The 144,179-nt window shown below is 40.1% G+C and overlaps 3 protein-coding genes across 7 annotated transcripts in view; 1 reads left to right on the top strand and 2 right to left on the bottom strand.

Annotated features, from left to right (window-relative positions):
- igsf8 (immunoglobulin superfamily, member 8) overlaps window positions 1-32,438 on the top strand; it is a 54,462-nt gene extending 22,024 nt beyond the window's left edge. Inside the window, exons 2-9 of one of the 5 annotated variants that reach the window (XM_074642842.1) lie at window positions 17,290-17,406; window positions 17,568-17,717; window positions 21,042-21,422; window positions 23,149-23,610; window positions 25,997-26,175; window positions 26,870-27,122; window positions 27,751-28,209; window positions 29,758-32,438. In XM_074642842.1, the coding sequence (XP_074498943.1) occupies window positions 17,654-17,717; window positions 21,042-21,422; window positions 23,149-23,610; window positions 25,997-26,175; window positions 26,870-27,122; window positions 27,751-28,209; window positions 29,758-29,885 (1,926 nt within the window). In that variant the 5' untranslated portion in view covers window positions 17,290-17,406; window positions 17,568-17,653 and the 3' untranslated portion in view covers window positions 29,886-32,438. Of the gene's footprint in view, window positions 1-17,255; window positions 17,407-17,567; window positions 17,718-21,041; window positions 21,423-23,148; window positions 23,611-25,996; window positions 26,176-26,869; window positions 27,123-27,750; window positions 28,210-29,757 lie in introns of those variants that run through there. The other 4 variants (XM_074642849.1, XM_074642832.1, XM_074642857.1 and 1 more) reach the window with 4 other exon arrangements.
- A 1,955-nt stretch (window positions 32,439-34,393) lies between these two features.
- Window positions 34,394-55,299, bottom strand: soat2 (sterol O-acyltransferase 2). The gene is made up of 16 exons (XM_074642876.1): window positions 55,134-55,299; window positions 51,884-52,007; window positions 51,367-51,428; window positions 50,393-50,532; window positions 50,225-50,278; window positions 49,625-49,732; window positions 48,641-48,923; window positions 45,422-45,497; window positions 44,454-44,538; window positions 43,169-43,214; window positions 42,762-42,891; window positions 42,225-42,322; window positions 39,416-39,514; window positions 39,055-39,190; window positions 38,350-38,495; window positions 34,394-36,083 (listed from the first exon to the last, which is right to left on the bottom strand). The coding sequence occupies exons 2-16, from the start codon at window positions 51,960-51,962 to the stop codon at window positions 36,027-36,029; spliced, it is 1,599 nt and encodes a 532-aa protein (XP_074498977.1). The 5' UTR covers window positions 51,963-52,007; window positions 55,134-55,299; the 3' UTR covers window positions 34,394-36,026.
- Window positions 55,300-59,353: 4,054 nt separating this feature from the next.
- kif5ab (kinesin family member 5A, b) lies at window positions 59,354-141,884 on the bottom strand. Its single transcript, XM_074642754.1, has 30 exons — window positions 141,352-141,884; window positions 118,157-118,244; window positions 103,790-103,863; window positions 103,359-103,463; window positions 102,902-102,950; window positions 101,047-101,102; window positions 99,500-99,587; window positions 99,155-99,279; window positions 97,531-97,635; window positions 96,524-96,672; window positions 94,934-95,082; window positions 91,854-92,071; window positions 91,001-91,069; window positions 89,569-89,775; window positions 84,239-84,385; window positions 81,920-82,108; window positions 81,250-81,367; window positions 78,767-78,831; window positions 76,739-76,848; window positions 74,378-74,479; window positions 73,779-73,839; window positions 73,594-73,665; window positions 73,316-73,420; window positions 70,689-70,905; window positions 68,296-68,425; window positions 68,068-68,220; window positions 67,519-67,583; window positions 65,244-65,271; window positions 64,613-64,725; window positions 59,354-62,026 (listed from the first exon to the last, which is right to left on the bottom strand). The coding sequence occupies exons 1-29, from the start codon at window positions 141,478-141,480 to the stop codon at window positions 64,626-64,628; spliced, it is 3,273 nt and encodes a 1,090-aa protein (XP_074498855.1). The 5' UTR covers window positions 141,481-141,884; the 3' UTR covers window positions 59,354-62,026; window positions 64,613-64,625.
- Between the last annotated feature and the right edge of the window lie 2,295 nt (window positions 141,885-144,179).

The following is a 144,179-nucleotide window of genomic DNA, read 5'->3' as shown; positions in this document are numbered from 1 at the left end:
ATCAAGACTTGTATTTCTGAATGACTGAAGCTTTATGAGAACCTGACAAACACGGCCACGTCTTGTGTGTTTTTATGATTTATTTATTTTACTTTATGTATTGATTTATTCATCTCCATGTATATGCTGATCGAATTTTGAAGTTAACAAAAAAAACTGACTCATAAAAATAAAAAAGAATTAAGGACAAAAAATTTAAAAAAAATTCACAAAACTTTTTCAAATGTTTTTCTCGAATGTTGTGAAACCTTGTTGTACAATTGCAACATAGCGGTGGTGGAATGTAACTAAATACATTTACTCACTAAATATAATTTTGAGGTATTTTTACTTTACTTGAGTATTTGCATTTTATGCTATGCCATAATTCAGACGGAAATATTATGTGTTTTACATTTGTCTTGACCGCTATAGTCACCAGTTACTCTGAAGATTAAAACTTTACATACGAAACCTTCGATAAGTCTATAAAATATGATGCATTGCTAAAAACTACCAGCCAGTAAATATATAAGTCAGGACAATCCAATATATAATAATAAAACATTTTATTATTAACACTGCATGTTTCTGATTATACTGTACTTTTACCTGAGTAAAACTTTGAAAGCAGGACTTTTACTTGTAACTGAGTATTTCTACACTGTGGTATCGTATACTTTTAGCAACAACATGTGAATACTTCTTCGACCGATGCCACATTTGAAGTAAAAACAAACACAGACAGTGTGTGCAGTCGGTAGTATGTGCCTGGCAAAGACTGACGCCAAAAAATGAGAGAATGAAATGAGCTGGTACGCTATGTGCTACCATTTCCACTGTTTTAATGTGGTGAAGGAAAGGCTTTAATCCTTAAAAGGATCTCTGGCAGGTCAAACAAACACAAGGGCAATTCCATGTACGCATCCTGTAGAGGAGTAGCCTATCATTGAAAGAAACAGACAGCAACAAACCCTGAAGGACTCGGTCTTAAAGCCCTGTAATACAAAGACGTTTTGAATGAAGCTTTGGCGTGTCTTATTATTATTATTATTATTATGCTTCAACACATCTTATCGAAGTTGCTGGCCGTGTTGATTTTTAACGCCCTGGGCCTACGCAGTCGATATGCACCAACCATGTGTGATACATCATTGCACTGGGTTGAGTTCTGCATGTAAAATTGCACATGTGATGGTAATGCCGCCTGAGCGGTGATAGTGAGTGATAGGGTGAAGCCAGCCAGTCACCTTCTGGTTCGAATCAGCGGAAGGGGATCGAAGGGGGGTTGCTCTCGGTAGGTTGGCTTTTATTGCTTCTCCTCTTTGGTTTTAAACAGATCTGCCTGTTTGTGGAAGTGTGGCTGGCGGTTGGCTCCTCAGCTGGCAAGGCAGCGGCGTTTAATTGCCCTTTGTTGTGGCGGGTTGGGGGGAGAAGGAGGCCCTGTGGTCGCCGCTGCACAATGGCGCTTTGGCCTGCCAGCACAGACACACACACACACACACACACATTGAGACACACATAGATGCACCTACACACTCGCACAAGCGTGCTATGCATACTTGAACACACACATTGATAGCACGCAACACCAGATGCATATACAAGTATATTTTTCTTAAAATTCACATTCCCTAATAGCTTCATATTCTCCTGTCTTTTGCTTTTTGAAAAAAAAAAAAACATAGTAGTAGTAGTTAGCGCTCACAAGCCACCATATAATAGCGCACATAGGAAACAGCTTAATGGTGTAACAATGTTGGTTTATAATGGAGTAACTAAGTGTTGGAGGAAATAAAAGAGGAATTACAGGGAGAATAAACAGAAGCAGCGTGGTTTGTATATTTGTGCTGTACTGTGAATGGGCAAGCATATAATTATCACATTTACGGGGAAGAGCTGCTGAATAATGGGTCACAGTGGGTGCAGCAGCAGTAGGGCAGTGGATCCTCCCTGATCGGCCCCTCCCAGGGTGTGTGTGTGTGTGTGTGTGTGTGTGTGTGTGTGTGTGTGTGTGTGTGTGTGTGTGTGTGTGAAGACATTTGTCAACAGTCAGAGTTTAAGGTATTATATCACACGATAAGCTAATGTTTGAATAGCGAGCAGCAATTACAGGTTCTGATTCTGTGACCTTGCGGATCACACAATACAGTTTTACCTCCTACTCAACTTCACTATAGCGATGCATCTGTCCCCGGCCAAAAATGTCTTTGCCTTGTTTACTTCTCCTGCAGCCCCTGCACGTGTGTTTATCCAAATCTAAAGTATTCTGTGTTTTTCTGCTCCTCCCGTCACGGTGGCTTTTCGTGCTCAACTGTGGTGAGTTTTGTGTATTTTTGTGTAATTTACTCCTACAATTGGACGAATGATGGGCTCTCGTGCTCCGCCCGCCCTCCAGTCCCCCTCCCAGAGAGCTTCTTTTCCATTGATGCACTTACTGTAAAGTGTTCCCTCTGCCTCCATTGCTGACCACATCAACTTGGCCAATCACTGACGACTCATTATGCACACATAAACAGAACAAAGCACAAACAGTCATCACAGAGTTACTGCATACGTTTACGTAGCACGGCAGTGTCTCTCAACTCCCTCTATCTCTGTTTTTCTTTTTCACCCCCCATCTCTCTTTATTCCTGTCTTTCTCAAACACACACACACACACACACACACACACACACACACACACACAAACACACACACACAGCATGGATGCACGCAGAATGAGCTACGCCGCTGTAATTTTTGGAAATGAAAATGGAAACTGGCACCAATTAGGGAAACCAATAAAGCAACCTCAGTTCTATACGTCTGCCAAGCGGTAGAAGGGATTCAACTAGAGGGTATAGAGTTACATCCAGCCTTTAGGTTATCATCCAGATAACATCATCCAGTTTTATGTACCATGGATGCAATTACATCCATCCTCTCTGCCTTTACAGAAGCAGGACATCACATAAAACAGATTTGGTCCACTTGGGATGTTCCTTGTTGACTTATTACCTCACAACAAGACAATATAATTCAGCCGGTTTAATAGCCTTTCATTAGGTAAGATAATGTTTATGTCCACTGGCAGCGCAGCTAACTAACAGCGGATCAGTGAGAGGGACATGTTTTGATTTAGTTAAACACTTACTAATTGTGACCCTCATGGCTGCTGGGATTCAATTGGTTCCTGCAGAACGCTGTATATATAAAAAAGGAGAAGGAAGGAGGCAGATGGGGCGGTAAGTTTAATCCTGCCTCTGGTAGAGACACGATAATTGGGTAATGATTCTGTGGCCCTCTGGTGCTGATGTGGTGTTGAGAGAGCAAAGGAGAAAGGAAAAGAGAGAGAGAGAGACCTGAGCTTCAGGAGAACCACTAAATGCTGCCACATTCATCCACGGCAGTGACGCCATGCCACACGCCAGTCACACGATCAGCCATACACATATACACACATTATCTCTCTCTTTCTCCTTCTTAAAAGTGCTCACTCACACATAAGGTACAGTAGCCTACAAACACACATATACCCGAGTGACCCGAGAGAGCTCAATGAGTGCCCGCAAGCAAATAAAAGAAAACGTCTTAACCATGTTGACAACTCACACGACAAATAAAACGTTAGCGAACCGACAAATTTGACAGCACACTTGTGGCACAGAGAAATGTGCTGCGAATACAGAAAGCACAAACAAATATGAAAAACACTCGCAAAACAGCAGAAGTTTGACAAAAAAATCCCAACTCAAGGTTCACTTACTAGCTTTTTCAACCCTATTACATGGTCTTCAGCAGATGGAGGAGACTGTCCATAATTACCACGCTACTGTAGTAATAATGACGGGAGCAGAGAAGGAAGGCGGTGTTATAGAGCGACAAAGTCTGCGTAGGGAGGAGATCGAGGTGGATGGATGGGTCAATAAAACATCGCACTGACACGAGAGACTGCTGTTCACTTCCTGTTTCAAACCAACCGTTCTTATTTTCATTATGAGATTTAGGTGACGTGAATACTGTGAAAGTATCAAATTACTCAATCCACGGAAAAATGCACACAATCCCCGTATTCAGAAACTGTGCCTTTTAAACGAGCTGTCAGGATGTCCGTAACGTTGTGATGTCACAACTATACAGTCAAAGGTAGAAGTGCTGCTAAACTCCATGTAGTTGACCAACATATCGTCAACATATTCGTATGATATCTTACAAAAACTTTTTCCTATATTTTCTTGCATTTTCCTACAAATGTCCAGCAACATGTGACGCACTTGTCAATTTCCACTCCTTACATACAGTATTTTTCAAAATAAACTTCCGCCTTCACAGGAAACAACTTTGTGAGGTTTAGGGAACAAAAATACGTAGTTTGGTTTAGGAAAAGATCATGGTTTGGGATAAAATAACTACAGAAGTGGCGTTACTTAAGTACAATAGTTACGTGACAAATAAGTCATGTCAGGACAAGACAGATAGTATGAGAAAAATAATGTGTTTTTTGAACATTAAGGCATATAAACACATTCTAGTAGAAACCCAAAACACAAGTATGAACCTGAAAATGAGCATGTTATGTCCCCTTTAACCCAAACCCAAAATGATCTTTCCCCAAAGTCTAACCGAGTGTTTTTTGTATCTAACCCAAACCAATCATGAATCATTGTGTTGTCACATCATAAAACCCATAGGGGCTTCAGGTCAGAAAACACTTCAATGTGATGTTCTAGAGGGCATGGAAAAACGCTGTATTTTGTGGTTTAATGTGGAGGTCTTGTTGCGATATTAGCTTTGCTATACACCAGCATCAGCCTTCACTAATTGTTCATCAGTTTGTCTGTTCTTGTTTTTGTGCACGCATGCAGCGTTTCTGTATTTGCAGACAAGTATATGTGTTGTCAAATTGGTGAATATATTTTTCAATATGCTTGTGTTTTATTAACAATGTAGTATTTTTCTAAATGCAACACGTGTTGAAAATAGTTTCTCCATTTTCTTGTGTTTTTCCCACTGTTGCAGTGCATTGAGCTGTCTCGGCTACCATTCGCACACATGTATTTCTCCGCATGAATACCCACATTAAACACAACATGAGATAGCATGAGACCAGACTGTATTGAATTTAACTGGCAGGAAAAGACACACAGAGATGTGCGACCATCCCGTCCACAGTCATGCTGTTCTGGGTGATGCAAATATATGCACAGTCACAAACAGTCCCAGTGTTTTCTCTTCATGTCTCCTCACAATGACTCATGTACCCACTGAAAATACTTTTGTATTATGAAAACAACTTCATTCCGGACAGTAGTTTGTTTTTCAAAAGGAAAAGTTCTCTGTGGCTCTTTGTGAGCACCCGTTTAGCCATATCCTGACGTTTTGCTTCCTTTATAGCTCTTTTCTTCGCCCTGGGCTGTCACTCCCCCTCAGCTCCTCCTGTTCTATACCATCTACCGTTTCCTGTCTCCTTTCCTGTCTTCCATCCCTCCTCCAGTCTCTCCTTCTCCCCCACCCCTCTGTCTCCCTCTCCCAGTCTTTCTGGCCTCTCCGTCTCCCTCTCAGTTGGACTCATGTGGGACTGATTGAGCTTGAGGATCCAGCCCTCATCAAAGGCCGAGTGTGGTTGAATGCGAGCAAGCCACTGAGGCTCCAATCTCGCACTGGTTAATGAGCCCCCCTTCCTCCTCCTCCTCCTCTTCTTCTTCTTCCTCACTCCCCCCCTAAGCCCCGGCATCCCTCCAGCGGCAAGCTCATACGACACATCCTCCCCCCTTTTCCTTCTCTTTTTCCTTTTTTCTCCTCCTTCCTTCCTCCTTCCCCCAGCCTCTCCACACTTCAGAGTTCTCACATCTCTCTTCTTTGCTGCTGCCTCTTTCAGCTCATTCATTGCTAATACAGCTTCCTCTACCATTCATCTATATTTCAGCATTTCAATCCCCAATTTTTTTTTCTCCGCCTTTCCTCTTCTCCCTCTCTCCCTCGTTCCCCAGTCCCTCCACTCTCCATCAGCCACAGTCCCTCCTCAGGCTCAGCTCCAAACCAAGGCTGGCGTCTGTCTCTCTGTGTCCGACCCCCCTTCCTCCTCCTCCTCCTCTAACCACCACCACCATCACCGCACTGATGATACATACACTCTCTCACTCTCTCGCTGTGGACCCTGACTTTAATCACTGCACGCACTCCGGCCGCACACTTGTGCAAGTGCACATACGACCGTGTGCACACGCATAAGCAAAAGCTTTACACAGGTGGAGCAACTTGCAAGCTATACATGTATGCACACATGCTTGTAAACACACGTCGGCATGATTTTGCTTATAAGAATACATGAATAATTTATCATTTCCGCCATCGGTTCTGTTTTACTGTAGTGAAGCGAGAAAAATGCCACAATAATTTACATGAATGCAGTAAGTCAGTGATACAAAGGGACCACTTTTGATCCTATTCCAGATGGTTACTGGGTTTCTGGTCATTAAAATTCTAAAAATGACGCCTACAGGAAAAGCAGTGAAAATATAGTACAAACTGATTCAATATTTTATTATTCTAACTGCTGGAGAAGTGAGAAAAAAGCTTTATTGGTGAATACATAATAAATCATATTTCAGTAGATAAATATAGGCTCAGCAAGCTTTCTAATTACTGTATGGAGCCTCACCTAGCTGTGCTGCATGAATATATAACTTTATAATTTATCACTGTGAGCGAGTAGTGAAGCTTGTTAACAAGTCAACTATTACAAATACATTCATGTCTTTTCATTAATAACGTGTTCTCTGTTTGTGTATTTCCCAGATTTTCATGCATGACTTTGACACATAATTTATCCAGTATTGGAAGGGCTACTACAATTTGTCATAATAAGGAACAAAACTGTGAGATAATTGCTTAAAAAAAATACAACAATATATACAAAGACAAATGTGAAGTGTCTTAAATTTCTCTCACAATGAAATTTACTTTATGTATTTGCATCAGTACATCTTAGACTTTACTAATATATAGATTTCAATCTTTGTAGATGTTTGGAAACAAAGGTAAATCAAACATCGTATGATGCCTCACATAGAATCACATTACTACTTTGTGTCATGAGGACTTTTTAGTCTCTTTGTTGTTTTCCGTGGCTCTCTGTGTCTCCTGCTCCTGTTCACCTCCCCCAGGCCGTGTACCCTCCTCTGCCTCCTCAGACCTGCCTTCCTCGAACCGTCCACTAGATGCCCTCAGACTCTCTCACCTGACATCACCTCCCACCTGCACACCTGTTGCCATTTCAGCTCTGTCTGGCCACCTGCATCTCATTCACTCATCGACAACTAGTTCACTTCCTTTTGTTCCTTGTCAGATCGTAATAGTTGCAACAGGCCTTTATCACAGCAGACATTTTGACTTCTGATTGTAGGAAAAGCACAGGTGTTACTAATAACACTAATAACGCTGGCTCTGCTCTATTCAAGTGCTCCAGTGAGAGTGACAGTGAGCCAGCATGCACAATACCAGGACCCTGAAATCAAAGCAGCTAAATGGAATTCAGCCATCATTCATTTCATTATTTAAGCGTGCCTTTGCTACTGTGACATGTCAAAGTGTCAGTAACACTTCATTTTACAGGTCCGCAAATTTCATGGTAATTAGGTGATGAATAGCAAGTAACCTATTTGAAATTTCTTTTGAATTACTGCTAAATTACCCCAATATTTAGGCTTGAGAAGCGGCTGTGCTCTGCTCTTCATCGGAGGTGGAAAACCAAAACTAATAGAAGACACTTCTGATCAGGCACAAATCTCACCATTTGTGTGACTTATTGTCTACACAAATGTAATCTGGTAGCTAATGTAATGATTCAGGGAGCTTTTTTTAAGAAATTTTAATTAGGTTATTTGATAATTATTATCTATTTATCAGCAGACATGGAGATACAGCCTAAAAAATAACTTTGTATTCTTTTCCTGGAAATTTATTAAATAGATTATCAGCTATTGGGAAATAGCAGAATATAATTATTAAAAAATGTTTATAATAAAGTATTTTTCGATACATTTTGAGGTAAATATTGGGGTAATCTGGCAGTAATTGCAAAGAAATTTCAAATAGGTTACTTGCTAATTATCACCTAATTACCATGAAATTTGCGGACCTGTAAAATGAAGTGTTACCCACTTTGTTATTCAGACATTTTTTGACATTTACTGCTACAACTAAAACTAGCAACAGGTTGTAACAGCAGAACTTGATATCATATCCAATAGTCCCTAGGGCTGTCACAATATCAGATTTTCACTATGTGATTATCGTGGCCAAAAGAATTTACAATAACAATATTATCGCAATATCTATAGAAAATTTGAAAACATGCTATCAGTCAAATTCATCTTTAACTTGGTGAGATGGAGAGAGAGCCTGTAACCGTATATATATATAAATATAAATATATAGCAAATCTAAGAAACAATGACACATACCACCGAGGTATTGTCTCATAGAAAAAGGCTTGTACACATCATAGCTTTTTGTAACGCAAAAAAAATAACCTAGATTTTAAAGATCAAATAAACAAACTAAAAAGTTAACATTTTTAATAATAACTGAATCATGTAAATAGTTTAGAAAGAAAAATATGGGAGAGAAAATATCGATATGACATCGTTAAAAGTTAAACTTAGAGACTCCGATCACTGTCAGTAACATTTGACTCGTTTCTACCATTTCTGCCCCGGGCATGTTTACCACACTGTGTGCCTGGAATGATGAGTTGTGATGTGTAATCTTCACTCTTAGATGCGGTTAAATTATTGTTGTAGAGAACTGACTTTTGACTCACCACTCCGTTGGTTGCTTTTAGGGACAACAAAGACACACTACAGTCCAGCAGTCTGGTGGGTCTTTCTTCAGGGAACAACCTTTGGCAGAGGACACAGCCGTGGTACCGACATCAGCATGCAGAGCACAATTTGACAAACAAATAGCCAAGAGCCTCATTTGTAATTTGTCTGACTCACCAAACCAATTAGTTACAGCTGATGAATCCAACAGTATCCTATGAATATGTGGCAGATGTCTAAAAGAAAATGTTTCATAGTGGAAATACACATTACAGTTGTGACACATTCATCCTCAGACTCCCTGCAACATTCAACGTACAATAGTTATTTGTTTGGTTTCATTCTGTCTTTAAACAATATATACATACCACACTTGAAAAGTATACACAATACAAAACCCCAGTTATTACTTTCATACAATACTTATGGTCCGTTCTGTCATCTGCATTTGTTTAGTGTGTGCTAGTTGCCATCTTTCTTCCATAAAACACTGCCAGTCTTCTTCGAAACACGGCCTATGTATCATCACCTTTGCTCTCAGCCTCACACCATTTCTGGCCCGTCTCCCGTCTTTGTTGTGTGTGGTTGTCTGGATGACGCGGAGGAGGGGGGAAGACCAGCAGTCAGACCACTGCATATGTTTCCAATTCCCCCTTAGCAGACCTTCCCTCTCCTCTCTTGGCCTCCTCGTGCCCTCCTTCTCTCTCCCTGTCCACCAAATTGCCCATTAGACTTTCTATTTGTCGATCTGCTGGCCTGCCTGTCTGTGGCATGGCAGCCCGCTAAAACTATCCTCCAGTCCATGCCAATTACACCATGGGAGACCACTTCTAACATGATATACTACACTGCTGCTGGAAGCCAACTTCCTACACACGCGCTTAGAAGAAACTAGTTGTTGTGATCATGCAACATTTTTGTAGCATCCACAAAATTCCCTCCCAATGACAGAAAAAACACCATGTCTGGTAAATAGGGATATATTACAAAAAAGTTATTCCTCATTTTTCGTGCATTTTCCTACGAATGTCCAGCAACACGTGTCAATTTCCGCTCGTTACATGCATACAGTCTTTTCAAAATAAACGTCTGTCTTTGCAGGTAACAACTTTCTTAGGTTTAGGAAACAAAACTCCTTAGTTAGGTTTAGGTAAAAATCAACTTGATTAGGTTTTGGCAACAAAACTGCTTAGTTAGGTTTAGGAAAAAATCGACTTGGTTAGGTTTAGGCTACAAAACTGCTTAGTTAGGTTTAGGAAAAAAATCAACTTGGTTAGGTTTAGGCTACAAAACTACTTTGTAAGGTTATGGAAAAACTCGACTTGGTTAGGTTTAGGCAACAAAACTATTTAGTCAGGTTTAGGAAAGATCATGGTTTGGCTTAGAATAAATCCTGAAGTAGCATAACTTAAGCACATAAGTTACATGACAAATAAATAAATAAAGACATCTGGTCTCACAAGGGACACGAATGCCGGTCTCCTGTGCAAAAGTCCGGTATTTTTTGACCCACCCATCCACCCTAACTTCTATGCGGCATTTGTCGCACTTTATACTTCATGGTTCACGATTACGTGAATTACACACAAATTGATTTTGTGGGATATATAGGAATTACAATGGTTTACTTTTTGTAGGTATAGCTATGACCAGTGTATGAGACCAGCCTGAGCTGATTTGTACAAAGAAATTTTACATTTGTGGACAATAAAGCTCCTCCTCTGTACTGTTTCGGGTCTATATGTTCATCATGTAGCTGAACATAAAACTGTAAAAACATAGTTAAGGCTAGACATGGCATCTGGTTTTACCCTCATGGAGTCTCACATATATGTTCTAAATATGTTCTCATTGCTTTTTTTTAATACAGCTCTTTTAAGAGACATTTGAAAAAGTGAAATGTCCTCCGTTCCAAGAAAAACTGACTGATCAACCTCACACATTTCCCGTCCCAGACAGTGACCAAAAGAAGTAAAACGATGCGGTCGAGTGCTTAGCTAAACATTGTTGTTGCATTCTGTAATAAAGAGAGGAAACCTACAAAACCAAAGGCCCTCTGGGAGAAAGTTATTAATATCCTGCCGGCAGTAAATTAGCTGTGCATGTCCCCGCTCCTTCTCTTTGTTTGGTCTAGCAGTCGTCCCTCCATCACCACCGCTGGCTGAGTGTGTGTCCCCTGTAGCAGTGAGACGGAGACAGCGTGGTGATAAAACTGCAGAACAAATGGAGCCCATATATAGAACATGTGTACATGTGTTTGATGTGCTATAGTTGGATGTGTTTGTATGTTCTGTATCTACATGTGAGGGAAATAAACTAAGGAAACGTTTAGACCAAGTCATACCCAAAAACCATGGCTGACATGAGACACCGAGAAACAGAAACTGTCTGTCTGTCTGTGCCAATGAAAATAAATTCAGAGGAGGAAGATGAATCTATGTCTGTACCTACAGTGTGAACCGATGCCACACACAGTGCACGGATCTTCTTGACAGTCATGGTGAGGTCCCTCCGATGACAGGGGTGTTAGCCTGACTGTAGTGACTGTAGTACAAAGTAATTAGAGACAGTCTCCAGTAGGTCACAGTTTAGTCTGTAGTGGCCTTAAAAGAGACAGAGTGGGAGTGAGTGCACAAAGAAGAACACGTATGAAAACTGGAAGGAAGATGTAATAAAGATCATTCGATGCGATGGTGGAAGAAGTATTCAGATTCTTTACTTAAAGCTGCACTAATTGATATCTTTCTATAAACAATGGATCAGATGACTAATGTGAAAGGTGTCACTTGCACCAAATTGCAGACAAAGTTGGCGACTAGCTGATGAAGAAAATCAAACAACTAACAAGAGAGACAGATAGCTTGCAACGTGATCTCATCCCTACTAGTAATATTTTGCAGCTTAGGGCCTCCAGCGTAGGGAGAGCCTTTAGCGTGGTATCTTGGTCGCATTTTGCAGCCTTGATTCATGGTTATTACACAGAAACTACCACCAAGTGTCTACAGGTAACAAGCCACAGCATTAAACATATAATTTCTACAGTATTACCTTGAAACAAAAAGGAAATGTTTGGAAACATAAGGGAGGATAAATTTCAGCATTATAATATAATAATTAGCAATTTTGACTTTCAAGAATTTTCTTATGAATTTGAAGATATTACACCGATAGTAGCCTATAATATTGTGAAAACATCAAACTATATTAAACCCCTTATCAGGTTATTACCCCGTTATTTTGTATCCAAATATTGCACTGATATAACCATTTGTTACCAAAATATTACTATGCTATTACTAAATAGTTTTGCCTTGTTGCAATCTTTAAATGTTTCCCCATTGTTACCCTGTTACATACATTTCAGTCTATATTACCCAGATATTATTAATACTAAGCTATTACCTGATTACTTTGGTAATTACATGGCATTACCTAATTATTACATCTTTATTATCAGACTAATACCCCCATGTTATTACTTAGCTGTAATGTAAAGTGCTACTGAAACGCCATCACATACAAAGTTGTGCATGAGCTCAATAATGCATCATATTTTATACGCTTATAGTACGTTTTTTAAAATCACCATCGGTAAAGTAATTAGAAACTATGACTGTCAAATAAATGTAGTAAAAAAGTAAAATATTAAAGTACAATCCGCTGAAATGTGCTGGTGTACAAGTATAAAGTAGCAGAAAGTGAAAATACTTGAGTGAAGTACCTCAAAATTGTTTTCTTAAAGGTCCAGTGTGTAAGATTTGGCGGCATCTAGTGCTGGGGTTGCAGATTGCAACCAACTGAATACCCCTCGGCTCACTCCTCACTTTCCATAAAACACAATTATTTTTAGTTTCGGGTGATTACACACTAATGAAAACATAGTTATGAATATTATATTCAATTTCTACTAAAAGATCTCCCAAAATGTTACACACTGCTCCTTTAAGTATAGCACTTCAAAAGTTACTTTCTGACTGGAGGTATACAAATGATACTTGACATTTGATAAGCATTAGCAGAAGTTAAGGTTGGAATTAAACAACTAGAGAATACAAACTTAACAGTCATGAGTTTGGGATTTTAAGATTGCCTGTCATAAGTAATACATGGACACGTGCACAACAAACAGAGTGGAGCATTGAGAGTTTTATTTCCCTGGAAGTGGATCAGACTACATCATGCTCTAACTGTCCAAATCGGTTAAAAAAAATGTGATACATTGGAAGCCATAAGGAAGTTTACTCTGCATGAGTGCCATCCCTCAGAGCTGGTGTAGGCTCCTGCTGAAGTCTGCATATCCTGCTCGCCGCCTTGTTAACCCAGAATACCCTAATGACTTCCCCTCGCTCGCTGCCGAGCCACACTGTGAAGTCATCCATGTTTCCATGTAGCCTAAAGTGAGGAGAGGAGTGAGGAGGAGAGGAAAGGAAACTAGACAGGATGGAGGATAGCTAGTACCACTAATGAGGTGTGCTCTGATGGCATAAATCCTCTTTGGAGTAAGCAGCATCTGAGTGGCTCTATGAACATACATTACAGCCTACACTCATACTAACCACGTATAGGAGCATATCCTGCCACACTCAGCTGTAATGTTTCTACTTTTTTTCTACTGTATAAGCTTTAATATTTCTCCTGACTCCACTTCAAGTGTGGAAAAATAGTTAAATAACTGATTAGACTCATTTATTGCCTTTCCTTTGAGGGCAATACAAAAAAAAAGGAGACAGAGAAGGCGGGAATGTAGCAGCGCTGCCTTCGCAGGCCACAGAAATGTTAGTTGGGTTTTATCGCTGTTTTACATCACTGTCAGCTCGTGAACATTGCTGTTGCAGGAACCTCACATACTGTTTGGATGATTCAGGATTTAGGAAGCGAGAACCAACAATAGTGGAATTAAGATATCAATATATAAGGATAGTATACTTTTATAAAAAGTCACATTCATTATGTATCAGTATCGTTCTAATGGTATCACTGACAGACAACTAATCTGTCACTCTTTTTTTATATTCTTATCTTTATCATTTTGCAGTTACATATACAGTCCTTGATGTAGGTGGTTGGAGCTCTCAGTATGGCAATTTGTTGTCGCCATCTTGTGGTTGAATAAAACGGTCTCTAACTCATTTCTCTATGTGCATGATTCATGCATGACACAGATACGAGACATACAAACAAATGTTCAAATACATGAAGGCATGTGCATAAAAAAAACACACAAATATAAGAATAAGCACAGGTGTTACTGATAGTATTAACAATGACTCTTCTATTCAAGAGCCCCAGTAAGTCATGACAGTGTGACAGCATGCACAACACCGCTTAAGCTGCTAAATGGAATTCAGCGATCATTCATTTTATCAATAATACCTGTGCTTTGTACTATGACATGTCAAAATGTCTAGAGTGAAAAAGCCCTAATATGCAAGCATAAATGCACACACACGCATGTGCAAACACATACACATGTGTGACTATGCACATGCACACTGTCAATACCAAGCATGTGTTAAAAGGGTTGAAAATGTATTTCCTACGGAGTACTCTAGAAATAACACCCTGTACTGGTGTCACATGCATGGATCACATGTCGACAGTATAGATACGGATAGAGAGAGGGGTTATAATGAGCAAAGTGCAACACGGTGGATAATAATGTGTATTGTGGGGAACATAGTGAACTGTACAACTGAGTCGGTGGTTATCTGTGATGCTTCTGTGCATTAGGTGTTATTAAGCTAACACTGTATCTACTGTGCCCTATTTCCTCCTTTACTAGCTAAACAACCTTGATTATGAATCCAGACAGCAGAATAGTGTCCTTTGACTTCAGCCAAATGATTGTTATGTGTATCCTGCCTACTGGTTTTGATGGGTAGTGACAGAGCATCTCTGGAACGGCCATTTCCATTTAATTTTCATTTGTAATAAGTTAAAAAACAGCCATCTTGACATGTCATGGCAGGGTAAACACAGGTGTAGTTGATAAACTAATTATGGTCCTGTTCTATTTAGTGTGTCACATTACCACCAGTCATTCCAGTCAAGGAGGGTGAAAAGAAGAGATGTCACGCGCCATCATCGCGTCATATCATTGGGGTACAACACATGCGCAGTGAAATGTGGTCTGCACTCACCAAAATTGAGCCAATAGCAACGCACGACTGCAGATCCAGTTACTCTGCGCATGTGTTATACCCCATAGCTCAAGACCGTGTCCCAGCCTCTTTCAATAGGCCTTGACTCCAGTGATCCAGCATGCACAATACCAGGGCCCTGGCTCGCCTAAATGGAACAGGGCCACAATTAATGTTATTAATTAAACCTGTGTTTACCTGCAATGACATGTCAAAAAGGCTGCTGTGAAAAGGGCCTACTGTCTGCCAATTTGAAAATGACAATTAAAACTCAATTTCCCATTGTAATTATGGACTGGATACACCTGGGAGTACTCTATTGACCACTGAGTGTCTATTCAAATTTTCAGTTTTGGCAGCGACGATGCATTTTTAAACTTGACAATGAAACTTGAATTTATTTGTGTTAATTCAGATACATTGTTGCAGCTTCAAGTTTTGGTTTTCATCATCATGAGCAAAACAATAGCTAATTGATAATAATAATAATAAGAAGAATAAGAATAAATTGGACTTATATAGCGCCTTTCAGAAACCCAAGGATGCTTTACAAAGGGGGCACACAAAATCATACTAATAAATAGCACAGAAGAGAAACTATAGCTAGGTAATTAAAAGAGTGATGTGTAGGAAGAGTCAGCTGCGATCATAGGCCTTGATTAACAGGTGGTGTTTGAGGTGTTTTTTGAAAATGTCCAAGGATGAAATACCAACTGATTCTCCAGTTGCCTCCTTTTCTGCAGAAAAGGGACTTTTACTTGTTATACTTTATTGTAAGTACATTTTGCTGATAATACTTCTGTGCTATTACTTAAGTAGGACTTTGAATGCTGTACTTTCACTTGTAATGGAGTATTTTTGTATTGATATTTGTACTTCAGTAAAGGATATGATTACTTCTTCCACCACTGTCAACAACATACTTATTATAAATCATTAAGTAGTAGTAGTAGGTCTTGAGCCTGGTAGATAGGTCAGGGCGTTTGCCCTTTCTATTCATAAAGAGTCAGTGATGGAGGGAGGAGAGAGGAGATGGAGGACGAGCACACTCGGTAGGCTTGGAGGCAATGTCCCATGCCTGGCCAGTTGAGTCGTTTTTTTCTTTTCTTATAACAAATAAAATTAGTGAAATGCAGGGAAATCTGTGTTTTTAATCCTCACCTGTCTTTTTTTCCCTGTCCTTTACTTCAGGTAGTTTGAGTGAGTGAGAGGAGTGAAATGTGAAGCTGTTTGGTAAAAATATTCATTGATTGTGATTTAAAAAAGCTGAAGAGTTGTGTATTTTTCCACTTTTCTGTACGGGGATGTTCTTGGAATCTTTTCATAAAATAAGTAGTTAAAAGTCAGCCGAGTATAAAATAGTAAATTATTTTAATTAAAATAACTGCAATTATAGCATGAACATGTATTTCAACAGACAAGAGTAAATGTAGTTTTACCTTTCTTTCAGTCAAAACATAACATTTTAAGAGAAGGGGCAACTTGTGTACCACTCATCCTGGTTGTTAAAACAGATCAGTCCAGGGAGTTAAAATAAAAATATAATATAATAAAATAAAATAAAATAAAATAAAATAACATCAAAAAATAAAATAAAATAAAACCAGATAAAATAGAAATAAATAAATAAATAGAGAAGGGTGAATAAAAAAGACAAATCATTAACCCACCTGACAAAGCCATATCATACATTGTGCATTCATTCATAGATGGATAGATAGTAACTCCCCGAGGGGCATTCAAGTTTCCGGCATCACAGTTCCATAGTGCAAAACATGTTAGTAAAAAAAGCAGTAAAAAAGTCAGTAGTGCAAAGTACAAAGTACAAAAAATGTACCTTATGCATGAAGGCAGCATGTCCCATACCTGGCAAGTTGAGTTTTTTTTTTTTTTTTGCTTATATATTTTTTTCTTATAACAAATATGCATAAAATAAATAAAATAAAACCAGATAATAAATAAATAAATGAATACATAAATGAATGAATGAATAAATAAATAAATAAATAGAGAATGGTGAATAAAAAGATGATGTAAAAAAAAGACAAATCATTAACCCACCTAACAAAGCCATATAACACACTGTGCATGCATTCATAGGCTGCTATGTGTTTTGCTGTGGCGCCCCCTGGCGGCGGTTTAACGTGGCTGTTTCAAACCTCTCTTACAACACTATCCTCTATTATCATTGGTTCAAAATGTCACCGTCGCTTCATTGGACCAATGGCACCAGTTTTGACTTCTTCTCTGGAGCCTGTTTTGCATGCATGCTCCTCCCTTTTCTGTTCCCTCCTCCTCCTCCTCCTCCTCCTCCTCCTCCTCCTCCACACACACTGTGACACACACACACACGCACACACCAGCCTCCTGTGATGCCAACCCCTCCATGGCTGCACGGCATGTCTGTCTAGTCGGTCTAATCTAAACCAACCCGGGATATTATGGAGCCGACGGTGTGTTGACGGAGATGCATGAACAAGGTGATTAAATGTGCTCCTCTAATGTTTCTACTACTGTGATCTGATGTCGCTATAACTCTCTCTCCTCTCTGTGTGATCATGTATTGTTATTATGCACATTAGCTTTCTGCTCCTTCACTGAATAATCCCAACATGTCTGCTGTGGTTTCGTGTTTTTGAAGACAGGATGAAGTATGATCGGTGATAATAACCTCGCAGAGAGAGATCTGAGTCAACATAATCCATCTGGACATCACCGTGGAGGAAGATGAGGAAGATGAGGACCATGATGGCTCCGATGAAGACACCATTATTGCTGTTTCTAGTATGGGGTGAGTGCTGTGCAGCCAGGCTGTGTTATTATACCTGTTATAGCTCTGTCTGCAACCGCCTGGCCATCTGTCACATGGACTTCATGCATTTTGCATGATTGTTTCTTCTATTAATTTATTTAGATCATCATCTGCAGCAGCTTTATTCTCATGATTTAGCCTGTAAGCCCTACTTCTATGGGACTGTTTATAAACATGCATGTGGTCTGCAGGTTTATTACAATGCAAAGGGACAGATAGGACATGGTCAAGCTAAGATCACTTTCTGGCTGTGTGATGGATGTTGGAGCTGGTTGTGTTCAGAGAAACAGGTGCTTTTAGCATCCAGGAAGTGCCAAGCAAAAGATCTGATATCAGTATTTACACAATGGTAGCCTACTGATACCAACCCTGCTAAAAATAAATACAAATAAAAATAAAATAAATAATATATGTAGATAAAAATAAATAAAAGAATATAAAAATAAAATAAATAAATAATTAAAAACAAAAATATGGAAAAAAATATGGAAAAAACAAAAAGAAAAGATACCAAACCTGCTAAAAAAATAATATTAAATAAAATTAAAATAAATATATAAATAAATAAATAATTAAAAAAGATACCAACCCTGATAAAAACATAAAATAAATAATAATAAACAAAATACCAACCCTTTAGGAACTCTAGTTTATTATACTTTATTTTACCCATTTTAATTGTTTCACTACTGTCATTTTATGCTTTTCATCACTTACTTTTTGTCTCTTGTTTTGTCTTATGTTACCTCACCTAGAGCAAATTCCCATCAGCTATTTCAATGACAATAAAGTTTTGAAATTTTTGAATATTCAAATTAAAGAGTGGCAAAGATGCTGAAACTGCACTTGTGAATCATAAGTTTTACTTTTTGAAGATGCTCTTTCCAAAGGGAAAATACGGTGACATAATCAAATAAGTGCTTTTAAGAGTTTGAATATTACTTTATTTTAGGGTAAAAATAGGAAACACAACCTGAACAAGCAGAAATAGATAAAGCTGAAATGCATTGATATGTTGTACCTCACATTTTAGATATTTAGAAGTTTTTATCTGGCTGCTCACAGTATTATTAATTATATGAATTATCTAATAACCAAATAGACAGGGTTGTATCAGCTCTTTGTGGGTTCTTCATAAGTAAATTGGGGCTCCTCCGTGTTGCTACTATAATCTGCTCCAGACAGTATTGAGCATTGTGACGAGCGGTGGTGTCCCCCAGCCCTATCAGTCCTAGCCCAATGTTAATTAGGACTTGATCCGCTTAAACCTCCCACTCGTCTCCCAGGTCATTATCTATGGGCGTGTTGTCATCGGGCCATGACTCGGCCTGTGAGAAAGCTCCAGTTGTTTTAGGTCTGACACACACAGAGACACAGACAGACAGGAGGGGAGTGCCAAAACGCACCCATCTAGTATTTCTAGTTGTTCAAGTAGATTTATCAGCGTTGTTCTAGGTGAGAGGGTGTAAGGGTGTGTGTTAAGTTAGTACGTGTCAGTTGGTGGATGTATGTTTGTTGACTGTTATGTCAGGATGATCTCATCTTATTCACACTTTGAGATGATGAGTTTATCTCTCAGCTTTTGGCACCACATGTACATTTAAATCACTTGGCAGGCAAACAACGTTAAAGATGTGCACCCCTTTTTATCCTTCTTCCTACAATATGGAACAAGTTGGCTACCTGACATCTGGCAGGCCGTACTCTTTAATAACTAAATGTCATTACATATCCAGTGAAGTTAGTCTCAACTTGTGTGAGCTATTTAAGTTTTGTAGCTTTGACTTTAACTGAGTTTAATTATGTCACACTATGTTTTTAATGGAGATGCTGATACTCACCTATGATGGGACCAATACACAGTAAATACAGTTGCTTTGTCAATGTCCTTACAAAATAATCAGTGTTTCTGCTTTCTGATTTTAAATTTGGAGGGAAAATAGAGCACAGTTTTTATGTTATTCTGTTGATTGTTTGGAGCATGTGATGCAAAACACATTTTCATTGTTATCTTATCTCAAATACCCTGAGTTTAGGCATCGGAATCGGTGTCGGGAGAGAAAAAGGCATACATTTACTGCATACAACTTCCATAGTTTGTTATGGAGCTACTCTTAAATTATATTTTTGTTAATTTTAATATTTTTTTTCTTTATCTTTATTAAAATGTTCATTCTTTTCTTACCTTCATGTTAGCATTTGGCTTAATTTGGTTAAAATGACCAGAAATAAATGGTCTTCCTGCAAAAAAATTAACTGAAACTGTCTGTAGTCTTTAAAAAAACATGCTTGATGATGCCTGTCCTCTCAGCTTCCTTCTTTTAAAAGAGGAAATTATTACATTGCACGAGTACCCTTATCATGAGAGAATAGTAATGGCATGAGAGGTTTCGGTGCCTGTGGCTGTAAGATAAATAACAAGCAGAGCTCGGCCTGAGCCTCTAACTATTTCAGAGGGGTTCCTGGGGAAGTGAGGTATGAAGCCACTCAGTGAAATACAATGACGCTTGAACCTGGAAGCGTGAAACCCCCCGTGGCAATCGCTCGGAATATTTTTACTGAAAATCCCCCATGTTACCAGGTTTCTATTTAACAGCAAGGTGACGGGGATCAAGTACATTTTATGTTTCCCTTTTGGCCTGAGGGAAGTCTCAGTTTCACTGTGATATTAAGTTTAGCTCATTCCAAAACAATGCACTCAGTGACCTGAAGTTGTTGCTGCTTTGAGCACTGAAACATTTGTGTAACTCAACAGTAACATCTTTTTTTCTAAATATAATAACACAGCTGCTCACAATAAAACTTTAGGATATTAAAATGAGCATATATCACTATTTTCTGACATTTTATAAACAGATTAAGGGGATTTTTTGAGAATACAACTGGCTTTTTAATGGATAATGAAAATAATCGTTATTGCTAGACACATTAGCACTTTTTGAATCACCGGAGCTGCTGTGAGAGAACAAAGTATTCTGTTTTTTAATGAACTGCTTCATTAAATTAACCAAAAGTACTCCCAGTATGAGCTAAGACACTCACTAAGATGATTGCATTTCATCATGTGTTAAATGTGTTATTGTTTTCAGAGGAAGTTGGCCCAGCTCTAGTGTTTTTTCTCCCAAGCTATTTAATGTATTGATTCCCTGTTAGCCGGTCAGCAGCTCAGGATATTGATCTGTGAGTCCATGTACCAGACATGCGGCGAGGCCAGACTGTGTGTGACCCACACAAATTGACATTGTTACAGTTTCCTACCTTCGTCTTTCACACTCTTGCTGTCTCTCCATTCTTCTCCCGCAGTGCTCCAGTATGCTGTGTGTCGCGACGTATCTCTTCCTCCCGGGACCCTCTACCGCGTCGCAGGGTTCCCCCTCTCCCTGCCCTGTGCCGTGTCGGGGTACGAAGGCGCACGCTCGCAGGACTTTGAGTGGTTCCTGTACAGGGACGATTCCGGCGGGAGGCAGATGGGAGTGGTGTCCACCAGGGACAAGGGCTTCCCTTACGCCCCGTTCCAGGCCCGGGTGAGGAACGGGGAGGTGAGGGTGGAGAGGGACTCGGGGGACAAATGCCGGCTGGTGATCCAGAGGCTCCGTGCTGAGGACCAGGGGAAGTACGAGTGCTACACACCCAGCACGGACACAACCTACCAGGGCAACTACAGCGCCACAGTGCCTGTCAAAGGTAAGAGATTGAATCGTTTTGGCACAGAGGAATAAGATGCATCATACTTTTTTAATAAGATCAGTTCATTGTTGTTTTTGGTCTTTTCATGGGATGTGTTGAATATAAAGAAAAATAGAGGATATCACCAGGGAGCGGCTTCTCTGAGAATAAACATATAACATAGAGGTCACAATATAAAATAGATGAAGAAAGTAATCAGGGATCAATAATACAGATGAGATCACAAGAATAGAGTTTGAATATTTAACATATTACTTATAACCATCAGAAAAATATGAAAACAGAGATGCAATAAGTCCATGAAATAAATGAGTAAAATGGATGAATAAAACATAACCCTGATGATTGCAATATATCCTAGAAGTCTGAGTGAATAAAATCATCTACAAACACAGCGAGATCAGCCTCTAGCTTCTTCCTGTTTTTAGCAACTAGTGCTGGGGACGAAACTTCAATCCTGTTTTTTGGTACGAGATAGAAATGCGCCAGTAAGTACACGGAATATTGAAAGTATCAGGAGCTGGCGTTGAACGTCTGGTCAGATTTATAAATCTTGTTTCCTTATTCTTGGATCAGATAGTTCCTGAAGTTAAAGCAAAATTTAACCAATTTTGCCAGAGTGTATTATTGAAGTTCTTGTACGACTGCTTGTGTTCAAACTAGGTCTGGGCAATATCATATATATCATCAAAAGGATATAAAAATGTCTTTTGTATATATTTTTCTATTTCGTTTATATAGCGATACAGGCCAGGCCTATATTTTTTTCTTATGTTCATTTTGCACTTTAGTTCTTAAGATGAGAAAATACTTTTCATTTGTCAAGTATTGAATTCACACAGCGTATACAAAAATAGGCTTTAACATGTGGGTATTTAATATAGACTATTTATTTAATTATTACCAGAAAACATGCTATATGGTGATATATCGAGATATGAAATTACATATATTGTGATAGAAGTTTTTGGCCATATCGCTCTAGTTCAAACAACATTCAACGTCTGAGAACACTGGTTTCTTTTGTTAATTGAAAAAAAAAAAATGGTTTTGTTGAAAACATGTAAATATTTCTTAAAGTAAGGCATGAAAAAGAATTGTTTTGGTACAAAAACCCTTGTACTATATCACCAACTACTACTGCAAAATGTCAAACGATATCAGCCCTCTCCTCCCAACACAATCAGTTTAGTGGTCATGTAGTGGAAACCAGCAAACTGTACTCCAGTCCTGTCAACTGCAACTCTGCTCTACATCAGCCAGATGGATGACATTTATTAATCATACTATGTGTTTAAGTTGGTGCGCGATGACATTCCTCATGTCTAAGCTGTTATTTATACTTGCCATCTGGAGTTCTTTCTACGAAGATCCATCTGCTCATGCTGTCCACATTGTTTTGGCGATTTCAGACCATCTACATTGTTAACCAATAATCTGTTTCTATTCATCACCTTCTTTGTGTTTATGTTTGTAGGATGCTGGGTGTTAGTTTTGCAGCTGAAGTGTGTCATCTTCATGATAGCCAGCTACAGTAATCCCCCTTGCCTTGGCAAAGCTAGAGCCCAAAGCTAAGGGGTTGCTTTAGTGTGCTAAACATAGAAACGTCTAAACAGCAAGCAGGCAATTGAAATTAAATTTGGCATATTTCTCCTCCCAGTTGGCTCCTGTAGCCTCTTGATGTAATATAATTGTCTGTCTGTGTCTCTTTGTGCACCCGCAGTGATCCCTGACACTCTCCAGATCAGCTACACCCGCTCACTAACCGGCCAGCCCGTGCCAGAGGGGGCCGAATTAACGCTGACATGCTCAGCCGGCATCCAGTCGGAGCAGCTCACCCATCTGTCCATCACGTTCGGGAAGCGTAGCGGCGGAGAGGGTTCGGCGAGCGGAGCGGGAGGGGAGGTCAGTACCGTCAGGGAGATTATCTCCGTCGACAAGCTGCTGGGGGTCGTCCCCGGACATTTGTACAAGAAGCGGTACGACGGCGGAGAGATCACGCTGGAGAAGAGGAACGGGGAGGGCGAACTGGGCGTGTACGTGATGAAGATGAGAGCGGTGCAACCGGACGACACCGGCTCGTACTTCTGTGAGGCCTCGCAGTGGATTCGGGATCCCGATCGGACGTGGCAGAGGATCGCACAGAGGATGCTGGACATCGGCAACTTGACCGTTCAGCAACTAGGTCAGTGTAACTGAGAAACTGGGCCAGTGTTTGTGCTGACATTGTCAATACTATGACAGCATGTGGTCATGGTCGTACTGCAGCAAGCACAATTATTATTAGAAGTTAGTAATAAAAGCACACAGAGGAAAGAAGATGTCATTAAAATAAAGTTGGCTGCTCCAGTTACAGTACAAACCCCAGACAATAAAAGCAAAACAGCTGAAGTTTGGTTTCTACTTGTCAGTTCAGGACTCTCTCACACTCTTCTCTCTCAGTGGCGTCAGTCGGCCTGGGCTCGTAGTGCTGTTGAGTACATTGGACTCTTTCCAGGTTTCAGGCTGAAGCTCTGGATGTTTCTGTTACTTACAGCTTAACTGAATGGCCTGATAGATGGATGGATAGACAGACAGACAGACAGATAGATAGATAGATAGACAGACAGACAGACAGACAGACAGACAGACAGACAGACAGACAGACAGATAGATAGATAGATAGATAGATAGATAGATAGATAGATAGATACATAGATAGATAGATAGATAGATAGATAGATAGATAGATAGATAGATAGATAGATACTGGACACATCTACATCTGTAGTCAAATTGTTGGCTGAGTAAGTGTTGGGCTTTCTGTTTAGCTGCCTGAATGGCTGGTTTCTCCTCCCTTGCTGGGCGGATGGTGGGCCATTTTACTATAAAAGCTGCGACGAAAGGTTATCGATTAATCTGCTGATTATTTTCTTGATTAATTAATTAATCTTTTGGTTTATAAAACAGTGAAAGATGCCCATCGCAATATCTTAGAGCCATTACTGTACTATACTATTTACTAGGGCTGTCCTGAATACCATTTTTTGGGCTTCGAAGCTTCGACGTGAGATATTTGAAGCTTCACTTGAGTAGCAAGTTGACATGTTTCTTCTGTCTGTCTGTCTTCATCTCCCTCGTTTCAGTGCCTGTTTCAGTGCTGCTGCCGCACTACTGTACACACACACACACACCTCTACACACAACAAACAGCTATCTGTCTGAGAATAACTAATAATAATTCATTATTCAATATGAATAATGTTGTGGGATTATTCTTTATTTCATGGGCGATTTTGGGATTTACTGTATACTTTTATTATTACATACTTATATATAAAAAATAAATACATAAAAAACACCAAAGCATTCGAATACTGATTTGGAGGTCGATTACCATGGCAATGGTTGAAGCATTCGAGTCAGCCCTACTATTTACTATAATAATAACCTACTATAGACTAAGAAAAGCAGCAAATTCTCACATTTGAGAACCTCAAACTATCTAAATTCTTCTTACTATGTGTCAGCTGTCAAACCGCCTGAATGACAAGCCTGATGCTCGGCTCCCCTTGCTGATTATCCAGCTGGATTTGATAGGTCGATAGCTGGCTGGCGGGACAGCTGAATAACAGCCCCGCTGCTTCGCCGCTTGGCTCAATATAAATTCTAAAGAGCTCTTGTAGATCTGAGGGATTAAGTAATCTTTCCTCCCACCTTGGCCTCTAGTAGCCCGCAAAGAGGATGATATCTTTCTGTCAGACTGACGTGTCCATCACTGTCAGAACAGCAAGGTAACCTGATATATGCAGATAATATACTGTATACCTACAGTATGCATTCTTCATATGTTTGCTTATAGGAAAATACTTTGAAAGTTTAATATTGAATTATTCCAACCACATTTTGATGAAAGGCGCAAAGTAACTACGTATTGGAGCAAAAAGTTATTTAGGTCAAATTTCTCTTCAGCAATAAAATTAAAGCTGAAGTTGAATCTCAACAATGCATGCATTGTTTCTTTCCGACACTCACAGACGAGCACTATTTAGTTCTGTGTGTTCTGGCCTCTGTTGTCTGACTAACACAATAGTCTGATGCGTCCTTTTGTGTACATAAATAATGTGTCTTTTATTGTTTAGAGAAGTGTTGTGGTTAAATGAGGCTTTGCTCACACAATGGACCAGTGTTAATATCTTCCAATTATACCACGTTATTATTAGTACTTATAATAAGAAATCTTTTCAATTCATTAAACAAAGTTGCAGATACTCATTTGTGCTATGTTCTTCTAGTGTTGTGCTTTAAATGTATCTCAGAATACAGAACAAAAAGTAATTTCGGCAATTTCTTTCATTGAGCAATAATAGAAAATGAGGGGTAATCCATTTTATCTTGGCCATTAAACATGAAATGTACTAGAGAAGCCGCTCTAGCTTCCCCACAGAATTGATACTCACATTAAATCGCTTCCTGTGAAGATTTTTACTGTCACGGTGTCTAAGTGCTTGTTTGAGGCCCCCCCACCGAGGACGATTTCCTCTCCTTTCACTTTTAATAAGCGGTCTCCCTCTACCTCTTCCATTTGCCAGCGGAGTCTCTGAGTATAACGTCCTCGCCCAGGGGGGAGATAACCCTACAGGTGGGATCCCCTTTCATCCTGACCTGTGAGGTGTTGGGGCTGCCGTCTGACGTGAACTCGGGCCTGTTGGTTCAGTGGATGAAGAGAGGATCAGTGAGCAGCGATGTAGCCGGGAGCGGGGGAGTCGAGGTACTGATTCTCATTCTACTTACTCATTTATATTAACATCCGCACAGTATAACTGAGGTACAAATATTACAACTTAGTCTTTCAAGTATGTAAGTGAATGCATGAGTTTGTGTACAAACTTGCTGACATCAAAATTGTAATGTCATGCCACATTAGAGTTTGCATTTAGGTCCATTTACAACAATTAGCAAAGCTTGTTCTTTTTCATGTTTAAACATTTTTCCTATTTTCATCACTTTTTCTAATCAGTGCAGTGTGAGAATCAGCTTGCAGGGAATTAAAACTTGCCTGCTTTCACAGACTTAAAGGTTCATTAATGATAGATTAATTGTCAATTAATTTAATTGCAGGCGTGGATGTGGAATCCATCACAGTCACCATTAAATGTAATTTATTTTCTGTCGAGCTTACATTATTGTTGCATGGTTATTCAGCTGAAATTACAGATAGATTTTAAATATTTTCAGGTATGGTGGTGCGTTCAAGTGCAGGAGTATGTTTTTGATAAGTGACACTTGAGAGAAAATTTGCATTATGGCGTTAGCGTTTGATCGACGTCGTCAACCTGGCAATGCTTTAGGAAACAGTCTGTGATAATATAAAGTATTCACTGTTTCTAGCAAATTGCCTTAAAAATAAATAACATTTCAATTTGCAGTCTAACACATACTGACATGTTATATTTTACGTTTAGGTGGAGGTGGCGCGGATGAGCCCAGGCGGTGTTGTGAGCTGGGGGGACGACCTCAGCCGAGCTAGCGGGGGCTCCATGGAGAAAGTGGCGGAGGGGAGGTACTCCCTGAAGCTGTTCTCTGCCCGGCCCTTAGACTCGGGAGTGTATCGCTGTGTGGTGACCGTGTACGCCGGAAGACAAAACCCTGGCCCGTCTACTCCTGCAACACTCACCCAGAGGTCTGAGGGAGTCACCGTCAACCTCAAGAGCAAAGGTGAGCGGCCCTTCTGTGTTGGTTTGGTGTAAGAAATTATTTAAAAGTTTAAATTCATGGAGTGCTTTGATGGCCCAGACCTCTGGGCCATTTGGCTGTGATGGGCTGAGTTCAAGTCTGCAACAAGTTAGTATTCCAGTGCTGTGGTGGAAATCTGTATCAATAAATGCAAAATACGTAGATCTGTTTTTCTGTAAGTTGGACTCCAAGCATACAGAGATCAAGGGTCTCCGCAGCAAAGAGCAAAAAAGAGCTCTCTATATCTTCTTCTTATACACAAATGATGAGGATGTAAGAGAGGAGCTGTCAAAAATAGATAGCTTGTTGCTAGAGTCTGTTACTTACAGGTGCATCGCCTGCAAGATCCTGATACAGGAAATGAGTCAGCCAGCCCCTTCCACCGTCTGGTACTTTTTGACATGTAGCAACAGAGTGTAGGACAAAGATGAGCAGTTAGAATCCTTTGTCCATTCCAGTGCTCACTGGTAGACTGGCAAAACGGGAATCTGTGGTTTCGTCATGTTTATCAGAAACTCATGTTGCAGTTTTGTTCTGAAACTGACAGTCACATACGTTGTGTTTTACCCTCTGTGAACTGTTGTTTCAATGTACCACTTGCCCTCCACAGATGTGCGAGTTGCAGCTGTGGCTCAGCTCCCTCGAGGCCCCCTTTTAAAAAGAGGCATGACCATCACCCTGATCTGCAACGCCACCGTGACGACCACAGGTCCCGCCCAGGCGCAGGTGCAGTGGCTGCGGTGGCCAATCCCTGAACGAGTTATCAGGAGAAATCAGAACCCAGCGTCTGATGCTACCCCAACAGACTCCCCCGTGGAGGAAAAACCCAGACTGGTAGCCGCCCTCATGTACGACGGTGTTGCAGAGATCTACGCCAATGGTAGCGACGTCAGCGTCGACCGCCTGTCGGCCGGCAGCTACAGACTGAGGGTCCACGCAGCATCGATGGAGGATCAGGGCATGTATGCGTGTCATGCCCAGGCGTGGGTTCAGGACCCGCATGGAGGCTGGTACAACACGGGGGCCAAAGCAGAGTCAAACGCAGTGACTGTTTACCTGTACGCCAGAGGTAAGAGTCTCCCAGGGAATGATTTTTTTGTCATAATCATAGTGATCGTGGATAAATGTAACAGATTAGAGACAGATCCAGTTTATTAACTATTTGTGTTGTAGTTTTGCTGAGAGCATGGCTCTTATTCACACTCCCATACACTCAAAACGGGCCCCCAGAAGTGCTGCTTGCAGCGTTGACGAGAACCGCTCATTGTTTGTTGACTCTAGGGAGGTGAAGAAGAGTTTGGTTGTAACGTTCGTATGTCCAGCATCCAACAGTACAACTGAACTGCAGTCAATGAGCCTGTAAAGGCCCATTGTGGACGACATGCTTGACTCAATCCTGCAGAGCCCTGAAGCTCCGCCCCTGCTAGTTCACAGAGCGCTTGATTATTCAAAGTTTATTAATATTGAACTGTTGCGTGTCCGAATTGCACCAACTTTGACACTGCACGTCCTTGGGACCCCAACAATACACCCGCCAAGTGTGAAGTAGATCAGATGAACGGTTCTCGAGATATGCAAAGGACACACATACTTACGTACATACATACAGACAGATAGAGAGTCCTTGCTTTATAGTTAGATATGATCCATTGTCACAGATCAAACTACTAAAAGTATGTGAAGTAGTTAAAATTGGCTTATGAATATGCGAATAATAATGATCCGGTAATGTAATACTGTATCATTGACGGTAGCCACTCTGCATTATGACAACTTTTACTTTTGATACTTCAAGTAAATGATTTGACTACTTCTTCGGTCACAAGCTGGAGGGAATCCATCATCTGTGTAAACGTCAAGTGTAAATGTCAAACATTTACTCTCCACCTTGAGAAGTGTCTGTACATTTTAAGTAGATTGATTCGTCTCTACATCCTTCTGTAGCAGATAGCAGGACATGGTTCCCCTGTATTTACATCTACAGTAATTAAGTTCTGTGGGACTCTGAACCCAAGGACCATGAGGACAATTTTCTCAGTTTTCTCAAACGGGCCGCATTTAACGATTATTTTCATCATAGATTGATCTTCTGATTATTTTCACAATGATCATTTTATCTATAAAATGTAAAAAAAAATGCCCATTATGATTTCCCAGAGCCCAAGATGATGTTTAAATTTCTTGTTTTGTCTAAAATAAATATCAAATATTGTCAGAAGCACAACAGCAATCATCTTTACACTAATCATTGGCACTGGTAGCGACGTTAGTTGTTGACCTTCTCTCTGTTCTCCATGAGTGTGGATCCTAGATTGAGTTTCTAGCACTAGATGACTGAATCACCAGAGCAAACTGTGCTTTTAGTTTATCCAGCAGGACAGTCCATTAACTGGCTTTCCATCAATATGTGCTGCCTGAATGTTACAAGTATTATATAAAAAGTCTATATCTGTATTGTTTTGAACCAAACAAATCTGTTTCATTCCCAAAGGACACTTTTTTCTACTGAATCATACATTACATATCAAATGTCCCCATTTGAAAGTGGATTATATAACAATTAAAATAATGTATTTTTACATCACGTCATCTTTCTCTCCTCTGTTATCTCCACCAGCTGCTGACCTCCTCCTCATCCCGTTGGTTGTCGGAGTCTCCTCTGCCTTGTTCGTGGGCATCGTCATCATCGCAACCGTGACCTGTTGCTTCATGAAGCGACTGGCGAAGCAGCGCGCTCCAAAATAGGTGTCCGCCGTCTCCGCCTGTTTCTGAAATCTGAATGTTCACAAAGAGGCACAAAAGAGGTGACCCACATGAACATTATGGACGAAATGGCCGAGAAATAACTTCTTAGACGAAAATGAAGTGGAAAATGACTGATGTCACCCTGTTAGATGATTTTTTTGTGTTTTGACCTACCTGTTTAACAATCAATGCCAAAAGATTCTGTTTTATATTCTCTTGTATTTTTATATCCAAAACCTTCTCTGAACATATTTTAATGACGCACCAGTAGGCGTAATAATCTAGATATTTGAAGCCACCATCCAATAACCCCTAATGGGCAAAGACTTACACATTTTTTGGAGATTCCATGTTAGCTTAACGTTTTTAATGATCCCTTTGTCTAAGCTTATCGTTCTGTTTCAAATGGAAAAGGGTGAAAATACACGCAATATTTTTAGGTCAAAAGTAAAGAAGGTACTTCATGTTTATTTTTGAGTCTCTCAGATGTGAGGAATCTCGTAAAAGTGTCATTTCTACAGAAAAGCCAAGCAAACTGCCCTCTCATTCAGTCATCGTTTGATTGTTACAGTGTAAAGGTATCCGTTTGTATGATGCTGGTTATATAGGTCATCCTACATCGAGTAATGCTTCTATTTTCACACAAAGAATATTCTATGTTTTCACAAATCGTCGATACTGTTCCAGTTGTTGCTTCCCCTCAAACTGCATGTTTCTCCTTTTATTCCAAAAAATGTCCGACTGTCTGTGTATGGTTAAGCCTCTAGCACTGCCACTGACAGTCACATGAATGCTGATGGGAGCAGAAACTTAATAAGAGCAGGGACCTTCCACCGCCTGCAGCCCAGCACCACCACTCTGCATGTAAACAAAGTCTCTGTCTGTTACTTAATAAGGAAAGCGCTGGCTGGGGGCTTTTCTGATGCCAAGACCAACTGAGTATCAATCCTAAACACAAGCATTCCTCGCCTGTGACGCTTCACGCTGAAGCGACTTTTCTATACGGACTTGTATAGAGTTGACAAAGAGAAATGGAAGAGATATCTATAATGCACTGAGCTCAATTGTGTAAATATTGTATGGAGTTAAGCTGTTTTATTTTTCTTAATGTGAGTAAGACTGTATGCTGTCTTTGGCGAAGCACCTGTGTTTAACATTCTGCTGCAGTCTGCTCTTGTAAAGCACTTGGACACGAATGGGACTGGGACTGGGACCAAAGCCCCTCGCTATTCTTCTTTTACTTGATTTTCTTCCAGCTGAAAAAAGTCACTTCTTTGCTGTACCTGAGCGGATACTTTTGTTTCTTTCTTTTGTGTGATTAATGGCGCCTTTTGCTCTTGTGACTGAGACAAAAAAAACAAAAAAGAATCCACCGTTTGTTCCAGTGAGTATCAGAAAAGCTCTTGTTGTTTCACACTGTTTAGGTTACTCGTCCCCGAGGTGAAAATCTCCTCAGCAGCGCAGTCATATGACCTGATAGTCTCACCATCATAGTCATCATGTGGTTTAGGCCACACAGTTCTGCAGCCAAGGCTTCTTATGACTATAGCCCCCGCTGCTAGCCCACAGAAATCTGTTGGACAGATTTACCGTGTCTGCACACTTATGATGAGTGAAATCCATCCTCCTCTTCCTGTCCAAAGTAACACTTAAGAGAAGTTTGGTCGTGCGAGCGCGCCCGCATTGTGTGATCACTTAAAGTTAAGAGACATGTTCGTGGAAAGGAGGAAGAAAGTCAAATTTGTTGTGGCTCTCTCGTGAAATTATTTCAGTTTTTCCTGCTTTTCTAAATTTGTTTGCACTGAGCTATACTTTACTGTCTCAGTCCGTCTGTCTGGGTTTCCGATGTTAAAAATCTGCCTGTCCTCCCGAACCGGTGCGCTCTAAACCCCCCCCCCCCCGATTATAAATGTCGTTCACGAACATTAGGGAATAAAAATCACAGCTCTGCTTGCTTCCTGAGCCACTTTGTTCCAGATCAACTACTCAAAGCTGATTTGTTCCCCCACATACCCACCCACCACATGATCACACACACACACACACACACACACACACACACACAGACAGATGCACGTGCACACACAGCAGCAGAAGCAGCAGCAGCACAGTGCTGGCTGGTTGGTATTTCAGATGAGAGTAAGGGAGTATCTGCGTGTTCATCTCTAATCCCTGTTTATGGCTGCAGTTTGTGTCCTGCTGCCCTTCCCCCTCTCTCTCTCTCTCTCTCTCTCTCTCTCTCTCTGTGGCTCGCATTTCGATTCATTTCGATCTCTGTTCCTTGAGAAATACAGTCAGCTGTACAAAGTGTAGCACATAGCGTGCAAAGTGTGAAAGCTGCCGTCTAAGCTGTGCTTTTGTTTGAGGATATATTAAACCCTTTCATGAAGATGTTATGTTTTGTTTGGACTGTTAACTTATGCTTTAACACCACTGTTCCTGAACGCATCTAGCTGCCATCAAAATATATATAAAAGGCGGGTTATTGTTTCTTATGGTGCTTTGGCGAACCTGCCAGTTGATAAACGAATAAACCACTCTGGATTTATAACATCACTTGGGTTTTATTTATTCCTTTATTTTCTGCTGCTATGACTCAAGTCTGTTTTCAGCAGAGAACTGTTTATATCTGGAGACAGCTGAGGTATTATTACCGGATATTCTGCGTGGAGGGAAATAATCCAATCTGACTGAAAAGAAGTGTTCATGCACTAGTTGAGCATATTTTCCATCCATATAGAATGAAAAAAAAAAAACATATCTTGTGGTTGCTGCAGTTTCCAAGTGAGGATGAGCCAAGCAGAGGTTTGTATTTCAGCTCAAGTTAACTCTCAGCACTTTGTGATTCAGTTTTTGAGGTTAAAGGGCAGAACATTTGTCTTATATTGTTACCGAATATGATGTACTCCAAATAATAGTACAATTATTACATTTTCCAGGTTTTAATGAATACATGGCTCTTGCTAAGTTGAGAAATTCCTGATGAAATAACACAAAAAAAGAAAAAAAACATCTCATCAAGCACAAAAACACACTTTAAACATCACTTTCACTCACATACAGTCAAATTCATGGAACCTTGTAGAGTGAGAAAGAAGAAGCTGTGTTGTTGCTAGTTGGCTGCATTACATGCTCAATATCTCATAGGACAGCTTTCATTTAATTGATTTATTTATTGTCTAATTGATCCATTTATCATGTCCTTTAGAGTGCATCATAGCTGCAGACTCAATTAACTAATGAAAAATATCTCCCTCTCTACCATCAGTGTACCGACCAAACATTTTTCCATCTGTTGCTGGATGATTAAATTCCATTTGCAAAGCTAAATTAAAGCTGCAATTATCAATATTTTCATACTATTATGCTTTTGTGCTTTTTCCCTTCCCTTTAGTGTGTGATATAGTTTTGTGCATGTAAAATGTCTGCAAAGTTACAAAGCCCAAAGTCCACGCCAAAGGGAGTTACTCACAGAAACACTGCTCCTGAAACGCCTTGCTTGAAGTCCCGCCTTTTCTTCCGTAACGTAGTGATGTCATCAAGTAACACACTTTGCCTAGCGGCTAGTTTGACACATTCTCAAACAAAGCTAGTTAGAGCGTAGCTGGAGCAGAGTCCGAAGTGTTTGGTTTGGTTGACCAATCACAACAGTGGGCCAGTTGACCAATCAGAAAAAGGGGTGGAAGAGGAAAAGAGGAGCAGCAGCACATCCGGTATAAGAAAAAATAAAGCTTTTTTTTTTTTTTACACTATCCATTGATTCATCATTTAAAGAGGATCTATTATGCTCAATTTCAGGTGCATACTTGTATTTTGGGTTTCTACTAGAACATGTTTGTATGCAGTTTCTCTTCAGCTCCAGTGTTTTGGCGTCTTTCAGCTAATTTTTGGTTTTACGGCCTGCAACATTTCTGTTTTGGTTCACTATCACCTCTCTCATCAACCTTGTTTCTCACCACAGCAGACAGCTGTTTTCAGTAAAGAAGCCACAGTGTGCTACCTGCCCAGCATCAAACAGCAGACCGACAAAGTTGGCGACTAGCTGGTGATTACAACGAAGCATTTAGAGGCTATAAAGCTAGATATTTTAGACCAGAGCTAAAAGGAGAATAAATATTGGACGCCACATGAATTACAATATTGTTCCATTTCTGCTGGATGTTTATAAATGTAAAAAGGCAACCATTTTCTAAAACAACTTTATATGTTGATTTATGTCATTGTTTACTTCTCACCCCCTCAAGTTGCCAAATTCTGCTTTAATAAAGGACATTAAGTGATGTCTTTTTATTCCTGCAATTTTCCTTTCCCCCCACTGTATTCATCCAGCAAAGATGTCATTTCAAATTGGATCATCAATGTGACTCATTCTGACAGAGACAACTGCATCCATCAAAGAAATGAGAGTCCCAGAAAGAAAGAATGTGACAGTCCCTTTCACGTACACGTCAAAAGAACGCTAGCGAGATAAAAGGGATGTCAAGGAAATTGTCAAATTAAAAAGAGAATACAAACGACAGATGATTTTATTTTCAAGTATAAAATTTTATGAATTATGTCAAACGTTGACACAAATATATTCAATTCTAGTATTGATGCTGCCTGTAAAACCACCTGTCCTGCTGTTCCCCTCTGAGCTGCCGTGGTATTACAGTATATCAGTTTACACAGCATTACATCACTAATGCAAACACTGTACCAATGTTAATCCTCCTCTTCCTGTATGACTTCAGAGGGGACCTGGCAGGCAGACAAACAGAGGCTTTGTGGCAGACTGATAAGACGCTGCGCTGCCCGTGGTTGGTCGGTTAACGTACCTGCTCTTCCACCAATCCCTGCCAGCTGAATGTCAACCGAGGCAGGATTAAACATGCAACACACACTGCATGTCCACACAAGGCCTGGTGCCCTCACTGTGGCAAAGCCTGTTCCAAGTTGTCACTGATTTCACCTGTCTCCTGAGAAACGTTTTCTACAACCATGTCCAGCTTTACTATATAAATATAGCAGAAGTAAAAATACAATTACACACTTTATTCTGAGTTCCTGAGGGCTTATCATTACAACATTTACATACATTTAATATTTCAAAGAATTGGATTCAGGAAGGTTAAGAAACTAACTTCCTACCAACTAGCTTATAACTCTTGAAAAAATATATACAGTACATATTTTCCCCTATTTTAACCTTGCTCAGCATAGACTGGTAAGACTGGTAACGGCGGGGAAACAGCTAGCCTGTCTCTGTCCTAGCAGCGCCTCTAAAGCTCACTACCTTACATGTCATATCGTCATTGTTTAATCCGTACACAAAAAATGGAAAACTTTGTCAATAAACAAGCTACTTGTTGGTTAATGTGCAACAGTTTGCTTACAGCGTGATATTCTATCAACACTTGATAAAAAATCAGTCCTTTGCAATAATTTCTAAAGAAACGTTGGTAACTTTCTATGACCGCAATGTCTAAAATGCATTATAAACATACTTATAATGCATTATAATCTGCTTATAGCACTGTATAATTATAGTTATAAGCACTCATAAGTATGCATAACTCTTTATAACAATAATCATAACACATTATATGGCATTTTATAATGACTTATAAGGTCAAGTATCATAATACTTTATAACTGCTGGTCACTCACTGACATTCTTTTTAAAGGATCATAGTGTATTATAAATCAATTGTTGTCATACATTATATTATTTTTACAATGCATTATAACAGTGATTATAAATCATTATAAAAATCTTATAATGTATATTGTATGACCAGCAATTATGAAATATTATGATACTTGAGTCATTATGAAATGTTTATAATGTGATATGATTAGTGTTATAAAGTATTATTGATATTTATGCGTGCTTATAACTATAATAATACAGTGCTATAAAGCAGATTATAAGACATTATAAGTATGTTTTTTATGCATTATAGACATTGACGTCATAGAAAGTGTTACCGAAAGTGAGTTATCAAACAGTTTTTAATACTATCAGTAAAAATAAAGAGTTGATACACTTATGGATAATGATACAAAGATAAAAGTACAGTCTTTACACACTAAAAGCAGAAAACCTTGCATGTATATTTACATCTCTTTCATGTTGCTTGCTGTCTCATGTGCGCAGCATCATCTCTGGGAGTTGCAGGACCACGATCGAGGTGTCACCATCTCCCAGAAGCCATTCTGTTGAGACAGAGGAGAAGAATTGGTCTAAATCTGGTAACATATTCTCTAATCCTTTTATACATTTCATCTGTATGATTTAACATCCATTTATCATCACTTAATAATCTCTTTTCACTTCTATTTTTAGACAGCAGTTATCTGTGTTAAGCCATTGTGTGTGTGGATGACGCCACTGGCTTTAGAGGAAGCCTTAGCTGGTGGTTCATAGTGGAGTAAGTATGTTAAGTACATCTGTGCCCATCTGTCAGGCAAATCCTTCACATCTGTGACTTCATCAAACGCTTTGGGTTTGAATTTTTTTTTTTAAAGGGTTAAATACATGTCAGATTTTTACAAACTTGCCGTTACTCAACACATGTGGCTTTCCTATATGGGCTTATGTGTGTAACTTGGGTGTGTCGTCTCTTTAAGAACAAGTTTATGCACTTTATGTGTGTGTCTCGTAGTCTGTGTCGTAACAGATGCTCATGAATGACTGGAGATAAGAACAGGCAAAGCCAGGATGATGAAACAGTGAAAGGACATTCATCCGGTTACTTGCGTCTGTATGACGTCCAATATCAAAGTACTCAAGTACGACTCATGTCATGTACTTTTTCTAGTCTTTTAGTCTATTTATTTGTATTTCAAGTTTATTCACCAGCTGGCGTATTTTCCATTACGGTATCTCAGAAACTGGGTCAAAGTGCATTCTAATGACGTCACTGTAGTCATTGCAGCATAAAACAAACAAACTGCTGTTTCTTTTAAAATCATCTTATCACATATTTTCTGTTTTCTGTTGCTCTGTTTATTGAAAAGATAGGTTTTTGATGTTTTTCAATCATGCAGCATCTCACTGAACTTAATGTCTTCATATCTTCTGCTGAAGAAATGGTCATAAATCAAACTTTTTCTGGCAGGTTTTATTGATTCCATTTCAGACATATTCTTGCTTTTGTTGCTAAGGAAACCTGATAAAGCCCTTTTTTTTTTTAAAGATTATTTTTTTGCTTTTGCCTTTATTTGATAGAGATAGTGATAGTGTTGAAAGGGGGAGAGAGAGGGGATGACATGCAGCAAAGGGCCACAAAACGGATTTGAACCCCGGGTCGCTGCAGCAAGGACTCAGCCTTTAGTACATTTTTTGATGGACGTTTTTCTCAATATCAAATATAGTGATTTCTGTCTTGTGAAGCTTTTTGATTGGTTGACCCACTGGACATGTGTAAGCCTCCAAAGAAGCAGGTCTGGTATCATAAAAAGGAAAGATATCCTTAAAGGTACAGTGTGTAGGATTTGGGGGCATCTAGTGGTGTGGTTGCAGATTGCAGGAGTTCCGGGGTTGGGAGCCCGTTTCTATGGAGGGGGGTGTGACGGCTCTCCTGCTTTAGCAGAGCCTGCTGTGTCTTTATTCCTGTGTGTCTGTGTTGCCTTGCAGGTCCCTGGTGGGCGGAGCACCTGGCCAGGCTCCCAAGAGGGCTTAAAATCTGGGTGTTGTTTGGTTGGCTTCAGCCATTTTACTAGTTTAGGTTTTAAGCCATACAACAACTTTCACTCACCACATAACCACTCATCCGTCTGCTGACACAATGACAACACTGATTAACACATCCCATATCTTCAGTATGTGTTTTAGTTATTGTGTTCAGTAATAAATTTGTACACTTTTCCGTTTCAATCCGTGTCTCTCCTGTTTTTTTTCATAGCAGCCAGGTCGTGACACAACCAACTGAATATCCCTCCGCTCACTCCCTCCCTTTCCAAGACTGTGGTAACGTGAGATGCCGAGTGAAGTAACACCGTTCGCCTTGCTCAGAGGCCATCCTTACCATAAAAACACTACTTTAGGAGCAACTGAAGTCAGACGGCGGCTGGCGGCACCACAGTTTTGCACTGTGTGGCTCACGTTACCGCAGTTTCACAAGAGTGTCGGAGAACTACGGTGGCCTTCAGGTAACGTAAAAACGTGAAATGCTCTCTCTAGAGCCAGTGTTTGGTTTGTCCATTCTGGGCTACTGTAGAAACATGGTGGACTCCGTGAAGAGGACCCGCTCCCTATGTAGATATGAAGGCCTCATTCTAAGCTCATGAAAACACGATTCTTAGTTTCAGGTGATTATACACTAATGAAAACATAGTTATGAATATTATATTCCATTTCTGCCAATAAATTCCCCGAAATGTTACACACTGTTCCTTTAAAGAGTAGAATCAACATCATCCAGATATGAGGAAATGAAATAAACAAGCATAGCAGTATACATGTAGGTGGAGTACATACCCCTGTCCGAGGGCAGTGTATCTGAGCGTACCACTCCTGGCAGTACAGACACACCTGGACACCCTGACCCAGGAAGAGACACGCCCACATGATGACGTTGAACACGGGGCTCTGCCGCTTGTCATTCATGGTAAAGTTGAACATCACTAAGAGAGGAGGACATGAGGTAACGCTGTTGTTGATGTTTGTTTTGTGTGTGTGAAGGCTATCTGTAGTTAAACAGTGACAGTTTCTTTGTGTTAAAGCTGCAGCGTGTGTCAGTAAGGACAAGGACAAACAACAAGAGCATGAAAAGTCACTTTGTCAGATGACTACTTATTAAAACCCAGGGGAAAAGGACACAATGCACAAGTGTACTCTCGTTAAATGTAATGAAAGTTGTCCCCGGAAAACAGCTACTCAATGTGTAGAGTGGATAATTACTGATTTTAACTTTGAAGGCTTGAAGGCACGGTCCAGAATGTAAAAAGGGGACATTTACATATTTTTAACAAGCCACTGAAGTCAGTGTTTTAATTTCAGCAACGATAACGAGGTAGACATGAAACACTTTTCTTTCTCCATCTTATTTTCTGCCTTTATTTGAAAGGCATTTATGCTATCAAATGCTTTCCACCAGCTGCCAGGTCAGAGCACCGCGTACCAATTGTTTCCTGTTTATATCAAAGTGAAGATTGTTCCCTGAATAATGAGTATAAGCCTCACCTCCAAAGAAGGCGAAGAGACAGAACAGGACGGGATAGAAGAAGCCGAAGCCAATGGCCAAGGCGTACTCATGCACGACGGCAGAGACGATGAACACGGAGAGCATGGCAGCTGTTCGGAATTTCCTGTTCGACAGCTGCGGGGATCAGAGAGAGAAAGAGTTTGGCTCAAAGTTCAGGGGTCAGGCTGGTTCAGCTGCGAATATGTGTCAGTAGAATTACACCTCGGGTGTTAGACTACTATTCGCACTTCATCATGTGTAATCCTGAGTACGAAATACAGACGAAACCCCCTGGGGCATTACATTATTGTATTATCTATTATATGTCATTGTAGTTTACTGCATTGGCGCTCTGCTCACCCAGAGGAAGTCTCTGTATCCGTAGTAATAGAGCCAGTCGTGAACCACTATATTCCAGGTTCGATAATAGTTGGCGAAAGACGTCGAGTTCCACCAGTCCTGGAAAATCAACACAGGGTAAATGAGTGTGTGGATCAAAATAAAAACAAAATAGAGAAGGATCATTGAACCGCTGAGATGAATCCTGTCAAACAGTTCATACGGATTTTCATAAATTATACTGAGAGCCAGACCTGTATGATCTTCTAACTAGAGTTTTAGAGTTTGTAGTGCTGATGGCATACAGTGCAGTGCTTCCAACTACTGTAGAGGTAAACAGTTCGGACTCAAAGTCAGAGGGAGTCTTTTGAAGATCTCTTTTAGATGTAGATGTTTGTAAAGCAGAAAAACACAAATACTCCAGCTAATCCCTTCCTCAGCATGAAGGTTCAAGTGATTGTCACAGTCCAACCTCTTTAAGCAGATAAGTGGTGTCAAGTGAACATAATTAGGCAATTAAAGTAACGCTATCACAGAGATAGGGCACCTGGAGCAGATTTCGAGGAAACAGTGTGTTCACATTATCATCACAAAAAAATAAATATACAGCAAATGAGAGACTACTTCAATCTTTGACTGCAAACCCGATTATCTCATGTTGGGCACTGCTGACTTTGCTGCTTTAAAGGAGTAGTTCAACATTTTTGGAAATATTTGCTTTCTTTATGAGATTAAGAAACCACTCGCTTGTCTGTGCGTAAAGTATGGACCTGCATTCAGGAGGCAATTAGCTTAGCCTAGCATAAAGACTGGAAGCTGGGGGAAAATCCACCAATCTACACCTGTAAAGCTCAGTAATTGACATGTTGTACCTATATAAGAATGCATTAGGTCCACCTTTACTTAGTATTCACTTGATATGTTATATATCTTTGTTTTAATCATTTACGTTTACCCCACATCTCCTCTTTCTTTCCTTCACTTCCTTCCAATTCTCCTTCTCTACCCTTCACCTTCCCTTTTTTTCTCCTCTCTATTGATTGATGGAGAGCCAAGCTTCCAATCTACTTCATTATTAGCATAACCCAATACAGGTGTGCAAGCTACTGCTGAATGCTGACAGTGACCCTGATGAAGACCCATGTCGGTCGCAACGCGTTGATCATTTTAATCAATTATTGTCGTGTAAAAATAAAGGCATTTTCATTTTGCACAAACCCTACAGTGCGCCTTGGATTTATTTTGATGGAGACTTGCATTTTTGTACTTTTTTGAGATCATATTCAACCCATGTAATGAGCCCTTCACAAGATTGAATAAGCACAGTACACCTGTAGGATCCAAAGAGCACCTTTATGTGATTACCACAACGACCCAGCAGCCCTGGGTCACTGTGAAACAAATTTTCGTAGTGGCGATATGGTGTATCACAACTTTCGTGTCCGTCACGTGATGCCATTGGGCCCAAAAATACTTTTTCCCATAGACTTACATTGGGAAAGAGACGGCTATAACTCAGCAGATATTTTTTTGAAGGTAAATCAACTTCCCAGTATGAACACTTGATTAGCCCTTATTTAAATCATTAGGTCCTAAAGGTTGTAAAATGCACTAATAGCTGAATCCAGAGTTATTCCCTTTCCTCCGTTCATGTGAATGAGCCCAAGACCGAGGCTGGAGTGAGGGCTGGGAGGCGGAGTTAAAGGAAACGCTACTGCACCTGCTCTATTGGCCCAATGGATGCGAAAGATCGCTGGATGATCTGGGTACTTTATCACTCTGCAGTTGAGCCATTTTGACTTCACGGGCCACTGATCAGCTTTCATAGGAATGAACGGGAGCCTGCCTCCAACGCTGTATCCAGTTCTCTTTATACATCCATGGCTTCTACTCTGTTGTCTTCATAATTAACATGTTGTAGCTCGTTTGTTTAATTTGTCCACAAACAGAAATGTAAAAATAACAATTTGTGGCTTCAGGGGGAGTCACAGTATGTGCAGTTATGTTCTTCTTATTTTGCTATTTCTTGATGAACAACAGTTTATCCCTCCAGCCAGCACTTCTGTGCAGCGTCTTAGCTTTCCTTTCCTAAAACCACAAATCAACATTTTTACATTGTTTTAGTATGGGTACAATATGTTATTTGTGAACTTTAGAGGTGCTGTTGGGAGAATTTTTGATCTTTGGAGACATTCGGGCCAGCTGTTTTTAAGATAGCCTAAGCTAACTGCCTCCCGACTCTAGCTCCATATTTTAGGTACAGACATGAAAGTGATTGAATGTGTCAAACTATTCCTTTAAAAGCAATACAAATGTGAACACAGTGAACCTTCTCTCCCTAGCTTAAATGTAATTTTAATGGCTATTTTGTAAAAACAGTTGAAAATCCTGTAGTCTAACACTGCAACACTTATATACAGTATGTGTATTGTAAAAAGTTAAAGCAGCATCACACACACTTATGGTGGAAGTTGCATCTTCATTTCAGGTTTTAGGCACCACACAGATTCTTCTAACTACAACCACTTACAGTCATTAAAGCTCTGTCCCCGCCTCACTGTTACTGTACATAAATCAATCTGCCATTTTCAATTTAATCACAACTCGCAGGAACACATCAGTCAAAGCACACGTCATGGCTTGTTCAAGAACAAACTATATCAACAGAATGTAATGATGGAAAAGTTAAACTGTTTTGGGACCATCGGGCCACACTGCTGTCATCTCACTTGTCATTAATCAAAATTTATGTAATGCAATGAAAGGCATATCTGAAAATAATGTGTTCACAGGAGAGATGATGCCATACAAAATCCGCCATGCCACACACCTTGTAAAACATCCTGTCAGCGAAACGCAGCAGCTCCCCGAAGAGGTTGAGCCAGCAGTGCAGGAAGGCAAAGAAACACAACAGAAGGAGCATTATACCTAAGACAGACAGACAGAGAGGGAAAGTTTAGGAGAGACACTTTTATTCTGGGCATTGCTCCCAGCTTTCCTCATAAGAATTGCAACTTGACGCCGTTGCTCTTATATCAGCACATACTCAAAAAGCACTTCGCTTAAAGACAGTAATAAACATGGCAGGCTTGAATACCTTTATCTGATCGCATAATAGCATCTTTAATGTTATCTGACTTCAAAACACTAGAGACTTGTTTCCTCTATTTCCATATTAAGTGATACATTAACCAGCGCTGACTCATACAGATAAGAGATAATAGAGGATGTAAGCAGAAGTGCTGTCATAAATGAAGATGAACTTTAGTTTATCTGTTTGTTTTAAACGTGACTTCCCTCTAATATTGCATGAAAAAATCTTCCAGAACAAGCTCCATGTAGGTAGAGAGTAGTAGAAAGTGCCTACCTGGTAATATAGAGTTGAACACAGACAGAATCATGTTTCGTTTACTGAAAGGCTGGTTGGTCTCCGGTCTGAAGACGGGCACACAGAGGCGGACCAGGATGAAGTTGCTGTAAAACAGGCATCCTAAGATCTGCAAATTGAGCATTAAAAGGAAATTAAATATAAAGCACACTTGAGAATCAGCACTAGAAAACTATCAGAGATTAAAGCTATTAAGCACCTGTAGTGCTTAATGATTGTTTCACGTTATCACACCATACACAAGTGCTAAGAGCAGCTTCTAGGTCACACAGTATCTTTTCTAGGTCATTAACCCCACATAGACCTTCTACGTTTTCTTACACAATCTTACATAATCTGACTGAAAGGTGATAAGTGTCAACAGCCCAAATAAAGATTCATCTTACCATACCAAGCGTGACGCCAACATACTTCCATCTTATGTGGGTATTCCTGCAAAGAAGAGACAGGATGTCACTACTACATGAATGTTTACGGTGAATCGTGCATAGTAGCATTTTCCAGTATATATATTGTGTTGCCTGGCAGGTTGCTTTCTTTATGTAAAGGGAAATTAGCTGAGATTGTTCACTCAGCATGATGTCGTTTTTAGACAGAAATAGGCCTTTTTCAAACATTTTGGCGTGTCATAGTAAGAAAAGCACAGGTGTTACCAACAACATTAACGCCAAAATTCACATCAGGCAAAGTGTGTCCGCCACAATAATACATTTTTCTGCGGCCGGGAGGCTTATTCATGGGTTTAAGATGGGAAGAAATTCTTTGTAACATAGGTCAACATGTAACAGGAGTCACAGGATCTGTTTACTGATTGGCTACAGGTCCTCTCTGGTTTGGCCGCTCTTCGCCGCAGAATCAAACAGTCGCCGCTTGCTGAGCTCGGGAGCGGCCGCCGCATCTTTTCAGCACACACGTCGACACGGCTCTGGTGTGAATTCGGCGTAACAATGGCTCTTTTCTATTCAAGTGTTCCCCTAAACTGTAAAATCACATGTAACAGTGATCCAGCATGCACAATACCAAGAGCGAGAAACAAAAACAGCTGAAAGGAATTCAGCTGCTATTAATTTTTTTTTATTTATCTGTGCTTTTCGACTGCAAGATGCAAAAATGTGTTACTTGAAAAAGGCCTATTAGGGAATGAAAAATGTAAAGTGTAAAAATACCACTTTGCTTTAGCATTTTGTTGGTTTCTAATTGTCTTCAGTTACAGTTACTGAGACAACATATATAATTCAATTACAGTTACTAATCAAAATGTTGGAGATTACACAAGGGGGTACATCTGAATATATTCTTTTTGGAAAAAATGTCTTTATGTAGAATATAACATTCATTCTGTTGCTCTGTTCCAATCTTAATTCAAGTTATACTGAAGACATTTTAATTAAAGTTTGGGAGTAATCAGTGTTGAGTACAGTTGTGAGGTTTACACTGCCTGGCTTGAGTTCATGTTTGTAGGACTTTTCAGCTTTATTGCCCAATTTAATACATTTGTTAGAAAAGTAATCAAAAAGTAATCAAATGTAAAAAGTTACATTACTTTGATGAAGTAATTAAAATAGTTACATTAGTAATCTGTAACCTATTACATTTCAAAAGTAACATTTCCAACACTACACTCACATTACTGTATTATCACTAATTAAAATAAATATAAATATGTCTCACCGAGGATATGACTCCCTGTAGATGAGTGTTGGACAGAAGAGGAAGTACAGATAGCTGGACAATGTTGGGAATCTGGGACTTTCTCCTGAAAAGGAAAGACAATTCAGTAAGTGTGACCATCAAATGGAGGAGTCCAGTTTGAGTCCTAAAATCTGGCAGTAAAATATCTTTTAGCAGTCACGATTTGCCTTGAATGATTTTTAAAAAAGGGTTTTGGTATAAAATAAGGCAGACATAAGTTTCTCATTTAAATTTTCTTGTTTCATTATGTGGCATAATACCAGCCATTAACAGCTCCATCTGTGAACACTTTAGCTTTAGTGTGCCTTAATGCAGGGACCTGCTAACAAATGGCTGCTTTTAAAGTTAAACAACAGTGGGTTCATTACAAAATCGTTAAGCCATTATGTCACATTGTCTGCCTTAAAGCCTCTAATCTCTTTTGCTGAATTATTAGCTGTACTTCAGTCAAGCTCCAACTTTTTACTAACGACATTTAAAAACGATAAAACTGCTGTTTTGTGAAAGTGTCATTTAACATAACTTGTGAAAATCTGTGATCCAAAAATGAACTTATTTTCAATCTCATGCCAAAACCACATTCAAACTTTCTATAGAGCTATTTTCTGTCTGTGAGTATTATTCCGGACTATACCGTTTTCCCCTGGAGGCATTTACTGCAGTACATATTCACATTTACTACTATGAGTTTTACAGTCAAAGGTACCAGAGACACATTCTTCACCACAGACTTTTACAAAAGGATCTCAGGGGGCTGCACATACTCAAGGTTATTTATTGCATGCGGGTGTATTCATTGTTAGTTTTAACTTCAGCATGAATCATTAGGAGGTAACCTGCTGAGGTCTGTTTTAGTCATTTTTCCCTGGTGTCTTGAGTGTCACTGTGAGTAATGATACCGCCTGAGGAGTAAATACACCTGACATCAATACAATTCAGCACAGTACCTTCCTTTGGTGCATTCTTCATAATAACAGGAGCGGTTTCTCTCATGAACGAGTAGCTCTTCATCAGGAATCGAATCTGAGGAAGGTTGATACAGTTATTATGTGAAGTGAGAGGTAGTGCATCAATACTAACAGCTTCATTGTCTGTCTGACTATTGCATGAATGGACGAGGCGGCTGAAGTTAACAACCTACATCTTTGTGGCCTCAATCTCATGTTTGTGTGTTTGCACGTATTGAACCACTGATGCATTATTTAGCGATCGTCTGTAATTGATCAGGAGGAAGTAACACAACAGGGAACTGTAAGTCATGAAAGAAACACAGTTGGAAAACTGATTTATCATCATAAACCGCAGTTCAGACACGATGCGTCATCAATCTGCAAACAGCAGAGAACAACTCACTCTTGTGGGGCAATTTAGTGAAGTCGAAAATCGATTTTTATGTATGAGACAGACAGCATCAGAATTACAAATAGACTGATTGGTTCGAGGTCAGATGTCGATAGGGACTGGGTTTCCCAAAAGCATCTGAGCACTGGGATTACCTCACTCCATCCAATGGAGCTAAAATGATCGTAGTACTAAGACGGTTTTGGGAGACTGAGGTCGGTGTGATAAAGAGGATGAGGAGGTATTACGGGAAGCATCCAGGGTGATCAAACGTTGGCAACACTCAGATCTACTTTCTCGTTTGGTGCCTTTCCAGCTGGAAGACTCTCATCTCCGGCAAGAGAGCTTTTTCTTATCGAAATGTTCCTGCTGATGGCAGCGAAGGGCTGCAGTTACAATTTGGATCACCAATGAATTTAATTTTATCTACAGTCCAGTCCAGGGTGTTTCTAGAACAGGTCGTTCCTAATAGGAATTTTTATGCTGAGCGGCAGTTCACACTGCAATAAAAACACTTTAATCATACGGCAGGAGTTATTAAAAGAAATGTGATGCTAATTGGGACACTCAACAACCTTTAAACAACCTACATTTTCTTGAAGAAAGAACTGTAAAAGCTGAACTGCTGATTGTGTGCAACCACAAATGAAGTGCTCACGTCAGCTATTCGGTCACATTCATTCAAGTGTACTAGGTGGCCTTTACAATCACTTTTACTCTGTTGATTCCTCATGTTAACTCTGCAGCCACAGCTCCCTCCAACACCCAAACCTCCTTATGTGATTTAAGCTTGGCATTGCTTTCTTGCTTAACTGCAATCATAAATCTCTGATTCTGTACCATAACTGTATGTGTTAAAGGGGGATTATTACTTCTAGCAGAATCCTTGATGCTGCTCAGATTCTTTGAAAGTTTCCTCCACATCCAACTATATACATATGAAAAGGTTCATTTAACATCTAGGCTCTAACCTCTTTGCTATATGACACGAAGGCCCAATCCTAAAGTCCACATTCACAGACTCACAAGTCCGTGAGGGTTAAGGGTTGTCCCACTGTCAAATCGTCAAGTCCTTGAGGGCTCTCTTGCAAACATTTTGAGTCTTTTATGAACACTTTCCGTAAGTCAACATTTCTGCAGACTTTGCCTGAGGGAATTACCCACAATTCATAGCGTTGTGACATTAAACACAGGGTTACCACGGTTACCAGGGGAAGCCCAGGATTGAGTTGACATTGGGTTTGAGTATAACTTCCCTGTAGAGGGACGGTAGACTCAGAGCCTTAAGGCAGGATGCTGCAGGTGGAAATGAGGCTTTTGAAATGCTGTATGAACAGAAGTAACGGCTGCAGCAGTAGCAGCAAGCAACAGAGCAAAAGAGTGAACAGAGCACACCGCCGTGATTGAAAGGGCGCGTTGGATATTGTGGCAAACCAAGGGGAAACAGCCAAGCATATCGAGCGCAGGGGGCTGATCCCCAAGCTCAGGTTGGGGGAGGTGATGGAGGGAGTGTTTTATCCAGTTCAGGTGTTTGCAGCCACTTGGCACACTGGTCACTCCTGAAGCCCATCAGGTGAAGCAGGGGAGGCATTTGATCACCCAGCTTCCAAGCGGGCAATTTGAGCAGAGGACCAAACAGAAAACACTACTTAGGCTTCCACCAAGGGGCTGGTAAGAACATCACTGGTGCAGGTAAACCAAACCAATCTCCCTCACCACTGTGATCCCCACAGAGGTAACTGAAAAGACTAATCTCTCTCTCTCTGCTGTACTCCACAGGATAGTGGAACTGCCCCGCTTTGAGATAAAGCTGAAGGCCAAAGACCCCGGACGGGAGGAATCTTCAGTTAAAGTTGACCTCAACCCCTTTCCCCTGAATTCTTTATTATAGGACACTTTATGTTTCATGTCAACTGTCCTATTTTATTGCGAATCTTGCCTCCAAGCCCCCTGGGTTGCAACAATATTGGTTGCTGTGAGAGGAGTACGCCATGTGAATGTAGCACCAGAATCGAGCTGGGCGGCCTGAACTGCCTCGCAGGCTTCGCTATACATCATGTATATACAATAAATAATACCCCAATAAATACCATGTGTTTGACACATCTAAATAACATAACATCTTTTTTATGGAAGAAGTATTTTTTGTCTTTCCTCTGTAGTCTGCCTGATTGTTCTCCTGCTTGCTGTGTGGCGGAGTCTGTACTCCAAAAACACTTTGTCTCAAGTGGTGCTCCTGAAAGATTCAAGCACTCATTAATAGCACGACTGAACTAGTTTTGACTTTTATTATGTCTACTGTTCTATTGATTTCCCTCTTATTTAGTTTTTTATGCTTTTTATGTTTTCAGTGCATATTCATGCCTCTAGTCCATGTCTACTATTCTATTCAGTGGTGTGATGTCTTGTAAACCGGTGATGACATTATAGTAAGTAATCAGCTCAATCTTGTTCCTACTGTAGTTCTTAGTGTTTAGTGTGGATTAGACGTCAACTCATACAAGATTTTTGAGGCCAATACCTATATCAATATTTGATCTATATATCGGCCAAGATTCAATCATTCTAAAAAAAAATCCTTAGATTCGATAATGAAGAATTGTGACAAAGATATCTTCAGCAGGACATTTTGCAATATAATAAATGCAACTTTTCAGTGCACTCTGATGGACTAACGTAATGGAGGAACGGTTTGTAAATTACTTTTTTTTTTGGCATTTCTGTACTGCATTTTCTTGTTACAAATCAGCCAACATGTGTCACATCTGTAATACATCCTGTTCTTAATAAATATGACAGCATTTATTCCTCAAGCACACACTCACCTGCTCCAGTATCACAATCAACCGCGAGGCTGGTGGCAGCTGGTAGTGCACAGCCACGTGGATTGGGAACATCCCCAGTACGCAGATCTGCACTACAGAGAGGACCAGGACCGTGCCGAGAGACAGGCCCAGTTTAGAGGGGAAGCTGTGATACAAAGATCCCCAGAACACCAGGGTGCAGTAGGGAACGAGCAGGGTGTAGACAAACATCACAACCCAGGCCCAGGCGACTGTCCCTGGCTTCCCAAAGGCAAAGAACATCAGGTCGAACTCCAAGACCAGCCTGAGATTGCATAAAAAATTACAAATTATAATCATTACATGAAGGCAATGGGCAAACTATTATTAAATTGAATTTACAGACATTTAGGTGATGCGCTCTATTTGCCACTGTGGTCTGTTTTAGCTGTGAACAGGGTTTTGAATAACCCTTTTAATTATATTAAAGCATGACTAGCTTTAATAAATTGCAGGCATAGTTAAATAAAATATTGTTCCAATTACTTTCTCTGAAAAGACCCCTCTGGTGATAACCATAATAGATTCAAAATGCCCAATCATTGCAGCATGTCAAAGGGTTGCCACTTGAATATTATTATTTTTCATTTCATCAGTTTTCTCCATATTAAAATCAATGTTAACTGTGGGTGGATGTATCGAGTAATTTGCACACAGTCGAGTTTCTGTCTGGAGAAACACAAGAATTAAACTCACAATCCTGCATCTGCAAACAGCAAGCGAATCATTACTGAGCTGCCCAAAGCAACAGCAGAAATACTCAGAGGGATTGATTGCTCTATCTTTCTGCTGCCAGACGAGCAGAGAGGCAGAGAGAGAGAGAGAAAGAGGGAGGGACACAGTAAGGAAAGAAGATAAGAAGTTTCTAAAGGCTTTGGGGTAATTGAGTTTCTATTACTTCAGGGTCATATAGTCTGAGACGCGTCATTGTCGTACACACCTAAACACACACACACGCGCACTGACCTGCCCTGGTCGATGTAGTCCACAGCCAGCGTGCTCAGGAAGAAGATGAGGAGTACGGCGATGAACATGTGGTAGATGGTCCTGATGTGGCTGATTTCAAATAGTTCACTGATGAAGAGGAGGAGAACGGTCATTAAAATAGCTCTGTGTTGTACTCATGTGAATGTCTGTTGTGCTGAATACATGTTTATCGATATAAAATACACACAAACGTGCCAATGAGAATATCTGAATGATCTGTATTTGTGTAACTTGGTACACAGTTATGTATGCAGTATGCGGACCATATAACAATTGATCTCTGTTGTAGATTCAGATTGTCTGTCTTAACTCCTCTCCAAAATATCATGCATATATTTCTCAAACATTATCAGCTATCTTTTCCCTCATGATGGTAAATACTGTATGCATGAGGTTGTTTGCAGTTTCTTTATATACAATCTGTCGTTTAGTGACTTCCGAAATCTGAATTACAATAAACACAGAACATACAAGAAATATTGCATTTGGAAAAATAGATTTTGAAGAGATACCACCATGATGAAGGCATGATAAATAAAAAAAAAACATTGATATATTGAAGGAGACTTTCACACTTACTCCAACATCGATGGCCTGTCCACAAACACTTTGCCATCATCCTTTCTCTGAGATCTAAAACAAACAGAAAAATCGAACAAACACACGTTTTACTTCCATTTATGAGAGGATAAATAAACCTCTGAGGAGGAATAATATGTGCGCTAGTAAAAGTTGCCTCCTCCTCACCTGGATGAGGGACCTTTTGTCATCTTTCCATTAGTTGTTGGCTGTATTCGGGTAAAAGGCTGGACGGACTCAGTCAGAGCTATGTCTAGTAAATCACTGAGCTGATCCTGGACCTGCTCCAGGACTTTCACCTTCAACTTCTACAGGACGACACACAGGAGAAAAATGATTTAGCTTTCTCAACTTAAAGCCTACTCTATTCGTTCATCCCAATTACAGTATATATATATATACATTTATATATATATATACTGTATATGTACTAAAAGTTTTCGTATTTGCCCAATCGAGTTTATCCCTGAGGATAAATGATGGAAATGAAATAATTTTTAACATCACCATAATATCATAATGCTGCCAGGTTCGTATTTGCCCAATTGATACTGTTGTTTGTATTGGGGAACACACTGTGACGGCCCTAGGTGACCTCGTTGACCTCACTCACATTTGCATGTCTCAGCTCCAAGGTAAATAGAAACACACTGGTGCATTTCCCTCTATTGACTGAGACACTGATTAAGTTATGTCAAATCAGCTATTTTCACCCCTCAAAGGTACAGTGTGTAGGATTTGGCGGCATCTAATGGCGTGGTTGCAGATTGCAACCAACTGAGTATCCCTCCGCTCACTCGTCTCTTTCCAAGACTGCGGTAACGTGAGCTGCTGAGTGCAAAACCGGGTTAACGCCATTCAGAGGTCATCCTTACCATAATAACACTACTTTAAGAGCAACGGAAGTCAGACGGCACCTGGCGGTACCACAGTTTGGCACTCTGCGGCTCATGTTACTGCAGTTTCACAAGAGTATCGCTATATCCTGTTAACTCTGCACAGCCTTAGCTTCTGTATTTTCTCTTTCCAGATTATTTATTTATTTATGGTTTATTTGATAGGGATACAATATATATAGACTGCATAACGGAGGGACTGTTGGGCAAGTTTAGATACTGGCTGGAAGTGGAGTTATGGTTTACCTGTGCACGTTTCTGCCACTGTCTTAGATCTTCTTCTTCTTGTACATTATTATGGTCTCCATCTGCAGAGAGAAGAGCATACGTTGCCTCACATTATCAACCAGTACAATATACTATTGCACCTGAATTAATATTCAGTGGAAAACTAAGGAAGAAAGTTAAATTGGAGTTCCACACTGCACATATGTTTGCAATAATCCTACATGTAGTAAGAAAAGCAAAATTATTTTCATCTTGGTTTAGTGGGCTTTATAAGAAATGCACAAATCCCCAAACCTATTGAAAAGTATTCAAACTTTCAGTACTGTGGAACTCTACAGTTAAAGTTCTTGTTTGTCTTGCTACCACCTATCCAAAACAAATACCGAACATGTTGAAATTCAAATTTGTCTGTAAATAATTACACAAACAATGATGCAAAAAAGACATCAAGCAAAACAACATAGAAGAACACAGTAAAACAAATTTAATTTTTTTTTATGAATGGATGAGCATGTAAATATATTATTGACCATACCATTACCGGAGATCTCATCTGAGTGACGGGGCTTGATGTTTCGTTGCCACAGTCCGTTAGGTGTCTCCGCAGTTGTCATGGTTACCACTGGACAAATCTTCTGCTGGGGCTCAGGTGGAAAATCCTGTGCAGATAAAAGTTGTAGTTTGATCCCACACACTCACATATTCTCTTGCATCCCTGAGGATAAATTCTGGAAATTAAATAACGTGTAATATCACCATAATATCATTATGCTGCCAGGTTCGTATTTGCCCAATCGATACTGTTGTTTGTATTGGGGAACACACTGTAACAGCCCTAGGTGACCTCGTTGACCTCACTCACACACATCTCAGCGCCTGGTTATTATCCAAATTAAACAGAAACATACTGGTGCATTTCCCTCTATTGACTGAGACACTCAATAAGTTATGTCAAATCAGCGATTTTCACCCCTCAAAGGTACAGTGTGTAGGATTTGGCGGCATCTAGTGGTGACTGCCATTCGCCTCAGAGGTCATCCTTACCATAATAATACTACTTTAGGAGCAACGGAAGTCAGACGGCGCCTGACGGTACCACGGTTTGGCACTCTGCAGCTCACGTTACCGCAGTTTCACAAGAGTATCGGAGACCTACGGTGGCCTTCAGGTAACGTAAAAACGTGAAAGGTTTGTCCGTTCTGGGCTACTGTAGAAACATGGCGGACTCTGTGAAGAGGACCTGCTCCCTCTGTAGATATAAACGGCTCATTCTAAGCTAACGAAATCACAATGCTTCTTAGTTTCAGGTGATTATACACTAATGAAAACATAGTTATGAATGTTATATTCCATTTCTGTTCTGCTAATAGATCACCTGAAATGTTACACACTGTTCCTTTAAAGAGCTGTGACATCACAGGACAGAGGTGCAACATGCTCGAAACTTTCAACCCATGGTGGGCGGTGCAGCAAAAGTTTTTACCCTCTGATTTACTGTGAATTTACCCTTTGTCGATGTCAAGTCGGGAATCTTCAACTATAAATTGAGAGATTAAATGAGGTCACTGGCCCGTTGCTGGCAGGTTGCCTCATGCCAAAAAGCATTAATATTCCTGATGAGCCTCAGTCCCAGAGGAGGCGAGCGTTCTTGTGTGAATCCCAAACTGAACAAGTGCACGATCTGAATACAGAGACATTTAGTGGGTCAGGGGGTTTTGAACGGTAGTTAACCTACAGTGGTTTTCCATAACAAGAGCGTTATCACCACCAGTCATGTGAGCTCAAGCTAAACAATGTAAACACATGATAAAGTCTACCTGTCCCCAGTGGAAGTTCACCCACTATAGATAAGATACACAGAAGACTGATGGAGAGGTAAAAGACTGAGTGACCTCATTTTCTAATCCATGCCGTTTGATCATTCCTCAGGACAAACATCAACACTGGAGATAAGCGTTGCAGATACACACATTAGACATTATGTGGCTGCAGATGATGAGATGGAAGAGAAAGAGATGTTTTTGAGCAGACCAGACTTCATGCTATAACTATACATTTTGAGGGTGAGGGATTTTGCTTAAGAAATTAGACTTACTAGCTGGTCTTCTTTTCTTCTCGCCTGTTTTACTTTCCTCTCATATAACTACACTGAACGACTTCTGATTCACAAATAGTTGGTGTTTGTAATGGGAATTAATGTAATATTGAATCCACTGATTTCAAGAATAGTAGGGCTAAGGGCTGTAACTAACGATTATTTTCATTGTTGATTAATCTGTCTGATTATTTTCTCGATTAATTGATTAGTTGTTTGGTCTATAAAATGTGAGGATCAGTTTTTCCCAAAGCCCAAGGTGACGTCCTCAAATGTCTTGTTTTGTCCACAACTCAAAGACATTCAGTTTACTGTTATAGAGGTGTAAAGAAACCAAAAAATATTCATATTTAAGAAGCTGGAATCAGAGAATTTTGACTTTTTTCTTAAAAAAATTACTGAAACTGATTAATCGACAACTAATATAGTTAGCGATAAATTTAATAGTTAAGAGCTAATCGATTAATTGTTGCAGCTCTAAAGAACGCCAAGTCATAATTCCACCAAATTGCCTTTTCAATATAATTTAGAACATGTTTGTCAACGCCTTTAATATCATTGAATTAATCTTATCGGACCTGTTAGAAAAACATAATATGGGGGTCATCACCCACAGGAAATTGGATTTGGGTTTATGGTTCACTTCAACCTCCTTTGGCAGTTCAAAGTGCAAAAAAATACAAATTTGGACCAAGTGGAGGACACGTGTGGTAATAGCTAAGATTATGGGTATGATAGCTTCAGGGAGTCTTAAAACTTGTGGATGATCATTCTTCATTGAACAGCAGACTGTGACAAACTACACAGCACTAAAGGTTATTTCAGATATTCAGGGTAAATGAATTTGAAGGATGCATATTGAGCACTCTTGCTGTGTATTTGGTTTGGTCAGTACATTAGGTAGATTGATAGATAGTATAATTTTCTTAATTAACGTCTCCTTAACCACAGCCAGTTGAACTAATGTTGATGATGAATAACATCACTATTTCAGATGGATTTCCACAGAAATTAATACTTCTGTGAAACAAATTCATTTTGTCAGTGAGATGATCGAAGACAGGACAATTTAATAACGTTATGCTAATTAGATGTCACAGCCATATTGAAGTATTAACTGAATGGTTTTAATTAATGCTGTCGATGGGCATTATCGGTCATCTTGAGCTCAAGTGAGGCTTAGCTGAGAAACACATCCTCGAGGTTTGTTGTAAGAAGGAATAAAAGAAATCATTTGAGGTCACATAAAAAAAAAAAAAAACTTTCATATTGCGCCCTGGTGTTTTGATGTTAGTTGGGTGGTTTATAATCTATAAGAGGATTTACTATAAAGTTAATATTGCTCTGCAGTATTGTATATCGTTCACAAACATCAATTGATTAAATCAGAACTTCCCTTCAGAACAAACACGTTTTAAGTGATCTGAAAACCAGCTCATGATCTTTTTCTTTTCAATACTGATGTAAGATTATGCAATTTGTGTCTACATTCACAGAACAAACTACTACTGAACTGAGAGTTTTCAGCAGTCACTGAGTTCACTCTATTCTGTATTTTTGTCATTTTTAAAACAACTTGTACAATATTGTAGATAACAGAAACTGTGGAATTAACATTAGAAAAGTGACAGATGTCAGATACAGATGTATCCATGATCAACATTTGTCATTGTGTCAGATTTGTACTCACTTGGTCATCCAGCCTCGGGCTCAGTCGGTGGTCCACAGGCTGAGACAGAGGCAGTGTTTCAATCAATGATCCCTGCTGAGAGAGAGCGTTTTTAAGCAAGTCTGTGTCACAATTCTTGTGATCTGTGTCCTCTCCTTTCCTCGGCTGCTAGTTTGCACTTTGCCCTTTTGGCTGGTGGCTCTGGGCAGGACAGTGTCCTCCTTCAACTCCTCTACTGGAGCTCCGTATGAGGTCACGCAGTACAAGTCTCGTCTATTCACAGAAAATGCAGAACGTATTCATAGCATTATTGATCTCTCATTATTGATTTTGATGCACTTTCTACTTAGAATAAAAAACATTTGTCTGTAAAGGTCCTCAGAAGGTTTTCTACTAGTACTGAGTCAGAGGAAACATCACGGCAAAAACATTAAATAGCTGCCTCGACGTAGCACAAAAATATACATTTTTAAAATGTTTCTTCTTCACTCAAAAACATGTTTTGCTTTACGTCCGTTCTCTTGGATATTTGACCTTCTCTCTCTCAGCTGCATGAGCAGAGTTTGACACCAGAAGACTGTTTGCAAACTCATCTTCCAGATGGAGGAACTTTTTTTTGTGCTCACCTTAAATCTCAGTTTAAGACGAGTACATACGAGATGACACGAAACAAGACATCTTGTGTTGTATTCACGGATTCTGGCTTTTTCAAAGAGGGAGAAGGACAATATGTATTATTATTCAAAGCAGAGTATTTCTATACTTGTCTTAAAACATGTGCAGAGGGGATCTTTAAAGATGACCTTCCAGTGGAAATAAGCGTATGGATAAACTCTCCTTTCTGTGAAAACATGTCTCAAAAGCTCAGCTGTGTAATTTCAGGCTGGTGAGAAAGTAATGTGTGAAACCACTTGTTCATAACAGCAGTCTACTGTGTTGACCTCATAAAGCCACGGCTTTGACAAATACAGGAAGACCAGTCCTGCTAACATGATGAAGCTAGGTGAGCAGAGTGATGGCAAAGGTCATTTACTCTGTGTCCAGATACACAATGATTGACAAATCTAGATACACAATGTTCACAGTGTTGACACACAATTCACAAAAAATGTTTGCTTGTTTTTAGCAGTTCGTCCAAAACAAACAGGTTGTACAATCAGTTTGTTTAGTGTCCTATTTTTCAAAGTGTTTAACTTGAACAGTAGTACAGAAGAGTGCTCAGAAAATCATTTCTGTTTAAAGTATTATTTCTCTACAACATGTGGGGAGTTCGAGTGAACAGCTGGTTGACTAATGAGCAGTATGTGTATGAACTTTATGTGCACAGAAGAATGAAAATGATGAAGATTAGTGAGAGAGTGGGCTCACACTCAAAATACATCATCAGCTCAACCTAACTCTTTGTTATTTGCAAAAAACTGTATTAAATTATACCAATTATGTGGCACTTATAAGATCAAAGCCACAGCAGAAAGCAAAGTAACAAAGATAAACAAATCCACCTCTTTGGTAGCTTATGTCAGAGGGCAGACAGAGCACTCCCCCTCTGGGTCCTGTTTTGCCCTACTTATTGATTTGTTTTGGTTGAATGTCACCGCGTCACTGTTGGCTCATGTTTTTTTCTTGTTCTCACAGTAACTCGAAGCCTATTAATTGCTATCATCATTCCAGTTCATCGTTCCAGCACATAAATGTCTAGTTTTTTCCTATGATCTAAAACAGTCCAAAAAATATCAGTAAACATGAACCACTCTCTCCCAAATCCAAAAACAAGAGAGCTAAAAGTCAAACTTGTGATGTTTTAGGGTATAAAGCGTGGATCTGCTCTATAGACAATGAATGGGAGACTGATTTTATAAAGCCACAGAATGTTTGTTTTCTTTTTTATACTCGAATGAGCTTTATTCTGTTGTAGTGTTCTCAGTTGTGAAACAGAAAAGGTTCCCATATACTCAGAATGATCCCCTGGGTGCTCTCAGTGTCATCTAGAACATCGCTCACCATTCATCGTCTATGGAGCAGTTCCACACTTTATACCCTATGACATCACAAGTTTGAGTTTTAGCCCTTTGGTTTTGGGATTTGTGAGAGAGTTGTTCATATATACTAATATTTTTGGTCTTAGACCATAGGAATAATATGTACTAATTTTGAAAAATGGGCGTGGTTCCGCTTTAATAACGGTTTCTAGATATCACTGACACGTCATATTGTTACAGCTGTTTCACCTCTCCTTGTTCTCTATCAACCTGTTTGTATATCTGGATTTATTGACAACACATTGAACCATTAGGATGTGCTTTTTTGTGGTAAGGGACTGTAGGAGAGGGGGGCTTATATTTATTATTTTTAAAAAGCTGGCCTCTCCCCAATAGGGCTGCAACTAACAATTATTTTAATTTTCGATTAATCTGTTTATTATTTTCTCGATTAATTGATTATTTGTTTGGCCTATTAAATGTCAGAAAATGGTGAAAAATGTTGATCAGTGTTTCCCAAAGCCCAAGATGACGTCCTCAAATGTCTTGTTTTGTTCACAACTCAAATATATTTAGTTTAGGGTCATAGAGGAGTAAAGAAACCAGAAAATATTCACATTTAAGAAGCTGGAATCAGAGAATTTTGATTTTACTTGAAAAATTACTAAAACCAATTAATCGATTATCAAAATAGTTGGCAATTAATTTAATAGTTGACAACTAATCGCTTAATCGTTGCAGCTCCACTCCCCAGCGTTAATCTTAAGTCTATATATTTATGAAAATACAGACACACTAATTTCTCTTAAGCAAATAGTAATTTCAGTTTTTATTTTTTTTTATTACATAGAGGTGTCAACATCTGCTCAATGTGCCTTTTTAAAGTGGTTAAGGGGTAAACATCTCACATAATTAAAGTGGTGGGGTACAGTAAGAACAAGACGGTGTGATAATGATAATATGTACACAGGATCATCTTTATTGAAAGGACTTCCATGAGATAACAGTACTGTTGTTCAGCAGCTACAGAAGAAAGTACTGCATGCACTAAATCACACGCTATAAACAAACCCACCAACGCACACATGTACAAACGAACACAGACATTTTGCATCTGTTTTTTCTTTTCTTTTTTTTCAAACCACCCTACCATTCGTGTCATAGTTATATTTCTGCATATTTAGGCTACAGGATCACATATTATTTACCTTGCCGGAATATTTTCAGTTTGGTTACAATTAACTGTCAGACGAACAGAACATTAAGAATGAAAATAAAGTCTACACTCGTCCACACATTTACAGCTCAGTGTACAACCACAGGACATGTCAGGGGAATAGTTGTTTTCTGTGTGGTTTGCATTGATTAACAGCAAAAAAGGTCATTCACATTCATCTCATGGTTTCTTTAGGTTATGCAAACTCCCACACGATGATAGTGTAGAGTTTCTCAAGTTCAACGTCCTTTTTCAGCCTTTGGAGAAAGTCGAACTGAACTACCGCAGTATGACATACTCAGTGTAAATTCTTGTGAAGAGGAACGAAGAGAGAAAGCAAAAAGAAAATAATAATAGTATAAAGTGCTTCATGCATTTCTGATAAGCCTCAATATAAATATAGAAGAGAGGGTCTGTCGGTAACGCTTGAGATTACAGCCCACAATTTATGTAACGTAGTAATTTAGTATGTACAGGGTATCGGTAAAATGCTTACTGGGTAACTACACAGGACAAATCCGGGGAGGGAAGTACAGGAGTAGAGGACAAGATATTAAAGTGTAAGGGGGTAACAACTTTATGTTTAAGAGGGGAAATGAGGAACGGGGCTACAGTGCTATGAAATTAGTTATCATTTATTTTAAAATTATGATTTACAAAACAATTTAGTTTAGGAGAGAGTTTCGGGAAATTATACAAAAATAATTCAAATACAGAGTACTTATGATTACCGTATGATTACCATATACAGTATATGATATGGTATCCATTATATGTTGTGGGGCAACAAAACATTAGGCTTTATAGCTGTAGCTATATGCTTTTTTAAAATGATGATATAATACTTAAGAACAGTAATGTAATTTTGGATGAAGCTCAGATTACAACACACACAGAGGGAGAGCAACTTCATTCTCTGCTCAGGTAGACATTACTCCTCTATATCTTTACATAGAAAAACAGTTGTTTGCTGCTATATTAATGCAGTGGATATCATATAGAGAACCTTTAAAGTGCCAGATGAAGTTTAGCTCCTTTTCACGACATACTGTAGTTATTGTAAAACAACATATACACCAAGTCTGTTGGTCCCCTGTTAATACAAGTTAATTTAAAATAGTACTTTAAGTGTAATTTATTTCTAGGTGCCCCAAAAACACAAATTTGTAACCCTCTCATGTACTTCTTCCCTCATGCCTACTAGGTAAGTACCCCATTAGTATTACAAAATATCTGCACTTTAGTTTGCAGGCTGTAATCTGAAGTGTTACTGGTCTGCTTTGTTGAAAGGATTGTCAAAGAGTGAGAGACTTTGCTAAGATACAACTCCTGGTCTCTCCCGAAATACACACACACACGCACACACACATACGTATACAGTCCATACTGCGTTGACGCTCTCATCCTGACTGGCTGATCAGGAGGTCAATGAGAGAGTTTGGAGGGCGGCGTGACCATTACTGTGTCTAAGGGCAGCGTGACCCTCAGTGTGTGTGTGGACAGTCATTAAACTTATCTGCTCAGATAACTTAGACTGCACCCAAGTAACAGGATATGTAATGTATCTGAATTCTGGGGTCAAAGGTCAAACACCTCATTGGCTGATTAGGCGATCAGAGTGTGTCAGAGGGATGAGACAGGGCTGTTTCAGCTGATAACCTACAGTAACCCCTGGTTGAAATGAATCATTACAATCAGGGCTTTGGTTTCAATCTGAGGTGGTTCATAAAGATCCGCAGGATTAGTCATCTCCTAAACTAATAGATATTGGAACGGCAGCTGCACACGTGCACGCATTTTCATTCAATGACAAAACGTTGGAAATCTGAAATCCAAAACATTCAAAGCACACATCAAAACTAATGCAAAATGTTTCACATTCAACAACTGCTATAAATTAAGAATAAATAGCAAATAAATAACATTTAAAATAGAGCAAAATGATAAATATATTTCTTTGAAACGAGCAGTATAAAAATAGTTGCTACACATTTCTTTTTTTCCCCCTGCGTCATGCTTTTGGTTGACATGACAATGACTGAATATCTCACAGACGATCCCTGACAGGCAGTTTTTTTTGTTGATTTACAGCTTATAAATCTCTCTACTACGACACAGTCAGTCTTTTAACACCAATCAGAAATCACGTGTTTTAGACTTCACTCGAGGTTCAGTCAAAGTTGCTTTTCAGACTAGTTAAAACCAGAACAGTGTACCGAAAGTCAGACATGCTGTGGCGACTGATGTCTGAGGTTTTTTATTTTGAAACAAAGTTCGAACCAACTTCTTCATTTAGCGCTACGGTTCATCAGGTGCCACTAACAGAGCCATCTGAAACTTTAAGATTGAAAAGGTCTTTACGAAAAGTAAAACTTGCTAGGCTGTATATGGATATAGGGGTTAATTGGGTGACTATTTATCTTAATCTAACAAGAGAAAAACTTTGTATTATGGAATGTAAGTATTTGAAATATATTCTCAAAGGGTACCAAAATACAAGAATCTTGAGGAGTTAAAGACTGTATACTATATATAAACTTAATTTTCCTTTGTTTAATTTGAATAAAAAAAGGTCAAATGTGAGAAATTGTCTATTGTCTAAATTAAGGCTCGGCCAAGTCTCAACTGTGGCAGGTGTGCGTATGTGTATTTTAGTTTAGCGTGTGTCGGTCTACCTACGTGGCAACACTATGGACTATATTGTTACTATGACTACGGACACTGTTTCTAAAATTATCATACAGTATTGTAATTATCCTGATGGCACTGCAGTTTATTTTGAGTCAATCCGTCATACGCCATCCTGCTGCTGTAAAAAGCCACTAAAACACCAAATGTGTTTTAATCCACAGCTGAAAATAGTCCACAACAAATGCGCTATTTACTCCTGTTTTAGTAGTGTCTAGTGCCTAGTTGTTTTCAGGAAATTACTGCACCCTTTATTAAAAAATAAAAATATATTCAAGGCCTGTTTTTAAATATTTACGTCTTCAGTTGTCTTAAGACTGAGAGCCAAAGGCAGGTCGGGCACAGTAACACATTGTTGTCTTTTCTTGAGATTTGTTGGCAATAACAAAAATACTGAATAGTGCCAGCCTTATCCTTTTAGCGCAATTCCTTTTAAAGACTGAATTCTCCATTTACATTGACTTACAGTGTAATTTTAGACTGAAACATTTCATGGTAATGTTGCCTCACTTGCTCTCTCTTCCTCGTTCATGTACTGAAGACCGACATCAAAAATCAACATGCACAGTCAAAAGTGTAAATATTAGTAAAGTCAGTTTGAGGTTCACTGTTTTCATGTGGTTTAACTTTTCATAATACTGTTAAAGCTTACTGTTAAAATGTACTGGTTTCATGTCCACTGTGACACCCTCACTGAGACTAACAGCACATCCTAGTGGTTACCTAAAGCACTGCACCGTCTCTCCCCCACCTTTATGGGAGAGGGTGTGCACCAATATGGGTGTAAGCTGCCAAGTCGGGCATTTGAGATGCAGTGCTTGCCATGGATCTCACATACATCCCACACCATTGTACAGGAAGGAGAAGGGATCGGATCGGAGAGGAGCAAGCAGGGGAGAGAAAGGGGACACGGGAGAGATAGAGGTCTGTTTACAGCAGGTGAGCAGGATGAGAGAGGAAGGGGGAGGTTGAGAGGACAGTGATCAGCTGCATGCAGATTTACAGAGGAGGCCTCAGAAAGAAACGTCTGCCTGGAGAGAGAGAGAGAGACAAACAGAGAAACAGAAAGTAAGAGCAACAGTCAGATACATTTGAGAGAAACAGGGAGAGCGAGACAGCAGCCAGTGAGTCATGGTAACACTGTCAGAAGGAACACGTCTCCAATCATTTTATTTCTGGTGTCTTCACTGAGAGCTGGTTGTGTTTGGGAACTGCATGGAGCAGTCTGGGGCCATATTTAGACTTCATAGGATATTAAATCCACCAGCACTGTGCAGAATTTGCTCTGCAGAAAACTTCACGGCAGCTCATAGAGCTATATGTCACCACATAGCACTTATAATAAAGCAGTCTGCAGGTTGAGTGTTAAGTAGAGTGTCGGCACATTACACATTCTAGTCTCGAGAAAATGGCTTTAATTAAATCACAGCACTAGTTCTGCAAATTAGGTCTGAAGTTTCCAAATGAATTCACTGTTGTTCCTGTGACAAGTGGTGTTGAATAATATCAACTTGAATACATAAAGAAGGCAACCGAATGAAGCCTGTGACAGCAAAAGCAGTGGGATGAAGTAAAAACCCAGTGGCAGTAATTTAATTCCCCTTCCTCACATGGGTCTTTCCCAGAGGAATATTTTTTTTTGTATTATTGTATAATCTTTAACCCTCGGATAGGATTTGTGAGGCAATGCAAAAAAAAAAAAGAGTGCTGATCCGAGACAGATGCTGTTTGTTGGGTATTTTTGTGCAAAGTGTCTCTACTCAGTGAGTGTAGGTATTTTTAGTGTGGGAGGCCCCTCAGAAAATAAAGCTGTCCGTTCGCCCTGGCAGCTGGCCGGGTTTCTGCTTTTAACTCTGCACAGCACCTGAGGGCCGAGACCCAATAACCTCGAAAGTCAAAGTGATGTTTCATAAAACAAGCGCTGCTCCCAACCCAACATATCCATTCCAATAGTGTTTTGATATGCCCAAGATACACTTCTACTGAAAAAGTATAGATAAGAAAAGAACCTGTTTATTACTGCGTGTATAAATCCTGTTTCAATCTGCATTTATTCAGGTTTGATGAACAGCAGGGCTGTTTTAATTTGTTCCCAGGGGCCCATTTCAACATGCAAGCTGCAACTATTATGATCATGTCCTTTCCTGTTCATTTTGACATGTTTGAATAATCAAAACAAATTGCAACCCAATCATTAGCATGTGAGAGCCCTGCAGGACTCACAAATTTATCTGAAATTTGCAAGCCACAGTCATGTGTGAGATATGACGTTGCCATCATTCTTGTGTAAGCAGTGCTTGTAAATTGCTTTTGCAAAACAAGCCCACGGTTCTCAGGATTAACATTCACATGAATTTAAATGATCTAACACATGTAGGTGAATTTGTATGTAATCACTGACATTTATTGTTGACATTTGAGGCAAGCTTTTTAGACAATAAATGGTACATATGCAAGTATTAAAGCACATTTTTAAAGCATCCTACTGTGTGCTATTTTAATTGGAAAAAGCATCAAAAGCATTGTTGTTTGAAGTGCAACTTTACTCAAAGTTACAAAGTTTGCTATTCAAAAGCCTTCAGGTTTTCACAGCATCTGGTTATTTATGAATGTGAGTCCATTAAGTTCAGTACAAATAGAACAAAGCTGCTCATGTAGCTTCAGGGCTCCTTAAACCTCATCTATTCTTTATTTCAAAGTGTTTAATACTTATTGAACAGATCAGGTGGATTTTTCAGATGCTATGTCAAAACTTTAATGGATAAGTTCAGTGGAATAAAGCTTTGATTGTTGGTTTGGTAATCTCTATAAACAAATTCTGCATTCACATGTCTAGAATCTGGAGGCAACGGCACAAGATTTTGTCACAGGAAGCGTTCTGGTTTTGCGTTTGTTGTCCGAATAGTATTGACCAATCACGTTCGAGCAGGCTTTGGTTGAATGTAGGTAAACAGTCCATGTGGAGAGCGAAAGAGGCAGAACGCACTGGCCGAAATGTAATCTCGGAACCCATCGGCTATAGTCTGATGATAATTTAGCTTTTTATTGGTTTACAATTAGATTGATCGGAGACAGATGCTGTTTGTTGGGTATTTTTGTGCAAAATGTCTCTACTCAGTGAGTGTAGGTATTTTTAGTGTTGGGAGGCCCCATAGAAAATAAAGCTGTCCCTTCGCCCTGGCAGCTGGCCAGGTTTCTGCTGTTAACTCGGCAAAGCACCTGAGGGCCGAGACCCAATAACCTCGAAAGTCAAAGTGATGTTTCATAAGACAAGCGCTGCTCCCAACCCAACATATCCATTCCAATAGTGTTTTACAATTAGACTGTAAACCGGCTACTTGTGAAACAAACCGGTCGTACGCGTCGTCTCTCAACTCCGGTCTCGCATCTCAAGTTGCTAATCAGACTGTAAACAATGAGCAGTGCATGGAAAAGGAAGTCTTGGCCTGGAAACCCGCTGGCTACACCAGAACCCCCAGAAATATAGCCCCTTGTTTGGAGATTGTTTGTTTGGTTACTGTTTGTAAGTTTAATGACTCCTTTTTGACCTGTGATTCATGGACCTGTGTTCTGCAGCACACACATTGAAGAGTCGCTCTGCTTTTCGGTGTTCTTACCTGCTCAGGACTATTAGCTGGCTGAGGTCTCCGGCTGCCGGCTGTAGAGGTTGGCTGGGTCCTGATTGTCACAGACGTCAGTTCTGGACACAGAAGTCACATTCAGACACATGCTATTCAAAAACAGCAGAATCACAGGCGGCCACAGCACCGTCACCAGATTCAGCAGCAGCAGCAGCAGCAGGAGCAGCAGCAGCAGCAGTAGCGGTGACAGCAACAAGGGGGCAGCGAGGGAGCAGAGAGACACAGCAGTGAGGGAAGCAAATCAGTGATGTTAGTTACAGTAATTGGTCTTTAAACACAGAGGGGATCGGTTCGTGCAAGGTGAATGTGGCGATGCAATACCCGTAACAGACTATTTTTAAACATGCTAGAGGTATTAAATCAGTTATTTCGAGCTCTACTTCAGCCATGATTATCTCCTATAAAAAGTAAACATTTCAAGCTGTTGTAAGCCCGTCATAGAACGTCCAAAATACACCCTAAAATTAAATCAGTTTTTACAAAATCCTGCACAAGTTACATTTTAGAGGTTTCTGCTCGACACTGACAACATGGAAGCCTGCAGTAAGACGACCACAAATAAGCAGCGGGTGTTTTGCAGTAATCAGAGAGGGTGCCGCAGTCTTACCTGTTGTCATTGATATCTGTGGTGTTTCCTGTGGACAGAAAGAGGTGCATAAGGAGGCAGGCAGGTGCACGGTGAGAGGGTCGGTGGTGTGTAAATCAGGGAAGAAGTGGGTTTAATTGAAACAACCCAAAGCCACTGGAGATGGCTTTGGAACAAGCAGCTGCATTCTGTGTTGGTTCTCAAACAATAAGTCACTGTCACTTTAAAACGACCCATATGTGCAATTTAATGATCATTCCACCGAGTCAGCTCGGAGAGACACAGCACCAGCACATTTTCCAAGTTTTTTCAGTGGTATAAGAACGTATGCTTCTAAACATAAACATTAATTTCACGCCGTTTGAACAAATGACCAGTGCTGTTGTTATTCTGGAGGGGGTTTTATTTGCACGCCTGCCAGAGCTCGCTTGTCAGGAATGTGTAAACATGATTCATTTTACACTGTTTGAACAGACCACCAATTCTGTCTTTTTTCTGAGGACACTCTTACTCTATTACAGTAATACTAGCACAGCTAATGATAACAATAACAAAGTGCTACATGCTTCAAAAGAGAGTCCTCCCACCCAGAGAACTTTGTTGCATAAAAGCACAACAAGCCCTATAACAAGTGTCCTTACAGTTAGACCAACAGTGCCACAGCACAGCACTTAAATGAAACATTGGATCTTTATGACGGCTCTATTTGTAGTTGCTGGATCAAAGTTACATTCTCTGGATTATCTGCATCAATTTTCCAGGTGTTTTAATGGAAAGCGCTATGTCAAAAAGTCCTCCTACTCCTAGCAGCTACTGTAGCACTACAATCTTTAGAGGCCTGTGTTTTCCCTGAACTCCCCTGACAGGGACTAATCTCACTAAATATTTAATTGACTTTTTATGCGACACAACACATCGACACCCAGACATGCTTACGCTCATGGAAGAAGGTTTACTTAATTTGTGTGCTTCAATTTGATGAGTTGGCTATTTCATCAAGGAGCCTCATGCTTGACTGGACTATAAGGATGCTAAGTTTAATCTCTCTTTAAAAATGACAGTTAATAAGAATCCTAACAGGAACTGTCAAGGCTACACCTCAACAGAATCTTGCAGAGCTATTTGGCTTTGAGTTTAACAGTTTTCCATAAGCTCTTATTGAAATGCACGACACTGAGTAGAATCATATCCCAGACTGAAAATTACCAGTTAGGGACCAGAGGGAAATTTCCCACCGAGTTTGACTTCAGAATACATTACAGCGCACAGGCACCTTCATTCCAAAAATGCCATATGTCCATTTTGGGGGGAAAATACTAATTAAAATATTGAAAACGAAATAAAAATGAACAAAATAAATCTAAAAACAGTTGCACACTAATTACATCCTTAACAGTGCAAATATTTACAAATCTCTTGAGACGACTCATAGCATCTGAGCAGCTGCCACTATTGAGCGTGAGTACTTTTATGCCAAAAGGAGACAAATATCAGGGTTTTTCTCAGTATGTTCTTGTTGGCAGCGTTGAAAACCCTCTGATACAGCATCACGGGAAGCAAAAACTAAAACCAGCCTGATTAAAATCTTTAAGGGATCGTCACTGATATTTAATAAAAAGCAGTCGCTACAGCAGCAGATTGATATATCGGCTCTGACCCAGTTTATGACTTTTATTGATATTCCTGGAGAATCAAAGAGGCGTGGTGTTTGTTACACAACTCTACAACTGTCATCACTGGGTCAGAGGCTGAGGTGGCCACTCAGCCTGTCTGGCCGGCTATCTGTCTGGCTGAGTAATGACACTGCTAGCCTAATCTATCTCCTCCAGAGTCTGCTGCTGATGAGGGCAGACACACACACACACACACACAACACACACACACGAAGGTGCAGAAAAGCCTCAAGTAGCAGCAGCAGTATCCTGTAACAAGCTAAGATAATTTCTTTAGTGAATTTTTAAAAAATGAGGCTGCATCTCATAAATATATGGACATTTTATCCAAAGACAGTTGACCTATACTGAAACCCTTCTCATCAAACACCAGTGGCTCTGAATTACATTTTAAAACGGCATACTACGATTCCATTATAAGAAGATGAAAGCAAAAAGAAAACAGCAGGATGAATTGTTATCATAGCCGCAGAGCAATCATTGTAACCTGGTTTAACAGCCACCACTCTGTAAGAGTATATCAAACATCATTCACATGTAATGGCTGGTATGCTGGCATAATGGAAACCACTAAAAACACAAGATGTCATTATTCTAACAGGCGTCGTCTGAACAGGGCTCACCATTTTCTGAATCAAGCATCTCTGCGGTGTTCTTGTCTGCTTTGCTCGGTGGTTCAGCCGGAAGCCTGCAGATAGGAGAAAGAGATGTTTATGTAAATGTAACTGTGGGATTTGTGTTTCAAAATCTTGATCTCTATATTGATATGAACTTTGAGTTTAGTTAAGTTTGAGCAATGTTTAAGCTTTTTAAAAGGAGTGTACTATAATTCAGAACACAGATTATTTACAGATATCGTAGTAAAAGAAAATATTAACTTTGCTCGGAGCATGAAAATGTATTTTTGACCTTGGACATAGTTTGTCAAAATTAATCTTAACTCGAAGATCCACTTTCTAGTTTCTGGAGCCTTCAATTGCATTTCACAGTCCATATTAGCACACTGTTGTCATGACAACTGTACTGCCGTTGAAAGCTCTGGAAAAAACTTTGTAAGTGGACTTTGAGTTTAGTAGTCCAAACTATTTTGTGCAAGGATGCGTACATCCTGCAGTATACTACTCCATGATCTTAAATCGCAAATTCAACCTCATGTAACTGGGTTTACTCACGTGTTTTCCTGAGCGTCGTTGTCCTGTGAACCGTTGTTTTGGGATTCGAGGTGTTTGGTGGGGCTGTTCTGGTTGGAGTTGGTCTCATGTAACCTGGGCTCACTCTCTGGTGTTGCAGGAGCAGCAGCAGGAGCAGCAGGAGCAGCAGGAGCAGCAGGAGCAGCAGGAGCAGCAGGAGCAGCAGGAGCAGCAGGAGCAGCAGGAGCAGCAGGAGCAGCAGCAGGAGCAACTGCTTGTTGGTTGTTGCTGTTGTGGAAAACAGTTTTGCAGAAGGCAACGGGGTGTTCGCTGTAGCCTCGGATGAAGAAGGGGTTGGTGGGAGAGCACAGTGGGTAGTGGCCAGCACGCACAGGCTTGGCTGTAAGTGATAAAACAGAATTGATCTATTGATTGATCCATTCATCCAGAGAAGACAAAAACATCATATTTACCGGTTTACTGCCCTCAAGGGATTGTGCTACACGGTCGTCTATAGCACAAAATTTAATGTGACTGGAATACTGAAAATAATAAAGTCCAACTGAAATAAAAATTTAAAAAAATGTCTGCTATATCACACATATCTGCTCTGTAAATCACTTGTCCTGTGTTATCCTTCGAGAACAAATTAGAAACCAAACGGGAGAAATTTACATATATATATATTTTTTGGTTTCATAATAGTTTTCCATTAATTCAACAGAATAGCGTTCCAGTATCCAACCTTTTTTTCATTCCTTTTAAAAATAAAAAAAACTCTTAACAATACATTAAAAAAATACATTAACATTATTTTTGACTACAAAAAGGTATGAGGAAATGTGATTGCAGTTGGATTTTAATTTACAACACAATATCACAGTTATTCTCAGCTGCTTTAGTATAATCCTCAAATGAAAATCATTATTCTAAAAACACTCAAATCAATAGCTCATTTTCTCACAGCAGCATGGGCGTCTCATTTCTTTCACACAGAATTCAAACGCATGAGTGCAATTATCTTCCATTGACACAGAGATGAAGTAAAGCTTGGTGATTAAAATGGATTACGCTGCTTTTCTAATAAATTGTATTTCTCCCAGAAGAGCTCATTGCGTAAATCCTTATATGCAAAATAGTCCAACAATCACAGCTATTCAAGTATTTTGGTATCGTCATAAATATTGTCACATTTTATGCAACCAGCACGTGGTGCTGAATTTAGTTTCTAACGGTTGTCAAACATATTTATGTGTTGCACAGTGGTGAACTGGAGTCTTCCTGATTATGGAACAAGATTGGTGCAGAAAGCCCGTCCCACATCTCGCTCATGCATGAGGAGGAGGTGTGTAAATATGTGGTGTTCTGGTGAGGGAGAAGGAAGGAGGTGACAGATGATGATGCAAATCCAACAATGGATGTTGCCTGTGAGGAAATCACACAGCAGAGACATGAGAGGGCCAAACGATGTTTCTCACAGTGAATTGCAAAGGCAAATATCAGATAAGGAGCAGATGAAGTGGTGTGATCAGATAGAGAGCGTTTACATGTGCAGCCTAAGCTGTAGAGTGGTGGAGAGGATTTACAGTACATGATTTCTACAATAGTTCCTTTAGTAATCTACATGAATCCTAACTAATAGTATATTGAGACATTTAAAGCCTCTGATCGACCACACAGGTGTTTTCAGTTATTCTGGCTGATTAGACCTCTGCTCAGGTTGAAGGTGATTATTAGGTCACAAATCTTCATCTACCAATAAGAATGATAAAGGTGTAATTTGTCCCGCCCTAACATGTTCAACAAAGCTAACAGGAGACGCAGGAAGATGTCACTCAGTTAGTTTATACACGCCGTGTGGCTGTTCAGAGGCCTTAACATGTAAGAAGTCTTTTATTCCCTGAACTCTGCACCAGTGAACACTTATTTTATAAGATGTGCTCTCTTTTATTATTTATGTAACCTGCTGCTACCTGCCCATGTGCACTATTGTACATTTTGTATACTGTATATTTGTATGTTTTAATGGTGTGTCTATCTATCTATCTATCTATCTATCTATCTATCTTTATTCTACTTTTTTTCATTTAACATTACTGTTGCAATAAGATTCATACTGTGGCTTATATCATTCAGTTCAGGCTTTTTGCAGGTGTTGTGCTAACGCAGTATAAATAACTGTAGTGATGGCATTTATTGTTTTGAGAAGTACTAAAAGACGTACTTAAGCGATTGAGAAAAACTGTAATGTGACTATATAAATTTAAATAGAAGGGCTTGTAGACATGGAAACAGTTGTGTGTGTGTGTGATTTGATTGTGGACTGAATTAGATGAGATTCAGTTTTACTGTCACTGCACAGAGTACAAGTACTGAGACAACGAAATACAGTTGCGAGAATTATAAGAAAGCAATTAACGTCCTGAACGGAAATGTAATGGTAACACTGGAATATTGCATTTTAATACCTTACAGATCACATATTAATGGATGAATGCAATGGATCACTGCCTACCTACAGATTAGAAGACCATTTTATCCGATTATATAGCTTTTACGGATATGACACAGGCAGCCACATGTGATATAGAGTATAGATCACTGCTGATGGCTGTTCAGTTCTCCTGAAGGAGCTGAATCTGTGAGCGAGGAGCACGTGTTACCTATCTGTGCAGCATGGGGTCGGCGGAAGGGATGGCGAGTCCTCATCACATCTTTGATACGCTCCACCTCCTGCTGGTAGCGGTGGCGGTCCTTCATGGCTCCTTCCTTCGCCTCCTTCAGAGCACCCTCCAGCGCCTTAACTCGCTCAGCTGTAGACCGAAGACGCTTCTCCAGTTTTGGAAGCTCACAGCGAAGATCTGCATTGTCACGTACCAGCTGTCACACACACACACACACACACACACACACACAAGAACACATACAGTAAGCCCAGGGATTAAATGTACATGTATGTGACCTTGTAATAAATCCTCTCAGATTCTCTTCAAATTAAATTTATTTTTCTGTCAGGGATAACAATTTATTAATAGAATTCATGAATACAATTTATGAAGAATTTGTGTCCCTTTAACATTGCCATGTACCATTTTGAGACCTGTGTATGAAGTTTCGCTCTTGTTTGTTTTGAAAAATAAAAATAAGAATGTGATTTATCTTTCTTATTTGACCTTGAGACTTCCACTAGAAAAGCATCTTCCTTTTTTTTGCAATGTGAAGGATCCAACGTTTTGTGCCAAGAAGAGCACAACAACAGGTAGCATGTATACAACAATCGACTAGCAAAGTGGCCGCATATCCCTCTTGAACTGGAACATTTTGTCAGTTAGAGCCAAATAGGTGCAGTGGGGTGAAACAGAAGAGTGTCAAATGTGACCTGATGAGAACATTGTCTATAAAAAGACAGTTTATGCTGCCTTTTATGTTGAAGAAAAAATGCTTAACTACCTGAAATTGAAGGCAAGCTAACCTAAAAAACAGCCTACGAGACGGGACTGATTCCTGGCGCACATGGGAGGAACGGCCACGTAGATCATTGGTTTACGTAGAACAGGGACGCCCAATACTGGTTGGTTTTGGAAAAATGTACATCTGGTTAACCGCCTACCTCCGTCAAAGAGCAGAGCTCAACCATCAGGGACTAGTGGTGCTAATAACATCTCAGTCAGGCAACAAGGAAGACAATTTTCAGTGATGCATCATTTGGTAGTAAGAAAAAAAATATGATTGGCACTGATACACATTTCGAGACAAGACTTAATGCATGTTTCTTCACTTCCATTTTCACCAACAAAACAACCACAAAGTTTGAGTTCTTCAACTAACTACACTCCGAAAAAGTAGGCAATGCTTTAGGTGCAATTTGTGTTAATGACTATTACCATGAAATGTGACAAAAAAACAATCATGTGGCACATAATGTAGAACACAATGTGTTTGCTTCTAGATAATGGTCTTATTCGTTTATGGTTATACTCATGAAGCAAAATGAATATGGAGATTTATTGATTTTAAATTGCTGCTCACAGTGGGGAAATGTAAACGTGAAAAACCAATGACTGAGCACCTTAAACACAGAGAGTCTGCTGCTACGTGATCATGCAAAGTAATCCCCATCCTGCAGAGTTCAAGATCAGAGGGTTTAGCAAACAAGCAATGTTATCTAACAGGCAGAGCAGGCAAATAATTCAGGAGTTCAATAGAAGCACCTGAAGTTTGGCAGTACAAGTTTATTGTTTGGTGGTGAGTCATCTTAAGGTATAAAACCCCCCCCCAAAAAATGGATTTCAAAAGGAGGTAAGTGATATTATAAGCAAAATTGTAACAGTTGTTGTGAGTGTGTGCAGATGGAAAGACAGGCAGGCAATATTATAGCAGTACAAGGGCAGAGAAACTCATCCATAGCCCCAGTGCACTGACCACTGTCTGTGTTTGGAAGTCTTATCACTTTCCACTAGGAGTCTTCTGATTTATGACCATGACTTTCATCTTCCATTCCCAGAGTATCAGCAGGTGGTGGATGGGATGCCGTCTCCCAGCAGCCACTTTAGGATTGGTTTTCTGCCTGACACTCTGCTGCAGTGCAGCTCTCACCAATCAGCCAGCGTGAGTAGATGTACCACTCTGCACAACGTTTAGCACATCAACACGCTGTCCACCACCGCTGTAGTCCATTTAGGAATATTAAAGAAAGATGCGCTGTGTGTGTGTGTGTGTGTGTGTGTGTGTGTGTGTGTGTGTGTGTGTGTGTGTGTGTGTGTGTGTGTGTGTGTGTGTGTGTGTGTGTGTATGTGTGTATGTCTCATCTTTTTTAGCACAAGGTTGCCTTTGAGAGTTTGTGTGCATCAACTAGAGATAGGAGGGGAAAGACTGAGCTAGTTTGCGTGCACCTGCATGATGATTTAATTTGTGTTTTATGCTGTGCGGCTTCTTTTCCCTGAAGCCAACGTGGTTTAACACCTCCTGTTGCTCTGTTTTCAAGGAGACTTTCATGTGAAGTAGTTGGATGATTGATGGTGCTAGCGCTACTTTTGCCCATAGGAGAGCAATGACAAACACACGGCTCTGTATTTTAATTTGGCTCGCTCTTTCTGCCCTCCCCACATATTCTATCAAGCTAAGATGTTTCCGCCTCACTGCTGTGCTCGGCACAGAGATAATCAGAGTCCCAGGCTGAGGGAAACCGTATAATTTGTCCTAATTTTTAAAGATGTGGTGGATGGGTAAAATGTTATTTTGGGTCTCCTTCACTATAATTTATAGTTTTAAATCTGCAGCTCATCGTTACCTGCTTGTGAACTTTTGTAAGCTGGTCCAGGTTGTTTTCGAGAAAGGAAATCTTCTGTTTCTGGGTGATATATCCCCCACTATCATCCTGCTCTATCTGTGCACTCTGTCAACAGAAAAAGCACAGATCTTTTAGCACTGAGGAAACAATGCCATTGCAAATACTGTAGTTCCCAAAAAATCATTTGCATACAGTCTAGGTGAAGCCACTCTACTCTAGATTGTTATATGTGGGGAATTAAAGTTTAAGTGTGTTGTGTTAAGTTGTGTTTGACTTACTTTTCTAACTCGAGCCGTGAGGTCTTGAACGAAAAGCTTGCGTAGGTTGTGCAGGGTGTAGAGCTCACGAGCCTTCAGTATGAAGGGAGAGAGGAAATAGTCGAGTTAAAGCAGTTAGAGAGTATTTAGTGGATCAGTTGTCTCAGAGGGAGCCTAGTGAATCGTGACAGTAAATAATGACTTACAACAGTCTCTTCCAGCCCTTTGAGATCCCTCTTTGACTGCTCGTGTCGCTCATGGAGAAATCTATATATAGACAGATAAAAAAAAAATCAAAATGAACTTCTATTTACCCCTAATGAGTACCGCGTTCTTGCCAGAATAATTCATGAATAAAGAACAAACACAAGCCTAGACCGGCTGCCCCACTCGTGGGCTGTGTCCCATCTGCCATCTGATGCAATACGCTGCAAAGGTCAGTGAAGAGAGAGGTCTACTAGCAGGCAGCTGCCACCTTCTCCCAAAACTCCATAATGGAGATGCAAAGAGGCTTACACAGAAAGAAAGATACCAAGAGAGAAAGAGGCAAAGAGAGATTTAAAAGGGTTAACCTCCAGATCATTTTAGCCATAAACTGTATGACTGTATTACTCCACAGGGAGAGATATACAGTTTACTGTAAATAGGATGACAGAGCTGCAGAGTGAGAGGAAAACAAATAGACAAAGAGACAACAAATGACAGAGAGGAATGGAAGACGTGAATCAAAAGAGGCAGCTCGCCCTCGGGCCGCCATATGGTGAAGTGTTTGAAAGCTGGCCAGGACAGTAAAGCGGAGACTCACGTCAGTTCCTCAAGCTGCCGGCTCTTGTGATGCTCTTGGCTCCTGAGATGTTCAAAGTCACAGTGCAGTTGCTCCAACTCCAGCTGCTGCATCTGGTTACAACTGAAAAAATGAATAATGGCTCACTTAGGGATTCAGTGGATAGGTTCAAAATGAATTTAATGGAAAAACGTGTACCTTGCTTCTCCCTACTAAAGGAAGTCTAAGACTTTAGCGAGTTGTTGAAATACCAAAATGTGAAATAGAATCTCTAATACAAAGGAAGCAATTAGGAAATGAAAGTCAGCTCCACAAAAGCCCATTTGGAATAAAACTTTATTAACTCTCATGTCCTTAAAAATGTTCTATTTAATTTAACTTCAATGCCCATCTTAGAATTTTACTACTATGCCTTCAACTATTTCACAAGAAAAATTATTACAGGACATCAGAGAGGTTTATTAGAGGGTTTTTTAAACTGGTGGAGAAAATGTTATTTAATAGGAGGATTGCTTCTACTGTGATGGGTTTCGTTTTGGACTTAGCTTGACAACCATCTCACTGTCACACGAGAAAAATAAATTGTCTTTCCTGAGTCTGAGGAGTAAGGCTTCAGCTCAGTGGCGTGCCCTGACTTTCAAAGCGACAGGAGCAAAAAATGATGAAGATGCACTGTTTTTGTATCGAGCTAGAGAGCAACACGTCACAATCTGAAAACTAGACCCACTGAAGGGGAAAACAATCAGTTCCACAATATGCAACCAAGGGCTGAAACGCTAACAAAATGCCTGCAGCTAGCTATAAACATCAGATTTCAGCATGTCAAAGGATTATTTTAGCACCCTATGTCTACCAGGGGTGCAGTAGTTGATAAAGTTAGCAAGCTAATATAGTTAGCTAAGCACTTGCAAACATATATAGGCCTACTACAATACGGCATAGCTTTCTGATTCATCTATATTCCACTATAACACGAGTTGCATAATGTCAAAATGCTTTAGCTTAACTTAGAGAAATATAATTAGCCAAAAACTGATATTATTTTGGACAAAATGCTTGCTGCACACGTACTGTAGTCACACAGAGTGTCAGGATCCCACAGTTTTCCCATTCCTCCCGCTGATCCCTCACATCTTATTGGCTCTATCCACTTTCGTCTCCTTTTAAGGCAGTTTTTCAGTTCGGCAGCTTATAAAATCTTAGTTCTGGGTTCTTTACCCTGTTGGTAGTGCATCCCGCCACACAGCAGCTTTTAGGCATTTTTCTGTTGTTTGCTAGCAGATGGAAATGACAAGGAGGCACCTTCATGTAATACAAAGTCAATGGGGCGCGATGAATTGTTTTTGCCTCCGGTGTGGACGGGACCCAGGATGTATTTTTCCCTTTAAGTCACACCCGAGCTGTACTTGCCTGACAGGCATTTTGGCTGACCACAGGGGTACCTGAGTGGCCCAAGTGAATCATCAGGTCAAAGGCATCCCGTTTTTAAATGAATTATTAATTTGAACCATTTTTGATTGTGCTCTCCTTTCCTGATCCTTGAATCAGCACATTTATTGTATACCCAGTATTACTATTCCTGCTCTGCTTCAAGGATCTGAAGGGTCACACTGCTTCTATTACAGATGCTTTCTATTCCGCCGACATCCCTCCATCCATCCATTTACAAGCTGCTTATCCTAATCAGGCCATGCCAGCAGGACAAGCAAAGCAGCCCCAAATGTCTTTTTTCATTCAGGAATTCTCTGCAGCTGCTCCTTGGGTGTCACCACACACTCCTCAGGCCAGCTGGGAAATAGTACTTCAGTCTCGAAAGGGTCTGCCCTGCAGTCTGCTCCCAGACGGTCACGCCTGGCACATCTTCAAAACGAGGCATCTGAAGGGGCATGTTTTCAAGGAGCCCAGTGGCTCTTCACATTGTGGTTCAGCTGCAGCTTGACTCTAAAGTCCTCCCACGCTGCAGTTTCCTCACGTCAACCACCCACACATATTGTTTTCAGCCCCTCTTGCAGTTAGAGCTGAGCTTAGAGTAGAACTCAACTAACTGAGACCACGTATCGACAGTTTTAGCACTTCTATACTGCTTATGAGGGTAGAATTGAATTTCAGATTTGTGCCCACAGACTGCTGACAGAGTGGGTAAGCTGTCTGCTTCTGGAAACATATACGACCTGTATTGTACAGCGCCACATAGTCCAGTCTCAAAGATAAAGTTAAATAGGCCTTTTCCATGATATTTTGATAGTTCTTTATACATGATTGATGCCTCTGCTTCAAAATACTCCTGTACTTCTCATTTTATAGGCCTGTACAAGTTAAGTATTTCTATAAAGCCTGATTTAGTATGTCGGAGAAGGTGAAGAATTACAATGAGGCACTGACTCAGTTAAGTCGTCGATGATCTTCTGCTTCTCATTGATCTCGTCTCGCAGGTGGCCAAGCTGTTTGCTGTGCGACTCACGGTGCGACTCCATCTGCTGCTCCAGAGCCCTCTGAGGTATGGGCAACAAGAGGGGGTGAGAGACATGCATTTATAATGAGAGAGAGCGAGTACCAAGAGGTGGGAACAAAGGGAAAACTAAATGACCAAATAACAAGAGGATAGAATTACACACACCAGTGCACATGTGGACATAGAGGGCCACATGGGCATTAAACACACACACACAGAGCAGGTTGTGTCACACACTGCCACTGAGTATGAAGTGAGACAAGGATAATGAAACTGGTATGTGTCACTCACACAAACACACATACTGACAAAAACTCACAAACGTGCACAAATTCAGCAAGAGCAGATAATTAAAAACAACAAATACTGCCAACCGTGTTTAGCAGCTAAAAACTGCACATGTCGCATGTTTACTTTCAGGCTGGATTATCAGCTGGGCAAAGCGGACAACTGCCCCGGAGCCCCAGACCTCCAGGGGCCTCAAAAACCTTAGCTTCACTGTGTGTCAGTTGCTTTTTGGTAATTTGATTACTTGCAAATTTGTTTGGGAATTTGCACCACTAAAGTACAATATCAATACCAGTACAACATCAACTGGAACCTGCACTACCGTATCTGTAAATGGGCCCTGACAACAAACTAAATATACTTCTAACACCTTTATTATTTCAGATTATATTGTGCTCACTGTAGAACCGCCAACCCATATAAAGGGCAGCTGAGGTGGTTTGGCACTGAAAAAAGGGATGTGGAAGAATTAGGTTTATAAGAAGGAGAAGTGCAAATAAGTGGCAATTACAAAAATTTCACTTAAAGAAAGGACAAAAGTGAAACCTTGGAATTTCAATAAAACGTAATTAACAACCAAACAAAAGAAAGCTGCGGCCTCACAGCAAGCTGCCAATTCCTTTTCCCCTGCCCAGGTACGTAAGTATAGGGTGAACTAAACTGAGCAATCACCAAATTCACACAGAATAATGAACATACAATAAATGCAAGATCTCTGCCGACAGTGGTCAAGTTACTGCCGACATCTCAGTCTATTCTTTGGGCCCCCATCCGTACCAATGAGCTCACCAAACATTATATAATGTAATTTACTGCAATACTATCTTACCTATCTTCCTATATCTTAACTGCTTAGAGGACATGAGGCAAACCTGTTTGCACTTTCCTTGATTGAGCTGCTGAGCAGCTGATCTACTTAAACATCCCAGGCTTAGATATAAAGGAATAGGTCAACATTTGGGTTCGCTTATCCGAGCATAAAGACTGGAAACAGGTAGAACGTGTTAGCCAGGTTTGGTCCAAAGGTAACAAAATCTGCCTACCAGCATATCTGAAGTTCTCTAAATAACACTTTATATCATGATAAAAATGACAAATGACATTTTACAGGTGGTTATGTGTTGGACAGTTTCTTGACTGGGATCTGTTGCTAGGCAACCAGTTAAGACTCCAGGAATTTACTCGTCCCGACCAATAAATAGTCAGACACATAACCCTTCTTGTAAAAGAGAAAAATTATAATTTTTTACACTTTGATTTTGTTCCCTTTGGACTGAGCCACGTTGGCTGTTTCCAGTCTTTATGCTAAGCTAAGCTAACTGGCTGCTGACTCCAGCTTCACATTCATCATTACAGACGTCCAAGTGGCGTGCATCTTTTCATCTAACCATCAGGAATAAAGAAAATAAGCATATTTCCCAAAATGTCAAACTATTCCTTTAAAGAAAAGTTGACAGATTAATTTATAATGCAGAATAACGGTTAGTTGCAGCCGTGGCTCACAAACTAAAAATACTCCTGGTCTGATGTGCAAGCACAGACATAGCATACACACATGAATGCACACTCATGGAGGCAGACAAACGCATCACACCTGCGGTTCGCTGAGTGCTGAGGCGGTCTGAGAAAAGGTCATTACACTAAGTTGCTCTCGCTGTAGTCATGGTTACCTTTATATCACAGGGATCCTGGACAGACGAGTGATTCTCTCCGTTGGTCACCTGTAGCACGCTCTCTGAAAAACAAAAAAAACAAAAATGTAAGAGAACGACAGTGAGAGAAACCAAGACAGAGAGAGAGAGAAAGGAAGAGGAAGAGAAAAGCAGATAAAAGACACTGATGTAGATGATAGAGGTGACAGTGACCCGACTTTGACAGCACAGCAGTACCGCCGCTTCATGTTGACTGCGAGGTCAGCGTGATCCGAGTCATGCCTCCAGCGTAATAATATCTATTATTGAAAATGACAGCTACTGTGTCCCGCTGATGTGATGTGTTGTTAACTCACTGCCGTTCCTGGTGTCTGATGATGAAATTACAAAGCTCTCTACCTGACACAAGGCTGTATGATCAACACCAGATGCAGCACTTTGTATTTATCTACTTCTGTAATGACCGCTTAGCCCGAGTGTGTGGAGTAGGGCCTAAATTGATTTACCTGACCTTAAATCCACTGGTTATTTAATGCAGTTCTGTGGGACTCCTCCGCAAGAATGACTTGCCTTTGGCCTGATTTGTGAATTGTGTCATTGTCCCAGGGGTATCTGCAGTTAGATGGACCTCGCGCAATTTTCAAATGTACCATTAATCTATTCGTGCTGGTGCTGTGAAACGTTTGGGAGCCGAAACAGTCCGTCAGTGTTTACCCTTGCTTTTTCTTGACGGGACAGAAAGGCCTCTGGCACAGACCAAGACTCCCCATTGAAGCAGATAAAATAGTTTTAAGCGGCACTTCCTCCCAGTTCCAGTTCGGTGGAGCTGAAACGCGGCGACATATCTGTTGTCTGTTTTATGTTTTACTTTGTCCTGATGTGATTTTGTTTTCGCTGTGTCAGAGCATTAACCTCATTTTTGACTTTGACATCTCAAGTCAGCAATTAAGCAGGATTTACTATGTAGCTCAATATACATATTGTCCTTCACTGTGCAGTGAGTAAAAATGTCACACGTTAGGAAATCATTATTTATCGCTTCAATCCCTTTAGCACAATGTCATCTTAAAAACGTGTGCTTCTATCGGATAAATATTCTACTTTAAACCTGCAGTAGTTTGGGGATTTATTGAGCAGAAATCTGTTTTGCTGACAGCTTAGATTAGATTTTCTCCTGGAGCCTTGTAAGTTATTTTGCCTGATTTATCAACCATAAATCTGTTGTTTTGCTTGTCTGACCATATTGATATTTCCCTACTTTGCCTGAAAAAATGCTAAACACTTTGTTCGTAGTTAGTTATTTCAATCACGTAAATAAATATCTCAACCTGAGACTGGGGCAAAGACTTTTCTACAGTCCCTGTAAATTTGATATGTGCTGCACTGACCGTGTTTATTCAGTATTGATCCTTGAACCTTGGATTTGGCTAGGTTGTTAGATTTCACCTCAGAAGTTTTGGTTCATATACTCTAACAAACATGCTGCATCCTCAACCTGACTGTGTATTTCAACTTTTCTAAGTATTTCTGAGTAGTACACTGAGGTTATACAGTATATCACTGCCGCTGTTGCTACTTGAGTCACGCTAGCGACGTGGCTCTATGGATGGCAATGTTGGTCAGCTGGTTCACCGCTTTGGTAAAAGAAAGATAAAGAAGATCCGCTGTTATGGCGACTTTGCTTTTTCACGCTGGACCGAACAACTGCCACCCCGGTGTGTGTTTTTAGGTAGCACGCCAGCATCGTGGTAGCAAAAGGGGCGTGACGTTAAACACAACAGCTTCGGCGTCTAGTGTGTGTGTGCGTGCCGGCTATCCCTTTCACACAGACGTCAGCTCGGCTCTGTGACTACACTGCCGCTGAGCCGGCAGCAGAGGTGACAGTGTGAAAAGGGTTAATGAACCCTTGTTTCTTTGGTCACCATGAGGTTGACATTTGTGGTTTCTAGCGAAATGTCTCCACAACTATTGGATGGATTGCCATGAAATTTGGTGCACACATTCATATTCCCCCTCAGGATACATCCTGATCCCTTCACTTTTCATCAAGCTCTATCATCAGATCAAAATTTTAATTTGACCAGTATTTTCCCACCCAGCAAAATTTTGTTGAAAAGACGACGACTATTTAAGGACGTCAATCTACGTACGAATTGGTTTGTGACAAAAAACCTGCAAAACTAACAGCATGGCCATCACATTAAACTAATAAGCTAGTTTGTGTTTAGTGCAAATTAGTGAATCTTAGCATGCTAACACGATAAACTACGATGATGAACATGATTTACCTGCTAAACGTCAGCATGTTAGCATTGTCATTGTGAGTAGGTTGCTTATGTTAGCATTTATCTCAAAGTACCACTGTGCTAAAGTAAAGCCTAAAATAGCAATACACTTTCAGTCTTGTTTGTTGACTGGATGAATATATTGAGAAAGCTACTGTTGTACTTCAATTATGATGGATGTTTTTTTTACTATAATGACATATTACATCAATATACCTTGAGCTTGGAGTTTGGCCAGCTCTTCGCTCAGAGAGTCATAGCTGTCCTCCAGCTTCCTCTTCTTCATCTCCACATTCTGCATGTAGTCCGTTAGCGAGCGGATCTTTACCTCGTGCTGAAAGTCAGAACACAGCGTCTCTCAGATGCAGAAAGTATACTGATGAGCAGAGGACCTTGGCACCAAAGATAAAATACACTTTTTACTCACTGTGAAATGGATATGATCTGCATTGAATATTCATGGTCCTTCATAATTCATCATATTACATTATAATTCAGATTTTAAATACCAAAGATCATAAAACTCACAACATGGTGACGGCTTCAAGCAACCACACCAGCACAAAAATTATGCAATCCTTTAGGAATCAGGACAGTTTGTACAATAAAAGCTTCTGATGTGTTGAGTGACATTTCGAGCACACTAGTCTTCAAAAGAGTAATTAATATCAAACAAAGGCCCACGTTAAGTATTTGAGATGTTAATTAGCCTGATGAAGACGAATGTGCTTCAAACGTCAATCACTCATTTGTGGTGATAATTAATATTTTGCGCTGGGGGTGTCTTATTGTAGATTGTCCTGATTTTTTTCTGCCGGATTGACAGATTAACCAACATTTTTACTACACCAGATGTTTTCAGCTAGTTACTCTATCAGTCCGTCACCTGGGAAACGAGGAGGTGACACGAGGACAGCTCTCTGCCCGTCTCCTCCATCTTGCGGTGGCACTCCATCTGAAGGGTTTCCAGGTGGCGGCAGCGCTTCACCATGGACTTCACCTCTGACTTTATCTTACTGATGTAGAGGCGGGCCACTGTGAACTCCTCCTCGATCGCACCGGTAATCTCCATGGGCTATAGACAAATGAGGTAGAGAGGAGTAAAGACCGTTAACAGCGTAATGGAGACGTTTGATTAAGATTGAGTGAGGACGATTTAAAGACAGCTAGGACCTTAAAGAGGGAGGGAGGAGACTTAGTGACTCTTTCTGACATTTTATATGCACATCCATAAGGTTAATAGCATCATTTAGCAGACGCCGTGACTCAGACGCTCTGCAATAAACAGCTAAGATATATCAGCGGATCTGCCTATTACCTATCCCCAGGTGTTATATTGAAAACTTGATAGTCAAGGGGAAATTCATAAACCGTCAATTATGTATAATGCATGGCCCTACAGCTGGGTCACACACAGCCACAAATACACAGATATTTGTTCTCAATGCTCGTTAAGATTCGTAAATTCCCACAGATGCCAAACATGTCAGGTTGAATTAGAGAGAAACGTGTATAAAATTATGCATAAGACATTTTAAATGTTCCACTCTGTCTTGGGTTTAAATAGTTCACTCAGTGCACGTGTGATAAAGCTTTAGTGAAGCTTTGGAACAATTTGACATTTGCTGTGCAGTGTGAACGTTTGAACCCTGATCTGTTTTTGCTGAGCTTTCTTTCCCTTCATTTACAGGCTAAATGTCTTAGCCAGGCACTCTGTATATTGTTATTTACAGAATTAGTTAGGATATGCAGTACAGTATGTCATAATTATGGCATGTGAGTGGACCTATGAATGTTGCAAGACAGTGGTTTCCAATCGTTTTTATGTGTCGTACACCCACGATGAGCTCAATTTGTCCAAGTACCCACCGGGGTACAATTAACCTTGGCTGGGAAGGAGTTGTGGGACATGTTTTATAAGAAGAAAAAAAAGGTTTTACAGAATTTTAAATTGTTTGGTTTTCTGCCTATATGTCCATGGGTTTCAACACAGAAAAAAAATAAATAGCTATATATTCTGTGCATGACTAGATAAAGGAGAGTGTCAGTGGGTTCATGGTAGGGGTGGGCGATATATCGAATATACCCGTGTCTTGCGGCTTGTTCTACATGGGATGTGGTAAATGACAGAGCATAAATAATGTCATTTTTTAAGTTGCCAGCATGAGACTCGCTTTGGCGTTTTGCTTCTCCCACGGCTCTTTCCCTCCCACAGACAGACTCCTGTGTGTGTGTGTGTGTGGCGTATGAGGATGGATGTGCGTATGGGGCTTGTGTTTTTGTATCTGGAAGGAAGCAGGGAACCAGGAAAGAGCCTGCGGAGTGAGAGTAGTGAAGCACCAAAGCAAGTTTATATGTGTTTTTGTCGGAAAAGGTGATGAAGATACCAGCCTCCTCTTAAAAAAAAGACGCTACCACTTTTAATATGTGGCGGTACTGAGTGGCAGCTGCCACACTTACTCACCACGGTCTTTGAACATATGAGACATGAATAGCATCATGTCAGAAGATTTACAATGCATTCAATTGGTCTGAGTTTTCCTGAGCCGCTAAATCAGTGCCGTAAAGGCTGGAAAAAATCGGTTATAGGTCCGATATATATCATATAATGCGATATAGCCTAAAAATATTGAGATATTATTTATAAGTCATTTCGCTCAGACCTAGTTCATGGCTAAAGAACCATGTTAACAGGACATTCCCAGCCTCAGTAGTCAAAAAATTTACTTGTATTAAAGAAATATATACTCTTCATGGCATTTGAGTAAATGTAAGCAGTCAGTTAAGCGTGGGCTACGCCTTGTTTTTTAACCTAATAGGATTTGTACCACCATCTGCGCCATGGAAAGATATTTGATAGGATCTGAACTCATAAGTAATGCCTATTTAATATGATTTTAAGCTTATGTATGGACAATAATTCTCTGACATGGCGTGTTCACTGGAAAGAATAAGATGCACTGATTCCATGAGTATGTGTATGACATCTGTTACTCTAGGTATTTACTCTAATATGAGAAGACACTTTGGGGAATATGGGATTTCAAATGTTTAAGTAGAGCAGTTTGAAACAGTGAGAAATATTATAAACTGCATACGCTTGTTATTAAATGTCTCATCTTTTGACCCAGATGCTGTTTCTTTTTAAACATCTCTGGTAAGTGAATACAAACGTCTCCAAGCCGGCATTTTGCGTCCCACTCACCAGTTTGATGTCCCTGTTTCCAACGATGGTGCTGAACTCACTCAGGTCCCTCATCAGCGCACTGAGAATCTCAGCAATGCGTTTCCTTTGGTGGCTGCTCACTTCCTGGATACGGGACAGCTCCGCCTCTAAAGCCATGAGGTGAGCCTGTGGGAGGAGAGGAGTGAAACGAGGGAGTGAACACAGAGAAAGATGAGAAAAAATGGAGTTCAGGAAAAAAAAGATGACCGAGAGAAGAGGGGAATATCTGTAAATTGTGTAGAAGATTGAGAGAGGGGCGGGTTAAGAGTCCTTTAACCTGCAAGCACACGCAGCTGCGAGACATACGTTAACCCCTGACCTCACTCTCATCCAAGAAATCCATGTAGCAAAAACATAATGGCCGCTAAATTACAAATCGATAAACTACTGAGATAGGGGCTGATGGCATTGGCGCTGGATGAAAGGATCTGGGAGGGTGAGTGATGGAGCTTCATTTTGTTCAGCAGGCAGCTTCTAAACAATGCTGTAAACCCAATGGCTCCAACACAATGAAACCATTTGGATTCAATCGATACTGTACTGCTCTAATGAAAATGACATGAAAGAAGGAGTGGAGCAGTTTGTCTAACTTGTAAGGGAATTCTTTGATCATGCCAAACTGTGCGTCAATGTTTTAACATGATGAACATGAAACACATGACTGAGACCCAGCAAACCGTTGTTGTTGTTCAGGGTCGTGGCCAGGATTTTAAAGGTAAAGAGTCCAACCTCATCAGCACTAAGACATTTTTCACCCGCCATAAAAAAACCTTTTCCTTCAAATTACAATTCATTTAACTGTCCAATTACTATATATAAGGCTTTGTAAATCATTATAATGGCTTCTCCACAGTGCCAGGATATATCCAGGTGGAGAAATCCCTTTTTTGATAGTATTTTATTTAGCCTAGAAATGGCTAATAAATTATATTTTGTCTAAAAGAAATATTAAAATCAGCCTTCAAAACCCACCATACTTAATTTGTGTGTAATTACAGAATGTAAAATTTCCTTATCAAGTTGTCTAAACCCACAGTTTTCCAAAAATAATATAATCTTTTTTGGCACGAGTCTGTTTCCATAGTGGTGGTGAACAGAAAGAAATGTGTTTTTTAATGGCGCATTTTAGGTTATTGCTGCCATGGATCACTAGTCAATTAAAAGCCCCATTAACCACCTTGTTAAATACAGTAACATTTACTCTTTTATCAACCTACTCCATCTTCATTAACTTCAAGCCCCGTGAACAGTTTCCAGGTCATTTCCCATGTCAAAACATTGACTTAGCACAAAAGGTAATAAATAATTAACTGAAATCAATCCTTTCATGAGCAAGTAAAAGGAAGGGAGACGAGAGGTTAATGAAAAAAGCTCAATGAAGTGGAAGAAAGATTTATGAAGAGATGTGGAAGAAAAGAGATGGTTTGTTGAATGATGAATGGAGTTAATCATAATGATAGAGAGGAGCTTAAGTGGACGGATGGATGAATGACGGTGCTTAAAGGAGCAGATGAATGGCAGCGACAGTGAGCAATGGCATGGCCTTCTGCAGAAGAAGAGAGAGCTTCCACTGAAAGCAGAGATGAAGAGAAAGTGGGATGAAGACAGTGATGAATGTGCTCCATTGCACCATTTTTCTAGGTCAATGCCGCTCCATTTCGACTGTAGATATGGAAAAAGATTTAAGCGGCAACAGTGCGCATTAGCATAACAGCTGCGATGCAAAAAGTGTAGAATTGGTGATAAAGAGTTAGGGGGGGATGGAGCTGGAAAAGGCCCTGAGAGGCTGGAATAATGGGATTTTTTATAAATCACTGTATGGTTTCTTGTATTCAGTTTCACATGTTGTCAGACTGCCAGGCAGCGTCCCAGAGAAGACGTCATGTCAGGTGAGAGGTCAGGGCAGAACAGGCTGAAACATCTACAGAGAAGTCATACTAAGTGAGATCACAGAGTACAGAAAAGAGGTTTCAGCTGGCGTTTGCAGACTAAACTGTGCAGTGAGTAGTTACATTGTCAGCTCCTTTTATCAATTTCTGAACCAGCTTCTGAGAGAGACAGAGAGGGAGGAGAGGACACCGTAGCAGATTGTAAAACGGTGTATGAAATATTGAACAGGTTTTAAGAAGGTGAATAATGGTCCACTGAGCCAGTCACAATAAATTCATTAACGCCTGACCAGCTCTGCCAATGGGCTTTTCTTTGCTGTGCACAAAGATTCAGCCGCATTTTAACCTTTAAAATCATCAATTCACACTGTAAGTAGATCTGTACTATTTCAAAGCTGTGCTCTCTCTGATGAACTCATCCCACATTTTAAAGCCCCTGAAAACACGGCTTGTTTTCAGATCTGTGATTTTGCGAGGGAAAACTTCTGTGACTTCCTCCTAAAACTCTGCTAGATAATATACTGGAGACAAGTGCTGCGGCGCCAGAATGAGTTTTGAAGTGGGGGGCATCCAGCTTTGGATGACATAATATAGTGTTTTCCACAGGACTTTGTGAGACTGTGGTGGGTGGACTTTGGACCCTCTAGGGGGGTCTGGGGGTATGCTCCCCCGGAAGAAGGTTTTGTACATTTTAAAGTTAAATGCGTCAATCTGGAGCACTTTGAGAGCAAAATTAAGAGGCTAGATCTATAGAGAACTCTGTGCACTAGTAAACAATTTAATCAGATGGGGGTTCGCATTTCAAGACGGGTTGGGTGGGCTACAAAACTCATGGTCAGAGCTGTGAGCCACTTTCACCTTGGGCCGTTCCATGACGACTGCGCGGACCCAAACGGTTGACAAGTGTAAAAAAATGTCGGTTCATTATGAAACTGTAGCGGGCTTGATGTAAGAACACTTTGATTTCATTTGAATTAAACTATACAATGATTGATTAGGATTGGATAAAGGTCCAACATGTTGGACGCCACATAGACATTATCAGCAACTTTCTACCTGGATTAGATTTTACCAGGGGACAAAAAGTCTCTTTGTCCCCCCTACTGTATTCCGGTGCTATTGGACCAGTGTCCACAAAATTGAGGTCGGTTCCCATCTATATCTCAAGATCTAATAGGAAGACAGCAGGAGGTGAATGATTTAGATTATGAGTTTCAAGATGGATGAGTTTTAGACAGAATCCACTCCTCCTCCATCTGCGCCCGTCAGTCTTATCCAACTTAAGCTCATCATTGAATATACAACTGGATCAAGGTCAGGCTGTCTAAAATTAATCCTGACATCGTCACATCGACCCTTTATGTGATGGATGCAAGCAGGCTCCAGCTATGACTCTATTTCTAAAGCATTTAGAAAGAGCCGAACGGTTGATTCTTAAGGGCTGGAGGTCTACTCAACCGCCTTCTCATATACACTGGATGAGAGATTAAATGAGTTGCTTGCATCTTTAAAAGATTAGGTACACACAGCAAAGCAAGGCAGAGAAATTTCATTTTATTTGGGACCCATTTATTTCTCTTTTCTCTCTCTGTGCCGGCGAGCACACTCCTCTACTAAATCCTCAAGTTTGACCTGCTCTCGACTATCCCCATGAACCCAACCTCATACCAACACCCAGAGATATTGCCTCTGGTAGAAAATAAATACTATGCCTATGTAGGATCCCACCATTCATACTAGGAATCTGACTGAGAGAAAAAGTTTTCAGGGCATTTAAGTCCTCATGAATTCAAAACTAAAACAGCCTCAGACATCACTAATTGAAAGTGCAGTTAAGACTTTTCAAAGCCTCAAAACCTGACATGAATATTTCTGCTGCTATAGACATTCAATGAAAGGATCGTTTTAATAATAGCGGAATATCATTAATAATTTAATTCGACAGGCTTTTGCAGATAAACTATGCCAGATTTAATGAACCGCAATTCAATCTTTGTCAACATTGAATGCATGTGAACAAGCTATTCAGTGAAAATCACGGCCTCTGAAGTGACTTTGAGATTACTTTGAGTACCGACCTTAAAGCTGAAGTAGGCGAGATTGGAGCAAATATGATTAAAAAAAAGTTATTTTAAGAAAACGGTTGCTATATCGTGACAGTAGTACATGAAACGGGTAACCTGAATAAAACATGTGCCTGTGTGTCCTCCGGCGCTCCTAACGGCATCTGTAAGATTTCACAGACCGGAGTAAAACAACCAGTCAGAGCTGATCTGGGATCCGCTGTCCAGCAACCGTCTATGAGAGCCGGCTGCCAATCACTCGCAAACCCCGAACAGTCAAACTAGGCAGCGCTGATCAAATATGAATCAATATTCTGTTACGTTAATGCCTATTTCTCTCCTCAGATGTTTTCAGAATCATCCTGTAGTGTACTGTTTAGCTGTAAAATGAGAAGGTTTGTGACCAAGCAGCCATGTTGAGATCTCTTCAGGGAATACCAAACACCGCTCACATGACCGGAGCACAGCCAATAGGAACGCTCTCTCAATGAAATGACCTGTGATTGGTCAAAGTCTCCCATCACAGGCTAAATTTTCTAAAGCCTGAAAACAGAGCCATGAGGAGGTGCAGAAGTCTAGTTATCTCTCAGAGCACTTGAATTACAATATGCTGAAAGGTTATTATGGAATTTTAGCCCAATGATGCCACAAATATACTGCCTACTGACACTTTAATCAGGAAAAGTCAGACTTGTGCTCTTGGTAGCTGCAGTTTTTAACGGTTCATTTGGGGTCGTATTGCGAAACAACCAGCCACGTCTCATGAAAATTAATTACTTCACAGCTTTTGCTTTTGCTGGCAGTGAGTCTGAGAGTGAATACAAGGTCGAGCTAAAGAAACACCAGTGTCAATATCTGTGACTTTATGCCAAGTTGTTGATTAATGTCTAGACTGAGTTTCCGTCTTTCCACTCTTTATATACATATATTTCGTTCTAATACTATTCATTTTCCTTACATGCATCGGTTCATGGCTGCAGGCTGCACAATTTATCAGAATTTCCTCTCTTTTCTTTCGTTTCACGCAGCTCTATAATGTTACTCATTATCTCTCGAATTGCATTTTGAACCGGTGGTTCTACATATTCTTTAGGGACAGGGACTTTAATGGATAGATTGTCTTATACCTAAATGCTCCTTTTCTCTTTTATTTCTAAATGTGCATTCCTACTATATACAGTATATATACCCCAGCACAGTCCACGCCTTTATCACCTAATGCTTCTCTGTCGCTGCCTCTTTGTTTATCTTTTTCTCTTCATCACTCTCTCTCTTTTTCCCAGTTCGACCATTTATAGCTGCAATGTTTTTTCACCTCAATGTCATAACACTGAGCCTGCAGGGAGCCAAAACCCACCATTTTCTTTGCGAGCTCCTCAGCCAGCAGCTTGTTCTTCACGCTCTTCTCCTCGACCTCCAAGCTCTTCTGGTCGTAGTTGACTGCCAGCTCCTCCAGGGCCTGGAGTACCTCCTTCACCTCGGCCTTAGAGGATTCATTCTCCGTCTGCAGCCTGCCGAGCTCCGACTGCACCTTCTCGCTGTCCCCCCTGGATGATGCTAACAGCTGAGGGACACAGACATCCAACAACTTAATATAAACTGTAAATAAAGGAAAGATTTGATTTAAAAAGGGAACAGGGAAAATCAACTGTACGGGAGCACCGTGTACACCTAGCAGCGTCTTCATTATTCACCAGGCAGAGCTGCTGTGTTTTAATAAAACATAATTGTGTTGTTTATCTTGTTCTCTAGGTAATAACAGATAGGCCTGTGTACAAAACGTTTTACAAAATACAGTTGCAATTTCACAGATAAAACACATTTTAAAAATTCATCTTAGGCTATCACTTGACACTGTAAGATATTACTTTGCCAGCATGCTGTTTGCTGCTGCAGCCCACTGTGGGCCATTTTACTGAATGGATGTCATTAAATGTAGACGTTGCTCTACCCAGGGTGCCTGCGTGTTAGCACTGTAGCGTACAAACACTGCTTGGCCAAATGGATGTAAAATCATGTTACTGTACACAAAGATACGGTTGGGTAGTTACCATTATGTCAGCTCAACACGCAGAAGGCCCATTTCGGGATATGAATGAACTAATTTAGCAAATGTGGAGTCTTTCTCTTGGCAGTGTACTACATGCTAAAGCTTAGTTCAGGCTGTTTAGCCCTCTGGTTTCGCCACTGTTATGAATACATGCTGTAAATACTGTTCGTAATTGCATTTTAATGGAGCCTTTTAATTGTTGTTCTTCCCACAGGTAGCACATATTGGCACACACACCTGTTTATTGTAGATGTATGTGAGAAAAGGACTGTAAGCTATTTTCTACTACATAAAAGGTCTCTACATTCACAAAGATGGTGGAGACATGCTCATCCACAGCAAGTTTAAATTACAGGTGTGATAATTAAAGACCGTTTGTTTGTTTGCTTACCAGCTACAATGTTAACGGTGTCAACTAAAATAGGCATCAATGGTATTTCCTTTCTCGCACTTCATCAGTCTTTGTATTGATCCTTCCCGCCAATATTCTTTGTCTGAGCAGCCACTGAAACCTACTCTATTATAAACTGCTGTTAACCTGCAAATACACGTACAATTAAACAATAATGCTTTATGTTGTTCAAGTGCTTTCTGGCACCTGAAAAGTCTTTTCTCATCCGTCTCAAGGGCGAGATCATAAACCTCTCGCGGCTGAGTTCTATTCAAAGTGTGGTATTGATTGCCACATGCAGCCTAGCGTGAGCCGTTTAACAAAGGATGTAAAACTAAAGTATTTTACCTCCTCCTGGTCGAGCATCTGCTCCTTCAGTTTCTCCACCATCTGGCTCTGATGGTTGATCTCATCATCCTTCAGAGGCAAAGAGACAAATGGAGTGGAAACAATTAAGTTACAGTGTTATTTACTACACACACTGGTACAGTACGGATACTTTATACACTGCTATCTTGTGTACTTTGGGTTTCATGTCCAATGAAAAATTACAATTCAAAAAGCAGTTATTTGATGGTCTGTAGTCAACTGATCATGCATCACCAAAATGGAAAAAGCAAGCTCCCTCAACGCTATCTTCAACACTGCATGTAATGAAAACAAAATGCTGCAGGTATGTGTCACAAAATATCCTGCATCACGTCTAGTATAGGTGGTGTACCACATGCTGGGAAGTGGAGAAAGAAAATGTATGCATCTCCATGGATTGCCCTGTACAATATGTGCAACACACCTAGATATGCCTGCATGTGTGTGCCTGCAAATGTCAGAGTCTTTTATTATACTGATAAAAACAAGGCTTTTTTTTGCATTAATACACAACTGACTGCATATTTAATGGAATACACGATAAAACACTGTGGAGCACAGCATACATGAGCATAGATGATGTGTTGAATAAATGCAAGCTTTAATGCTTTCCAATGTAGAACATTACTATTTCCCCAATGATTTATTCCTAAGAGTGACTACATTAGTCGCTATTATGTGAATGATCCTGAATTCATGCATATGAATAATACATGTATGATATACTGCTTGTGTTCATGTGAGCATACCATTACAAAAATCTCATCCATCGTGTGCACACAGCTCTTCATTAATGCACACAAATGGTCCTGATGTTGCATCCATTCATCACCTTATCATCCAGCTGCTTGTAAAGCTTGCGGATCTCCTCCTCGTACTTCTGCCGCTCCTCCGCAGAGATGTGAACCACAATGGAGGAGGCGATTGAGCAGGGGCTGCAGGGGCTGCAGGGGCTGCAGATGTCGAGAAGCGGCTCCTCAGATTCGGGAGGCACCAGGGGGACGTCCTCCGATCCTGGGCTCGGATGATTCAACTCACCAACATCCTCACCTAGAGACGAGAGATAAAATATAATATTTTTTTGTAAATGTGTTGTTCTTACAGTATCTCTGGCAAATCCTCCACTATGGATTAATGCACAAAACAAGGGATTAGTGGGCAAATCTTCAGCATATTTCCTTTCCTTACTCCTACCTGAATACATTTAAATCTCAGGTTTGAGATATTTCTGCGCCATAAATGAGCTTCATGTTCTACGGACTCAACAGTAGTACAAAAAAAAACCTTCGTAACATTAAAATGTCAGTTGTCTTTTGTGGTTCAGACATAAGACACAAAAAAAAGGAGAGGAGCTGGTGAATTCAGAAAAGTGAGACAATTCATTATGCTAATTGTGCAAAAAGGACAGGCACTTAATGCCATGATGAGCACAGAACAATACTTGGACTGACAGCTACTCTGGATTGTAATGCGTTGTAATTGTAATGCTCTTCCCCAGGCAGCATCAAGAGCTTTACGCTGAACCGTTTGAGAAGCTTTCTTCCACTGACTCTTGCGTGACTCCAGTGTTTCACAGCACTTTCACAACTGATAGAATGTAGCTGGAAAGAAGAGGATCAATTGGGAAATTGAGTGGCTAGGTCAAATGAATCCATAGTTAAGACAATACACCTAGCTTTCACAAATTAGGTCTTCTTGTTGCAGGTGTGCTAATCAATTAAAGACAGCTGCCTGGTTCAATGCAACAAAAACCTGAAAACACATGATTGTATACTTATAGAAGATCTCTACTCTAGACAGTAGAGAGTGGACATGGGGGGGAGTTTACTGTATGAGACAGCTGTTCCTGTCTTTGGGGCATCCTTGACTTAAGAGTCGAGTAATGTGGTACAAGATGGAGGTCAACCGCATTCGTCTGAGGGAGTTTCTGGCCGGAGGTGGGCAACGATATAGGGAGCAGGAAATGGGGGGGATGAGGGCAATGATGTTGTCAAAATGATCCATTAGGGAATTAAAAGTAGTAAATTGTGAGACAGTATGTACAGGAAGAGAGTGGAGGGAGAGGTTTGTGTGGTTTGTGATGTGTGTGAGAAGGAGAGTAACTGAGAGGGATGAAGCCATAAAAGGAATAATTATCACTGATAGGTGCTCAATAAAGATGTGTTAGAGCGTTTTTAAAATTCAGGTCAAGAACCGAGGGAATTATCTTCCAGAGAGACATCGGACAGGATCCATTACACGGCTTGAATGTCAACCGATCACTACCACTGAGTGCACTGACATTTGAATTGACGTACCGTACAACCCAGCAGGAGCGGATGCCTCGAAATGTGTGTGTGCATTTAATTAGGAGTGAATGTGTCAGTACTTAATGTGCTTGTGTTTTTGCATGTGCACTGACACATGGGTGTGTTTGTGTGTGTGCTGACATGGGAGACTTTACGCCTTCTATGTCGATGTGATTAGGTCTCGTCGCCATGAGGATTACTAATACATAAGAATTCATAAAACATAAAGCCTCCAGCGTTTCGTGTCTTCAGTACGATGAGAGGGGAATCCAATTATACAAAGTGTAAAAGTCTGAATAATATTATAAAGAAGTAGCCAGAAAGGGATTTTTAAGTGTTTTGGGCACAAGTCCAGTAAGTCTGTTTGGCTGCACCGCTCCCATATCTCCACTGGCATGTTTTCAGATAATATCAAGTGAGGTTAAATTTGCACTTTACGTGGCCTGAAAAATAATGTCTGCAGGCTGGCAACATTTTCAGTCCTGTTAGAAAGTGTTCTTCCATGCATGAAAAGGGAACAAGAACTATGTTCAGAGATTTTTCTACATTTCTAGTCTTTTACTGAATAGGAAGCTGATCTTTTCACCATATTTCACCACCGTCATTAAAACAATTATTTAGGGTCCCGGTTGATGATCATTTTCTTAAAGCTGTACCTAATTTAATAGTCATTTAATACAGTAATTTAACAACACTAAGTCAATATCCACATTACATCTCTGTGAGTCTGTACTTAAGTGCAGCTTTGCTTTGTTTTGAGATAAATGCTAACATCATCATGGTAACATGCTCACAGTGACCATGCCAACATGCTGATGCTTAGCAGGTATAATGTTTACCATGCTCACTATCTCAGTTTAGTGTGTTAGCCTGCTATTATTTGCTAAAGCAAAAGCAATAATTACAAACTACAGCTGAGGATGATGGTAATAAGTTGCATGTTATTACTCTGGCAGATATTTGGTCATAAACCAAAGTATTGGACAAATAAAAACTAGAATAACTGCCTGGTGGTTATATGCCTCCTAAAACCTAAAACAAGTCAAGTTGCCGTTTACATCCATGTCTGTTCAAAATGTCATCACTTCATAATTTTATCCTGTTAGACATTTGTGCAAAATTGTCATAATTAGCATATGAATTGTTGACTTAAGGCCAAAAACGTGTTTTGTGAGGTCACAGTTACCTTAACCTTTGACCATCAAATTCTAATCAGTTCATCCTTGAGTCTAAGTGGACGTTTGTGTCAAATTTAAAGAAATTCCCTCAAGACAATCTTGAGATATCACGTTCACGAGAATAGGATGGATGGATGTACGGACAACCTGAAAACATAACGCCTCCAGCCATAGATGCATGAAGGCATAACAAAATCCCCTGACAGCGCAAGACAAAATGAGTACAAAACAACCTGAGGCGGACATGAATGTGTGTACTAAGTTGAATGGTAATCCATCCAGTAGTCGTTGAGATATTTCAGTCTGCTTGTGTGGCTAAAAATATACAAAAAGTACTATTAATGTCAAAATGCCTGGGCAAAAGTTTTCACATTTCTTCCCTGGAAGAAGACTTAGATATTCCATGTTTTGGTGAGCTGCCAGCGTGATATTGGTGCGAGTATTACCGTTCCTCCAGCGGTTCAGCTCAGCCTCCAGTCTTTGAACAGTCTCCTTCAATGACCTGTTCTTCTCCTTTTCCTTTTCGTACTTCTTCTTCCACTGCTCTGCTGTGAGCTCCAGGTTCACCGATACAGTATTTCTGATGGTCTTGGCTCTAATTGGAGGGATGCATGGAGACACATAGAAAGAGCAGAAGAAGAAAGGAAGGGAAGGGAACAGCGTGAGGGGAGGAAGGTGAGAGGAAAATATATAGAAAAGAGAGGAAAAAAAGAAAGTGTGAGAGAACAGAGGAACTGTCAACAAGGGTATTTCAGCCCTGGCTGCTCAATGAAAATGGGCTTGCATCTCATTAATTGGTATGCAAATTGGGTTTCTGCCAACTGTGTTTGATGGTGCATGTAGGGAGAGGGCGGTATACGGAGGCAAGAAATCAAAACGTAAAAACCCTTCAGACCTCTTGAAACATATTCCCATCAACACATAGCAATCATACAGTTCATAAGAGGATACGAGTACAGTATGTGACTATAAATTATTGAGCAATTATGACGCAAATGAGTGGCGTCACAGAGAGCTGAAACATTCATGATGCCGCACCCACAGCACTCAGCTCCGGCTGTGAAATTCACATCGGTTAATTTCACACACCAGTAAGAAAACACTGTTGTCCTCATTCATTTATTCACTGATATTAGCGCGACAAACAGCCCTACATAAAGTTGTCTCATCACATCAGAATTTAGTTAACGCTTTATTTGGATAGTGAAATGCTGATAATCAAACATCGGGAGACAAAGCTGCTGATGTTGAACAAAGTGGTAATGGTTAATTTATGCACTGCATCTATGCACAATGTACCCAGATCCACAGCCCGACCATAGACCTGCACAGTGCACACAAACCTGCACATTTGTGGACCTTTTTCTGAGACAATATAGTCACTTGATATGTTGATAACACTGAAATATCCAAATACAGTGTGTCAAATATTTATCTAATATCATGGCATAGTATTTGTTCAGCCGTATTGATTTTAAGAGAGAGATTAATCATGGTGTTTAACAGCTACTGTGGCTGACAGAGGGAGATAAGAGACCGAATCTTCTGTTCAGTAAAATTCAAATGTCTGCTGTGGATTCTGTCACTCCCGTTGCTCGGTCATGCATTATTTATTTCAACCAACAACACTCTTGTGTCAGTCACTATTCAAGAAGGAATTTATTGGTAGAGAGGGAAAAGGCTAGAGATGGATAAGGACGCTTTCTATCTGTGAGTTTCTTTGAGCTGACCATGAGCAATAAGAATGGAGAGCTGGCAATCAAACCAAATCTCTGCTTTTCCGAGTGCAGCTTACCCTTAAGACTACAAAAAAAGCTCTTTAAGCATTCCCGGCACGATCAGAAACCACACACAAACCCTGCCTCCAAAGCAAAGCGCGGGTCGTCAAAAGCAAAGTTGGAGGCAGTAATATGTGAACGGCATATCTGAGCTGAACACATTTCAGCAGAAAAACATCCCCCCAACAGCTGCAGCTCAGCTCAGACAGACATGCACAATGCAGCAGCCCATGGCTACTTAACATGGAAGCATGTTACCGTTGGCCAAACATCAAGGTGGATTTGGTCTCTGCGTCATTGTAGCTGGAGGGAGAGCAACAGATGAACATGGTGGTGCGGCAGTTCCCTCCCAGCGAGTCCTGTAAGATGCGAGTCATTTTGCTGTCACGGTACGGCACATGAGATTTCTACAAAGACATAAAGAGAGGAAGGAAGAAAGGCGTAAAAAAGAAAAGACAGATAGAAAAGGATTAGAAGACTGTGAAAGACTTTCTGAATGGCTGAGCCACAAAACTAAAAATAAGTGTTGTGAGCATCACTTCATAACAAAGAGAGAAGAGGTTTCTCTCCATCTGCCGCATCATTCACAGTATTACCTTTTTAACCTATGAAACACATTCAAAAAGACTGTGTCCTTGAATGAATGCCGGTAGCTTTATGAAAGATTTGTGAGGCATTTACAGTCTGCGAGCCTCTCCATTAGGCTTATGAGGTAAGAGATGGTGAATATTTTAATTACGATGATGGAGTTTGGAAGGACTAGAGTGGACATAGGGCATCGAGTGGGGGGAATTTGTTGGTTGAACTTGGTGAAACAAGTTACCAAATGTAGCAGCGTTATGGATTATGGAAGAGGGGGACAGACTACTAGCTAACATGTCACTGCAGCTTTCATCCAATCCTGCTGCAAGACAAGAATGTCAATATGGGAGGATTATGCTAAACCCCTCTCTCTAAGAGCAGTATCGATCTTCTCATAGGTAGCAGATAAGCATATTTCCGAAAATGTCGAACTATTCCTTTAAGGTAGATAAGGGTATGGGCGTAACTCCTAGGAATACTGGGCTGATTCAATGTGCCTGTGAGTTACGGTGAAGACATTTAGATTGTTCTAATCTAATTTATTGCAGCCTAGACTCTATTATGGAAAACATATTGTTTTGGCAGCAAGTTATATTTCAAAAACAAACAATTATTAAGACAAGCCTTAGGCAGCTACGGTGCTCTAGAGGCCTGATAGATAACAAAGACGGCAGAGATTGTACCGTTGCCTCGGCCAAGGCTGAGATGACGTTCCCCAGGGCCGACAGAGACCTGTTGATGTTCTTGGCCTCATCCAGCACTGCTCCCTCTGCACCTGTCTTACTGACCTGACACAGATACACACACGTAGGAGGAATAGTTTATAATGTGCATTATCAGCATAGAAATCAGTGGGGAAACCGTGTTTTTTTACCTGTAATGCTTTATTTTACAGGTCCTATAAACACATTGATCTGTAACTGTAAATTCATAAGAAGGTTCCTGGAAATAACTATGCAATCTGGTACTGCTTATAGAGAAAATGCAAAGTGTTCAGTTGGTAAATCTCCAAATAATCAATTATAATTAATTGCAAGCTTAACCAAGAGAGTCTTTTAATCAGTGCACAGCAGTTAGTTGAGCATGCAAAAATGTGAAAATTGTGTACAGTCAAGCATACAATTACTTTATCTGGTGAAGTAAAATCATCTGGAAATCCACAATCACATATAAACTCAACACAACCTAGTGAACTCAAATAACCGTCTCAATTTTTTCTGAATTTTCCCGATAATGAGTACCAAAACAACATATTTCTTTTTGGGAAATAGAAGGAAGGAAGGAAATGACAAAAACAGAAGGTGTTTGAGGAGCCAGACATACTTCAATAGGAAAGTCACACCATATTGTGTCACAATCGTCATGGGATACAATTATTTACAGCGAGATAATGAGGAGCTTAATTATAGAGAAGAGCAAGTTGTCCTATCAAAGTCGTCTGTGGAGCGTGCACCAGCGTGCTGTTCAGTCAATACTATCTTGTCTCCGTCTCAGAAGTTGTTGGAGCAAAACCGTTTCCTCCTTCACCCCCAGGGATGACCATCACTACTTACAGATGCAGCATCAGCACTTATTAGCTACAAACCCCTTCCGTCAGCATCTATCCAGACTGTATGGCCTCCTACTACTCTAAGCACACACTATTCTATAGTTTGCATCAATACTATCAACACCAGATTACACACAGGAGCAAAGGGTCATTTTCAGCCCCGTCTCTGGATGTATTTTCTGTCTGCTTTTTAGACTACGACCTATGTCCTGGAGATAAATTGTTTTTTAGAGGTGCAATGATTCAAGCTGACTCAGAGATTTCACCTAAAAGACCTTGAAACAAGGGGACAATTAGTTGTTTGTGGTTTCCCTCAATTTGACCTCTGTCACGGCTGAAACCCCTTTAAGAGCTTATCTGAATGGATAAAAATAGAGTTTGTTATTTCACAGAAAAATGATTTTTTGTCTCCATCAGTGGAACCGATTGGATTCCTCAAAATGAGCAAACACTACCCCTGATATTGCATCAGCAACAGACTAAATCAAGCCTTCTAAGACAGATTCTTTATAATGAAAACTCAGTGCAGTGCCGTGAAGTGAGTGCTTTACAGTAATTAAAATGCTTTAAGGGATAAGTTCAGAGCTTTAATCTATTGTTTATCTGATTCTTTGATGTCTGAAAACACCTTTTGTGAGAAAAGACATCTGGGCCCAGTGTTACTAAAACCTGCTGACAGTGAATTTTGAGAATTTATAGCAGTGCGATGCCCTACTGTACTTTGAATACATTTAGAGAAAATTCCCCATTGGTCCTACCTTCTCACTCCCAGCTAGGTCGACCAGGTACAGCTTCCCACACAGCTTCAGCTCTGTCTCCACGTTCTCTTGTTTGATGTTTATCAAGAAGATGCTGTGACTGCGGGAACTGTGCTCATTCATGTCTAAAGAATAAAGTGAGGAGACGAGAGAAGAGACTCCATTTCAGACTCCTTGTATAAAACGTCATTCAATTCATGATTTCCCCCAGACAGACTTGTTAAGCAGATGTTCCCTTTGCACCTCATCATGCATTTCTCACCTTTGCACATTGAAATTCTGTGAAAATGAAACGTCTGACAGAGTGAGTGTCGGAACATAACGAAGATCAACAGTGTGACTCACTGGTGACAGCAACGTGACGGTTGGCCTTCCCTTCATCTATCACATCCATCACTTCCTCGGGACTCGTGACGAAGCGCTCTGTGCAGCCCTTGGTGACAGAAAGACAGATGCAAATATTCATTTGTGCTGTGAAGAACTTAAATAACCATTTATACATACAAGACATGCACCAGCAAACACATATGGACTCCCATTTTAAATTGCACATAGAAACGCACACATGCTTATGTTTGCCCAAATACAGACACAAAAGTTTGACATTTGCTTTGAGGATACTGATTTGAAGTAAACTTTCAAGCAAAAGTTTGACATTTTGAGAAATACCCTTATTTGCTTTCTGGTATAGAGTTTTGTTAGTTAGCTAGCTATGTGAGAAGCCTTTTGCTCGCTCTACATAGACATGAACGAGCATCGCTCAAAACAGTGAGGCGACACACGTCAGCTAAAACCACAATATCACTCTATATTTCACCTGCTTGGCAGTAATGTTAGCTGACCAGAAGAAGGTCTCTCCATGAATCAATGATGATCCTAGTGTTGGCTTTTCATGCTTCAGCCTCCCGACCGCGGTCGGAGGAAACAGGGGAGACACCAGAGTTTTGGTCGGAGACGATAATGTTTCTCCCAGCGGAGCCCCGTCGCTTCACAAGATACGGTAAACCTCTGTTGGTCTGGAGGAGCTGCAGCAGTTATTTCTGCACAAACGTCCACTGAACATTCACTAGATATTCTCATAGCTGAACTAACTCTTCTGCAGTGTGTAGTGTGAGTGGAGTGCATGTAAGAGTGGAGTGAAATAGTGAGAACGAGCGACGGTGTGTGAGTGAAGGCAAGCAGGCAGAGGAGCAGAGTACAGCAGAGACTCCGGCCCTGGAGACCAAAGCTACGGTCTCCCCCGCGTCCTCCGACCGCGGCCAACACTGTTTTGCAAGACGGGCTTCGTTAGATATAACTTTGTGGTTTTGGTGCTTCAGTGTAGTTTGTGTTGGAGTCGGAGTCTGAACAGCGTAGCCACACGCGAGCGCACATGGGACACGGACCCGCAATGATTTATACGTGTAAGAAGTTACAAACAGTCCCTTTAACCAGAAACAGCAGCTATATCCCTCTCGTCAAATAGACCAAACTCCATTGATAAAAACATTAATTTTACCTTGACGTAAAACATCGTCGAACTCGGACCCTGGTCGGAGCTGGCTGACGCTACGCTATGATTGGCCAGTCTGCGTTCGAGGGGCGGGACTTAGCGAAGGGTCAATTACCTTTACAAGTGCTGATAGGTGGATTTTGACAGAGCCAGGATAGCTGTTTCCCTCTGTTTGCAGTATTAGTGCTAAAATAATCTAATTGGTTATATTTGAAAGACAGATATGAGTGGTGTCAATCATCTCATCGCTCGGCAACAGAAAAGGAATAAGCATGCTTCCCAAAATGTCAAGCTATTCTTTTAACAGACACTTGTGACAGAAACTAGGCTATAGGCTATCTTTTACCATAATAACAGGGGAGAAATCAAACTGAATCATGTCAAATTGCTGTTGACTCACCTTCACATAAGGAACTCTGTGTTTGTCTTCATGCACCGACAGGTTGGTTTTTGTCACTAGGATGTGAGGGAAAGAGGTCATTGTGTTACCCGGAGCATTATCTGTTTACGTGTGTGTGCAAATGAGCATCTGAATGCGAATGTGTTTTTACTCTAGGCACAACTATAATCCGACCTGACTATGTTCCCTTTGTGACTCAGACTCTGCTAATGCGGTGTGAAAACACGTGGTTGTCTAGCTACCAATGTTTTAAATGGAACCAACTGAACTATTTTTGCCAAAGTCACTGAGAGGTTAAGCAGATGCCTGTCAACGAACAAAATACTATTTCTTTTTCTTTTCCAACGCCATTTATTGGCCCAAATTCCTGCATTAGTCATTTCACATTTGAAAGTCCTATTTGTCGATGATGATTAAATTTCTGGCTTGTGGAGGCTGTTTAGTTCCCTTGGACATTGTGTGCTTGTGAGTCTCTGTGTTTGTGTGTTTTATCACCCTACAGCCACTGTTTTCTTTGCAAATACCTCCACAGGGTGTTGTTCTCCGCACTGCCTCTATTCATCTCGCTTGTTGTCGACTCTTTTTTTGTTCATAGCTTTAACTCCCCTGCATACAAATAGGGGCTTTCACCACCGTCTCCGGCTCGATTAAAGATGTAATCACAAAGACGCTATGCCTACCGCTTCCTGTCCGGACCTCTCCATCTTTTTACAACGGCTATATATCAGTGATAAGACTATGAACTGCAAAGTTGTGGTGCTTCTGTGTGTATAAAGCGCAAAAACATAACACTTTATTGTCTGAAGGAGAAAAGTATAAAGGAACGGCTGGACAAATGATAATAAATATTGTGCTTTCCATAATAAAAACCTTACGATGCTATGTAAACTCAGTATGGTTAAAGTACTAAACCTGCTTGGTGAGTACAAAGAGCTCTGAGCTTTACTGCCTTACTTTTGATTGATATGCAAAGCTAGCTCAATGCTTATTTTTAGGACAATAATACCTTAGCTGCAAATAAAAGCATTGATATTTTTTTGTTTGTTTACCCAAAAAACATGCAGACAAGGTTTAAGTACTTTTATCAGCCCTGGGTTATGTCTACGGTCTTTTCCCCAGGCTGCATACAGCCCCAACACCCTCCATTAATAAGGCAGACTGCATCCTTTCTCAGCTCCTCTCTTCTCTCATAAACATTTTGGCAGCAAGACAGTAAGAGGAAAACATGATTTTGAAAAGTGAAATGTCCCCCCATCTCCAGAGGAAATCACACCCCTGATGACAACATTACAGTTTATCCTTATGCACCTATAAAACTATAAGGGTTTGAATTTCCAACAGTGTAATAAAAGGAAACTATACGGTATTATGTAGGGCTGACCCGAATGCTTTGAAGTTTCGAAACCATTGCCGTGGTGATTGACCTCAAAATTAGTATTCAAATGCTTTATTTTTTTTGTTTTATATATATATATATATATTTATATACTGTATAAGCATGTGATAATAAAGTATAAATCCCAAAATAGACCATGAAATAAGGAATAATCCAACAATATTCATTATTCATATTCAACATTAATTATTAGTTATTCTCGGATGGATATCGCTGTTTGTTATGTGTAGAAGTGCGTCTGTGTAGAGCAGTGCGGCAGAGGCACTGTCTCTTGCACTGAAACAGGGGAGATGGAGACAGACAGATGAACATGTCAGTCTGCTGCGCCGCGGCGAAGCTTCGAATACCTTCGAATATTTCTCACCGAAGCTTCAAACCCCCAAAAATGGTATTAGGGACAGCCCTAGTATTATCATACGTTCACTGTTTCAAAGCCACGTGTTCAGTGCATTAACCTACCATCCAGCAGGTCCCGGATTTTATCCATGTAGATCTCAAAGTAGGAGACCTGCAGCGAAACAAAAAAAGTGTCAGGTAATCCTTTGGAATAAAGTCAAGGGACAGAAAAGGGTGCTGCAGCGAGAGAAAGGATGCACGGGATCATCATTGTGCAAATATGCTAAATGATGTTGCAGTAATCTCTGTTCCTGTGGGTCTGGCAAGGTATTATCCTCTATTAGAAGACTGTTGTGTAAAAGGGACAAAAAGCACCACAAATGTATTATGGATTATCATGGTTTATATTATCATGATTTATTGATGCTTGGCTGCTTCCACTCAGCCCATCCATGTGAGGATTACATCAGAGACCCAGGCTGAATTCCCACCGCATGTATCACAGAGTAAGATTGAGCACGTGCATCCCTGTGTGACGAACTGCACACATGAACAGACACGCGTGGAAACTAACACCAACCTTTATGTGAAATTCGAGGTTCTCATCCATCGCAAATATATGTTCAAAAATGTCCTCCGCGATCCGGGGGATGATTCCCATTCCCTGGGGATCATGCAGGTTCCCCTGTGAGAAGAGAGAGACGAGATAAGAACATGAGGGTGAAGAGCGGGATAAATGCAGACCCTGGGAGGAATTAAGTGAAGAGAATGGTAAATGAAAGGAGAAGCAGGGAGGCCTTTGACTTGAAAGGGAACAGGGTTGTTTCCCATAGAGAGTTGTAAAGGAGGTTAGTTCCCACAGAAGGCTGGGAGGGAGAGATAGTGAGCGATGACAGTGATGGAGGGAGATGTACTGTCAGAGGAGAGCAGAGGAGGATATAGACTATAAAAAAAGATGTGTGTGTGCCACAGCAAGAAGTCTACCTTTTGAATTATTTAGTGGTACTGTACCTCCATGGTGTGCGTTTTTCCAGAGGACGTCTGCCCATAGGCAAAGATAGTCCCATTGTATCCCCCGAGTACATCTATAATAAGAAAAGAATACACAAAAGGCATTTTAAAGAAAGAAGAAAAACAATGTAAAACGGCAGTGAGAGTGCCAAACATCCGACAGAATTACAGATTTCAGCCAGCCAGGTGTCTCAACAATAAGACAGGAAGGCAGACAATCACCTAGACAAAGACAAATGTCTTTGACCTTTGCTCCAAAGACAGATCAGACTTCGCCACATGAAGCCTGAGTGCACTGAGAGGTTCATGGTATTTAAGCTTGGCTCGATGCTGAACGACCTCTGCGACTGCACTCAATAAACAACAACATACACGACCTGTCAGAGTCAGCAGGAGGCACTCAGTCAAGTACCAAGCAAATATATATATATATATATACTGTATGTATATATATATATATATATATATATGTTGCTTGGTACTTGACTGAGTGTATATATATACACACTGTATATATATATATATATTTATATATATTTATATACATATTGAGACAATGTCCCATATTGGCAGTAGCTCAGTCCTTAGGGACTTGGCTTGGGAACTGGAGGTTAGCCAGTTCAAGTGCCCCTGCATGGACCAAGTAGCCTACTGAGTGTGAACTGGTAACTGGAAAGATGCCAGTTTGCCTCTTGGGCACTGCTGAGGTGCCCTTCTTCTTCTTCCTCCATTGGCTCTAGTTTTCAGAGTCAAACCACTGCAGGACAGACCCTTTTCTAAAAATCTGGCTTTTATCCAATGGTTGTGAAGAAAGCAGGGAAAGCTGTCATCACGGGGCTGTTTGCTGCCAATCACACTGAACACATGTGGGTCAAGTGCAGGTTTACCTGTCACCGTCTTTGCCACGCTATGCCCAACGGGGAAAACAGCGAGTCACCGCAAACTCACAAACTAGACAGATTTAGGCGGAATATGATGGAAACCACCACAAAGAATAAGGAATGCAACTACAACAAAGACTACTTATAAGTGAGTGAAACCGGTGGAAGGCAAATCTCAGAGTTTTTTGCGAAAAATTCCAGTTATTTTTCAATTTCACATGAGGGAAATATGAAGCGACACAGTTCATGTGAGTCTCACAAGAAACGTTTGGTTCAAAAAGAGATGTGCCGATCTATGGATGCATTCTGGCAAAGCATAGAGATTTTACAAGATAAGGGGCAGAAGTAGTATAGGACTGGTGGCTTTGCGCGTGCATGTGGAATGCGCGTGCACGTGAGCGTGCGTGTGCGTGTGCGTGTGCGCGTGCGTGTGCGTGTGTTGGGATGCAGGTGCACCCTTGGTGACCCTGGTGACCTTTTTGTGACCCTGGTGTCCTTTTTGTAACCCTAGGGCTGATGTTAATTATTGGTAGTTGTCCAAAGGTGTCTGCTGTAGGTATTATCAGTTGCTCCACAACAAAAAAAGAAGACCCCATCCTGTGGATCCTGATGCAGATAAAAAATACAGTTGTATCCCAATATGTGTCTTTTATTACAGTATCATTAAAAGTTCAAACAAACCGCTGCTTCCTGTGACCAAAATGTTTTTGCCTTTTTGGTGTTGCCACAGAAGACCCATACTGTTGATCCTGAGTCAGATAAAAAAAAAAGTAGGTTGTATCCAAGATGTTATCAGTTGCTCCGTAAACAAAAGAAGACCCCACTCCTGTGGATACTGCTTCAGTGAACAAAACACAGTTGTATACCTATATGTGAACTCCGTTGTATCCAAGAGGTGTCTTTTTTATTACAGTATCATTAAAAGTTCAAACAAAGCCTAGTGTGCTGTGGTCAAAATGTTTATGGCTTTTGATGCTGTGGTGGTTGGTACTGTTTGCAGGCTATAGCAGCATGGATCCTGTAACCATATGTTTGTTTGTGAGAGGGTGTATGGATTAGCGTTGTTCGTAGTCGATATTAACATGTATCCAGGACAAATGGTGTGAGAAGGGAAGTATGTCATCTCCTTCATGTCATCTCCTAAAATTCTTTATGAGATGTATCTGTGAGAGGGGGTGGGGTATGGGGTGGTATTGTTTGTAATAGATATCAGCATGTATCCAGGGACAAATGGGGTGGATGTGAGCGGGATGGGGGTCATCTCTTGTATGCCATCTCCTAAAATTCTTTAGGAGATGTATCTGTGCTGTAATGATTTGTTAACATTTTAAATTGGTAGATGTGTGTTAGTACACCACTAATTTTGCTTGTAGTCATCTCCCAAAAAAAAAAAAGCGGTGCAATGTCGGTAGAGTTACAATATAGTGGGTTTTTAAAAAAAAATAAAAAATGTATGTAGTGTGAATGGGGCAACCTCAAGGCCTGTCAACCATGCGTATTCATGAGATGTCACTAGCTCCATCTTTTACCTACACTTTGTGTATATAGTCAGCATTCAGCTGAGGTCGTGTTTACCAAACTTCACAACTTTTGAAGAGGACGCTTTTCCTAACGCCACTCTTGCATTTTGCACATTAGGTACAGTGTTCTTTTCTTTGGATGATTCATTTTTGGCGTCTGTGAACATAGAGCTGATGTGACTTGCCAAAAAGCCCCAGTTTTGTCTCATCTGTCCAAAAGACATTCTCCAAGAAGCTTTGTGGCTTGTCAATATGCATTTTGGCATATTCCAGTCTCACTTTTTTATGATTTGGTGTCCTCCGGGGTTGTCTGCCATTAAGTCCACTTTGGCTCAAACAGGAGAAAATGGCTCATGGACTACTACTAAAACACTATGAATACTATAGAACTAACTAGCATTGTTAGAAAAATAATTATTAATGGGACAAATTTCTTGGGTATTTTAGCGTGCGATCAAGTGCCTAAACACATCAGGCTGCTTGGAGATGGTCTTATAGCTTTTACCTTTAACATGCTTGTCTATAATTTTCTTTCTAATCTCCTGAGACAACTCTCTCCTTAGCTTTCTGTGGTCCATGTTCAGTGTGGTACACACCATGATACCAATGTTTAATGTGTCCCTATGGTCAAATTATTTTCAATCTTTTCTAGGGGTACCATCATTTTTGTCCAGGCCAGCTTCATTAGTTTGTTTTTTTAAATGATTCTGAACCAAAATTCAAAAACATTAGCTGATTTTCATTAGTTCATTTTCAATACATTTTTATTTATTATTACTTTTTTGTCAGTTTCAAGTTATTTCAGTGACCATTGTTTTTTTTTATTCTTTCTTTAACGGAAGGGTACCAACAATTTTGACTATGTGTGTAGATACACACACACACACACACACACACACACACACACATACAGTATATACATATGTCTATATCCACACCCGCTTACATATAGATATCCACTTAGACACAGCCAATGTTTAATGTGCCCCTATGGTCAAATTATTTTCAATCTTTTCTAGGGGTACCATCATTTTGTCCAGGCCAGCTTCATTAGTTTGTTTTTTTTAAATGATTCTGAACCAAAATTCAAAAACATTAGCTGATTTTCATTAGTTCATTTTCAATACATTTTTATTTATTATTACTTTTTTGTCAGTTTCAAGTTATTTCAGTGACCATTGTTTTTTTTTATTCTTTCTTTAACGGAAGGGTACCAACAATTTTGACTATGTGTGTAGATACACACACACACACACACACACACATACAGTATATACATATGTCTATATCCACACCCGCTTACATATAGATATCCACTTAGACACAGCCAATGTTTAATGTGCCCCTATGGTCAAATTATTTTCAATCTTTTCTAGGGGTACCATCATTTTGTCCAGGCCAGCTTCATTAGTTTGTTTTTTTAAATGATTCTGAACCAAAATTCAAAAACATTAGCTGATTTTCATTAGTTCATTTTCAATACATTTTTATTATTACTTTTTGTCAGTTTCAAGTTATTTCAGTGACCATTGTTTTTTTTTTATTCTTTCTTTTAACGGAAGGGTACCAACAATTTTGACTATGTGTGTAGATACACACACACACACATACAGTATATACATATGTCTATATCCACACCCGCTTACATATAGATATCCACTTAGACACATTCGCTTACACAGTTATCTATTCTATTTTACAGACAAAAAAAAAAAAAAGGACATATTTACATCCCTTTAGTTGACCTTTTTGTCGACATTACTTATTAATTAATTTTGTTTAACTCCAATCCTCACCCTGACTCAAAGTAGCCCACCCATGATCAAAAATGATATTCTGTTCTTTTATTTCTATTAACATCCCTCTCAAGAACCCACTGATGTTTCAAAAACATTTTGAAATGTTCAGTGTTTAACTGTTGTCTTTTTATAGCTTTAAATATAAATGCTTTCCCCATCGTAATGATGATGTTGTTCAGGTCTTTTCCTTTTTTTTTTTCATCACCCCTTAAATCACCAAACATTATAGATAAAGGACAACTATAGAAATTTGATTTTGTAGACTGAGATCCACTTTTTTCAACGTTAATCCAAAATAATGCAACTTCCTTACAATACCAAAAATAAATGAATGTCTGACTCCTCTTCCTCCTCACACAATCTACATATGTCACCTTGTTGGATGCCCCATTTTAATTTTTTTTAGCATTCTCTTAGTAGGCAAGAATTTGTAGATTAGTTTTAGTTGTAAAATTCTAATGGAGACATCAAAAGAAGTTGTGTAAATACATGCATATACTTTCCTCCATGGGATACATTTGTCTAACAAATACCCCCATTTTTGACTGGATAGCTACTGGTGTAGCAGAAATGTGTTTAAGTTGCATGTATAACTGATATATTTTCTTGTTTATTTTTGTCTTATTCATCCATGTTGTGTCCTTAATGTAGGGGTAACATGCCACTTGTTTTGTACATAATAATAGCTTCCTTTTCCAGATCTGAGGTATAGCTGCACAGAGTTGATTAAATGTAAAAAGGTCACAAACATTACCGTATACTATTTTAAATTCATCATAACTCTTGATTTCGCCCCCACTATTCAAGAGGTCATTTATAAATAATATTCCTTTTTTCAAACATTGATTCAATAAAGATACGGTGATCATTAATCAAAATATTTCTATTATACCACAACACTTGGCTCTGGATTTCATAACTTCACACTGGTTGATGATATTGGTATTGAAACCAACTGACTATGGCCTCGTCCAAAAAGCCGGATAAGTATGGAAATTACTTTCTCTTTAATATAGTGAACTGAAAAGCAGTTAACTGGAGGTAAGGATAGAGTTCTTTGTGGAACAGAGGATGAGCAGACCTCAATCATTTTGCTGAAAACCACTGCGGATTTAAGATACATTTTGGTATAAGGGATGCTTTTAGTGCAAAGTTGAGTGCCTTAAGGTTTAACAATTTAAGTCCACAGTGTTTGTAATCATTATACAGATAAGCTCTTTTAATTTTGTCAGGCTTCCAACCCCATATGAAATTGAACACATTTTGCTCATATTTTTTAAACAGCTCCTCTCCTGGGGTAGGTAATGACATGAGGATATAGATAAACTGAGGAATCACTAAGGAATTTATCACGGTTATTTTTTTCCATATAAAGTTAAGTTAGTCATTCCCCAAACTTTTTAATTTTCTGTCTACTGTATGTAGCTTTCTATCAAAGTTTTCCTTCGTGATAAGGTCCATGTCTTTAGGGATATGTATACCAATGACATCTATTGGGCCATCTGACCATTTTAGTGGGCAGATTACTATAGATATTAAAATTTGTACCTTTCAGAGATCCAATTCGCAGCACAGTACATTTATCATAGTTAGGTTTTAGTCAGGAAATTACTGAGAAGTTATTCAACTCTTTAACTAATGCAGTAAAGGATGCAACATTTGGTTGATTTTGAAAGTTTACATCGTCCGCATACATTGATATTTTTGATTCCAAACTATTTATTCTCAAACCTTCTATGTTGTTATTCATTCTTACTTTTTGTGCTAAGATTTCTATAGCTATAATAAATAGATACGCAGACAGTGGACATCCTTCTTTCAATCTTCTATATTGCTTAATTGTTTCAGAAAAAAAACATTGTTTATTATTTTACACTTTGGATTACTATACATTACTTTTTATCCAACTAATTAAAGAGTCTCCAAAGTTAAAATATTCTAAACATTTATAAATAAAATCCAAATGTACTTTATCGAAAGCTTTCTCAAAGGCAGCAAAAAAAAAAAAAAAAATGAAAGCAGAGGTTTTTGTTGAGTCATAATATTCAATTATTTCAATTATTTGTCTAATACTGTCACTGATAGATCGACACTGTAAGAAGCCACACTGATCTGGATGAATAATATTGGGCAGTACTAGTTTTAATCTGTTTGCAAGACATTTGGCTAATATTTTAGCATCGTTACATTGTAGTGTGATTGGCCTCCAATTCTAATTTATGAGCGCAAAACTAAGAACAAAAGATCATCAATGCAGAAAATAAAAAAATTGGGATTGGATGTTTTGTTATAGTAAAATGTTTCTCTTAGACGCTATTTAAAAAGGGAGAGAAATATGACAATAGAAAATATATCATCAGAGGATGGAAGAAACAGGAAATATTTTCAGCCCCTTCCCGTTGTTTTGGTGTCACTATTATTATTTCCATCCTTTTTTTTTTTCAAGAATCATGAAAGTATAGAATCCACTGAAGATCAAATATGTCTAAGTTAGTAATATCAAGCTTCAACTGTAACGGTTTAGCTGATAGGAAGAAAAGGGGACACTTTATTAGTTGGCTTACGGATAAAAACTATGATATATTTTGTTTACAAGAGACTCACTCTACCCAACTGTATGAGATTAAATGGAAAACAGAGTGGAGGGGATAACATATACTTTTCACACGGATGCTCAAATTCTAAAGTTGTAATGATAATGTATAAAAAGGAAGTAGATATTGTGGTCAAAGATACAATAATACATCAAGCAGGTAGATATATTATACAAGATATATTGGTGGATAGCCTAGAATTTGTATTAGTAAATCTGTATGCACCTCATTCTGATGATCCACTCTTCTTTCAAGATATATTCAACATGTTGCAAGAAAAGAAAAACTACATGATAAAAAATTTGATAATGACAGGAGACTACAACACTGTGTTGGATGTAGATCTGGATCGAAAAGGCATACAAACTAAGAATTATCATTCTAGAGCATATAATGCTATTTCTGGCCTCATGACCTCACTAGATTTAATTGACATATGGCGATTGCGAAATCCAAAGCAAACAAGATATACATGGAGACGAGGAAATCAGGCTAGCAGAATAGATTATTTCTTAACATAATTTTCTTTGACTCCAAAAATGAATAAAGTCGAGATTAAAGAGAGATTTAGGTCAGATCATCATCTTATAACCTTGAGCATTTGTACCACAACGTTTCATAGGGGTCCAGGATACTGGAAATTAAATCAGAAGCTATTGAAGGATAAAGAGTTTATAGATACAACAAACAAATTCATAAAAGATTTCTTTGTAGTGAATAATGATACAGCGGATCCTTTGATTATATGGGATGCTTTTAAAATACACCTTAAGGGGACACTGCATTCAATACAGCTCAAGGAAAAATAAAAATCGTTTGGAGACAGAAAAAATATTGATAGCTGAGATAGAAGATTTAACAGAACGGGTAGACAATAATACAAATGTGTCACAAGCTCTACTGGACAATCTTGAGCACAAGGAAAGAGAGTTAGAAAGACTATGTGCAGAGAAAGCCAACGTATCATATTTGAGAAATAGAATAGAATGGCTGGAAAAATCGGGAGAGATCAACCAAATATTTTTTAAATCTACAGTATAAAAACACTGTAAAGAAAAATGTTTTGAAGCTTGTAGTAGGAAATAAAATCATTGAAAAAACCAAGGGAAATTTTGCTGGTACAACATAATTATTTTTCAAAATTGTACTCCTTACAGAGCCCACCAGAGGATTTATTGCCTCAAAATACTAGCCCCAATTCTCAAGACGATAATACCGTAAAGTTAACAGAGAAAGAAAAAAATCTTGTGAGGGACTTATTACGCTGGATGGAATTACATCCAGCTATTAACTCCTTTGAAAAAGGTAAAAAGTCCAGGAGCCGATGGCATACCTGTAAACTTTTATCAAACCTTCTATGAGTCTGTTAAAACACCTTTGCTGAACACCTTCAACTGGTCATATAGCAAAAAACAACTTACAGAAACTCAACAGGAAGGTTTAATCTCACTATTATTGAAACAAGATTCAGGTGGAAGGTATAAAGATCCCACTACTCTAAAGAATTGGAGGCCAATCACACTACAATGTAACGATGCTAAAATATTAGCCAAATGTCTTGCAAACAGATTAAAACTAGTACTGCCCAATATTATTCATCCAGATCAGTGTGGCTTCTTACAGGGTCGAACTATCAGTGACAGTATTAGACAAATAATTGAAATAATTGAATATTATGACTCAACAAAAACCTCTGCTTTCATTTTTTTTTTTTTTTTTGCTGCCTTTGAGAAAGCTTTCGATAAAGTACGTTTGGATTTTATTTATAAATGTTTAGAATATTTTAACTTTGGAGACTCTTTAATTAGTTGGATAAAAAGTAATGTATAGTAATCCAAAGTGTAAAATAATAAACAATGTTTTTTTTCTGAAACAATTAAGCAATATAGAAGATTGAAAGAAGGATGTCCACTGTCTGCGTATCTATTTATTATAGCTATAGAAATCTTAGCACAAAAAGTAAGAATGAATAACAACATAGAAGGTTTGAGAATAAATAGTTTGGAATCAAAAATATCAATGTATGCGGACGATGTAAACTTTCAAAATCAACCAAATGTTGCATCCTTTACTGCATTAGTTAAAGAGTTGAATAACTTCTCAGTAATTTCCTGACTAAAACCTAACTATGATAAATGTACTGTGCTGCGAATTGGATCTCTGAAAGGTACAAATTTTAATATCTATAGTAATCTGCCCACTAAAATGGTCAGATGGCCCAATAGATGTCATTGGTATACATATCCCTAAAGACATGGACCTTATCACGAAGGAAAACTTTGATAGAAAGCTACATACAGTAGACAGAAAATTAAAAAGTTTGGGGAATGACTAACTTAACTTTATATGGAAAAAAATAACCGTGATAAATTCCTTAGTGATTCCTCAGTTTATCTATATCCTCATGTCATTACCTACCCCAGGAGAGGAGCTGTTTAAAAAATATGAGCAAAATGTGTTCAATTTCATATGGGGTTGGAAGCCTGACAAAATTAAAAGAGCTTATCTGTATAATGATTACAAACACTGTGGACTTAAATTGTTAAACCTTAAGGCACTCAACTTTGCACTAAAAGCATCCCTTATACCAAAATGTATCTTAAATCCGCAGTGGTTTTCAGCAAAATGATTGAGGTCTGCTCATCCTCTGTTCCACAAAGAACTCTATCCTTACCTCCAGTTAACTGCTTTTCAGTTCACTATATTAAAGAGAAAGTAATTTCCATACTTATCCGGCTTTTTGGACGAGGCCATAGTCAGTTGGTTTCAATACCAATATCATCAACCAGTGTGAAGTTATGAAATCCAGAGCCAAGTGTTGTGGTATAATAGAAATATTTTGATTAATGATCACCGTATCTTTATTGAATCAATGTTTGAAAAAAGGAATATTATTTATAAATGACCTCTTGAATAGTGGGGGCGAAATCAAGACTTATGATGAATTTAAAATAGTATACGGTAATGTTTGTGACCTTTTTACATTTAATCAACTCTGTGCAGCTATACCTCAGATCTGGAAAAGGAAGCTATTATTATGTACAAAACAAGTGGCATGTTACCCCTACATTAAGGACACAACATGGATGAATAAGACAAAAATAAACAAGAAAATATATCAGTTATACATGCAACTTAAACACATTTCTGCTACACCAGTAGCTATCCAGTCAAAAATGGGGGTATTTGTTAGACAAATGTATCCCATGGAGGAAAGTATATGCATGTATTTACACAACTTCTTTTGATGTCTCCATTAGAATTTTACAACTAAAACTAATCTACAAATTCTTGCCTACTAAGAGAATGCTAAAAAAAATTAAAATGGGGCATCCAACAAGGTGACATATGTAGATTGTGTGAGGAGGAAGAGGAGTCAGACATTCATTTATTTTTGGTATTGTAAGGAAGTTGCATTATTTTGGATTAACGTTGAAAAAAGTGGATCTCAGTCTACAAAATCAAATTTCTATAGTTGTCCTTTATCTATAATGTTTGGTGATTTAAGGGGTGATGAAAAAAAAAAAGGAAAAGACCTGAACAACATCATCATTACGATGGGGAAAGCATTTATATTTAAAGCTATAAAAAGACAACAGTTAAACACTGAACATTTCAAAATGTTTTTGAAACATCAGTGGGTTCTTGAGAGGGATGTTAATAGAAATAAAAGAACAGAATATCATTTTTGATCATGGGTGGGCTACTTTGAGTCAGGGTGAGGATTGGAGTTAAACAAAATTAATTAATAAGTAATGTCGACAAAAAGGTCAACTAAAGGGATGTAAATATGTCCTTTTTTTTTTTTTTGTCTGTAAAATAGAATAGATAACTGTGTAAGCGAATGTGTCTAAGTGGATATCTATATGTAAGCGGGTGTGGATATAGACATATGTATATACTGTATGTGTGTGTGTGTGTATCTACACACATAGTCAAAATTGTTGGTACCCTTCCGTTAAAAGAAAGAATAAAAAAAAAACAATGGTCACTGAAATAACTTGAAACTGACAAAAAGTAATAATAAAAATGTATTGAAAATGAACTAATGAAAATCAGCTAATGTTTTTGAATTTTGGTTCAGAATCATTTAAAAAAACAAACTAATGAAGCTGGCCTGGACAAAATGATGGTACCCCTAGAAAAGATTGAAAATAATTTGACCATAGGGGCACATTAAACATTGGCTGTGTCTAAGTGGATATCTATATGTAAGCGGGTGTGGATATAGACATATGTATATACTGTATGTGTGTGTGTGTGTGTGTGTGTGTGTGTGTGTGTATCTACACACATAGTCAAAATTGTTGGTACCCTTCCGTTAAAGAAAGAATAAAAAAAAACAATGGTCACTGAAATAACTTGAAACTGACAAAAAAGTAATAATAAATAAAAATGTATTGAAAATGAACTAATGAAAATCAGCTAATGTTTTTGAATTTTGGTTCAGAATCATTTAAAAAAACAAACTAATGAAGCTGGCCTGGACAAAAATGATGGTACCCCTAGAAAAGATTGAAAATAATTTGACCATAGGGACACATTAAACATTGGTATCATGGTGTGTACCACACTGAACATGGACCACAGAAAGCTAAGGAGAGAGTTGTCTCAGGAGATTAGAAAGAAAATTATAGACAAGCATGTTAAAGGTAAAAGCTATAAGACCATCTCCAAGCAGCCTGATGTGTTTAGGCAGTTGATCGCACGCTAAAATACCCAAGAAATTTGTCCCATTAATAATTATTTTTCTAACAATGCTAGTTAGTTCTATAGTATTCATAGTGTTTTAGTAGTAGTCCATGAGCCATTTTCTCCTGTTTGAGCCAAAGTGGACTTAATGGCAGACAACCCCGGAGGACACCAAATCATAAAAAAGTGAGACTGGAATATGCCAAAATGCATATTGACAAGCCACAAAGCTTCTTGGAGAATGTCTTTTGGACAGATGAGACAAAACTGGGGCTTTTTGGCAAGTCACATCAGCTCTATGTTCACAGACGCCAAAAATGAATCATCCAAAGAAAAGAACACTGTACCTAATGTGCAAAATGCAAGAGTGGCGTTAGGAAAAGCGTCCTCTTCAAAAGTTGTGAAGTTTGGTAAACACGACCTCAGCTGAATGCTGACTATATACACAAAGTGTAGGTAAAAGATGGAGCTAGTGACATCTCATGAATACGCATGGTTGACAGGCCTTGAGGTTGCCCCATTCACACTACATACATTTTTTATTTTTTTTTAAAAACCCACTATATTGTAACTCTACCGACATTGCACCGCTTTTTTTTTTTTTGGGAGATGACTACAAGCAAAATTAGTGGTGTACTAACACACATCTACCAATTTAAAATGTTAACAAATCATTACAGCACAGATACATCTCCTAAAGAATTTTAGGAGATGGCATACAAGAGATGACCCCCATCCCGCTCACATCCACCCCATTTGTCCCTGGATACATGCTGATATCTATTACAAACAATACCACCCCATACCCCACCCCCTCTCACAGATACATCTCATAAAGAATTTTAGGAGATGACATGAAGGAGATGACATACTTCCCTTCTCACACCATTTGTCCTGGATACATGTTAATATCGACTACGAACAACGCTAATCCATACACCCTCTCACAAACAAACATATGGTTACAGGATCCATGCTGCTATAGCCTGCAAACAGTACCAACCACCACATCATCAAAAGCCATAAACATTTTGACCACAGCACACTAGGCTTTGTTTGAACTTTTAATGATACTGTAATAAAAAAGACACCTCTTGGATACAACGGAGTTCACATATAGGTATACAACTGTGTTTTGTTCACTGAAGCAGTATCCACAGGAGTGGGGTCTTCTTTTGTTTACGGAGCAACTGATAACATCTTGGATACAACCTACTTTTTTTTTTATCTGACTCAGGATCAACAGTATGGGTCTTCTGTGGCAACACCAAAAAGGCAAAAACATTTTGGTCACAGGAAGCAGCGGTTTGTTTGAACTTTTAATGATACTGTAATAAAAGACACATATTGGGATACAACTGTATTTTTTATCTGCATCAGGATCCACAGGATGGGGTCTTCTTTTTTTGTTGTGGAGCAACTGATAATACCTACAGCAGACACCTTTGGACAACTACCAATAATTAACATCAGCCCTAGGGTTACAAAAAGGACACCAGGGTCACAAAAAGGTCACCAGGGTCACCAAGGGTGCACCTGCATCCCAACACACGCACATGCACGCGCACACGCACACGCACGCTCACGTGCACGTGCATTTCACATGCACGCGCAAAGCCACCAGTCCTATACTACTACTGGCAGAATAGAAATGTTTATTTTTTACACAAAGGCAAGACTCTTTGTCCCACATTTGATTTGTTGGGATCTGGTCACCCTACATCTGTGTGAACAACACGTCCTCACCAGTTGAAGTTATAAAGCAGCACACTGCTGTGTTACATATTGCTCACACAGTCTAATAAAGCCCGATGGTAAAGGTCAAATGTGTATAAAGAAAAACACCCTGAGAGGCCGGTTGCCACAGGTTAGCTGACCACGGACTAATCACAGAGGCTCTCAGCTGAAACGATGAGGCGCCCTTCCTCCTCCTCTCCTCCTCCTCCTCTCATCCTGTGTTGCCTTTACTCTCGCAGCTCTCAGCTCAGCAACACGTCTGCCTCCGCGCTGGTCATAACGAGACCGAAACAGAGCGTGACACATAATAGAACAAAGAATGAAGAATCTGTCTGGAAGTAAAGACAGCTGGAGACCAAATCAAAGAAACCACCCAAACACAGAAGAGAAGAGACAGAGAGGAAAGAGTGTGAGAGAAAGAGTAAAAAAAAAAGAGGCAGTTAAACAGAGAGAAGCCGACAGCCAGAAACACTAAAACTGAGAGAAAGAGTAAACATGGTAGTGTGTCTACAAACCAGTTTTCTCTGGCCCTGCTCTGTTACCGTTTCCCCCTGACACATTTCAAATCTCCCTTTCCATCTCATTCCTTCACCTTGCTATATCCCTAACCTCAAATTTTCCCAACCCTGTGCTGCGATTCATCTCGCCTTTTTATTTCCTCGGCCTACTCGGTAATCTCACACTCTGGAAGTAATCTCTCCCACCGAATCAATCTCTTTTTCATGCTCCATCTAGAGTTGCTCAATGGAGTTCCACACTCGCTTTGAAGGTGGCACAGAAACGAGACTTTAACAGAGGGGGAGAAAATGAGGCAGACGGAGGGAAGGAGGGGCGACTCTCGTCTGGTTTCGTTTGATCTAGGGACTTCTGCATACATCTGTCCCGCTGAGCCGTGATTAGCATGCATCTTGATAATGTGTGCAAGTCTATGCTCATACCTGTAAGTCGTGTGACCGCATCATGTCATAGAAATTGGTTTTCTCGCTGCTTGTAGGGAGCTGCTTATGCATGCAGTCAGTGAATGGAGTGTAAACTGACAAAGGGAAAGCCAAGGTGAATCAATATGTGCTGGCCGAGAGAGAAAGTGTCACTCGTGCATCTCGGAAGAAAAGAAAGAGCAAACCTTTTACAGTACGTGACTCACCTTTGACGATCTGCTTGGCGCAGGTGTTGTAGACCTGTATCTGGGTGGTGTTAGTGGGGAACACCTGGTCAAACACGTAGGACTTCCCCTGTGAAGACCAACACAAACACAGTTTAGAAGGTGTTTTAGATTATTGTCAACACCTCATCCTCCCCTCTGACTCCTAAATCCACCCTGGGAAGTTTGTATAGCAGAGGTGTGTGAGAGAGACGAGACTTCACATATCATGTTTATCACTAAAACATTATGTAACGCCATATTACCACTATAAAAAAATAGTGCCACATCAATATTTCCTTTACGGACATGCTTTACAGACGCTGTGTCCATCTGTGTGTATTAGGCCTGAACGGCGGCGCATATATCACATCAAGAGGGCCCATCTGTCTCTTTTGAGTATGCGTCGTGTGTTTGCGTCTCATTTTTATTTGTGTGCGTATTTTGTGCTATCGAGAGGCCGTGTGTGTTTTGAACGAGCGCGGCGCAGCGTGAAGCCTCTGGGACAAAAGGGCCGTGCGACCCCGAGCGAGACAGAAAGAGATCACATCTGAGGTGAAGCCATTAGAGGCGGCGTTCAAGGACTTGAAGAGTAAAGTGATGCAGCGGGGAGGAGAAATGGAGTGGAGGAGTACAGCAGAGGAGTGGAAATGCAGAGAGAGGGCAGAAGAAAGTAGATGACCTGAAACCAGTGAGGGGGGCATGTGAGAAGAGAGACGGCACGAGAGAAAAACACACAAAGAGAATCTGAAAATTTACTGAATCATTGTGTTGAGTTAATCCGGCTGTCAGACAGCAGAGCAGCCTGTTAACAAGTCAGCCAACCAGCTGACTATCCACCATTAAACAACAAGTCACACAGCTAACCAGAGATATGCTAATTCAACACAAACACATTTGGATTGCCAACTAATTAACCAGCGAGCATCATTCCACTGTGAAGCCAGTTCAGCCACATATTCAGTCCACCACTCCGTCCAACACATTCAGTCACACATCCGCCAAGTTAGTGGCTGAGAGCAGTCTAGTCTCCTGAATAAAACAAGCCTGGCTGCAAATAGGCTGTGTGTGTGTGTGTTTGTGTCAACATGTATATACTGTATATGTGTATAAAATTCACAGTAGCAGTGTGTGCAATATGTACAGACAGCCTGCACCACCCACAAACCCTGCAGACATCCACTGTGAGACAAACACACACAAATGCTGTAGAGGAGGCTATCTAACCTTGACATTTTTCTCTTTGTGTTGCATTGGTTGCAAGACTAACATTCATTTAAGCATTGATGGTTCATACTGAACTGTATGTAGGTATGCTGACTTTGATGGCATTACATTTCCAACAATTATTCTGAGGTTGTAGCTCAGTTTTAAAGCTAGAGTGAAGATACTGGCATCATATGAAACTAGAAAACATAAGGAATTGGTACTGATCGGTACCAACCATGTCATATTAGCTTGTCGTGAAGGAGGCTAAATAACGCTCCAAACTTACGCTAAATTTTGGCGAGGAAAAACGGTCATGGCCATTTTCAAAGGGGTCCCTTGACATCTGACCTCCAGATATGTGAATGAAAATAGGTTCTATGGATACCTACGAGTCTCCCCTTTACAGACATGCCGCCTTTATGATAATCACATGCAAGTCATAGTCAAGTCAGCACACTGACACAGCTGACAGCTGTTGTCCCTGTTGGGCTTGAGTTTGCCATGTGCAGATCATATTTTTTATGCTAAATGCAGTACCTGTGAGGGTTTCTTGACAATAATTGTAATTTTTTTGTGTTGTTAATTGATTTCCAATAATAAATATATACATTTTCATAAAGCAAGCATATTTGTCCACTCCCAAGTTGATAAGATTATCGAATACTTGACAAATATCCCTTTAATGTACATTTTGAACACATACAAAATGTGCAATTAATCGCGATTAATCATGGACCATGGATCATGCGATTAAATATTTGAAGCGATTGACAGCCCTTGTTTCTATACAAAGTTTTCTAAACATTTCCATGCAAGTGAGTGACCTGTATTTAACTCTTTACTTTCTTTTTTAATGGCATTTTTTGTCTTTATTTGATAGTATGACAGTAAGAGAGAAAGACAGGAAGAAAACATGAAGAATGATCAGTTAATGACGCGAAACAAAGGTTCCCGAAACAGGACAGTCACATCTTAAACCACGTAACCAACCAGACGGACACCCCGATTTATTTGTTTAATTGTCGGAATGTGCATTGCATCAACTTGCATCATTTCACTTTAAGTAAGAAGTAAGTACGGGGGACCCAACGCAACCAGACAAGGAAACCATCTTGACTCAGCTAGAGCTGAGTGTCTTTCAAGCCTGCAGGAAGGCTGCAGATTTCTCAAAGGATACATCATCTTATGACTGACAATAAAGGTCTCTTATGTAACGTGGATGTACTGTATAATGGACAGGATTTACATTGGCCCCTAACCAACGGCTTTATATTCTGACCTTATTGTCGAGAGGGCTGTATAGCGGGTAGGAAGTGGGAGCGCCGCGTTACATAAGCAAGTCATTAAATCCATACAAGCTCCATGAGTCTTCTTCTATTCATACCGCTCTACTAGGAAAGAGAAGATAATGTTCCTACTGGGGGGGAAACAAATTATTATTGCTATTATTGCTTAGATAAAACAATCCCACAGGGAGAAAAAAAATACAATTTAGGGATTAAAACAATTTATACATGGAAAAAAGAAAGAAAGTGAGAGCTGCTCCATCAAGCTGCCACACACGTTCCTGCACATTATTCTGATTGGTCTTAATACGCTCACTTACAATTTTTACTGTTCTACTATAAATACATTTATACATATGACATTTTTCTGTCCTTTACATAAAAGCCATACAGCTCGGGAGGATGCTCTACACTGAGATTATGTCTGCACCAGCGGTCTGGGATAAAATACACCAATAATCCCCCCGCACCTCCAAGTATTACATATGGCCCCGCTGCTTCTCAGCCTTTTAAATGACACATTCAACAACAAGCTTGACACCAAATCCCAGTGCACACAAATATATCAGTGGGTTGAATAACACGTTCTTTTCCAGGCTTTAAAGGATGGATTCTTTTGTAATTTGACTCACAATTCATCATGTTCCTTTTTCAGTTCGCAGGCACATATTATGTTGGGTTTTCTAGTCACATTCAATTTGAAGGTTTTATTGCATTTATGCCTGACTTCCACCATTGTAGGGAGTAAAAATGTGTCACAGTAAGGATTTGATTGTTTATATGATCAATAATGAATTATGGGAAGCGATAATGAATAATGAAAACTCTTTTATAAAGTCAGCATTTTACACAGAGTAGTAACAACAAAAAAGAGTTTGCTGCTTAAAGCTATTTATTCAAGCTGTGTAACACTAAGATGTTGATGCATCAAAACAGATTTTTTTATTACTTAACAAGTAGAAGAAGAAAGAAGAAAATGCTGCATTCTGCACACACTGCAAGAGTAGCTACATTGTCAGTCGCGCATGATGGAAATGCCGATATAAAAGATTATATTGTCATATGTCTAGCTTTTAAATGTAATGTTTTTAAAGTGTGCTTTGTGTATATTGCTGAATACTGTTTTTTACCTCATTGTTTTACTCTCCTAGTTTCATACAAGTCCATACACGTATTTTATATCAGTCCCTACCAAATAAACCATAAATAAATAATAATGTTCAGACGACCAAACATAAGCAGTGGCTAAAAGGAGGGAAGTATAGCACCGTTGTGACCTACTTCAGTAGGGCAAACGCAGGTGTCAGCCATCTGAAACAGGCAGCTCAGAGGGGGACCTTTGTCTACCATCTGGTGAAACACAACCAGTGCTTTTGATCCATGGACTGGCTACAATAAGCGTTTTACATGCAGCAATATATTAAACGCTGAAATAATTGTCCCCCGTCCTGATGAAAACGCCTATGGTGCATAGTTGTGCACGTGCATGAATGTGTGATACATTTAAACCTGCAGTAGGCAGAATATGTTCGGCATCATTGGGCAAAAACTCCATAATAACCTTTCAGCATATTGTATTTCAAGTGTTCTGAGAGAAAACTAGACTTCTGCACCTCCTCATGGCTCTGTTTTCAGGCTTTAAAAAATCTAACCCGTGATGGGAGACTTCCAATCACAGGTCATTTCAGAGAGAGAATGTTCCTATTGGCTGTTCATTCAACGGAGGCAGCTGTCAATCACTCGCGAACTCCGATAAAACGGTCAATGAGAAGGTTTGTGACCCGGCAGCCATGTTGAGGACACTTGAGGAAATACCAAGCACCGTGCACCAACCGAAGCAAATTTTCTCATTTTACAGCTAAACAGTACACTACAAGATGTTTCTGAAGACATTTGAGGCGAGAAATAGGCATTATAGTAACAGAATATTGATTCATATTTGATCAGCGCTGCCTAGTTTGACCGTTTGATTGGAGGTCGCGAGTGATTGACAGCTGCTCAGAGACGGCAGGCTCCAGCTCGGCTCTGATTGGTTGTTTTCCTCCGGCCTGTGAAATCTTGCAGATGCCATTAGGAGCACCGGAGGACACAGAGGCACATGAATTTTTTCAGATTACCTGTCTCATGCACTACTGTCACAATATAGTGACCGTTTTATAAAAATAACTTTTTTTATTCATATTTGCTCCAATTCTACCCACTGCTGCTTTAAATTGTTATTTTAAAAAATGACACATTTCTCTGGCATAATAATTTCATATCATTAAACCAAATTTCAAATAGTTAGATTCTGGTTTTAACTATGTTTTGACCAGCTGTGTTTGGCATGTACAGTAGGGCTGCACATTTTTTTATTGGACTTATCAAACCACTTAACAGTTTAGTAGTTCAGCTTGTCAATATTTCAATGTATGTGCGTTTTCATCTAATTGAAAAGGTCACAAGCTCTTGTGTTGCCATAGTTTAATGTGCCCGCCTGGTACTGCTCGATCAGTTCATACAGTGAAACAGTAACATAACTTACATCAAGAAAAAAAAGTATTTAAACTGTTCAACCTTGTGATAATTTTCCACATTTCCATAAGTAAATATTTTGATACCAATAAAGTGAGAGTTGATGAGGCGAGAGGAGAATCTAGATGTTTTTCTCTTGCCACTCAGTGCTTCTCTTCAACCCATTTTATAAAGAAAATCCACTGAGGAAAAGAAAAAAGAAAATGCGATTTGTGCCACTCCCAAGAGCTGTAGCTGAAAATCAGGCAGCGTTACTGCAGTGTAAGACTTTGAGTGGGAACATTTCCACAATGACCTCCCACACTACAGTGCTAGCTTTGCATAAAATAATTTGTTTGTGACAGAGGGTGGAGACAATTTGGCAGAATCCAATCTCCAATTGCATTATTTCTCTTCCATTTCTTAATAAGTTGAACTGTTCAGCTGTTGTTTTCAAGCAGCTGCAAGTATAAACAAGCTTCCCATCAGAACTGATTAGGGCTTAATCTGATCCAAATGAGCCATTTGTAATGCTACAAAGTGTGCGCATGCAAACCACACCAAGTAACAGAGAAGGAGGGGGAAATCATGATGTGGTCTTCATTGGGGTGAATAAAATGAGACAGTTATATAAGCTGGATGAAAAACAGCCCCCTGCCAATCATTTGTTCCGCTAGCTCCACCGTTAAAACACTAATCTGCTCCTGTGCTGCATAAATATGATAATAGCATAAATGTATTAAGCTCTCTATCTGCATGTCCATCCATCGGCCTGTCGTTTCAGCCAGGTATAGAAACACTTTATATGTTTGTTTGTGTCTAAAATGTAACGGATGTCTTTTCAATTATGAGCTTGCATGCTGATGTCTAAAGCTGGAAGGGGAAGCCAAGTGTGTGTGTGTGTGTGTGTGTGTGTGTGTGTGTGTGTGTACACGTACAAATAATATATCAAATTATGCTTGTACATGCAGACATTGTACACGGCCCTCGGCTTTGTGTGCAATGTCAAACACCCACATGCCCTGTCCAGCCTGCAATCTGCTGCTGTCTGCCAAGAGACAAAGAGGCGGTGGGCTGCAGGCAGAGAGCAAGAGAGAGAGCGAGAGCAAGAGACACAGAGAGAGAGAGAGAGAGGGAGTAAATTAAAAACTGCAATAATCAACAGAAACCGTGAGAATCATTGGTAGTGGGCATAGAATCGCCGAAATACAGGACTGAGCAGCCAATACATGGAGAGAATAATCAGTGAAGATAAGTGAGTGTAGAAAAATCAAGACGTATAATCAGAAACAGCAATAAAAAAGAGAGACGAAGAGAGTTATATATACAATCAAGATCAAGACTGACAGAGGGGGGAAGTGGAGAACATACAAGAACAAGAGAGGCAATCGACTGAATGCAAGAAAATGAGTTAACAAGAGGCACTGAAGGAAAACAGAGGAGAGGGATGAAGGGTTTCAGCAGCAGCTCTTCAATTTAGATGGAGGTCTTCTGGTCCACAGGGTTTAATACCCCTGATACCAAAGAGGCCCCTCTCTAACCAGAGAGCTTGGCATGGATACACCTCTAACAGACACGTACATACAGAGTACAGACACATCTAAATCTTGTAGGCTACTTATGGCTGTGTGCAAACATAACACGCCATGAAGGTGCGTATAAATCTTTACGAGCTAAACAACAAAACTGTTTGTTTAGTGCAGTCAGACGCCATTACTCCACTCAGGCCTTGTTCAGACCTGGTATTAACATGCGTCCTGAGTGATCGGATCACAAGTGGACAGCTTTAAGTACAGGTGTGAACACACTCGAGATGCATTGAGGACCCATTGAGATCCAATCGCCCAGACCACATTCAGAGGTGATCTGGGACACATATGACCACATTCTTTTAGCAGTGTGTACGCGAATGTGTCCTGGGCCACATTGAGGACCGCCTACTCAACTGACGTCCTGCTGGGATCTGGGGATCTCGCTGCGCTCCTCATGTGAATGCTACATCCACCTTTGCTTCTGACAGACAATAGGTATTATTCACACAGCCACAAAAGGTCACTTGTGAGGAAAATGCTAACATAGCTAATTTTAAGCATTCGAACAATTGACCAATGCTTTTATTTCTCTGGAAGAGAAGACAGCCTTGAAGGTGCAGTAGCAATATCCACAATAAAAGGCTAACACTCAAAACAACTCCCCGTGCATATGGTGAATATTTGGTGACTGCCAATAGTTGCTACGAGGGAACAATACTTAACAACACAGGCACGCACATCGATCCCATTCAGACAGGTTTAATCACCCATTTTGAATGTTATCAGGCGATTCAGTGGGCTTTATCAGAAATCACTAATGCTTCAGAGCCAGACGGGTTAAACTGCACCTACCACGTTGTGAAAGTGAAACTTAACATTGTGAATTGAAACAAAACAACTTTAGGTTCAGGCAAAAACAATACTTGGTTAGGTTTTGGAAAAGATAGTTGATTGGATTCAAATAAGTATGTAAATACGTAAGTTACGTAACAAAAGTACGGTACAATAAGTCAACATTGACTTTAGGTTTCACACAGGACATGAACAGCGGTCTCCCAGGTGCTGCGTTTGTTTGACCCATCCATCGACCCACTCCAACTTCCTCCTTACGCAGACTTTTGTCACTTTATACTATATCAACTGACTTCCTCCTTTGCTCAAGTCATAATTACTGCGGCCACTAGAGGTCAGCATTGTCTTATTGTATTCATATCGGTGATCAACCATATGCATAGATGATAACGGCCTTCTGAACCTGCTAGTAGGTGTAGCAGCCCCCGTCTAACCCATATTTATGAGCCTGATAAACACTGATAACGCCCATTCAAATGGCTGATAATGTTAGAAGAGGTTGGTTTAACTCTTGTCACATTCTTCTTCTCAATCTAGTTTCATACCAGAGCCTCCCTCCCACTAACCAGTAGACAACTATCTGAATATTTCAAAAGGCAGAGCTGGATGAGATGATAGGAAGATTAGGCATGTGTTCCTCCTCCTCCTACACATCGGTGGGCTGACAGTCAGGCTCCTTTGCAGTGGTTCGGTGTTGGTGTGTGAGCTCGACTGTGGGCAGAGGAGGAGAAGCAGGAGGGGTCCCATTTTCCCTTATCAGACCGTGTGTCTCGGTCTCTGTCAGTCTCTGTATCATCCCCCCCCACCCTCCACCCTCCACCCCCTCCACCCACAAAACTCATCAACTCCCCGTCTCTCTCCTCACACACATAAATGCACATACAAGCACAGTGGGACTGACAAGAGAGAGGAGCTCATGCTGCCAATGTCGGCTCCGTCAAGCTAATCAGGCTTCGAGTCCCAGATAACGGCATCATTAGCGATTCTCTCGACAAGAGAAAAAAACCTTACAACTGTAAAAAGCTCCAGTCACACAATATTACCAAACATAACTGCATTTCCTAATTCACTCTGCTGACAAGTCTAAGCATAGTCAACTGGCACAGTGCCTCAAGGGAAAAGCGTCTCTCAGTACCAACTGAATGCCGAGATGCGATAGTGGTAGCAGTATTTATTGAGTCGTCTTGCTATCTTTCCGTTATTACAGCTATTTTTTTAGCCATTTTACTTAATCACCAGTTTAGGGAACCAAAGATTACCACCCAACATTACATTGTTAACACTCTACTAATAATCTCACTTAGTTCCCTGCATCAAGTTGTTTATTAAAGATCCACACATTGAAGTAGAGCAATTAGTCCCCCATCAAAGTGAAATATTCTGCATAATTTATCATCTTGAGTGAGGGAAACAGGAGACAGAGGAGTGGAGAACAGAGGGAAGGGAAGATTGGCCTTTGTTCACAGAGTTTCAGACCAGAAAATAGGAGCAACATCAACCTCCCTACAGACGTTAGTGGAGTGAGGAAACAGAGCGTTTTGGAGCCACATCAACTTCCAGTTGAGGAGAGTGAGACAGAGAAAGACAGAGTGACTGATCGTAGAGAGTGCAAGACCACGACAGAGGAACTGAGATGACGGCCACAAAATTACAGACAAGATAGACACAGACAGAGAGAGGACGGCAATAAACATGCTGGTGAATAGCCTTTTATTCCATTCTGAGTGCGTCTGGAAAATGACACATCCACTCCAGAAGTGCCACCGCAGCTCGACCCACCTGTCTGTTAGGGCTGAATATTAAGTCTCAATGCTTCTTTGGTACACAGTATGTCTGCAGCACAGAGTATCAGAAACTGTCAAGTACTGAAAGCTGGCATGTTCATTATCTTGTTCTAATCTTTGATCAAGTAGTTCCTGAGTTAAATCCAAATTTTGACACTTGAGTTTCAAATATGATTCTTGACGTTTGAAACAGCATTTGATAAAACAATCTCACCTCAGGGTCCATGTAGTGGCTGTCCCTTAAATCTGCAATAACTGTTTTTTTGGCCACCTTTGGGGCAACGGAAACAAATTATTAACACAACACTGACATATCATCACCTTTAAGTTGATATGGCGAACTTGTTACCAAACAGTTGCCAATTTACACATCCAGCAGTTATGGAGCAACATTATCATTCATTTCAAGTTGTGTTTCTGTCCACATGATGAATTTTAGTCCAATATTCACTCTTTTTTAGCTCCGTTTTTGTTCTCCAAAAACTCCTGAGGGAAATAACTGTCTCTTTAGCTGCTAAATAGACTTGGACTTGGTAAATGGACTTGCATTTGTATAGCACCTTTCTAGTCTTCCAACCAATAAAAGCAATTACACTACTTGCCAACATTTACCCATTCACACACACATTCATACACTGATGGCAGAGGCTGCCATACAAGGTGCCAACCTGTTCATCAGGATCTAATCTAAATGCTCATTCACACACACTCTTACACTGATGGCACAGGGGTTCAGTATCTTGCCCAAGAACACTTCAACATGCGGAGCCACAGCCACCCCACTATGTTCAGCAGCTACTCGCTAACGTGTTTTAGTCGCTGTCGTGTCTGACTGCCGTTTGGTGCTAAACAGGTAGTGTACAGCTTGCTGAAAACACACACATGTCTACTGCAGTTGAAACCAACACTATGAAAGCAGTGAGAGTGAACCAAAACAGTGAAGTTGTGGCCAGACAGCTAATCGATGAGCTGAGACTTGCCAATTAGAGCTTTAGAGGTGCTGGTAAATAGATTTTGTTACCTCAGGACAGACATGAGAGTGGCATCAATCTTCTCATTTCACTCTCGGCAGGGGCGAATATGTTTTTTTTCTTAAATTTCAAAGTGTCATGGCTGGTGAGAGCGGGGAAACAGGGATAGGATCTAAATGCAGACAGCTAGGCAGACTGATACAGTTCAGGAATTTGACCATTGACCAAATGAAGGTAAGAAAGCTCACAGAATCATGAGGCAGGCAAGGGTCAAAACCGAGAAGATAGTCCAAACAAATCCAAAAGGGGCAGGCAGGAAATCCACAGTCCAAAAGATCAGATAGAGGTTCAAAACAGGCAGGTTTCAAGTAACAGATAACATTGCTTTCTAGCCTTTGTTAAGAAGCAACAGGAGAAAAAGTCGGAGGGTATCTGGTAGACAGGTAGAGAATGGCAATGAAAGGGTTTGAGGAAGTGGGAATGTGGCCTGAGGGAGGGACAGAGAAGGAGGGTGAAAATTAGATGTCATGTGTCATCATCGCGTCATATTATTGGGTAATGCGCAGTCTGAATGTGCTATAGCCCATAGCTCAAGACCTGTGTCCTATCCTCTGTCAATAGGTCTTGGGGACAGAGAGGCAGAATGTGGCACAGAAAAATGTCAATTTGAACATTTACAATTCCATGATAACTGAGACATCTGCTGATGAAGATCATGTGATAAGTCTGAAAGCATATCTACTAAATGGACTTTGAGGTGAGATTATTTTGGCAACAAAATTTTGACAATTCTCGACAGTCTTATTTGACAAAGTGCTTGTACACCAGCTTATATTTAAAAAACATGTAACATTTGAGAACTCCTACTGTCAACTAATATTGTTGAATAGGGATGCACCGATACCGATGCCGGACGGGTATCGGTGACAATGGGGCCAATCTATTAAATTCAATTCTACATTTATATAGATTATATACTGGTGATATGCCCCACTGGGATCCCAAAATTGATAATAATACAGCTCTACTATTGCAAGAGCTAAAACACACATAGGAGAGCCCAGAACAATTTCTAACAGCAAAGCACACTGGAAATTGAACCCAGTTCAAATAAAGTGGCAACGCAGATACAGTAGAGACTGAGAGAATAAAATAGATTGAAAGAGAGAGAGAGAGAGAGTGAAGGAAAGGGCAGGGAGCGAGGAAAACACTTGTCAGAGTTGACGAAGGCGCCTCATCATCAAAGTGACATTTTGACTTTTACTGCGCTCGCCTGCAATGTCACGTTTGATTGGGCCTCCAGCCTTCACACGCCTTCCAGTTATTTACGTTATAGTTTTTATAGAAATCCTCCTAAAGAAAATAGAAATGAACCTTGAGAAAGAAACAAGTTCTTTAACATGAATTGGGACAAGTGACCTCAGCCTCGAGCAAAGAGCTTCGATCACAGCCTGAGACGGTCTGAGAGCCCAGCTATTAGCTCTGCTCACAAAGGGAATATTTGATGTCAAAGGAAAATATCTGAGGTCTTGTGGACTCTAAGTCATTACCTTTTTCTCAGCCAGCAGCCACCTGCATTCAGCTCAACCTGCATATAAGTAAATCCTGTCAAAATGAATTCACACACACAAGGCACAAGATTACTCCTGACAGCAGCTTTGTCTCTGTCAGCGCTGCTTCGGCAAGACAAGGCAAAAAGCCAAACACATTTAGCATTTAATATAGAGGAAATCTTTTTTTTGAGGCGGCAAACAAACCTTAAAAAAGCACTGCCTAAGTGCTAATATCGCTCTGAATGTGTAAAATAATCCAATCAACACTTACTAACGCTGCGGGAACAGACGGTGCGTCAATTTATCACAAGTGTAATTTTATCTGAATGTTTTCTTGTTAAAAAGGGGGCCTACTGTACCAATTGTGAGAGGGAATAACAATATTTTCCACAAAACCTTGAACTAATGCCCCTCTCTTCTTGTAAGTGAAGCCATGTTAAGAAAGAGAGCTCTTAAAGCCGCCATCGATTCCTCTATACCAGTAATTCAATTAGTACACAGACCCGTGAGCCAACCGTATTGACTGAATTTATGAGAGAAGTGATGCTCCAATGAAATGATAATGAAGGCAACTTATAATGCAGACATCTCTAGGTCTGTGCCAAATTGAAACGGAGAGTTTTGTGTGGTCCTGGTCCGCAGCTCCAATTAAATCTGAATCCAAAGCCTCGACACTGTGACTGATCCTGAAAAGCACCAGTGCCAGAGGAAGAAACATGAAGTAATCCACCAACTATGCCATCGAGCTGCGTCGTACCATTAGTATGAGCCCTGTTAATGACCACTTGTGGCAGGGAATGAATTATAAATTAGGGTAGGATGGAAGAAGTGGTGGAAATGTGGCAACAATAAGCACACAGTTCTACTTGTGTACGCTGGCGGCAATTATTAAAGCAAGTGAAGCTAGGGGAATAGCTGAGTGGAAACTGAAGCAATCCAAGAACTAGTAGTGAGCAATGAGCTGTAAAAATCAACAACACGGTTAACGGGATTCTCTTTGTAATTCAGACACAGCTAATGACAGAGCTGTGCAGCGTGGTAATTTGGATAATGAAAGGCCTCCAGAAAGAAATGGAAAAAAATTGCATAAAATAGCATTAATTAGAAACGCTAAGAGATAGAAGAGGTGGAGTAAAAGGGCGAAAAAATCAGTATGCTGTGATTATCGATGTACCGTCCTGGAGCCACAAAGAAACAGCTGCTACTGTAGCCTGGAGAGGTGTTTTTTAAAAGTCTGGGCTGGGACCAATCCAGAGCGAAATATTCAAATGAGCCTGGAATTTATGTTTGCCAAGATTTTTCCAAGTCTCTGTTATGTAATGTTTGAATAAAATCCTAAATTAGATTAACCTAGATCAAAATCAGTAAAGGAAAGCATGGCTCCCCCGAGAAAGGAAGTGATGTCAATGTCCTCCAGTGTCAGATCGATGAGCTGAACTGTGATTAATTGAAGGAAACAGAAGTCCTGGGCCTTCAGAGGGCAGGGATGCTCCTCTCGTCTCCTTGGGATTTCCTTCCTGTCCTACTACCATGCTAATATAACACAGACTGCTTGGGGGTTTTTGGCATGCGCTCACACGTGTGCGAGCATGTGCAGTCGGTTACGATGGCAGACGCCGAGGGCAGACATGGACGACCATGCGGGCATCCTGGGCAGGGCCGTGGCTAATGAGGACAGGATGCTCCATTAACACTCCCCGGAGCTAAAAGCCTGGTAGTCACAGCCCACTTCTGTCATAAAGGGAGGGAAATGGGCAGGGAAGAGTGTTGACGAACTGGCACGAGCTTATCTAACCCTGGCATGTGCGCACGCTGAGTAAAAATAAAGATGAGCTGAAGGAACTGGCAGCTAATATGCTGCTGAGTGTGGCTGCGGACTAATTTGGAGTCAGTATAATGTTAATAATGGGGAAACGATGAGAGGGAGAGCTGTCAGCCCTGGTTGGTATTATGGGTTTTGGGTAGAAAGATAAGGCACTCTACAGTTCAAAATAGTACAAGGTAGCTATAAAGTAGTTAAATTAGTCTCACATCTCTGGTCTGACTGGAGTGAAATAACCTCACCAAAGTCAAAAAGATCCTTTAACATCCTCCTGACTCCTGACTGACAGCAGCTTCCCCCCTGACACCATTAAAGCCCGCTAGAAGCTTCTGCCTAACTTAATGAGATGACAGACGAGGCTGAGCCTCTCCCCTCACATCTTCCCAAAACTGCTGCTGAGTCATGAGGAAAATGAGCCAAGACATCATTACACCATGAAACACAGCTAGACAGAGAAAAATACAGTTTAGTGTGCGTTGAGGATGAGAGAGAGAGGCAAAGAAGGGGGGAGAAGATGAGGTCTGATCCCAACTGGTAGCTGTTCTGATGGCGGCATCCGAACGGGAGAAATGAGTGCGTATCTGACCCTACACAACAATCCCATTACACTCCCTAATTGGATATGGTGGTTTGCACTGCAGTGATAGAATCAGAGCTCTAAAGAGTGCAGGGTGGGGGTGAGGGTGAGCCCTTTAGACCTCCATTTGTGACTCTGTTTGGTTTGAAGACAGTTAAAAGCCATTGGAAAGAAATATCCTTGAGGAGCCAACAGCTCCAACGGAACTATAAATAACAAAAGGTACGAGGCAGGTGGATGACTTTACTCCCGCACCCGACATGCACTGTCACCAGTTTGTTTCAACAGCAGCTGTTTTCCCCTCTCGGCGCCTAATCAGGAAAGGGATAGGAGAAGAAAAGAGAGTCAGCACGACGGGAAAAGAGACGCAGCTCCATCAGAAATCAGACAGACATCTTCACAGTGGCCGCTCATGAATAATCGGTTAATTTTTAACGATATTACATGCCTATTTTCTGCCACAGAAGCGCGCCATATGATCCTAATTCCTTTTCATAAATCTCAGGAAAAGCTTTCAGGAGAAAATAAATGCCTTTTTTTGTGGGAAGGAGCAAAGCCGGGATGAGAATGGTGAGCTTGGGTGCAGAATATCTCTGTGGCAAGGCTGTTCTAATCCTCTATTCTTCCTAAAAATGTAAACAAGGCGTATCCTGCAGCAGTTAATACAGCAACCTTTAACACCCGGGAGTTTCTATAGTAGACTTGTAAGCACACGAGGGAACAGCAGCCAGGGAGAGGTAATCCATAGAATTATAAATGGTGTGCAGAAAATAGAGAACCAATAGCTCTTTAATGTGCACATTTCAATTGGACTCGCTAACACGCGTGGAGGGACTCGTTTCACCGTAAAGTTCACCCTCCTTGATATCTATCATGGTCAACAACAAAGAAAAAATCAAACAGGTCCATATGACAAAGACAGGGAGGTCAGTGGAGAGGTCAGGGGCTTGATAGGGGAGTAATTTCTTGCCACTGTTGCTCAAGGGGGATCTCTTGTTGGGTCTCTAAATTATAGAGTGCGGTCTAGACCTGCTCTATATGAAAAGCGTCTCGAGATAACTTCTGTTACGATTTGATGCTTTATAAAAAAAGGAGTGTTTTAAACTATAGCAATAACCAGTAGGCGATATGAGGGTTAGTAAAATTATCAGAATACATGCCCCTTGTTAACCTGCCATCCCCCTCTCCATCCCTCTGGGACAGAGGGGTTGTGTAGTTGAATATGTTAGTCTAGTCTGCCTGACTCATTTGTCCTTTATCTGACTGAGGTTTGTGCAAATTAGAAGCTATTATGGCTGCACAATTATTTTAAATTTTTATCGAAATCGCTATATGGCCTACAGCAATTTTAAAATTGCAGGATGAGGAGGATATTGCAATATTTGTTAAAGGTAAAATGTGCTTAAAAATATAATTTTTAATTAAATATTGTGGTGCTGCAGAGATGTCCTGGCCTACACATCTACAGACAGATTAGGGCTGACCCGAATGCTTCGACCATTGCCATGGTAAGCAACCTCCAAATCAGTAGTCGAATGCTTCATATGTAATAATAATAATGTATAAATCCCCAAATATCCCATGAAATAAGGAATAATCCCACACTTTTCATATTCAACATTAATTATGATTTGTTATTATTACACGGATATCACTGCTTGTTGTGTATAGAGGTGCGTGTGTGTACAGAAGTGCGGCAGCGGCGCTGTCCCAGGCATTGAAATGGGGAGATGAAGACTGAGTGAAGAACATGTCAGCCTGCGGCGCCTTGCTGCTCCACGAAGCTTCAAATACCTTCAAATATTTCTCACCGAAACTTCAAACCCCAAAAAATGGTATACGGGACAGCCCTATACTACAGATCCCCGCAAAATTCACACCACGATCATTTTAATGATGTAAAAATAATCATAACCTCTAATATCGCAAATCATATCACAGTTGGGATATCAGTTAAACTAATCGCAATTAAATATTTTTTCAAAATCATGAAGCCCTATGGCCCTGACCACGGCTCTGAAATATCAGCAGCCTGACTGTGCTGTGTGATAAATCGCTGTCCGTGGTGCTGAAGGAGCAGACGGATTCGTAATTGTGACCTTTCCTCTGACAAAAAGAGTCATTCATGGGGCGTTTCGCTAGTCACCGGTAAACAAAGCGAACCGGGTCCAACCCCCTGTTTGAAATGAACAAATCGCCTACAGGCTATAACTCATCATAATAGCACACGTACAGGCTCACGCCCCGAGGTCAAGTCTGACCGTTTTGGAAACAAACATGAAGCGGTAGGAGGCTTGTCTTGTTGTTTTGGTATTTTGGTCCAAAACAAAAGCAGTCTGGCTTTGCTCCAGGATGCAGGTTCATTAAAGGTGTACCTCTATTATTGGCAAGGATGATTAAAGGGACTCCCAAAGACACCATGACCTATAGATGAAGAGACACTGCAGAGTCAAATCCACTGCTAAGCACTTCCTCTTGCTCATTTAAAAAAGTTAGAAAAGGAGAGGGATATAATAATCTGTGTTAACAAGTTATGTCATACTACATTACCGCCTTGAGTTAAACTCAGCCCAAGCATGCAGCTAAAAATATTCACACGGGTTTACAACAACAGCAGCCAAATGAACCATAAAATGATTTCATTTTGGACAAAGGGAAAGGAAATGATGCCTCTTCAGTGCTGGTGAGGCTCTGAAAGCTCTCGCAGCTCAAGGAGATATGGCAACAAACAATCATGGAGTAAATTACACAGGCCTGAAATATATATATATCCTAACACATCTTATCATCACATACTGCCAGTGCTATGATGCATATATGCATCAAAATGGATCTTTAATAAGCCTCGCCTGTGTACAGCTCATATGGAGCTATAGCATGTGATATCTATATGTCACCGCTTCGGAGCAGGAGAGAGAAAAATCCCATATCTTGCTTCCACGGAGGCGGCCATGATTATTTATTATTCATAGAAGCGAATCCAAAGCATGATTCATCGTGGCTGTCTTTTTCGCCTGCCAGAAGATTAGGAGGGACAATCTGGCCCCTGTGACGCCGCATTATTCCAGACAGTGAAATACTAGAGACAGCTGTGTCCCTCCACTGTGGAGCAAACACAAAGGCCGAGCCTCGGGGTAGCACGGGCTGAGTAAGGTTATTACTGCAGCGCAGTCACGGAGCGCCGCGGGGCTCCACAGGTGGCATGTGAGATGGAAAAAAACACAAGAAACTAATGATAAACACATTAATTGTTGTGTCGCACAGGTAGGGGATGTGACATATTGGTATTGTCGCTAAAATGACTCGTAGGAAAAATGGTGTTGCAGCATCTGAAGGTGCTTCAAGGTGCTAAGGAACCTGACTGTCTAACTGATGTGCAGCAAAGGTTTAGCTGTTCTGCATGTCTTCTATAATGATCCAACATTCACTGTATTACTGGTTTCAGGCCTGAATGAGTGAATCTGCTCAGACCTCCTGTGTTTGTATGTGTTGTATTTATTGCACTACTGTTGTTACCTTGCACAGTAGCTGGATTCTCACGCCGGATCACATATCAACAGAAAATCCATCTTGACAGGCTTTAAGTAATGCGTTTTTGTCCGGCAAGCCCATAGACTGTAAGTGAACATAGTCACCATGATGTCACCCATTGGTTTGTGGACTGCTGTTTTCGGCCGTCGCCATCTTGTTTTTTTGCAACCAGAAGTGACATGAGAGGGTGGAACTAAGTACAATCGAATGCTGAATAAGACATTTTTAGGTGACCAAAAAGGTTCTGATTAACTTTAAAGGAACTGAAAACACACTGTAAAAGGGTTAAAGTTATATAAGGAAAACACGGACAACTCCCAGACCGGCCGTGGTAGCCACCTGTCGATCACAAGGTAGCCACGCCCTAAAGCATACCCTGCTTTATGGTCTATTTACTCTAAATGGGATCATAATTTACTAAATGAACATCATGCTGTATTGAAGAAGACTTGAAACTAGCGACTGAGACCATAAAGTCATGTTTACAATAAATCAAGTGAGTAGTAGTCTCATTTTCTCATAGACTTCTATACAATTAGACTTCTTTTTGCAACCAGAGGAGTCGCCCCCTGCTGGCTGTTAGAAAGAATGCAAGTTTAAGGCACTTCAGCATTGGCTTCACTTTTCAGACCCGGAGGTAACCCACTGGGAAAGCCAGAGCATGAACCAATCAGCGTCCTGTGAGGAGTTTCTGGCAGCTACGGGCGTGGCTTAGGTGTGTGGGGCGCGGCGACTCAGAGGCGACAGTTCGTTCTAAACGGCTCCTGAAGAGGTTAGCGTAGATGCTGCAATAGCATCAGTTACAACAGAACTGGAGAGTATTTCTTCATTGACAGAAGAGCAAAGACCAGTACAGAAGACTTTTCTCAATGGAAAAGATGTTTTTGCTCTTCTCCTGAGTGGTTTCTGCAAGAGTTTGATTGACAGATGGTTCATCCAATCACCTGCCAAGCATTTTTTTGAAAGTGCCTGCCCATTTCCAAACAGTTCCCAATGACGGCTTCTCAGATGGTTCTGTGTAACAGACCATCTGGCAGGGTCAGGTAGCTGCACCACTGCTCCGCACTTTAGAGAAACGCCACTGATTCTTCACTACTGATGTCAAGTGAAGGCAGCATAGTAACCTACATCATGGCAGTGATATCACTAAACCTGAAGTGCAAGTCAAGTGCTCAGGGTTGAAATGCAAGTCTGAGTCGAGTTTAGACGAACTGAGTTGCGTTCTTAGTGCTCAAGTGTGTGCCTGAGTAGCTTACTGGCTTGAGTTTAAAGCTACACTAATCAGATTTATATATTAGCAATGCATCAAAAGACTGTGTAATATGACAGGGGTTGCTATTTATAACTACCACACTCTCCAGTTCCCCTCAGTTCTATGGAGCGTTTTATCATCTTTCAGCTACATATTTACGATCTGCAACTTTACTGTTTTGATTCAGTCTTACCGCTCTCCTCAACCTTGATTCTATAGAAACACAAAAGGCAGTCGCTTTCAGTGATAAACTCACTGTACTATAGGCTACCAGCCAAGCAGAAAACAGAAGACAGACAAAGGTAGTGAGTAACTGGCGAACACAGTGGAGCATTTAGCAGCTAAAGAGCCAGATATTTCCCCCGGGAGTTGGTGGAGACCAAAACATATTGGACTCAGCAGCAAAAATCGATTCTTGCTTTTAACCAAGATTATGTAATTTTTGCAAGGAGAAATAACACATTCTTTCTCTCTTACAAATGGAAAGTTGAATTCAGAATTTGTATACACTCAGACTTTGCTGCTACAACCCTACTCCGTCTGGTATGGCCAGTAGCTATCCATCCATCCATCCATCCATCAAAGGCGGGGTACACCCTGAACAGTTCGCCAGACTAAAAACTTTAGATAGATATTGCTGTGTGTCTAATATTTCTTGGACTGTTTGCTATCTTGGTGATTCTTCTCTTCTACTGTGGCACTGCATTGTAGTAGGGCTGCGAATTGGCAAGAATCTGGTGATACGATAGATATCACGATACAGGGGTTACGATTCAATATATTGCGATATATTGCGATACTGTAAGCAAGGCGATATATTTAACCTAATTTTAGGAAAATTGTCATAGTATAAAGACACACCACCATATGCATAAAATCTGAGTTTAAAAAAGTTTACTTTTTCATGCACTATGAACAGAGGGATTTGCATTTGCCTCCATCACAGTCTCTGTAACATCAAAAATCACAGCACTACTTTGAGAGGGTGCATACACTGAGAGGGTGCATCTCATCTCTCTCTACAAATGAAATAAAGTATTGACTTAGTCAATCTGTGAATGTAAACTGTCATTAATTAAAAATCAACACTGCGTGTTTGAGACTTGATACAGTATCACAAAACATAATATCACGATATTCGATATTTTTGATATTTTCTTACACCCCTAATTGTAGCCTGTCACAAATAAACGGATGAAAATGTCTTTGTCACCAACTGAATGAATGGCAAATAAAAGAAATTCAATGTGCCATTATTGAAGTTATGAAGCCTTTCTTTCAGTAATCCCTGTTAGAATACAGGATTCCTTCTGAGTTCGAGTTGTCAAACTTGTTTCAGGGGTCTTTGGTTTTTGACTCTGGTATGAAAGCTCTGCACATCTTACCAGTCAGACTTCACCTGATGTTCCCCAGCGTTTTCAGGCCCCGGAGACATTCCTTCATCAATTCAGAGCACGCCAACGTGCCCTCTTCCTCACTCTTTAATCTCTCCAAGTCTCCTCCTGCCTGCCACCCAGGTGCAGCCCAACCATCACTCAACGGCTCAAATCATCACCTCTGTCAGTTAACAACTTCTGGAAAGGAACCGTCCTCCAGCAGACGAATGTTGGGCCATCAGCGCTGCCATGATGTGAATTGTTTTTATCAACCGTCACAATGTGAGCGCTTAGTTGTCATTTCAGGGTCCCTGCAGCGTGCCTGCTTGCCTGCCGGCCTGATATTTTAAGTCCTGATCCAATCTGACGGCCGCAGCATTTCAACTCTCAGGAGACATATCTTTTTTTTTTTCTTTTTTTTGTTACAACTTCCTCTAAGAGTATCCCAGAGCTACAAGAGAGATGCAGAAAGAAAATACACACTATGAATACGTTTACACACCTGAGAAAACTTTGCATTCTGCACGCCTCCAAAGCAATCACATTCAGAAAGATGAAAACTGTGTGCATGTTTTTGTGATCATTTGAGCAGAGGGAAATTGATGAGCGGTTAGTACATGAGGTGACTGGAAATACTGTATAAGTAGAGAACTGCACACTTCTGTTTCCAGACATTATCCCTTTTGAAGGCTCCTGCTGCCACACAGAAGTGTTGGTAGGGAACAACAGCAGTGAAGGCAGTGTGTATGTTTTCTTCTCATAATGAAGGATCACAGTTCCCTTAATTGGGTAACATGATTTCAATTTCTGCACACACTGTCTCCAGCTGTCATCATCTGCAGACTATGAAGTATGCATTTCCTCTGACTAACAACACTGCAGTCTGAATGGAGAAGAAGCACTGACATCCAATAAATCATTCAAAGATGTGATTCAAGATAGTCTTCAAGAATTTAAAACTGAGATAGTTTTAAATTACCTCATAATCTACAACAAAAAACAACTGGATGCATTTTTCATTCTTCTGCTGCCTTTAAACACACCCAGAATACGTTTAAATTAGGGCTGCTTGATTTTGAAAAAAATATGGAATTGCGATTTTTTGACTGATATTGCAATTGCGATATGATTTGCGATATTAGAGGGTATGATCATTTTTACATCGTTATTCTCATTTTTATTGAAAAACATTAAAATGATTGTGGTGTGATTATTTTCCAGGATCTGTACCAAACAAAAATGTCAGTAGAATATGATGTGTAAGCCAGGACATTTCTGCAACATGACAATATTTCATTTAAAATGGTATTTTCACATACATTTCGCCTTTAACAAATATTGTAATTTCCTCCTCATCCTGCGATTTGAAAATTGCAGTAGGCCATATTGCGTTTAGGGCTGTGTGGTGACAAGAATCTGGCGATACGACCCGTATCATGTTACAGGGGTTACGATTAAATATATTGCGATACTGTAAGCAAGATGATATATTGCGATTTTTTTTTAAACTAATTTTGGGAAAACTGTCATAGGATAATATAGGATACTATTTTCGCTATTTTCTTACACCCCTAATTGCGATTTCAATAAAATGTTGATTAATTGTGTAACCCTAGTTTAAATACATATACAATATACAACATACAATACAAGATTGATGCAGGAATGAATGATTTCAAGCCGTTAATGGTAATGACAACCTGCCATTCCCAAATATAGCGTCAGAATAATGTGATAATGAGCATTTAATCATTCAATCATTCAATCTGCGTGAGGAAGACATCCTGCTGCTACAACCACGATATACAACACAGTCTCACGGGGATATCTACCTCAACAATCATTTCAATACGTATGTGTGCGTGTGTGGGTATGTGTGTGTGTGTGTGTGTGTGTGTGTGTGTGTGTGTGTGTGTGTGTGTGTGCGTGCGTGTGTGCGTGTGTGTGTGTGTGACGACAGAGTAAGCCGATAGGGGTCTTCTGCTGTCTTCATCATCACTTGAAGTCAGGTCAGATGTGTGTGGACCTCTCTCTCTCTGTTTCTATGTGTGTGCATTATGGACATGTGTGTGTGTGTGTGTGTGTGTGTGTGTGTGTGTGTGTGTGTGTGTGTGTGTGTGTGTGTGTGTGTGTGTGTGTGTGTGTGTGTATATTAGCCTTGGCCCTAATGTGCTTTACATCTAAACAATGAGAACATTTGCATTTAGAGCACTCCTAATCTCCCACTGTTAACCTCAGCCGCAGGTGCGTATCCATCAGACTGATGAATGTGTTATACTTATGGGTTCATTTTCATTTGCTGATCCAAAGCAGTGACAGTAATCACCCAGCTGCTATTCAAATCTATTCACTCGACAGAAACAACCCACAGAGACTAATTATGACTCTCATTAGATTTACAACACCTGATTTCAGCAGAGCATTAAAGACTGACTGCAAGATACACCAACCGTGATCTTCTGCTCTGAGACAGGAAACACACCAAAATCCAGCAGATCAATACCAACAGAAGAAGAAAATAATGAGGCAGTGTATAGGACCACAGAGGTGGGGTCGAGATGCATTTTCAGAAAATGATGAAGTTCCTCACGATGCTGGCAAAGGAAATGTATTGATCTTGGGCTTAATTTCAACAAGAAAGGGGTGATTTTGGCAAATCATCTGAGGACATGAGAGGCCAAGTCATCAATCTGATCCAGCCTGTTTTTTCTGCCAGGCTTTAGCCCACCTTGTTGCTCCTTTAATGGCAGCAACACACATCTGAATGATGCTGATCAGAACATTGATAGAGGGGCTACAGACTTATAGTTTGATCCCTGTCAGGAGCCTCCTTTAAGCCTCCAGTCTTGTCTGGCCAGCATCTGATGATGAGAAGTGTGAACCCCTATAGCGTTAGTGTGCACCGCCTGCATGCATGCATGGGCTGACAAAAAGGAAGGAGGTGGTTAGAGATAACTTACCCCGAGGATGACAGTGTCTTCTCCTTGAAATATTGGGATGAACTTATCTCCTCGGATAATTTCGGACTTGTTCAGAGGACGAAATCGACACAACACCTTGATATTGCATTCTGCGTTAGCATCAGCCATTGTGTGTGGAGGGAGAGGGGAAATATAGTGGACCAAAAGATAAAGATTTCTTTGTCTAAATTAAAGATTAAAAAATATATATTCCCCGTGCAACCTTTTCCTGTAAACCACCTGGACGCAGACTGGCTAAACCCACATGCAAAGCGACATCAGCAGACGATGCATTTTGGAAGAACTACCGAGTTTTAAGAAAAGACTAAAGCCTAAATTCTTGAAGAAAATGTAAAGAAAGAAGCCGTTTTGAGAGAGTTTTCTTGTTTCCAGTGTTCTCAAACGGAACTCGGGTGCAGTTTGAGTAGATGGAGAGCAGATGGAGAGTTGTAAATGGGGAGTATATTCCAACACTGGTCCGGTCGGCAGTGTGCAGGCGGCTCACAAGCGTGCCTTGCATCACTGTCACTGGAGGCGGAGCCACTCACATCCTCTCTCCTCTCATCAGCACCACTGAGCTGAGCAAAGAGAAAGAGAGGAGCTCTCACTCTGCTGCTTATTCCCCCCCCCCAACCACAACTCTACAAAAGTTCACTCTTAAAGGTCCCATATCGTGCTCATTTTCAGGTTCATATTTGTATTTTGTGTTTCTACTAGAACATGTTTACATGCTGTAATGTTCAAAAAAACTTTTATTTTCCTCGTACTGTCTGCATCAATATACCTGTATTTACCCTCCTGTCTGAAACGCTCCGTTTTAGCGCATTTTGACGGAATTGCAACAGAATTGCATTGCTAGGCAACAGCTTGGGTCCATGTGTACTTCCTGTCAGCTGATGACATTCACATACACTGCAACAGGAATAAACTTGGACCCATTTAGAATGTTTAGGTTTAAAATTGTGTCAAGGGTTTAAATATTGTATATTCGTGACATCACGAATGGGCAGAAATCCTGACAGCTTGTTTCAAATGCAGAGTTTCTGAATACGGGCTGTGTGTATTTCCCTGTGGATTGAGTGTTTCGATACTTTCACAGTATTTATATAGGACTCAAGCCTGCTTTATAATAAAAAAACATGAAAATCTCACTTTTTTATAATATGGGACCTTTAACCATTTCAAGATTCAAGCCCTTTATTGTCATTGTGTACACTGTTAAGAATTCCCCAGTAAAATAACAGTAAAGAACTGGCAGCAGGGTTGCCTTTATGTAACTGTAAAATTAACATTGTTATACTGTCGCTGAAATTTACAGCTTTGTACTGTTAATGAAAAATACTGTTTGAACTGTTTTGTTTTTTTATTAATTTCACAGTATTTTACAGTTAATTTACTGTTTAAAGATACATTATAAAGCTGTTTTTCACCTTTCTTTTACATTATCTAACTGACTTGTTTTAATGCACTATTTAGGTTGTATTTTTTACATACATTTTAATAAACATTATTTTTTGCCTAAATGAATAGACTTACAGACATAGGAATAGTCACACCAAATACAATTAAAGGCACTTGTTATAGGAAAAAGGCTATAACAGACTTGTTGACACTTTTCCCAAAATGTCTGTCTATAGCTGGTTACAAGCACAGAATGCAAACCAGAACAACATGTGAGTGAAGAACAATAAAGCTAATTCACTGATTTTACAATCATGTACAATGTACAAGCCTCACATGTGCAGATCAGGTCCCAGAATTAAAAAAAATACTGCATGAAACTGTTACTGATGATACTTTAGACAGCTGATCAGCAGTAAAGTGCTGTTTTTTAAGAATGCATTATAGTTCAGTTAAAAAACGGCCTATGAGCGTAATTTAACAGGTTTTCTTTTGTATTAACAGTAAAGCACTGCTTTTAGCAATAACAGGTTAATACTGTTGAAATCCTGCTGTAAATTAACAGCAATTGTTAACAGTGTAGTACAACGAAATTAGATTGTGACAATCCCATAGGTGCTAATGAGAAGATAATACAATAAAAAAAGAAATAGTGCAATATAAATATAAAAAAATATAAAAGATAATACAATATAAAATAAAAAAATACAATATGTATATTGTTTAGATGACAGTTTTGCCAGATTATTGCACAAAGTTTCCGTCAGATAATTATATAATTATTGCACAGCATCATATAATTATTGCACAGAGTGATCAGCATGTTATGACACATATCCGTAACAGTAGATTTAAAGTATTTACAAAATTGACACAAAAGTGACCAACGTGTTATTGCACTCATCATTAAAACTGCAGTGGGTGGAAATGGAGCAAATATGATTTTTAAAAAGTTATTCATTATTTGTTATTTAGTCTAGGTGGAGCTCAAAAAGCTGAAGGTGTTGCTTGTTGCATCTAGTGAGATGTTTTCTATAGCCAGTTTTTGAGCAGAGCATCCCCTATTTTTCTTTTTTCAGGTCTGGACCAGACTGGTCGCCATGGCAATGCTGTTTTGCATGACAAAGCTAGCTGTGTAGTCATGTCAGAATTTTTTTACCTAGAGATGTATAGGGGTACTCCATTGATGTAGCACTGCACTTTCAAGATATGAGAGATACTACTCAATTGTACCTTTCAGCTCTTACAGCAGGCTTACATTTAAAATGAATGTATTTGCATTTCATTGAGAATTGTGAAATCATCAAAGGGAAGTTATGTATGTAAGGTTATACCCAAGAAATAGACCACAATGTCCAGATAATGTGCCATAGTGCTCTGGACGCCAAAGTCATATAGGCGGCTGTGCGTCTTGTGCTGTAGATTAT

The sequence above is a fragment of the Sebastes fasciatus genome, chromosome 1 (genome assembly GCF_043250625.1).
Source record: "Sebastes fasciatus isolate fSebFas1 chromosome 1, fSebFas1.pri, whole genome shotgun sequence".
Lineage (NCBI taxonomy): Eukaryota > Metazoa > Chordata > Actinopteri > Perciformes > Sebastidae > Sebastes > Sebastes fasciatus.
The sequence above is the reverse complement of the archived record's forward strand: the minus strand, read 5'-3'. Positions and strand labels throughout refer to the sequence as shown.

Excerpts from the sequence above, each read along its gene's own strand:
- soat2 (XM_074642876.1), bottom strand. The coding sequence starts at position 51,962 with ATGACAACTGCGGAGACACCTAACGGACTGTGGCAACGAAACATCAAG. Across the intron at positions 44,539-45,421 it reads GAAGAATGCACCAAAGGAAG|GAGAAAGTCCCAGATTCCCA; the intron begins GTACTGTGCTGA and ends TTTCCTTTTCAG. Across the intron at positions 43,215-44,453 it reads TACAGGGAGTCATATCCTCG|GAATACCCACATAAGATGGA; the intron begins GTGAGACATATT and ends TCTTCTTTGCAG.
- kif5ab (XM_074642754.1), bottom strand. The coding sequence starts at position 141,480 with ATGGCTGATGCTAACGCAGAATGCAATATCAAGGTGTTGTGTCGATTT. Across the intron at positions 92,072-94,933 it reads GCTGAACCGCTGGAGGAACG|GTGAGGATGTTGGTGAGTTG; the intron begins GTAATACTCGCA and ends TCTCGTCTCTAG. Across the intron at positions 73,666-73,778 it reads AAGGGCTGGAAGAGACTGTT|GCTCGTGAGCTCTACACCCT; the intron begins GTAAGTCATTAT and ends TTCATACTGAAG.